General features: G+C 55.8%; 4 protein-coding genes across 8 annotated transcripts in view; 1 reads left to right on the top strand and 3 right to left on the bottom strand.

Moving 5' to 3' along the window:
- Positions 1–259: 259 nt before the first annotated feature.
- Positions 260–53,903, bottom strand: Crtc1 (CREB regulated transcription coactivator 1). Of its 2 annotated transcripts, XM_051169623.1 has the most exons (15): positions 53,763–53,903; positions 25,084–25,200; positions 22,270–22,407; positions 21,422–21,483; positions 18,439–18,533; positions 16,609–16,694; positions 13,729–13,769; positions 13,280–13,488; positions 7,206–7,339; positions 6,398–6,541; positions 6,239–6,289; positions 5,632–5,733; positions 3,231–3,317; positions 2,683–2,863; positions 260–1,554 (listed from the first exon to the last, which is right to left on the bottom strand). In XM_051169623.1, the coding sequence occupies exons 1-15, from the start codon at positions 53,886–53,888 to the stop codon at positions 1,343–1,345; spliced, it is 1,785 nt and encodes a 594-aa protein (XP_051025580.1). In that variant the 5' UTR covers positions 53,889–53,903; the 3' UTR covers positions 260–1,342. The 2 variants fall into 2 exon arrangements, with proteins under 2 accessions (XP_051025580.1, XP_051025579.1); XM_051169622.1 differs by having other exon boundaries at positions 6,239–6,541.
- Positions 53,904–65,416: 11,513 nt separating this feature from the next.
- On the bottom strand, positions 65,417–87,628 carry Klhl26 (kelch like family member 26). 3 transcript variants are annotated; one of them, XM_051169677.1, is made up of 3 exons: positions 87,543–87,628; positions 69,450–69,632; positions 65,417–67,342 (listed from the first exon to the last, which is right to left on the bottom strand). In XM_051169677.1, the coding sequence occupies exons 1-3, from the start codon at positions 87,599–87,601 to the stop codon at positions 65,761–65,763; spliced, it is 1,824 nt and encodes a 607-aa protein (XP_051025634.1). In that variant the 5' UTR covers positions 87,602–87,628; the 3' UTR covers positions 65,417–65,760. The 3 variants fall into 3 exon arrangements, with proteins under 3 accessions (XP_051025634.1, XP_051025636.1, XP_051025635.1); XM_051169679.1 differs by lacking the exon at positions 87,543–87,628 and adding an exon at positions 87,372–87,501; XM_051169678.1 differs by lacking the exon at positions 69,450–69,632 and having other exon boundaries at positions 87,543–87,607.
- Positions 87,629–95,345: 7,717 nt separating this feature from the next.
- Positions 95,346–98,614, bottom strand: Tmem59l (transmembrane protein 59 like). The gene is made up of 8 exons (XM_051169682.1): positions 98,408–98,614; positions 97,437–97,581; positions 97,254–97,351; positions 96,883–97,035; positions 96,335–96,437; positions 95,986–96,100; positions 95,788–95,905; positions 95,346–95,659 (listed from the first exon to the last, which is right to left on the bottom strand). Exons 1-8 carry the CDS (start codon positions 98,561–98,563, stop codon positions 95,531–95,533), a joined length of 1,017 nt encoding a protein of 338 aa, XP_051025639.1. The 5' UTR covers positions 98,564–98,614; the 3' UTR covers positions 95,346–95,530.
- A 5,680-nt stretch (positions 98,615–104,294) lies between these two features.
- The window catches only part of Crlf1 (cytokine receptor like factor 1), an 11,827-nt gene continuing 2,519 nt past the window's right edge, over positions 104,295–113,602 (top strand). Inside the window, exons 1-6 of one of the 2 annotated variants that reach the window (XM_051169841.1) lie at positions 104,295–104,554; positions 110,332–110,613; positions 110,808–110,937; positions 111,074–111,243; positions 113,032–113,189; positions 113,258–113,426. In XM_051169841.1, coding sequence (XP_051025798.1) covers positions 104,431–104,554; positions 110,332–110,613; positions 110,808–110,937; positions 111,074–111,243; positions 113,032–113,189; positions 113,258–113,426 — 1,033 coding nt within the window. In that variant the 5' untranslated portion in view covers positions 104,295–104,430. The remainder of the gene's footprint in view (positions 104,555–110,331; positions 110,614–110,807; positions 110,938–111,073; positions 111,244–113,031; positions 113,190–113,257; positions 113,427–113,602) is intronic. The other variant, XM_051169840.1, reaches the window with a different exon arrangement.

Below are 113,602 nucleotides of genomic sequence, written 5' to 3' on the forward strand. Positions count from 1 at the left end.
ATGCTTCCCACGCCCCCAGCACGGGCAGTGGACAACACTACAGAGACAGCCAAGCAGAAGGCATAGGACACGTCGAGCTGTAACTTGGGGTGGTGGGGATCAGAGCTTCCAGGACCCCACCCACTCCAGGGAATCTCAGCACAGGCAGCAGCCACTGCCATCCACCTGCTGAGGCCTGGCCGGCACCCTGGGGGACACTCAGAGGCAGTGGGTTCTCAGGAGGCCCCACGGAAAGCCAAGGCCTGTTCCAGGAAGTCTGTTCTGTGGTTCTTACGGACATGTCCAGCCAGCCGGACCTGGCATCCAGTCCCCTCCTCGCCCGCCCAGCTCTTTGGAGTTGAGACTACGTGCAGGTGAGCCCGGGTCTGGGTGAGCACCCCAGGTGCCCCAGCTTGCAAGTGCTCCAGGCTGCTGTTCCAGTCAGCTTTAAGAGGTCAGGGAGGGACTGGGGGTCAATGCATGCTGCCAGCTGCGAGTCAGGAGGGCTGGCCATCACGCTAATACAAATGGAAAGAAAAACAAAACTTCCCAGGGCTGCCACCTCCCAAGCCCCACATCCTAAAGAGCAGGAGGGACTGGTCATGGGACTGAGAAGGGAGGATGAAAACGGGCAGGCGGCCTGGGACGCTCTGTCCACCCTGTACCACCATGCTGAGCATCGCCTGGTAGTGGGCAAAGGGTGGTCAAGAGAGGGTTGAGGAGGGGGCACTGGCTGCTTCAGTGGGCTCTGTCCACACCACATGCGGCCATAGGTCGATTGTCTCGCTCTAAGAGCGCTCAGGAATATAAAAGGCGGCGTCCGAATAGTGTTTATTCTTCTCCGGGTCTACCCTGCACTGTTCTGTCTTGGCCCTGGGCATGAGGGCATGCGTGACCTGACCAGGGCTGGGGTGGAGGAGGGACAGGGATGAAGGAAGGCAGTGACAGCTGAGAACAGTCGGATGGATGGGGCACCTCAGCCTCGGGGGCGCTCCCACGCCCACGCCCCGGCCCACCTCGTGCAGCACATCTGGGTGTCTTGGAAGTGGAGCACTGATAAAGGCGCTCGCATCCCCAGTGAGGGGCGAGGGAATGAGTGTGGGGCAAGTCAGTGGGGACCGGGCACTCCCAGCCTCTGCAGTCAGCCTGGACGGACAGATAGCCAGCCTGGTACACAACGGCCTCACGCCAGGCATCATGGGAGGTGAACAACCGGGGTGGCGGCTGGCAGGGGGCGCTGGGCAGCATTGCAAGCTCAGAACCACAAGCTTGGCCGTTGGCAAAGGAGGACGGAGCATTGCCGTCCCCGGTTTGGGGCAGCGCCGCTGGAGACTGACCAGTGGCGGGTGGCGGGCACAGCCGCTCACAGGCGGTCCATTCGGAAGGTGTCCTCGGTGGCCGGGTCGGCTAAGACCATGTCAGGGTCATTCAACATATGAAGTCCGTCCAGGGTCAGAGGGTCGATCTTCAGCTCGTCCAGTGGAAACTGGTGGTCCGAGTCAAAGCTGACATCGCTGACCCCTGCCAGCGTGCTGCTCAGTTCCTTAGAGAGGCTGGGTGGGGACTCTCCTGTCACTGTCAGGCGGGGACAAATGATAAGGCTCAGCGTCAGCGCTGGCTCTCGGGAGCCAGACACCAGGCCATTACACCTCCCACCAGTGTAAGCAGTGGGGGTGGAGTGGGAGACAGCTCACCCCAGGAACTGTCCTGCAGGGGATCTGGGGTGCTCTGAGCATGGTGGCAGAGCATGGACTGGCCCCGGCCCTGAGGACAAACACACCAGATGCTGGGAAAGCCACATGCTTGGTGGCACGTGGCAGTGTGACCTGCCCCCTGACTCAGGGTCTGAGGGGCACGGTGGGCCACGGCTGCACAGATGCTCCGTGGGGACCTAGCGCCTTCTTCTACAGTCAGGGAGGAGTCTGGCAGGTTCCCAGAGCTGGAAGTCAGACTCACAACCATTCATGTGGGCTGGTCTAGAAGAGGCAGAGCCCACCCTCTGAGCCACAGGAGTCCTGAGGATATAACCTGGGCCTGCATGTGTCAGTGTCCACAGGAGGGTGGGCTGGACTACACAGGAAGCATTCCCTTTTCAGGGCTTGTAAGAAAAGGGCTTCGGGGTGGGGCAGATGTTGGGGAAGCTGGGTTCTGGGCTAGCAGAGTGAGGCTCTGCGGGATAAAAAGCCTGTCCCCTGGGTATGTGGGTGCTGGTTCTGCCAGCAAATGACCACTGGGCTGCAGCATGACCAGCCTAGTCCTAAGCAGAAGGCTCCAGATACCCACTCCAGTGTATGGCGAGTCTTCCCAGCTGAAGATAAGGGCACGAGTTCATAAAAGAGGACTGAAACCTAGGGCGCAGTGAGGAGAGCTGGGGAGGGGGGTGCAGGGAGCTGGGGAGAGGGGGTGCAGGGAGCTGGGGAGAGGGGGTACAGGGTGCGGTGTGAGGCGGAGGCAGAGCACACTGTAATGACACAGCTGGGGTGGCAGAGTAGGCTGTAGGCAACAGTGCAGTGTGTGATGAGACCGCTGAGGGGAACTGTGAGGGGATGGCTGGAGGTGGGGACAGTCAGTAAGGAGACACTGAGAACTGGAACCCGTGCCACCCAGGCCCGTGGAGGCCAGTCTTGGTTTGTCACCCTGTGCGGCAGCGGGGTTTGGGAGGTACTCCTCATGTGCCCCAGGCCTCCAGGCAGTTGGCCTCACCCGTGAGGATGATGTTGGGTATTCCGCCGTGGCCCGCATAGCCAAGCTGCTGCGGGTCCTGGAGGCCTCCGTGGCTCCCACTCAGGCCCATCATGGCAGCCTGGGAGTAGTTGAGCGTGGCGCCGGGGCTGTACAGGCTGCTGGAGCTGATGGCACTCTCCATCATGTTGAACTGCTCCAGCTGCAGAGGGGACCAAGCGAGGCCGTGAGGGGGGCGCTGGCTGTCCCACCCGAGGCTGCTCCCCACGCCCATGGCCATGCTGGCAAGATGACAGACGCATGACGATGGCAAGTGAAACTCCAGGCTGCCACCAAAGCTTCCCCAGGTTCTCCACGCAGCAGCCCCCACGGTGCAGCTGCGTGGTGCTGAGGCCTGCCCTTCCTCCCGTGACCGTAAGCCCCACTCTGTGGGCTGCACAGAGGTCCAGTGGGTGTGACCATCACCCTTGCCAGGGCCTTTGCTTCCACACACTGACAGCAGGGCCTGGGCAGAGCTGTGGGGCCTAGGGTGGGGCACAGGTCCCTGTGAAGCCCGGGCACCCGCTCACCTGGCGGGACAGAGCATTGGCCTGCCTGGCTGTCATCTGCTGCTCATAGTACGCGTCCCCAAACACGCTGCCCAGGGTGGACGTGTGCTGTGGACAGAAGAGAAGCCTGCTGTGGTCGCAGCCTGAGGCCCAGGAGCGGGTGGTCTGTGCTTCAGCTCATGAAGTCTGGGGCTCCCACAGCCCAGACAGATGGGATAAAGACCCCTGGGGCCTCCCAGACAGGGGAGATCACTGGCAATTATCTTGCAGTTATCTGGGGGAGTGCCCTGATCCTGGGGTGATTGCTTCTTCCCATACCCACCGCCCAGGGGCCCCATCTCCCCCTCTCCCAGAGCCTTGGTACAGGAACCATCACTTCCTTCACTGGGGAGCAGAGGCTGCTGGGGTGCGGATAACCCTGAAGCCGAGGGCTTGAGCGACAGGCAGTGTGTGCACATCGTGTTTGTGGTGTAGTGTGGCCTTGAGACACATGGAGATAGGGCACAGGACACATTCTCTAGACAGCACAGTGCACAGGACACAGCTGGGGACGAGCCACTGCCTGGGGCTGCCTGCCTGTGAGACCCCAGGCTCTGTGAGGGGCACAACTCTACCACACTTGCTCATTACCCACAGCTAGCTGGGCTCCTTAGGGAAAGCCAGGGAGCTCCTGTAGGAGCAACTGGGACAAAGACAAAGGAACCAGATAGCCATAGTGTGTCTAAGTCATACCCAAGGCATCTAGCAGTCCCAGCCAGGCTTGTGGCTACCCCGGGCCAGATCCTAGGCGCTCCTGTAGGCAGTGTGCAGTACAGATGCCCAGCGGGATTCTAGGAGACAGTGTCCATGCGGCCAGCTCCCTATGAGCTTTACCTAGGCTGAGCTTAGGGTCTGGTCTGAGAGAAGACAGACCCCACAGCCTCAGCAGCAGCTGAAGGTTTCCTCAGAGGGTAGGGACAAGCTATTCTTGGGGTCCTGGGGGTGCTTCTGAGATGGTGGCTGATTCTGTCTCAGAGTCCTGAAATAAGCAACTTAGGGGTGAGGCCTAAACTCCAGTTGATGGACAGGCCTGGCAGGACAGACACGACACCATGCAGAGAGGGGATGTAGTAGGCATGAGAGGCACATGACCCGATGGACAGGTTTAAGGAAACTGATAAGATGTGGTGTGGCCCAGCCAGGCTCCTCTGGGCTCTGGGAGGAACCTGTGCCTCTGTGGTCCTCACTGCATGATACGCTGGCTTTCCACGTCAGAGACACACAGAGACAGGCTGAGTGAGACAGGACGTGCTGCCTGCCCAGGTTAGGGCAGCCTACCTCTGCTTGGGACAAAGACATGCCATGATTATTAAGGTAAGTGTGTCCTGGGCTGTGGGTTCTACTCTGCCCCACCTGCATCTCTCTGTCCCTGGAGCCCAGGGCTCAGTGCGAATGGACAGAGGTGTGCTGACACCAGGTGGGTGCCAGGCGATGAAGCAGGTGGGTGGCCACCATGGAGGACCTCATAGCCTCATCTTTGTCCCCAGAAGTGAGGCAGCCTGGTGCTCCTGCCTGCTCTAGCCTGAAGGGAACCTTAGACCAGACTTCAGGCCCTGGGGGCGCTGCAGTGCAAGTCAGTCTCTCTGCCTGGTGACACTTTAGGGTGTGGTGGCCCAGGATGGTAAGCCATTGGCAGGAGTTCTGCACGAGTGTGTGTGGATCTGGTGAGACAGAGCTAAGTATGGAACGTGGAGGGTGGAGAGCCAGGCTCCAAGAAGTGAGAGATGCTTCCTTAAGTTGAGCTGGACCATGACAGGGATCGGAGACCTAGAGAGGGCACCTGGGCTCTGGTATCAGCTGCAGCAGGTCTGGGCTCCTGTGCCAACACATGGCTGTCACCCTAGCCTGGGGGAGGCTGAGTCAGGACAATTCAGAGTTTGAGGCCACTTGGACCATACAGTGAATCAGAGGATAGCCTGGGCTCCATAAAACCCTCTAAAAAACACAACCCAAATAAAACAAAGGCCACAGTTAGCCAAATGAAGTTACATACTGTCTGCCAAGTCACCAACAACTGGGCCCAGGGACTGGGGTGGATGCAGAGTAGCCATCATAGGCTGGCTGATCACCTCAGCTGTGCCCCAGGTAGGCTCCCGCCTTGACCTTCACAGGCCTTGGAGCTTCAGGCATGGTGGGGTAGGAAGGCTCCGAGCCTCACCCTGGGCTGCTCTGGCATCCAGAGAACCTTTGAGCCATGTGACATCACTGATGTGACTAGCTTGTGTGTCCTGTGGCCTGGCCCCTTGCTTCAGGTGGCCTGCCTGGTGGGTGCACAACCCTGGGCTGATGGAGAGGACAGATGGCATGGAGTGGGTGACAGCACAGAAGAGTACTGGCACATGGGACAAGTGGAGTGGCACAGGGCCAGGAGAGGGGTCCTTACCTGTGGGGAGCTTCCTGGGGAGAACCCCTGATTCGAGACTGGAGAGGTGGGAGACTGGTTGGCGGGTGAGCCTGCGCCTGTGCGGTACTGCAGAGCCGGTGCCTGCGGTGACAGATGGTCCAGGCTTTACTGACCCCTGCACTGGTCAGGAGGCCTGGGCCTGATGCCTGCACCTTAACAGTGGGTGCCTCACAGGGAGTCAGCAGCTTCTGAGAATCCAAGTGTCTACCTTGAGCTCTGAGGTGGAGAACACGGCCACAGAGCGGCTCCCCGGGGGTGGGCACGCGTGTGCGCGCACACGCAGAGGCTGTAGCCCACAGCAGGGACTCCTGTCAATGCTAGCTCTGACCCTGATCAGAGCTGATAGCACTGGACACAGCGTGCCCACCACCTTTCTCCCTCAATCTCCCTGGGAGCCTCCCTCCTGCCTGCGCCTCAGTCCAACCAGGTCCCCTTGACTTCAGCAAGAGAACAGCTGGGAATGGGGGTAACCTTGGGTACAATTAGCAATCGCTGACCCTCAGCTTTCCCATCTGCGCACATTTAACTGCCTCAGCATAAACAGTGCAACCTGTAAACCCCACTGGGTACCCCCTCTCAGGCTTACCGAGGCAGCGTCAATCCCCATTGGTGGCTGGCCTGGGTTCTCTGCAGGGGACTGGGGAAGAGTGGACGGTACAGTGACTGAGAGTGGTGGCAGCTGGGGCCCCCGTGTCAGGCTGGCACTGGGCAGTAGTGGGCCACCCTGGGGGAGGCCCACAGACACCTGTGGGGGCGGTGGTTGTTGCTGGGACACAGGTGGAGGTGGTGGTGGTGGCTGAGGCTGTGGAGGAGGCTGCTGGGAGCCAGCCTGGGTGAAGAAGGCGTAGGGCAGCTGTTGCTCCAGCGACAGGGCATCCATAGCCACGGCCTGCAGAGGACAAGGATGAAGAGGAGGCGCTGGCCCCTGGGTGCCAACGGTAGCAAGGGAGGAACTCTGTGGGTCTGATCCCCACAGCCTGTTCTCCCCAGAGCAAGCAGGCCAAATTCTCTAACAGGGAGTAACAGATAAACAAAGAGACCCTGGGCAGGTGGTGCACACCTGCTGCCCAGCACTAAGTACGAGGCAGCTGAAGCTGCTGGCTGAGTTTCTGCCTAGTCACCCTGACGCCTGCTGATGGCCCTGAGGCACTCCAAGACTACTAAGTTACCCAGGAGTGCTGGGACACAGGAGGCTACAATGATGGATTCAAGGCTGTCCTCACCTCCTCAGTGCTACGTAAGCCTGGCCTCAAAAACAAACAAAAACCCTAAATTATACATCATTAAAACACGGATTTGTGAACCTTTGGTCTGAAATTTTGTTGGTAAATGGTACAAACAGGGCTGGAGTGTTGGCTCAGGAGTTAAGGGCACTGGCTGCTCTTGCAGAGGACTTGGGTTCAGTTTCCACACCCACATGGTGGCTCACAGCCACCTCTAACTCCAGTTCCAAGGGACCTGACACCCTCTGGTCTCCAAGGGAACCTGCACACACATGGTGCATACACATTCAAATGAATAAATACATTTCCCCACCCACCTCGCTCTCCTACCTGAGTGATGGGTGACAGTGGGGACAGGGTGGGTGACACCTGCTGGGCCTGCTGCCGCCTGGCCTCTGTGCTCAGGGACAGGGGGCTGACGACGGCTGGCCGGTGCTGTGGAGAAGAGCTGGGGGTGTTCATGCCTACAAAGGAGAAAGGGGGCTAGTGACAGGTGGCCACACCAGAGGGGCACAGCCCAGCTGCCTGGAGAGGACCCAGTGGGTGCTGCCCGTGGCCAAACCTGGTTTGAGGCTCTGAGGAGGGTCCCAACTGACATCTATAGCCCAAGAGGGACCTGTCCCATGGCCCCAGCCAATAAGCACTGCTCCCACGTAACCAATCAGAGCCCATCTTGGGTTCTGGGATGTTATCCCAGGAGTGTTGCCAACCACAGGGGCCTGGGAGCCCTGTTGCCCTCTGGTGACAGGGACGGCGGGTGTGTGTCCTTACCCAGCCATCATGGCTTTAGAAGATGATGTGCCTCCCTGTCGGGACATATATGTGTATGTAGACATATGTATGTATATATACACCTATGCATAAATCCTACATACACACAGATGTCCCAATAGGGAGGCACATCATCTTCTAAACCCAGGAAGTCTCACACACACACACACACACACACACACACACACACACACACACTGTTATATATATTATTATCTACGTGAGTGTTTTGCCTAAATGCATGTTTGTGCACTGTGTGTGTGCGTAGTGACTGTGGAGGACAAAAAAGGACATTGGAGCCCATGGAGCCGGAGGTCAGGATGGTTGCAAGCCACCATGTGGGTGCTGGAAACTGAACCTGGGTCCTCTGCAAGAGCAACATCTATATCCATTGCTGAGCCAACTATCCAGCCCCCATTTATTTATTTGTTTGAGACAGAATTTCGGTTTCTGTGTAGCCCTGGCTGTGCTGCACTCACTTTGTAGACCAGGCTGGCCTCGAGCTCACAGAGATCTGCCTGCCTCTGCCTCACCAGTGCTGGGATTGCAGGTGTGCGCCACCAAGCCTTGCGTTGGCTTTATGTCTATATTTATTTTTTTTAATATTTTATTTAATTTTAACTTATGTGCGTTAGTGTGAGGGTGTCAAATCTTGGAGTTACAGACAGTTGTGAGCTGCCATGTGGGTGCTGGGAATCGAACCCCAGTCCTTTGAAAGCTCAGGCAGTGCTCTTAACCACTGAGCCATTTCTCTAGCACCACATTTATTCTTTTGAGATAGGATTTTGTGTAGCTCAGGTTGGTTTCAAGCTGGCTACTGAAGATGGCCTTGAACTCCTGAGCCTCCTGCCTCTGCCTCCTGAGTCCTAAGGTGACAGGTGTGTGCCACCACACCCCGTTCTTGCTGTCACTCAGGATCAAACCCAGGGACCTGATGCGGGGCAGGAGACACTCTGCTAACTGAGCTAAAGTGCTGTTCCAGATGAGCTTCAGGCCGTTACTATTGTCCAATACAGGGCTATCCTGAACTTACTAGGTAGCCCAGGCTGACTCTGACATCAGAGCAATCCTCCTGCCTCAGCACAGACCTCAGTCTGTGTTACTATGGCTCATTTCCTTTTTGTCTTGGCTCAGACAGCTCCATCCTGTGGCAGGCTGGGTTCCCTCCCCAGCCCTACCCAAACTTGTTCTTTCCTGTGAAGGCATCTCTAATTGACCTAGTGACCTTCATCCACATCCTTCTTTGGCACCCACAGGATGTTGGAACCCCCCTCCCCACACCCGGCTCCCAAGCTGCCTGAACTAAAGCCAGACTCTGTCCCAGTCCGCCTAGCCCTGCCCCGGAGCGACAGGCCCACACCTGCCAGGGCCTCTGTGGGCCTGGCTGTCCCTTCCGTCACCCCTGCCTGCCCCCAGGGCTCTGATCCCTGCCTGCTGACGTGATGAGGGACCTGAGTGAGATCAGGGGCACCAGGCAGAGTGGGGGCCTGCTGCCTCATCCTGGGCACCAAGCCGAGCAGGCACCAAGGCCCTCTGATGACAGGGGAGCCCTAAGGGCTCTGTACTTGACACCCCACCCCCAGGTTCCTAGAACACTGCTTCCTCATCAGGGGCCAGCAGATCTTAACAGTGGCCCTCAGGGGGTCAAGGTAAAGCCCCAGTGAGGTCACGGGCAGAGGGAGGGCTTGGCACCATGAAAGCCGGGTGAGGCCTCCTGACTCACCAGCAGATCTGGGGCCTGCCTGCCCTGGGCACCCAATTGATCCACCTTGTTCCTGAAGTTGGGTAGGTGGGAACACACCCAGCACTCCCAGGCAAGAGGCCTTTGTGCCTGGGGCAGGCACTGGTGGGACAGCCTGCACTTCCACTCTGCTATGGAGGGCCTGTCAGGGAGGAATCAGGGAGACAGTGCCAAGTGTGCACAAATCCAGCGCCCTGGCTGCCGCCTTGGTTCTGAGTGACAAGGCCTGCTCAGCTCTGGAGCAGATGCTGGGCCAGTGAGGTCACACAGCACAGAAAAAAGCACTGTAAGAAGTGGATGGGGCTGGAGAGGCGGCTCAGAGGTTAAGGGCACTGGCTGTTCTTCCAGAGGATCTGGGTTCAATTCCCAGCACCCACCGCAGGCTCACAACTCCATCTGTCACCCCAGTCCCAGGGGACTCTACAGCTTCTTCTGACCACCGAGGTCACTAGGCACACATGTGGTGCACAGTCATACATACATGTGAACACACATAAGATAAATCTAAAAGTGATAGTAAAAATAAGTAACTCGGGAGGCTGGGACGTGACTGATAAGAATGCTTGTAGCACAGTAAGAATGCAGAAGGTTCTAGTCTAGTCCCTAATGCCAAATACGCCACACACAGTGGTGTATGCCTATCAGCCTACACTTGGCAGATGGAGGCAGGACTAGGAGTTTGAAGTCATGCCTGACTACACTGCAAGTTCTAGCCCAGCCTGGGCTATATGATACCGTCGCCAACAAAACAAAACACATAAAAATGGCAGTGAGGTGGGGCTGCGGGGACAGCCCATGGATCAGAACATGTGCTGTTCCTGCAAAGGACCCAGGTTATTCTTCTAGTTCCAGTGGCACCAGGCATGCTTGTGGTGCACATGCACACACATGCACACACATGCACACGCATGCATGCACACCCTATGCGCACATAGACACACACCTGCACACACAAAGGTGGAAGTGGGGCAAATGGCCAGGCAGGACCTAAGGACCCTGTCTGAGATAGTCTCACTCTACAGCTTAAGATGACCTGAAACTCAGTGTGACTCTCCTGCCTCAGCTTCCTGAGTGCTGGGATGATGGGTGTGAGACACTATGCTTTGCTTGATTTTTTAAAAAATTGGTAAGGCAGAGTGGTACACACTTTTAATCCCAGCACTTGGGAGTCGGAGGCAGGTGGGTATCTGTGGGTGAGTTCGAGGTCAGTGTGGTCTACAGAGCGAGTTCCAGGCCAGCCAGGGCTACACAGTGAAGCCCTTTAAAACTGTGTTTGTGTGTGGGGATGTGTCCCTGCATGCAGGTAGCTGTGGAATCCTGAGGAGTGGCCTGGAGTTACAGGGAGCTGCCCGGTGTGGCTGTGGGGACTGAACTCAAGTGCTCAGCAAGTGCAGCCCGGCTTTCCACTGCTGACCACCACTGCAGCCGGAGCTTCAGGTTTTCAACACTGTTTTTCTTTTTGGATGTATTCATTCCCCTGTGGGGGTGGGAGGGCTGGCACAGGCATACTCGGACGTGCGTAGAGGCCCGAGGAGATGCTCGAGTTGCTTCTCTCCTCCACCATGTGTATTTTGGGGACTGAACACGGGTTCTCTGGCTTGGTTCACATGCCTTTACCCACTGTATCATCTCACCAGCCCCAAGGCTCGCTCACTCTATCTACCTACCTATTGGCAGGGTCTCAACGTGTAGTCCTTGCTGACCTTAAACTAGATATGTAGACTAGGCTAGCCTTGAACTCACAGAGACCCACCTGCCTCAGACTCCTGAACACTGGGATTAAAGGCGTATTTCATCATACCTGACCCAGGCTTGATTTTTGAACATGAATTCAAAGTAATTAATAATCATGAGCTCACACATACACAAAGACAGATAGACATACACACACAGCACACACACACACACACACACACACACACATCTGTGGGCCACAGGAATCACAATTCCAGCTGGTGTTTAGGCCTGGTCTGCTGATCAGGAACACGAGGGCAGTTTTAATCCTTGCTTAAGCACCGCCACACCCAGAGAGGCCAGATGGGCACCCGCTGGCAGGCTACTGGGCACCGGCTAGAGCACCTTTGGAGCAAAGCCAGATGGAGGGGAAGTCTGGGCAGGGCGGGGCGGGTGGGCTGGCCAGGCTGCAGTGGCCTGCCCTAGCACAAAAGCCCTGGTGATGGGGCTCTGAAGGCCTGTGGAGTATAGCCAGTGGTGGACACCCAGGTCACCATCCTGTGTCCTCAGACAAGGTGGGCATAGGCCATGGCCTCCCAGCTCCTCTTACTTACCAGTGGGGTGGGGAGGTGGAGACTGTCTGTGTGTGCCAGGGCCTGGCTTGAACTAAAAGGTGCCCAGAAAATGAAGGCTGTATAAAGGGGAGTGGCTGGCCCTTACACAGCCATACATGGCACATATACCGGTCAGGGTTAGCCATCCCGGTGAGCCAGCAGCAATGGCACATAAGCTATTTCCCTGAGCATGTTTACACTGGAATTGCAGAGGCTGGCTGAAGCCCTGGACCAGGAGACACAGGAGAAGGAGAACAGGCTTTGGACATGGCAGACTGTGCACAGGGCTGAGGCCTCCTACTTCTGAACACATGGGCCCTCCCTGGTATCTTAGGCTCATAGCTGAGCACTGACAGGCATATGTCGGGCTGTGAAGCCCAGTGGCCTGCCTGTCCTCAGACCAGGTTCTCCCTCTCTTGAGTTGTGGCCCATCTGCTCACGTGGAAGTCTAGGGGGAAAGAGCTGAGGAGGTGGTTGTGTGTGGCTCAGTGGTAAAGCGCTGGCCGGGCACCGTGGGAGGGCTGAGTTCCGTCGTTAGCATCTTCTGCCCAGACACAGGCCCTGGGTTTCAGCCCCAGCAACAAGTGACCTTGTGTCCATCTCAGGAAAGAAAACCATCCCGGGAGCACGGCTACCTTCCCGTGTGCCACGCCCCTTATGAGCTGGCGCCAGTGACAAGCATGGAGAGCCCTAGTCTCACCTCCCTACCATCAGTCAATCCTGCCTCAGGGGCTGCAGTGCAGCCCGGGGCTTGCTGTGTCACATTGGGGACAGGGGAGGATACAAGCCCGTGCCCAGGGAGGCCGCAGAACAGTGGACGGTGCTAGCTGGGGCTGGGTGAGTGGGTGAGCAGCACAGGGGAGGGCTGCACCCAGGCGGCTTGTGCAAAGGCCCTGAGGCAAACAGGCACAGCTGTGAGTGAGGGCTGCAGTGGGGTCAGAGTGGAGGACTCAGCTTACATGGGTGGGGCGGGGCAGGGGCAGGGGCTGAGGAGGGTCAGTCTCTCGGTAGGTGGGGTGCCACAGTAACCAGAAGAAGCAGCGCTGGGTCAAACCGGGGACCAGTAGAACGGGCAAGGAGAAGATGGGGCATCCCCAAGGAACAGGTAGAGGGGAGAAACGAGCTTTTGAAAAGGTGAGGGTGGCCTGGAGAGCCGGCCCAATAGTCAAGCGCACTGGCTGCTCTTCTAGAGGATCCAGGCTCAGTTCCCAGCATGCACATGGCTCCTCACCACTGTCTGTTAACTCCATATCCAAGGATCCAGCACCCTCTTCTGGCCTCAGCAAGTACTGTGCACACATGGCACCCAGACAGACATGAAACATTTTTTTAATTAAAAAAAAAAAAGTGTGACCTTGGAAGGGCCAAGTCGAACTGTCACAAGCAAACAAGGTCAAAGCCTTTAGGACTCAGACTCTGTCCTGACTTGCAGCCCTTCCCTGAAGCTGTGAGCTGCATGGCACAGCTCTATACCCACTGCCTGGTCTCTGGCAATACTCACCTTCTACCCCAGTGCCTGTACACAGGCGTTTCACCCCAGACACAGACCCATGAAGGCCTCGCTCAGTGCACGCTGCAGGGTGGGGACGGACGGGGGGCCTTACCCTGGCCTGCACCGCCAATGCCCAGATGTGCAAGGCTGCCGGTGCTGCTGGAGCTGGTGAGAGCAGGGAAGGAGGGCTCCTCAGGGTCCAGCGGCGTCGGGAGTGGGGAGGGGAAGTGGATGTTGGTGAGGTCAGGGAGGGAGCCGCCTGTGTTGTGGGTAGCGGGGATCAAGGCTGTCGTGGTCTCCTGGTCTGCAGATGGGAAGATGCTGGGGAAGGCCACATGGGGGACAGGACATGAGGTCTGGGGACAGTGACTAGTGGGCCAGCCATGCCACCCAGGACAACTGCAGTGGGACAGGAGGGACCTGGGGGACCCTTCAGTGAGCCGCAAGCATGACAGGGGCCAGGGTCTCCTGGGTGCCCTCTGGGGGCATGCACATGGTCTCCCTGCCAACAGGTGCAGGCCCTGGGGAGCTGGGGTGGGGGTGGGGAGGCAGCTGACTTACTTGATTCCCGGGACCTCACAGGACTTCGGCCTGGAACCCGTCTGAAAGAGAGCAGATGGCAGGTGGCAGGCAAAGCGATCTGTGCGCTGGGTCCAGGGCTGTCCTTCTGCTCCCGTCCGGTACAGTGGGCAGCCATGTAGTGCAGAGGCTGCTTCAGGGAGCCAGGGCTCAGCCAGGAGCTATAAGGAGGGTCTTTCCACACCTTCCTGGGTCCTGCAGCTGCCCTGGCATGCGCCCAGCTCCAAGCTGCCACACTGGGAGCCCAGCTGCCTGTGGGTGTCTGACCACTGTGGGTGGAGATGTAGGACAGGCAGCCTGGTGATGCTGGCTGGCAGGAGCTGTGGGCTCCGAGGCCCTGGTCCTCTGGGCCCAGTGCTGCAGGCTGGAGCAGACCAGAGGGACGCAGGGACAGGCGGGCAGCAGGTGGGGGCTTCCCTGAGGGTGGCTTGTGATCAGATCCCCGCAGTAAACACTCATGGGTCTCTTGCTGGCCTAAGGAAGACCTGGAAAGGCTTCCTGGGGCCAGCATCAGCTCCACCAATAAAAGGGCCTGTCACATTGGCTGGTGGTCGGAGTTCCAGTCGCAGGATCCACACGGCAGAAGGAAGGACACCAACTCCTACATTGTTGTCCTCTTCCCTCTACACACTTGGCAGGACACACACACACAAGCACACGCTCGCACATACACACTCTGTACACAATGTATTTTATTTTATTTATTTATTTATTTTCATTTTTTGAGACAGGGTCTGGACTCGCTTTTTAGACCAGGCTGGCCTCGAACTCACAGCGATCCACCTGCCTCTGTCTCCCAAGTGCTGGGATTAAAAGCATGTGCCACCAATGCCCAGCCCACAATGTATTTTAAAAAATGTAATTAAAAAAAAAAAAAAAGACAAGTGTTCTAGAGATTCAGAGACCAGCTTTCTTGCTAAGTAAAAGTCCCTAGGCTCTCTGAATATGGACACTCATTTTTTTTTTTTTTTATTCTTATTTTGGCAAACCCTTATGTAGCCCAGGCTGGCTGCAAATCCCTGCTCCCTCTGCCTCAGCACCACCCCTGACAGGCCACACTCACCCTGCTTCCGAGACTGCACCAACATGAGTTTAGAGCTGTGTTTGGATGGTTAGAAATTCTGTTCTTTTTTTTTTTTTTTTTAAGATTTATTTACTTATTTATTATGTATACAGTATTCTAACTACATGTATACCTGCACACCAGAAGAGGGCATCAGATCTCATTGTAGATGGCTGTGAGCCACCATGTGGTTGCTGGGAATTGAACTCAGGACCTTTGGAAGAGCAGCCAGTGCACTTAACCTCTGAGCCATCTCTCCAGCCCAATTCTGTTCTTTTTGGTTTTTTTGTTTGTTTTTTTGAGACAGGTTTCTCTGTGTATCCCTGGCTGTCCTGGGCTTGTTTTGTAGACCAGGGTGGCCTCGAACTCACAGCGATCCACCTGCCTCTGCCTCCCGAGTGCTGGGATTAAAGGCGTGCGCCACCATGCCCCGCTCTTTTTGATTTTTATTTCTGGTTTGATGCAGGTTTCTCTGTGTAGCTCTGGCTGTTCTGTAACTCTCTATGTAGACTAGGTTGGCCCTGAATTTACAAGAGATTCACCTGTCTCTACCTCCCAAATGCTGGGAATAAAAGCACGCACCATCATGTCCGGCCAAATTATTTTTTCAGTGTTGGGAATCCAAGCATGCTAGGCCCGTGCCACAGCCCTAGCCTCCATTTTACTCTAAAAGAAAACTATTATTATTATTATTATTGTTGTTGTTGTTGTTGTTGTTGTTGTTGTTATTATTATTATTATTATTATTATTATTATTATTATTATTATATTTTATTTTGGTTTTCTGAACAAGGTTACTCTGTGTAAGCCTGGCTGTTCTGGAACTCCCTCTGTAGAACAGGCTGGCCTTGAACTCACAGAGATCCACCTAAGGTCCACCTGCCTCTGCCTCCCAAGTGCTGCGATTAAAGACTTGCACCATCTCTGCTCTGCCTATTTTTTAAAAAATATTGTTTAATGTATATTTTGCCTGCATGTAAAACTGTATACCACCTATGTACCTGGGGCCTACAAAGTCAGAAGGGAGCATTAGATTCCTTGGATCTAAAGCCACAGATCTTCTGGGACATCTTCTGGGGGCTAGGAACCAAGCCTGGGCCCTCTGCAAGAGCAGCCAGTGCTCTTAACAGCTGAGCCCCCTTCCAGCCCCTGCCTTTTCTTTGGGCAGCGATGTGAAGGTGAGAGAATGAGGGAGTCGGCTCTCTCCTCCCAGAGGCTCCTGGGGAGGGAACTGAGGTCGCAGGTTTGGTGGCAAGTACCTTTACCCGCTGAGCCCCTCACTACGTCCGCTTTGACTGTGCACTCTGAAGCAAGGCCTTGCTCTATGGCCCTGAACCTCAGATGCTCGTGCCTGGGCCGGGATGTGGCTGCTGCGGCCCCGGCTGGGATGAGGGTCTGTCGTCTGCACTGCCCTGCCCAGCCACAGTTAGTACTCTTCTTAGGTGTCTCTGGGCCATTTGACAGGCCTGCTCTTGACGTCAAAGCTGGGCTGCCAGTCAAGTGGAGCAAGGCTCCCACTTCAACATGACACCTGGTCGGTTTTTTCAGGTTGGCTTTGAAAAGAACAGGAAGAGCTGGGTGTGGTGGCACACACCTGTAATCCCAGCACTCAGGAGGCAGAGGCAGGCGGATCTCTGTGAGTTCAAGGCCAGCCTGGCCTGGACTATAAAATAAGTCCAAGACAGCTAGGGCTACACAGAGAATCCTTGTCTTGGTGGTGGGGGGGGGGGGAAGAAAAGAAAAAGAAAGAACGAACGAACGAACAGAACAGGAAGGTTGGCCCACCCAGCAGCTCTTACCTTCTTTGAGTCCCATGACTGCTTGGAAAGGGTCTTGTCGGTCTCGGACCCGGTCTCCTCCATCCCTGGGACGGTGAGCAGTAAGACTGGGTGCAGGGGAGAGAAGCGTCAGGACGACTTGACCACATAGCCCAGCGACCTCAGGACTGCGCTGACCACGTGGTCCTAGCAGCAAGCTTGTGGGTTCTGCTGAAGCTGTGAAAGGGGCTCGGGGGTGGTTGTTGTTGTTGTTTTACTTCTCTTGTAATTCTGGCTGCCTTGGACTCACTTTGTAGACGAGGCTGGCCGAACTCACAGAGATCCACCTGCCTCTGCCTCCTGAGTGCTGGGATTAAAGGCCTGTGCCCTGTCAGCATCCGCCATCACTCAGCAGTGTGGCCATCCAGCAGCTGCACCAGGCTTGGGTCCCCCACACTGAGGACAGGTCCTGACATTAGTGCTAATGCTACCTGAGATTTAGCTGATCTGCCCAGTGTGGGTGTGCTTGAGAGTGAGCAGAGGTCAGAAGGGACCTCAGGCTAGGCCAGTGGGTGGGCCTGGAGAGGCTGGGCCTGGCAAAAGGCCTGAGGATAAGATACTGGCATGGCCTGGGAACCAGCCATGGCCAAAGCCCAGTTTTAGTCATGGTGAGTGTCTGTTGCCCTTCCTCTCTCTCTTCGTTTTCTTTTGTTTTGTTTTGCAGTGCCCCACACATGCTCAGTGAATGCTCCCTTGCTAAGCCCTCTGCCTTCTCCCTTTTGCTGGCTTTGTTTCTTCCCTTGTGACTTACAGGGCCAGGAGAAACAATGGCGGGTGGGAAAGAGCTTCATGGAAAGCACCCGCCAGGAAGCAGCCAGCATAACCTTCACCTTGTACCACCTTGGCCAGGGGGCAGCCAGGAGAACTATCACCCCATAGTGCCTCGGCACTCTGGGGGTGCAGGGACAGGTGACATGCGTCCTCCCACAACAAGGCTGGTTGGATTTGTGCACAGAACCCCACTCAAGGCTCCTGACTGGCATGCGGCCTGTGTGGGCATCCTAGGAGCCCTTTGGAAGGAGGAGGCACAGGCCTCAGCCTGCACACGAGTCTCTCTGACCCTCCTGCTCTGCACACAAGGTCTTCAGCCTACAAGCCTTGGTCGGCTGCCAGGCAACTCCTGTCCCCCAGCCTGAGTCCTTTAATCAGAAGAGACTCCCTGGGACCCAGTGAGCTGCCACACAGAGGCAGGGGGCCTCAGGTGCATAAGTGGTGATTTGCTGTCTAAAGCTGCGTCAGGCCAGAAGTGGGTTTGCTGCACTTAGCCTCACAGAACCCATACTCCTACCTCTTCATGACAACTGGTGGAAGAGCTATGTTGACGTCTACCTGCCACGTGGGAGTCTAAGACTGGGGACACAGCCTCAGCTCCAGGGCTGTGGGCAGAGCTCAGCTGGTGAGGAAGCTTGCCCCAAACCTGGGATGGAGAGGGCCCCTTTCTCACAGGGTTACTTGGCTGGGCCCAGGGGAGAGATGGAGATGGCTCTGAGCAGTGGAGCTGGAAGCCTGGGTCAAGCGATACCCGAAGCTATTGTGTGAGTGAATAAACTCTCTCTGCAGTGCTGGCCAACTTCCCACAGCTCAGCCAGTCACAGGCACAGCTGCCGGTGCCTCGGCCAAGCCCCGGCCCAGACTGCAGCCAGCCTTCGTCATCCAGGGCTGCTTCTGCCTACAAAACATATGCACGCTTCCACACCCAACTCCAGCAGCCCGGGTGGGAGCACTGCCTGGGAGTACTACCTGTCCTGGTTCTTCTTCTAAATATCACTTCACCTGCCTGAGCCCAGCAGACACCCTGAGGCCATGACATACCTCTCTTGTGGTGTGCGTCCTGGGGCCCGCCAGCGAAGGCCTCTGCCTGGGTAGGGGTCATTGTGCTCTGGTGCAGGGCAGAGTCAGAGTTGGTCCTGGAAGGCAGGGAGAAGGCTCTGTCCTCATCTACCCATGTTAGACAGTCTTGATCCCCACCAGGGTCCAGGACGCGCCCATGGGTTGGGGCAGCCTGTGTGGGTCATCCCACCAGCTGGGTGGTCCTGGGCCAGTGGTCTGACCTCTCTGTGTTCCACATTTATGGGTGCTGGGATCACATGCACATGATGTGACAAGCACGCGGAGATCAAGAGACGGCCTTGGCTGTCAGCTCTCCCCTCCCTCCCTCTTTGACACAGGCTCTTTACTTGCTGGTGGTGCTGTGTACACTGGTCTGCCCAGCCTGGCCTCCTGCCTCCACATCTTATCTGGAGTGCTCCTGGGAGTAGAGACGCGTGCTGCTGTGTCTGATTCATGTGGGCTACAGGATTTGAACTCCAGTCCTTGTGTTTTGGCACAATTTACCAAAGAAGCTGCCTACTGCCAGCTCTCAGTGTACAGTTTTGCTCTTTTTAAAGAACTGTGGGGGCTGGGGATGTGGCTCAGTGGTGAAGCACTTGTCTAGCAAGCGCAGGGCCCTGGGTTCAGTCCTTAGGTCTGAAAATAAATAAATAAATAAAAAGAACTGTGGTTGTTTTTTTTTTTCCTTCTTTTTTGAGATGTAGTTTCTGTGTAGCTTTGGCTGTCCTAGAATTCACTCTGTAGCCCAGACTGGCCTTGAACTCACAGAGATCCATCTGCCTCTGTCTCCTAAGTGCTGAGAGTAAAGGCTTGAGCCACCACTGCCCAGAGAATTGTGGTATTTTGAAACATTTATTTAGCTTTATTTTGTGTGTATGGGAATTGTGCTTTCTGTGCCTGGTGTCCACGGGAGGGGAGACGACGTCAAATCCCCTGGAACTGGAACAAAAGGCAGTCATGAGCCGCCATGTGATGCTGGAAATCAACGTGGGTCCTCTGGGAGAGCAGCCTGTGCTCCTAACCACTGCGCCACCTCTCCAGCACAGTTTTATGTGGAGCTGGGGATGGAATCCCTACTTGGTGCAGGCTCGGGTGAGGACTCTGCCTGCAGCCGCATCCCAGCTTGGCCTGTGGTAACTGAGAGTGTCAGCTAGGGGTGGGGCTCTGTATGTGTGGTCCAGGCTATGCCAGCGTGGCCTGTGGTAACTCAGAGTGTCAGCTAGGGGTGGGGCTCTGTATGTGTGGTCCAGGCTATGCCAGCATGGCCTGTGGTAACTGAGAGTGTCAGCTAGGGGTGGGGCTCTGTATGTGTGGTCCAGGCTATGCCAGCGTGGCCTGTGGTAACTGAGAGTGTCAGCTAGGGGTGGGGCTCTGTATGTGTGGTCCAGGCTATGCCAGCGTGGCCTGTGGTAACTCAGAGTGTCAGCTAGGGGTGGCGCTCTGTATGTGTGGTCCAGGCTATGCCAGCATGGCCTGTGGTAACTCAGAGTGTCAGCTAGGGGTGGCGCTCTGTATGTGTGGTCCCGGCTGTCATGGAGACAGGGACGGCCTGAGCCTGGGAGTCTGAGGTAGGAGGGGCAACAAGCTGACCTCTACCTGTGGCACACATGCTCCCCACCCGTACCCCAAAAAGCCAGGTGTGGAGCTCACAACTTTAATCCCAGTACTTGGGAAGCTGACACAGGCAGATCTCTGTGAGTTCAAGGCCAGCCACAGCTACAGAAGGAAAACTTGCTTCAAAACAAAACAAAGCAGGGCCGGGTTATGACTCCAGTGGCCAAGCAGCCTTGCGTTTCATCCCTAACACCACATAAATGAGGTGTGGTGACAGTCTTGCCACCCCAAAGCTAGTGCTGGAGGGCAGGGTTAAAGGTCATTCCCGGAGAGGAGCAGAGTGTTAGCTGTCATGTTATCTGTGGCGTGTGGCCTTGGGAATCCTTGGGGCCCAGTAGCTCACAGCCGACATATCTGTGACGCATCGCGCTCTGACATTCTCCTGAAGCTGCCAGCTGCCTCAGGTGACAGAGGACACCAGCTACGACACTCACACTGTGTGCAGCTACTATATCGTTTTTTCAAGATTTACTTTATTTTTATTTAAGTGTATATGTGTGTCTGTGCATGTAATGTGCATGCAGTTCCTCTGGAGGCCAGAAGAGGGTGTCAGATCCCCTGGATCTGGAGTTAGGGGTGCTTGTGAGCCGCCGTGTGGTCCTGGCACTCAGTCAGTGAGCTTGGCTGCTGAGCCACCTCTGAAGCCCCTTCATTTGGAGGCGGGGTCCTACTGTGCAGCCCTGACTGGGCCGGAACTCACAGAGATCTGCCTGCCTCTGCCTCCAACATGCTGGGCTGACAGGTAGGGACCACCACAGCCTGCAAATACTGACAAGCAGAACTCCCACAGCTTCCATCTGGGGGTACTGGGCTCAGAAGCAGGTCCTCCTGCGTGGCAGGTGGTACTCGCCACAGATCTGCACGGAAGCTGCCAAAGACCACTTAGAAATGTGTCTGAAATGCAGCTTTCATGGAGGCAAACTGCCAGGCCTCGTGGTGCACCTCGCCTCTCAGCAGTTTGAGAAAGGAGCGCCACTGCAGCCTGGGAACTTGCAGCCAGTCTGGGCTACAGAGTGAAAGCCTCGTTCATTAAGAGAACAAAATAAAAGTGAAGTAGGCAAGATACAACATTGACTATTCTGAAAAGAAATAAGAAATATGAGAGAGAGGGAGAGAGAAGAAAAAGAAGAGGAGGAGGAGCAGGAGGAAGAGGAGGAACGGGGAGAGACAAGACTCTGGCGCCATGTTCCTCACATTTCAGAGCTAACTTCTGAGATCTTTTGGAAGTGTCCTGCTTATTTGGTTACATTTCCAGTGACAATACCCTGCACGCACACACACACCCCTACACACAACTGTGATAAGCGGCTGCACTGTTCCCTTCCCGAGCCCAGGTGGCCCCAGCACTGACCTCCTCCAGCTGGTGTCGGCAGGAGGCGAGAGGTACACGGTGCTGTAGGGGCAGCTGTCGGCGTGCATGAGTTAAGGGAACCTCAAATTGCTCTGACTCCTCCTGTGCCCACGTGGCCATAGCACAGGAAATCTGGTGCATAGCCTGTGGGGCCAGGCTGTGGGGAGTGTGCCTGGGCCCGCAGACAGCTGGCCAGGAGGGCAAGGGGCGTCTCCTGCCCTGATGGAAGCAGCTGCAGGTGCAGGGCTCCCCAGGAGGCCAGACCCATTCACCTACAACTCAGCACCCTCCTCCCAGACCATCGCAAGAGGAGGCCTGGGCCTCAAGCTGGGGCCCAGATGCCTCAGGGAGGCCAAGTTCAGCTGACCTCTCCCAGCACCAAAGGCTCAGAAGCTAGAAGCAGGGAGCAGGCAGACAGCCCCATCCTGCGGAGCTGAGGGTGGGGGTGAGCGTGACCCAAAAGCCACTCCGGTGACGGGGAGCTGGCTGAGGGAGCCAAGTTAGAAGGAAGGCCCTGGCAGGTGTCCATCCTCCAAACAAAAGAGGCCAGTTTTATGTGCGGAGTCACCGTTGTGTCCATCTGCGCCTGGTTCTGTCCATGCTGCCTCGACTGGGCAACATCCCACTTCTTGCAGCCCCTGAAGGCTGTGCATCTGAGCACCCGTTGTGGCCCAGTCCTGTGGCCCGAGTCACTCTCCTTAACTCTTCCCTTTGTCCCACTGACCGTGCATCTCTCTCCCACACCCTGGCTCTCTGCAGGCTTCCCTGATCTGGTGTCCACAGGTGCCAGCGTGTGCCTGTCTCTCTGTCCCTCCCAACCCCACACACATCCTCTGAAAAAAGGATATCTGTCGTCCATGCTTATCTACTGATAGGGGCCGGCGGTGTGGGGAGCCAAGTCGGCCACGCTCACGATATACTCTGTCCACAAGCCCATGATGTCGTGTAGTCCGACTCGTGTCCAGGCCTGAGGACTGAAATGGTGTCTGGGGAAAAAGAATGGGTCAAGAATAGGGGTTCAGAAAGGAGGGGGCACTCAAACACAACCCACTGGCTTGAGGTTCCCCTAGCTCTACCTTCAAGAATCTCTGCTTTGGGGAGACACTCAAACTCCAGTCCGCAGGCTTCTCTGGTGGCCCCAGCTCCTGCTAAGCCATGGGGCTGGGGTGCAAAAGTCAGCAGGGTTCTCCCGGAAGGTCAGTACAGCCTGCATGCTCGGACCAGACCGGGCGGTATTAGCTCTGCCTGAATGCCAGGGGTAGGAATGACTGAGCAGCTCTCCCCAGCTGGCCAGGTGCAGACAGGCCTCCACCCTCTCCCCCCAGGCCTGGCTGGCCTCCTGTCCCCACCTACGTCATCTCTGGAGGGGCCTGCCAAGAGAGGCCCCCAGGGCTTCAAGCCCAGAGCTGCTGCGGGGCCCACCTGGCCCAGCGCTTGCTCCCCAGAGGATCGAGGCAGAGCCCAGAACTGCTCTGCATTGAGCTGTGGACCCCTCTCCTGCCTCCCTCTCCCGCTCCCACCCCCAGCGTCCCAGCCAGGCACCACCAAGAGCCAAGTACAGACGCCTTCCGGGGCTGTGGCGTGCCTGGATGGGGCTTCTTACCAGCACCTGGGCTGGCACAAGGCTCCAGGGTCCCCAAGACTGCCAGGAGCCTGTCACCATGTTAGTGTGAGCTCAACTGTCTTGACCCCATGCCTTCCTGGTTGTCCAGGCCCTAGGCCCTTCTGTCCCCCATGAAGAAAGCAAAAGCCATTCTGAGAGCTAAGCAGGCTCCCCTTCCAGGAAGTCTGGTGGTGGCTGAGAGGGATCAGCCACTTTTCTCTGTATCTGCCTTCAGGTCTGGCTAAGTGGCCACTGCCAAATCTCTCTGTGACCCAGAAGAAGACTGTGATGATTCTGTACTTTTTTCTATTTTTGGTTTTTCGAGACAGGGTTTCTCTGTGTAGCTTTAGCTGTCCGGGACTCACTTTATAGACCAGGCTGGCTTCGAACTCAGATGTTTCTACATTTTACCCAGAAAAAGACAGTGAACCCCAAACATGGTCACCACCAGGTCATGGGCAGTGTAGGGGCCAGTCACCTCAGACATCTACAAGTCTGGAGGGGAAACTGAGGCAGCTGCTGCCTATCAGGCTCCTCCCAGTACTCTGCCCCCGTATCCTGCACACAGGCTGCTAGCCCGCTAGTCCCCTCCCAGCCTTTCAATGCCCACTGATCTGTACAGTCCCTTCCCCCAGCTCTTCAGCCCTACTTGGGGTCCAGCACGTGGGCATGAGCATGCCTTGGGAGCTTGGGCCATGCAACTTGGGGTACATGCCTAGATTCTGCTGCAAGCCAGCCCGGGTCAGGACACGTGCACATTGCATCTGTCTGAGAAGGATCCCAAGAGTCCTGGGGACTTCGAGTAGTACCCTATGCACCTCCCAACATGGGGTACTGAGGCAGAGTCACTTCAAGTAGGTAGGTGGAGGGGGCACCTCCTCAAGAGCCACAGGGACAGTTGTGGGGCATCCAGTGCCAATATATGGGTCAAGGGCTTACAGGCTGGTGCCAGGCAAGAACACCTCAGGCTGGGCTCAGTCACCAGAGACACTGAGCTGTGGCCAGGGCTACCCCCCAAAAGCCCAGTGCATAAAAAAATGCAAAGGACCAGCACTGTTTGGTGGGCATGTGTGCGTTGCGCACATGTGGTCCAGTAGGGTCCCTTGTGCCCTTGGACTGAGGAGTTTACTGTGAGGGGGTGCTAGGCTGCTCTGCTGGAAGGAAGAGGAGCTGGGAGACCCCCTGCCTCAGAGAGCCAGGGACCTCAGTATGCTCCAGCCCTGGGACTCCATAGGGTGCGGTCTCTCAGGGCCAAGCTAGCAGCCCCAAGCCCACCCAGGCCAGCTGCCTGCCTGTCCCACCAGCTGCTGTATCGTGAAGTAGGGGAGACGTCCAGGGTGGCTCTGGAGCCTGTCAGCTCTTGGGGACCCGGTTATTCCCAGACCCTTGGTAGCACTGTGTGTGATGGCTGAGGGCCCTGTCTGCGCCCTTCTCCTCCCACTTCCCCTGAAGCCTAGGGTCTGGGGAGAAGACACCAGCCTTATCTACATTATCTTGACAGCAGCCTGTGGCCCGAGGGAGCCATGCAGGGTGTGCGGCTCTGCCAAGAACTGTCTGCAGACAAGTGGGGTCAGGCGGCAGGGCCTTCCTTCTGAGAACTGCCGGGCTTGCAGATCAGTGAGGCGGCTGCAGCCAAGCCCCCAAGGCCCTGAGCTCTTCCCAGGGCCTCACAGCCTGCTGGCAGGTGCAGCTGCTGCTGAGTGCTGTGAGTGGCCGGGGGCGGGAGAGGTGGGGGGGGGGGGGTTGGGAGGGCGGCAGTAGTGATGTGTGTGCTGACTCCGGGAGTCTGTGGAGCTCAGGGAACCTGGCTAGGCCACTCTACCTCTCCCAGACCCCAGGATCCTAGAGAAGTCTTTAGCAGTGGGGAGCTGGCCTCTGTGAAGGGCAGGGGATAATGGCAGATGTTTAATTTGGGGAACATGGTCCATCTCCTGTGGGCCACCCAGCTGACCCCCTGAGTCTGTGGCTGAAGTAGGGCCCAGAGTGGGACAAAGTTGAGACACTTACCCTTGGAGTGTCACCTAGGAACGGCACAGAGCCAGGAGAACAGGGGGCTCACCTGGAAGGAGAGGTCCATGCTGCTGCTTCCGATCTGGTTCACATTGGGCAGGGACCCGCCATAGTACTGGCCGCGGCTGGGGCCCAGCTGCAGGTACTGAGATTTCTGCAGTTGAAGCTGGAAAAGCAAAGCCACCAGCTGTCACCACGCAGGAGGGGACCCATCCTCGAGCACCCCCAGAGAGTACCCAGACACCCAGAGGATTCAAGTGATGGAGTCCAGCGACTATGAAGACCTGATGGCTGAAAGAGGCAGAACCCACCCCACCTCGGGGGGCCCTCCTGGAGCCAGCACAGCCTGAGGCAGCTCCTCGCTGCCAACTTGGGGAGCCGGCTGCCTGGCCCACCCTGCAGAGACCCGGGGAAGCCTGGCAGGAATCACGGGTGCACTGGGCATTGGGAAGCCTCTTTCAGTGGTGGGAAACTGGTTACTGGTGTAATATGGGCCCACGTCCCACAGGGCCTGCTGGGCTGTCTGATGGCCTAGCCCCAGTAGGAGAACTTGGGGTCCTGGGCAAGCAGGTGCAACCACACATCTGAGTGGTACCCCTGCTGGTCTCCAGCCCTGTTTAGGACTCAGGAGCTGGTTGCTGTGAATTGTAGGGGACAATGGCAGATGTTTAACATGGGAGACACAGTCCATGTCCCTCAGTGAACAGGGTCCTCAGTGCCCACCTCAGTGTGAATGCAATGGTCAGCACACGGGAAGCATTCTCTGCTCGGGCTGCCTGTGCTTGCTAGGGTCTGGCGCTGTGCACACAACAGGGGCTGGTTCTCAGTTCTCACGAACATTTCCTGGCAGCCCAGCCTGCCCATCCCTCTTCCACGCCAGCCCCTTGCTTCCTGGGAAGGCCTTGGACACTGGAGGGGGGAAGCAAAGCTCCAACTGGCTGCATGCCCAGCCAAGCACCTCGCCCAGGTAAACAGCTGTTTCCTGCGAGCCACAGAGGCGGCCAGAGGAAGATGAACAGGCCTGGTTCTTAGGTACCTCTACGGGGGTCTGTATTGGGAGGTCCCTGTATTCTCAGGGGATGCCAGCTGGCCCCACCCACAGCTCCCCACTGAGCCCTCCCAGCAGCTAATGCAATGCGGGAAGGGGCTGGCGGTGGCTCAGCAGGAAAAGGTGTCTACTACCGAGCTCAATGGCCTGGGATGGATCCTTGAGTTCCAGAGAGAACAGACTCCTGCAAGCTGCCCACTGACTGCCGCACACACTGTGCGTGGGATTCAATAGGTAAAACAGTCCTGTACAGTAAAAGATCTTCTGCAGGAAATCTCCATCCTTGATCTTAAGCTGTACTATAGAGCAACAGTAATAAAAACAGCATGGTTCTGGCACAGTAATAGGCTGGTTGATCAATGGAATAGAATTGAAGATCCAGCAATAAATCCGCACATCTATGGACATTTGATTTTTGACAAAGAAGTCAAAACCATACAATGGAAAAAAGATAGCATCTTCAACAAATGGTGCTGGTTTAACTTGATATCTACGTGTAGAAAAATGCAAATAGACCCTTATTTATCACGCTGCACAAAACTCAAGTCCAAGTGGATTAAAGACCTCAACATAAAACCAGACACACTAAATCTATTAGAAGAGAAAGTGGGGAGGAGCCTTGAACTCACTGGCACAGGAGACAACTTCCTGAACAGAATACCAACAGCTCAGGCCCTAAGATCAACAATTAATCAAGGGGACCTCATGAAACTGAGAAGCTTCTATAAAGGAAAAGACACTGTCAACCGAACAAAGCGGCAGCCTACAGACTGGGAGAAGATCTTCACCAACCCTACATCCGACAAAGGACTAATATCCAAAATATATAAAGCACTCAAGAAATTAAACACCACTAAACCAAATAACTCAATTAAGAAATGGGGCTCAGAATTAAACAGAGAATTCTCAACAGAGGAATATCGAATGGCAGAGAAACACTCAATGCTCAGCGTCGTTAGTCATCAGAGAAATGCAAATCAAAACAACTCTGAGATTCCATCTTACACCTATCCAAATGGCTAAGATCAAAACCTCAAGTGACAGCACAAGCTGGCGAGGATGTGGAGAAAGGGGAACACTTTTCCATTGCTGGTGGGAGTGCAAACTTGTACAACCACTCTGGAAATCAATCTGGCGCTTTCTCAGAAACTTGGGAATAGCTTTACCTCAAGACTCAGCCATACCACTCCTGGGCACATACCCAAAAGATGCTCCACCATACAACAAGGACATTTGCTCAACTATGTTCGTAGCAGCTTTATTCATAACAGCCAGAATCTGGAAACAACCTAGATGTTCCTCAGTCAAAGAATGGATAAAGAAACTGTGGTACATTTACACTATGGAATAGTACTCAGCTATTAAAAACAAGGAAATCATGACATTTGTAGGCAAATGGATGGAACTAGAAATGATCATCCTGAGTGAGGTAATCCAGACCCCGAAAGACACATATGGTGTATACTCACTTATAAGTGGATATTAGCCCAACATAGAAGTTCTCTGAGAGTCTCCACTTAGCGAGGGATCAGGATGGCTACTGGGACTCTGGGCAGAGCGCTGAGAGTGGTATGGAAGAGTGGGGGGATGGAAGGACTGGGACAGGTCAGGAGCCCTACAGGGAGGCCATCAAGGCTGGTGGATGTGGACACAGGTGGCTGCACAGACTGATGCACCAACCAAGGACAGTGCACGCAGAGAACCCAGACGCCATATTCAGATGTAGCCGATGGACAGCTCATTCTCCACAGGAGCGGGTGGGGGGTATGGGGGAGGGCTGCCGCTGAATCTCTGGCACACAGAGGAAGGGGATGCAGGCTGTCTGATGAGACCTGATAGGCTATGGCCAGACATTGGGGGAGGAGGGCCCCCCGTTAGAGGTCTAGGGGAGGGGAAAAGGGCAGAAGAGGGAGGGTGGGAGGAATGGGAAGAGTGGGGGGATAACAATAGGGATGTAATGTGAATAAATTATAATAAGTAAAGTATTTTTAAAATGTAAAGCAAGGGCTGGAGAGATGGCTCAGAGGTTAAGGGCATTGACTGCCCCTCCAGAGGTCCTTAGTTCAATTCCCAGCAAACACACAGTGGCTCACAACCATTTGTAATGAGATCTGGTGCCCTCTTCTGGTGGACAGGCATACTTGCAGATTTTTAAATATATCTTTTTAAAAAAATGTTAAAACGAGCCAGAATAGTGAGGCCACATAGTGCCTGCTGCCCATCCTTGCCCAGTACTTTGTGAGTCCTGCAGGTGGGTCTGTGTTCCACCAGTTCTGTGGTGACAGAGACATGCACAGCACGTGTGTCTCCACAGATGCTTCTCCGTGGATGGACAGAGTCACAGGTTCTTGCAGACTGGTCATCAGGGCAGTATACACCAGGACCACTGTGCTCACTGCTATGTCTGGGAGCAAAGGAAGTCTGGTGTTTGGGGGTGAGCCTCAGAACGAGGTGGGGCTGGTAAGCCACTGGGGCTCCCAGACCCACCCTGCAAAGCCCTGTTCTCCTGTGATGCCCCTGAGCCCCCCACTCCCGCCACCTTGCTCAGCACCCAGGGCCTCGCAGCTGCTCTGTATCTAGGCTGGTGACTAGGTGCCCCACCACCTCTGGGGTGGCCCAGATTGTCTTTGGTTGTATGCAGAGCTGCGTAAGAAGCAGAGGTCTAGCTTGTGCCCCTCATCCCCAGGTGACCTAAAGACCTTCAGGACACCCTCCCTGACAGAGCACCACTGTGGCAGGTCACAACGCAAACCTGTCATTACAGCAGGAGGCCAGTGTCCTAGGGTTTCTATTGCTGTGATGACACACCACGACCAAAAAGCAAACTGGGTAGAAAAGGGTTTATTCAGCTCACACTTCCACAGCGCTGCTCACACTGAAGGGAGTCGGGACAGGAACGCAGGCAGGACAGGAACCTGGAGGCAGAGCTGGTGCAGAGCCATGGAAGGCGCTGCTCACTGACTTGCTCTGTGTGGCTTGTGCGGCCTGCTTTCTTATAGAACCCAGGATCGCCAGCCCAAAGATGGCACCACCACAGTGAGCTGAGCCCTCCCCATTGATCACTAAATAAGAAAATGGTTGGGCTGGAGATATGGCTCAGAGGTTAAGAGCACTGGCTGTTCTTCCAAAGGTCCTGAGTTCAATTCCCAGCAACCACATGGTAGCTCACAACCATCCATAATGAGATTTGGTGCCCTCTTCTGGCCTGCAGGCACAAATAATAAATAAATCTTTAAAAGAAAAGAAAATGTTCTACAGGCTTGCCTACATCACAATCTCATGGAGGCATTTTCTCAACTGGTTTCCTCCTCTCTGATGACTGTAGCTTGTGTCAAGTTGACATAAAGCAGCCAGCAGTCTTGGGCTCATGAGACCCTAATAACTGTATGAAGCAGGAAAATTGAAGGTGACTCGAGAGAGCAGTGGAGGGTTCCTGTTAGTTTAGCCTCTGTGGGGAGAGCCCATGGTGTGAACATGAACTGAACACAGGTGAAGGCCAGGCCTGCCTGGTGAGGGGAAGCCCCGGAGCTCCCTCTAGAGCAACAGTGATGGCACCAGGAAGAAACTTGTCAACCCAACACCAATGTGCCAAGCCACCTTAGAACCTCAAAGAAGGACCACAAATGGGCTGGCCATGAAACAAAAAAACAGTCAGGTTACGACATGAGAGACTGCAGAAGGTGTGGTGCCTCCAATCCTGTCAGCTCTTCCTCTAATTCCACCATGAGCACCTGACACTTGTCATTAACTCTTGGTCTCTGAGACAAGGATGCATAGAATGAGCCCCACAGCTAACCAGACTGTCTCTGAGTTCCCAGAATGCACTTCTGTTGGAAGGAATTTACTCCAAGTTTTTATGTAGAAGACAAGTATTCAAATATGGTCAGGAGCCCAGATCGATTCCATTAGCCATTGGCTAAGGAGACCTGTTTAAGAAAGCAAAGGAGGGGAGCTGGGGCCACAATGCCAGCAAGATGGCTCAGCAGACACGGGTGGCTCAGCACCAAGTCTGACGACCTGAGTGTGATCCCCCACAATCTCACAATCCACATGGTGAAGAAGAGAGCTGACTCCCACAAGTTGTCCTCTGACCTCCATATGTGTGCCATAGCGGCATGCACTGTCACACATGATAGACAGACAGACAGACAGACAGACAGACAGGTAAATAAACAAATAAGTAGTTTTCTGAGGAGTGTCACTGGGTACCCGGGTCTTCAAGTCAACCTGGCATCACCCTGACCGGAGGAAGCTGGACACTGGACACGGAAGCCAGTCATGTGGCGGCCACTCAGTCCAAAAGCCTGACCCCCATGATGCCCTGGCAGTATGGCTGTGCTGGCACACACTAGTACGGGAGATGCCATGGGGACAGGACGATTGAACGGCCTGCCCATGTTTCCTGGGCCACCTTGTACTGAAATAAGCTATACTATGAGTCAATAGCTTCCAGAGAGTTCTGAGTCTTTGCAGTGCACTGTCAGGGAAGAGTGACCCTGGGGTGATAAGACCCCAGACTGTACCCCCAAAGCCTCTCCTCAGCTGATGTGGTAGCCCCTCCCTGCTGCCAAACTGCATACTTTGTTCCCAATACGCTGTGCTCCCAGAGGACACAGAAACTCCATTTACAGAAGCATGCCAACTGGGTATCTGCTGATGAGCCACAAACACAAGGGCAAGCCACATGTGGATGAATGAATGAATGACATCTGCTGATGAGCCACAAAGACAAGGGTGAGCCACACGTGGATGAATGAATGAATGACATCATCTGCTGATGAGCCACAAACACAAGGGTGAGCCACACGTGGATGAATGAATGAATGACATCATCTGCTGATGAGCCACAAACACAAGGGTGAGCAGCATGTGGGTGAATGATCGAGAGTGAGGAGTGATGCCTGGACGAGCTGCACACACAATTCGCCCAGCAGCCCTGCTGAAAGCACACTGCATCTACAGCAACGGTTCTCAGCCTGTGGTCACCTCAGGGGTCACACATCAGACACCCTGTGAAGTAGGGATTTACATCACGATTCATAACAGCGGCTAAATTGTGGTTATGAGGCAGCAAGGACACAATCTGATGGTGGGGGCAGCACAGCATGAGGAATTGTATTAAAGGGCCTCAGCGTTAGGAAGGTTGAGAACCACTGACTTGGTCCTGAGGCCAGGCTGGTCATTTTGACGTAAGCAAATGCATGTAGGCAGTGGCCCTTGGGGGACCTCCTGGGAGATGCAGCCGAGCTCAGGCCTGCCACAGGCCTCCCCTTTCTTACCCTCATGTCTGCTAACAGGAGTCCCACCACAGCATTCCTGCTCGGGGCCTGCATGTCAAGCCTAGGGCCCAATTTGGGGCCCTCAGTTCTACAAACAGCCCAGTCCATGAGCCCGAGGTCCCGCAAGGCAGAGGGTGTGCAGGCACTCACCAGTGCCCTCAGCTTGCTACCTTCTTCTTTCCCCACCGCTGGCAATCCTCTTTCCTCAGGCCTCGAGGCCTGAGATTACAGGTGTGTGCCGCCTCACAGAAAGAGAAGACACAGCTTGGGGGCGGAGGGCTCCCAGGGCCACTCTCCTGCACAGCTGGGTGTCATCCGAACTGCACAAAGGGCCTCAGCACTGGCCTGGCCATGTGCTCGGCTCATCCTCCTGGAGGGTGAGTCTGCAGCAGTGAGTCCCTGAGATGTGGTCTGCCAGTGGCTGTTGTACTCAGAACCAGGACAAGTGAGTGGACTGAGAGTGCAGCCTCACTTCCTGCTGGCTGGTTCCAGTCTTGGGTATTTCCAGGATGCCAGCCCCTGTCCATGCTGACCCTTCAAGGCAGTGCCTGACCACTGGGGTCAGGGTGGTAGGTGTCCCTGTTACACTCTACAGGGTGGCCCCACACATGTGACGGGTAGAGGAGCACACCATCTCACGCTACGGCCACAGTTCACAGACAAGGCACCTGGAGGGTTAGCATCCTACAGCTGTCAAACAGCAACAAGCTGGGTGGCCTAAAGGCATGGGCACTCCTCGCCTCTGTCCCCGAGGCTCCTCCCACCTTGTCCTTCTTGTACAAACTCTAGGCAGCCTGGGAGTTGGGGGTCATGGCTCCAGTATCGATACCCCCATTCTGGGCCCTTGTTCAGTATCTGTGGGCCTCACGTTCAACAGGCCTCAGACAGAAAGATCACTGCACCTGGACAAGAACCCACAGAACCCCCCAATTCCCTAAATGGCAGTGTGACAATTCCCACAGTTCAGTGGAGTCAGGTGTTACAAATCCCACAGAGAAGTTTCCAGAACAATTAGCAGAGACTCCTAACAGTCCCTTATACCACAGCAACCTGGGTACTCCTGGAGTTCCATGTCCACGGACCTCCTGTCATCTTACCACACTGATACCTAGGCACTGAACCGGCCACTGGATCTGACTCTCACCTTAGTCCAGGGTTCACCTCAAGACTCTTCTCAAAAACATGTATTTTAGCCGGCTGTGGTGGCGCACGCCTGTAATCCCAGTACTCAAGAGGCAGAGGCAGGCGGATCTCTGAGTTCGAAGTCAGCCTGGTCTACACAGTGAGTTACAGGACAGCCAGGGCTATACAGAGAGACCCTGTCTCAAAACAAAAACAAAACCATCTTATTTTATTTTTAATTACGCGCGCGCATGTGTGTGCATCTGTGTGTGGGTATGTGCACGGATGCCAGAGGGAGTGCTGGATGCCAGGGAGCCTGAAGGAACCCACTCCTAAGCCCTGCACCATCTCTCCAGCACTCCAGTTAAGGACATTATTTCCACATGATGCCACAGACCCTGGCCCTGGAGCATGAAGACACAACCTCAGGACAGTACAGTCAGTCTATGCCCTGGTGGACAAGTCAAGCCTGGGAGACACAGGGCCTGCCTAGCTAAGAAGGTGGCTAAGCATGGCAGGGTTGTTCTGTAGGCTGATGTCCAGGCCCCTCCTGGAACCAGGGATATCCCTCCCATTGCAGATGAAGCACCCCCAAGTGGACAGCTAAATGGAGGCCCCCTGCTGGCCAACCACCTTGGGATGGGCTGGCTAGGGCATCATAAAAAAGCCACCTCTGACCTTGTATGGAGGAGCCACTATGGGTACCCCCTGGGGAAGGGAAGAGACTTGGAAGTCCCTAGTTTCCCTAGACCTGCACACCACACCCCCAACTAGCCCCTCCCAGCCTCACTGTTCAGATGGAGTGGCCTTGGGCAGGCCAGGACTGCCTGGAGTCACCATGGCAACAGGCTGGCCTTCTAAAGAGATTAAGGGGAACAGGCCAGCTGACGCTGGGGCTCTCGGTCCTGTGCAGAGAGCGGGGAGAGGGATGTATGTTCCCAGTATGCCTCACTTTTCTCCCTCACTGGTCTGACACTGATCGCCCCCAACCCTGAAGCCCCTCTACCAGATAAGCCAGTTGCAGCCACCTCAGGGCCTTGCGTAGACTCCAGGAAGGGGTGGGGCCGCTGCCTAGAACTCGATGGGATTCTCCCTTCCTCAGTTTACCATCTGAGCCTCCTCGACCAAGGGCTGTCTCTTGGCATACTGTCACTTCATGGTGGCCAGGAACGGAGCCTGGAAGAGAAGTAGGCTTGGACACCCAGGCAAGCAGCTAGAACAATGCTTACAAGACTGGAAAAGTAGTTCTGGGGCCTCAGGGGAGTTCAGAGCTTCTCCCGTGCCTGAACAGGGCAGCTGGCCCTCCACTGGTGGCTGAATGGGGGAAGAGGATCAAAGACTAACAATGGCCTCCCCAGTGCTGAGGCAGCATACACCGCAGCGAGGCTGACAGCGAGCACACAAAGTCCCGGGGTCCACACACTTGGATCCTGCAGCCTCCTAGCAGTCACAGAAGAAGGGGGACCCAGGTAAGGGCCACCTTCCCAGTGTTCTCCCAAAGAGGGAGAGCCAGCCTCCCAAGATTCTGCAAACACCTCAGGAGCCAGCAGGCTCAGGGGAGGCTGAAGGAGCTGCTGAAGTGCAGGAGGGCAGGCACAGAGGCCCCGGGCTGAGAGCAAGCCAGGGCGGGGGCCTACGATAGCACCAGCCCCCATGAAGGGAACAGAAGCCACATGGCACTGACAGAGACTGGAGCTCCTCCCCTCTCACACAGGACACCTTGCCACCTCCCCTGCCCAGGCTGCCCCAGCCCTGTCAACCACCCACTCTCCAAACTCTCGCTGTGAGGAACCATCTGCTCTCTATAGCTAAGACCTCAGATTCTAAAAGCCGGGCTGGTGCGCCATCATGGCCCCACGCAGGGATGCCAGTTCATGCACCACCCCCACGCCGCCCTCGGTGGAGCAGAAGCCATGCACACGGCCTTGTTACAGTCTCCAGCATCAGGCAGGACAAGGGCCGTCACCTTTCCCCCAGGCTTCTTCTCAGAAGGTGGGGAGAAAGCTTGTGCTTCCGAATTTAGGGCAACAAGAATTTGGAGCACCTGACCTCTCGCTTCCTCCCCTCCACATGGGGATGGGGAGCCCAGTGCGGGCTGCTGGGGACTCAAGACAGAGTCCTCTCACACTCAGTAGGGGCTGGGTACATTTCCCTAGGCCCACAAGTGCTCTACCTCTGAGCTGCACCCCAGACACCCACAAGCTCCTTCTCTGCTCCCTTGAGGGTCTAAAGGAAAGTGTCCCAGACCCAAAGTGCCAGTAAGTACTTTTCTTACATGCCCCACATTCCTAGACAGACTCCCACGTAGCACAGCCCAGTGACCTAGACCACTAGAGGTTTAACTGTGGCAAAGACAGAAACGTGGCAGGGGGCAAGAAGGCCACACCAGCCAGGACAGCCTGGTGAAGCCGGGGACGTTGTGAGCAGCTCTGGGATGGCCAATCCTGGGTAGGGGCTCTGTGCTTCAGCCCACCTGCACTAAGGCCAGTCCCTCCCGCCCTGGTGGCCCCAATGCTGTGCCTCATCTCTATAGATGTTCTGGACATTTCTCAGCCCCACAGCTATGCAAGATGTGGCCTTTCATGTCTGGCTTCTGTCATGTCCTGTCTGAGGTCCATCTGGCCCACTGCATGCCCCTGCCTGGGCACACCACGTTACTGTTTATTTATTCCCTGCATGATTGACACTTGGCATATTTTCCATCTCTTGGCAGTTGGGAATAATCTGTGAACATAAGTGTGGAAGTGTGAGCTGGAGTGCCTGCCTTCAAATCCCTAGTGTACACGTGGGGGCGGGGGAAGAATTTGGTGCTGCACACCTGCGGGAAAGCCACAGTGCTGCATTCCGGGTTGGGGGGGCATAGGGCTGCTGTACACCAGGTTGGGGGGCCACAGTGCCGCTGCACACCTAGGGGGAGCCATGGTGCTGCACACTGGGTGGGGGACCATGGTGCTGCACAACTTGGGGGAGCCATGGTGCTGCACACTGGGTGGGGGACCATGGTGCTGCACACCTTGGGGAGCCATGGTGCTACAGAGAGGGTGGGGGGCCATAGTGCTACAGAGAGGGTGGGGGGCCATGGTGCTACACACAGGGCGGGGGCCACGGTGGTGCTGTACACCTGGGTGGGGGACCTGAGGTGCCTCCTGGCAGTTCTGGGCCTCGCTGGCTGTGGTGTCTTCCCCGGCAGCTGCATGTGTCAAACCCCCACAAGCTCAAAGCTTCCAGCCTCACCTCCTCCCCAACACTTGTTCCTTTTTGAGTCTCTTTGTTTTTGCAGTGCTGGGGGTGGAACCCAAGACTAGAAGCACACTGGGCCAAGTGCTCTGCCCTGACAGGATCACAACTCAGAGCAATCCTCCTGCCTCAGGGTTCTAAACACTGGGGTTACAAGTGTGCACCAACTGCTGTCCTTTTATTTTTATGATTTTTTTTAGCATGCGTAAGTGTGTGCGCCCTTGGGCATATCTAGGAGTCCACAGCGGCAAAGGTGTTGGGTCCCTCAGATGCCTGAAGGGGGCGCTGGGAACCAAACTGAGGTCTACGCAGGAGCTGCCCGCACTCCTGTTGCCTGATCTCTCCAGCCCCTCCCCCACCTTTCCTTGAGCCAGGTCTCCGTACAGCCCAGGCCGGCTGAGTCCCTGGGCCGCCTAAGCACTGGGTGATAGCGTGCACCACTGCCCAGCTGGTCTGCCTGCTTTTGATTCTGAAAGAGCCAAAGGTTCCAACTCTCACATTTGGGTTCTTTTTTAATTTTTAAAAAATTATTTTATTTTTGAGACAGGGTTTCTCTGTGTAACAGGCCTGGCTGTCCTGGAACTCACTCTGTAGACCAAGGTGGCCTCGAACTCAGAGATCTGTCTGCCTCTGCCTCAGAGTGGTAGGAATAAAGGTGTGCGCCACTACTGGCCGGCTCCTTTGGGTTCTCGTCTGCCCTGCGCTGTGGTGTTGCTGGGTCACCAGGCTGACCTGGCACACTGAGGGCACTGCGCCCACACGAGGGGATGAATGGAGGAGGACGCAGGCTGTCGACTCCAGGCTGAGTCACTGCAGCCCCCGGGTGGGCCTCCAGCCTCCCCATCTCTCCAGCCCACTATAAACACAGACTCGAGTACACAAGCACGGAGCCTCGGAATGCCTTTAATCAGGCTCTGCAGCCGCTGCCAAATTTCCAGCCCCGGGAATGAGCGGGTCTGCGGCAGGCGGCGCCGGCTGTTTCTCCAGACAGTGGTGGAGGTTGGACACAGGCATTTGGGCCCAGAGCTGTGACGGGTCCCTCGGGATCTGTGCAGCACAGCTGGTTTTGTGGGGCCCTCCTTCCTCCATAGGGTACCCCAGCCCTTCCCATTGGCCCAATGCCAATTCCTGAGTGGGGTCTCACAAAGAGAAGAGACAGTTCTGAGTCTCCAGTTTCCAGTGGGGAAACCAAGGCACCAAGGAGCCACAGGATTAAGTGAGGTCAGAAAGGGGCATCAGTTACAAGCCAGCTGTTTCATGAGTCAATGGGGGATGAGTGTCTTTTGTCACCATTTTGGTCACACGAAGACAGTTGTACTGGGGCCAGGTGTGGTAGCACACACCTGTAATTCCAGCACTCGGGAGGCAGAGGCAGGCAGATCTCTGTGAGTTCGAGGCCAGTCTGGTCTATAGAGTGAGTTCCAGGACAGCTAGGGCTACACACACACACACACACACACACACACACACACACACACACACACACACACACACCAAACAAACAAACAACCCTGTTTGTCTTGAAAAACCAAAACCAAACCAAACCCCCAAAACCCCAGTTGTATTGCTGGAGATAGAGCTCAGATGGTAGAGTGCTAGCAGCTCCATCAACAGGGTGCTTGCCAGGCCTTCACAAGGCCCCGGGTTCAATTCCTAGCAGCACATAACCCAGGTGTGGTGGCACAGGAGATGGAAGCAGAAGGCTCAGGAGTTTGAGGTCGGCCTGGGCTATGTGAGACCCTGTCTCAAACAGCAATGACAAACTGGGAAGGCTGGACTATGCACCCCTCACGTCCTCAGGGTGCAGCACCCTCCTCCCACCTGCCAAGACTGGGAGGAGCCCAGAGGAGCCAGGCCCTCCTGTGGGAGCCCACAGCCCAGTATGGTTTGCAGAGGTGTCCTGGCCTGGGCTCTGCTGTGCCCTGGGTGTGGGACTGAGCAGCTGCTGCCTGCTCCTGGTTGGGCTGGGATAAGCCAGGCTGGTGACTACCAGAAGCTTTCTGGGCTTAGGCATTGTGCTGGCGTCACGCTCCTCCCCACCCTGAAGCCAGTAGGAGGCCTGTGGGGTAGGTGACCACACAGGGTGTTAAGTCTAGGTGGCCTAGGGTAAATGGGCTTGGGGACTGGGGCCTGCACTACTCAAGATTTTGCATGACCAAGAAACTCACGCCCACCCAAACTCCCAAGAGTAGCTGCATTAAAAACTGGGGTCTCAGGCTGGAGAGGTGGCTCAGAGGTTAAGGGCACTGTCTGCTCTTCCAGAGGTCCTGAGTTCAATTCCCAGCAACCACATGGTGGCTCATAACCACCTATAATGTGATCTGATTCCCTCTTCTGGCCTGCAGGTAGAGAACTGTATACATATTGATAAATAAATCTTTAAAAATACACACCTGTCACCCAGCACTCAGGAGATGGAGGCAGGAGGGTTTGGAGTTCAAGGTCATCTTGGGCTACACGAGACACTGCTTCAAGAATTACAGAGGACATCATTTCCCAGTGGAGCCATGCTGGCTCTAGCGGGACACGAGCGGCTGGTAGAGCTGACTCCTCCATCCCAGGTCACCTGCAGCCCTTCTGTGACAACTGTCCCCAAGTAACTAGATTCATACCACAGCCACACCGTCTGCCACCCAAAGGCCCCTGGTGGCAGACACAATCTTCAGGCCTCAGGATCCTTACTGTCCCCTCTGGTTCAGCACAAGGGACATGGCTAAGACTTCTCCAGAAGCTATCCTGGGAACAGGCCCACTGGAGGCTCACACAGGGGCATGCATCACTCCAGGAACAGCTGGAACTGCAGACCTCAGGAGGGTGTGGGCAATGCGGCTGAGAGGAGGCTGGGCGGACACTCGGGAGGTGCAGAATTCCCTAAAGGTCTCTGTAGACAGAGCACACAGGGGGCAGGCGTGCAGAGGTCTCACCTGTATTTCCTGAGCCGCTGGCCTCCAGGGATGGGGGCTGCGCTGTGGGCTAGGAATGGAGCGTGCCAGGGACAGGGCAGGCCGAGCAAAAGGAGGCAGTTGGGACAAACTGACTTGTTTGTATCCAGGAAAAATTATGGCCAAGTCTTCACAGTTATGCCTCTTCCCTGATGATCCACCTCTCAGACCCGCTGTGGAGGGGACCAATGACAGCGCTGCTGGTGACCCAAGCAAGCCTTTCTGTGGACTTGTGTGGACTCAGGTTGGCATGCGTGGACGGGTCAGCCTTGTTTGTAGTTCCCCAGGCACTGCTTGCCAGGTGAGTTTGGAGTGTGAGGTCCCCTCACACATCCTTGTACATTATTGTCACATGTGTCACAGAACACGTGGAGGTCAGAAGACAGCATGGAGGAGTCAGTTCTCTCCTCCACCACGTGGGTCCTGGGAACACAGCTCAGGTTTCCAGGCTCAATGACAAGAGCCTTTTCTGCCTGAGCCGTCTTGCCAGCTCCGCTATCCTAATTTTTAAGACAGTCTCTCGCTGGCCTAAAGATCCTTGACTAGACAAAGAGGACTGGCCAGCAAGCTCCAGGAGTCCTGCTGTCCCCACCTCCCACTGCTGGGGCCACACATGTGAGCCATCTTGCTTGGCTCTGACCTGGTGCCATGGACTAGAGCCAGGTCCTCACACCTGCACACTGAGCACTTTGCCTGCTAAAAACAAAGACACCTCCCAGCTCCCCTCGTTTTCTTCTTGAAACAGGGTCTCATTATAAACTTAGACTGGCCTCAAGCCTCTGCCTCAGCCCCGAGTGCTGGGATGGCAGCATGCACCACCACATGCCTAGCGCTAGCCAGCTCAGGCCTCTGACGATCTGTGGCACATACTGTGAGCTTCCAGGCCCCAAACAAATGGCTCCCCGAGCAGGGAATGCCTCACAGGCTCCTTTCTCTCCTTACAGAGCTCCAGCCAGGGCACGGAGCTACCCACAGAACCTTGAGACGGGCTATGCTGCATGCTCCAAGGTCTGGTGCCTTGGCGTTCTGGCCCCCGGGACCCTGTGTGTGTGTGTGTGTGTGAATGTGCCTGTGGGTGTAACTGGGATGGGCTAGGGGTGTGTGTGCATGTGGGGGATGTGTGTGTGCAGGCAGTGGTGTGGCCTTGGCAGCAGTCTGCGGGTCACTGTGTTCTAGAAATCGTATGTTCAACACTGGGAATGATGGTGCATCTGTCGTCCCAGTACTTGGAAAGCGGAGGAAGGAGGCTCAGGAGTTTAAGGTCACATTCTTGGCTACAGAGTGAGTTCAAGGCCAGCCTGGGCTATATGACACTCTCCAAAACAAACAAACAAAAGGGGGAAAGACTCAAAATACAAATAAGAGTTGAAACTGTGGTATGGTGGGCATGGTGGTGCACCCCAGAGGCAGAGGCAGGTGGATCACTGTGAGTTCAAGGCCAGTCTGGTCTACAAAGCGAGTCCAGGACAGCCAAGGCTACACAGAGAAACCCTGTCTTGAAAAACCAAACCAAACAAAACCCTGTGGCATGGTCAGGAGCAGTGCTGCAGGCCTTTTATCCCAGCACACAGAGGCGGAGGTGGGGATCTCTATGACTGCTGGGCCAGCCTGGTCTACACAGTGAAACCCTGTCTAACAACAAAAACCAAATCAAACCCTAGCATCCTCCACCACATGAGCAGAACACTGCAGGGACACACGGTCTTCAGTCACATAGCAATAGGTAAGGAGAAGAGACAGCAGGCTGTGTCAGAGACGGGACAGCAAGCTGTGTCAGAAACGGGACAGCAGGCTGTGTCAGAGACGGGACAGAGATAGGATAGCAGGCCGTGTCAGAGACGGGACAGAGACAGGACAGCAGGCTATGTCAGAGACAGGACAGAGACAGGACAGCAGGCTGTGTCAGAGACAGGACAGCAGGCTATGTCAGAGACAGACAGGACAGAGACAGGACAGCAAGCTATGTCAGAGACAGAGACGGGACAGCAGGCTATGTCACAGTACAGACAGAGAAGAACGCAGTCCTGCCAGCCGGATCAGGAAGGAGCCGCCTGGCCTCTAGAGCAAGCAAGGTAGCTGACTGTGCTGAAAGACTTGCCTCCTAAGCCAGAACACACAGCTGCTGGACATAGTCCCCATGTTTGTCTCAGCAGCCCCAAGGCTGCAGCCTGGGCCCTGGCACACAGTGAGAGGGGATGTATGTGTGTCGGGGGGGCATGTGATTATCTGAATGCATGCAAGTGTGTATGTGCACATCTCAAGTGTGAAAACATGTGTTTGCATGTGCCAGCATAAACACGTGGACGTGTGTATGAGCCTGTATATATGTGCATGAGTGTGCGTTTGTATGTTACATTGAGTGAATGCCAACTGCACTGCTCTGCACTCAGCTCCCTGTGCCCTTGAGTGGGACTGTCCCTGTACCTCAGACGGCCAAACCCTGCAGCAGCTCAACTCCAAAGCCTACCTGGAAAGAAAAGCATGATCCCCAATGGGGGAGGGGACTGCCTGAAGCCAGACCACGCTGGCCTCAAACTCAGCAATCCACCTGCTTCTGCCTCCAATGATGAGGGCTGTGCACCACCATGCCCAGCCCCAGGCCCAGTTTGAGAGCGGCCAGCTGCAAGTGGAGGAAGTGGTGACTTCCACATTGGCAACAAAGACTTCTTTGGAAAGTGGTCCCAACACTGCTATGCCACCTCACTAGGGTCATCGCTGAAACTGGCCTGCTACTCCCCAGGGCTTCCCTGAGGGGCAATGGAGCCACAGGGAGACAACAAAGTTGAGATGGCCTCATTACCATGGCCCAAAATAGCTAAAATGCTCCGTATTTCAGGAGCGCTCAGCCGGGTTATGTAAGAACTCGGGGTTAGGGGCGGGGCTGTGACCCCATGGGAACCTCATGGTCAGACTTCCACAGGCCATGGATAGCTGTGTGCTCCAGGTCTCAGGACCTGTCTGGGTGGGATCCCGCCAGCCCGCCGTCCCGCCTTTGCTCAGAGCACACCCAGGCCAGCATCCTGGTGATGCTCATGACGGAGGAGGGTGGGACCAGCATCCATCCACATTCACACAGAAGGCAGTTTGAGCCACACAGACCAGGACAGAGACAATAAGAGGTGCCACTCACACCCCAAGCCCCCCTACACCTCAAGCCCCCCTATACCCCAAGCCCCCCTATACCCCAAGCCCTCCCACACCCCAAGCCCTCCCACACCCCCTGAGCACTCCTTGAGCTCCAAAATGACGTCCCAGCCTACGCCATCTTGGCACCCAGCTGTCCACACAACTTCACTGTAGGCCTGCCCTGCCAGACCATCCTGCATTGTCACTTCTATAGGGCCACTCCATCACTGCTATGTCCAACACAGCTCAAATGCCCTCACTCTCTTCTTTTTTTTTTTTTAACCACACCAGTAGGTTTCTGTTCTATTTAAAATGAAGCCAACTTGCTTAGAACTTCAGCAAGTAAAACATAAAATTACAGTATGACCCAGCATTCCATCCCCAGGGACAGGCCCAGTGAAAGGGAGAAGACATGCAAACACACGCTCATGGTGCTCTGTCAAACAAGGGCAAGAAAGGCAAAAGCCAGCAAGCACACGCTCAAAGCCAGCTTCCGTCAGCACCATGTGACACAGTGTGGGTGTAGGAATATTGCTCAGCCCTGAAAAGGGATGAGGCGCTGGCATACCACAATGAAGATGGACCTTGAAAAACTGCCAGTGAGTGTCAGAAGCCAGAGAATAGGGCCACACTGTGTGCCATCCCAAGGATGCAAAACACTCACCTACAGAGCAAGGAAGCTGATCAGGTGTTGCCACAGGCTGGGAGAGGAGAGCTGAAAAGACTGCTCTCCTATTAGAGGTATGGAGTGTTCTAGAACTAGGCGCCAATTAACAGTTGTACTGAAGGATAAATGTACTCAATGTCACAAAAATAGGTTGGAGAAGCTTCATCAAAATTAGTAAATAGGCCAGGCATGGTGGCACACACGCCTTTAATCCCAGCACTTGGGAGGCAGAGGCAGGCAGATTGCTGTGAGTTTGAGGCTAGCAGAGTCTAGGATAGCCAGGGCTACACAGAGAAACCCTGTCTCAAAAAACAAAAACAAAAACAAAAAAACCAACAACAAAACAAAACAAAATTAGTAAATAGGAAAATGAGATTCAAATTCAGCCCTGCCCTGGGGCTGATGGTACTGAGCTGTGAGCGTGGCTCAGGGGTGGAGCCCTGCCTAGAATCCCTCAGTGAGGGGCTGGGGGCGTGGCTCAGGGATGGAGCCCCTGCCTAGGATCCCCCAGTGAGGGGCTGGGGGCGTGGATCAGGGGTGAAGCCCCTGCCTAGGATCCCCCAGTGAGGGGCTGGGGGCGTGGCTCAGGGGTGGAACCTCTGCCTAGGATCCTCCAGTGAGGGGCTGGGGGTGTGACTCAGGGGTGGACAAATGGGATGCAGCCCCTGGATGCCCCACCATCTCAGTTCCTCTCACCCATACCAATTCCCTGTCCTCCAGCAGCAATACCACAGCTCTCCTCACCCAGGACCTAACCTTGGCCTCAGGGCTACATCCTGGGGCTCTCCTAGCTCTGCCCCCGGCCTGTTCTCTGTGACAGGGCACTGGACCTGCTGTGGACTGGCCATCCACACAGGATGATGAATGCATGCCAGCATGGCTGATGCCACATCTCTTTATGTTTAAATACTGTAGACAACTGAGTCTCACCGCCTTTTAACTTTCACATGTATGGATACCCCCAGCAAATAAACATTAAAAACAAAACAAAACAAGCTGGGCTGTGGTGGCGCACGCCTTTAATTCCAGCACTCAGAGGAGGCAGAGGCAGGCGGATATCTGAGTTCAAGGCCAGCCTGGTCTACAAAGTGAGTTCCAGGACATCCAAGGCTACACAGAGGAACCCTGTCTTGGAAAACAAAACAAAACAAAACAAAACAAAAAGACCCAAACAAACAGCTTGTGTAGACCTGACAGGATAGAATGCTCTAGAAACCAGCCTTCATGGAAGCAGTCATGAGACTACTAACACTAGTACCAAGACACTGAGTGGGAAAGAGCAGACTTTGTGCAAAGGGCTCTGGGAAAATGGCATTTTCATCCACAGAGAAAGGAATATGGACAGCACTCAGAATCCACACTGGAAGACCAGAAGTAGAACCCAAGCTCAGCTCTCTCGGAAACCACAGACCTCTAATTCAGCCAGCACCCCAGGAATGTGGGAGCCATGCAGGCTTGGCAGCCAGTCTTGGATACCACACCAAACTCAAGCAATAAAAGAAAACAAACAAACAAAACCCACCAGGAACTGGACTTTGTCAAAATTATAAACATTCGTACATCAAAGGGTTCCATGGCCAGGGTGAGAGAAGGCACAGCCCCATGAAGGGGAGAGCCGCACTGGCAACTGCTTCTCATCTTCCAACCCACAGAGCCACAGGCTGCACAGCTGCAGATCCGAGTGGAGTCCTGGGCAAGCACTGGGGAGCAAGGGAAAAATGGGATCCTCTCAAACTCTTGGTATGAAGGTGACGCAGCACATGACTGAAGCACAGGCTGGTGATGGCCATCAGGAAGATGATGCAGGGGGATTGCCACAAGTCCCAGGCCAGCCTAGGCTGCAGGGCTGAGACCCTGTCTGCTGGAGCTGAGTGTGGTGGTGATGAGCATCTCTGACCCCAGCACATGGGAGCATCCGGATGTGCAGCCCCGAAACAAACCAGAAGAAACAAAAGCAAGCAACTCAAGCATGGAGTCCCGCTCAGTCAGGAGGCCACAGGGCCCTTGCCTCTCTCTGCAAGGAGCGCAGCTCTCCTGCTCACTTCCTGCCTTCACAGAGGGGAAACTGAGGCCAAGATGGGGTGATCCCTTGCTCCTCTATTGGGCTTGGAGCAAGCCCGGGGTGGCGTGGCAGCAGGACTGAGTTCGGAGTTTGCAGGCAGGCACTCTCCCATAGCATGCATTTATATGATCTGCTCATAACGTTACCGCTTTGCCGAAAAGTCACCCAAGTCCCCAGGGCGGGCATTCAACGCTACCTACCGCTAGTCACCACACCTTCTTGAAGTCACCCTGAGGACAGCCAGGGAGCAGGGTGACCCTTAGCTGTGACTTCCCTCCTGTCATTAGAAAAGACATGTCCCCAACAGGAAACACTCTTTCTGGGTTATCAGAGGCTCCAGGTAGCCTCCTGTGGAGGCCAAGGACATGGTGGCTACACACCGCACCCCTGCTGAGTGTCTGCTGAATACACTGCACACCTGTTGAGTGACTGCTGAATACACCGCACACCTGTTGAGTGACTGCTGAATACACTGCACATTTGCTGAGTGTCTGCTGAGTACACTGCACACCTGCTGCATGTCCACTGAATACACTGTACACCTGCTGAGTGTCCACTGAATACACTGCACACCTGCTGAGTGACTGCTGAATACATTGCATACTTGCTGAGCGTCTGCTGAGTACACTGCACACCCGCTGAGTACCTACAAAATATACTGCACTCCTGCTGAATGACTGCTGAATACACTGCACACCTGTTGAGTGACTGCTGAATACACTGCATCCCTGTGAGTGACTGCTGAGTACAGCCTGCACCTATTAAAGTACATTCCATGCCTGCTGAGTCAGCCTGTGCCTGCTGGGTATATTTTGTCTGGATGCCAAGTGTCCCCCAGCAGCACAGAGCAGCACAGCCAGCTGCTGCAGGTGCACTGGCCACTAATTCCTCTTTTCACAATAGTTGACAGAGGCCATGCAACGGTGCCTCAGTCTAAAGAGGGTACAGAGCTGAGCAGGGCAGGGCAGCCTAGCAAGCCTGCAACCAGTGCTGTGCTCGCCCTACACTCTCTTCCCAGGAGGACAAGGCTGCTGTACCTCACTTCCTCTAAATGCTAAAAGTTGACTGAATCCCTGGCCCCCAAGGCATGCAGGGTGTCTCATTTGTCCAGCCAGTGACACATGGCCACGGCTGGCTGGGACAGGCAACCACCTGAACAGGCCACACTACCAAGCACTACGAGAGAAGTGGCAGGCGGCTGTCTTCAGCTGCAGCTGCCCATAACTCCTGGGCAGGCTTTCCAGGCACTCCACTGACATCACTGCCACAGCCTCCGTGCCCACTCCTTCCTCCTCATCTCGCACCCCTCAAACTTTTGCATTCTTTCCTGCTGCTAGGGAAGGCAGAGGAAGAGACTTCCTGACAAGTGACCTTCACACCCAGCACATACGTATGGGGAGCAAATGTAACGATGTGTAGGTTCCAGAAACCAGGGGAATGAACATGCCTTATAGCGGAAGAGTGCATGACGGGGTCATTGGCCCATGTTGGAAGGCCAGAAACACTAGTGTGAGACACAGGTTACATCCGAGCCACATGACACCTCACATGAGCAACACAGATATGTGACGGGCCCCTCTCTGGAGCTACCATCAATACCGAGGCATCTCCAGCTCCATCCTCTCACACGGCTTTTTTCTGTAGCCTCCATGGCTCCTGTTACCACCTGTCTCCTTCCCTCCCAGCACCCTCACCACGAAATCTCTACTCTGAGAGCTGTTTCCTCTGCTCATGGGTTCTGGCAGACTAGCATACCCTGCTGCAGCCCAGCAGGCTGGCACACTCCCAAACTGCATGATATGAAAGAAATCACTCCGGCTACTGGGTCAGTCTGGCGTGCCCAACCGACTCTGTGACGTGTGCTCTCTGGGCCTCGCAGTCCTGTCATGGGGGCTATCAGCAGCACAGCACTGGCTGGGACAAGCTGCTGGGTCTCCAGCAGCCATGGCTTCACCACCTTCTCTGTACACACATGCCCCAGACACTCAGGGCCTGAGTCCTGCTCCAGTTGTGACTGACGAAAACTTCCAAGGCAGGCTCGGCATTGGGTGGGCTCTCCAAGGAAGAGCTAGTGGGAGTCCACCATACTGCCAAGGCTGGCCTGGAACCCACAATCCTCCTGCCTCAGCCTCCTACGCAATGGCATGGAAGGGGATGCTGATGGTTGTTTGCTTAGAGTCTCAATATGTAACTAAAGCCAATCTCCAAGTTGCAGCAATCCCTCTGCCTCTATGTCTTGCATGCTTACATTACAGCCATGAAACACTACACCTGGTGCTGGTTTTGGGATTTGTTCTGTGGCTGCACACACATATACCCATGGGTACACGGCAGCCACAAGTTGACACAAAGTGTTTCCTCACTGGGCAGCAGCAGCAGGAATCCCCCGTCTCTGCCACCCAGTGCTGGGGTTACAGATGTGTGGCACAAACTCTGTGATCAAACTCTTCACCGAGAAAGCTGTCTCCACAGCTCTTGGTCCCATGTAGCCCAGGCCGAACTCAGGCTAGCTACGTAGGCGGCTTGGATGCTGAATGCCTGATCTCCCTGTCCGCCCTTCCCCCGTGCAGGGAGGGCAGGTGTGCCCACCGAGTGGCCTTCCTCAGAAGGCACTAGGTCCCGCTATCTCCCTGGCTACACTCCACCTCGATGTCCACATGAGACCAAGCTGAAACCAGAAAGCTACCAACACAGACAGTAACTCATCCAGCACAAGCCAGTTAAGTCCGCCTAGTCTCAAACAATGGAGGAGAGGCCCAAGGGACCCACCAGGGACCATAAGGAAACAAGGCAGGAGTCACAAGTTATGCACGTACTGTTCATTGGCCCTGGGGATAACAACTCACATACACACGCATGCACGCACGCACACAGCTCACAGAGAGAACTCTTGCCTGGTACCACTGTCCCAGGGCCAGCAACCAGCTGGTCCCCAGCAGAAGGGTCATTCCCTCTTCCACTTGGGGGAGGCAGGCTTAGGCCTCTGGGCAGCGCCCACACCACTGTGACCTGCCCCCAAACACTGAGACCCAGGGGGTTGCTCTTACTTCTGAGTCCCAGTCAGTTAGAGGCCCACAAAGTCCAGAGAAGGACAGGTGAGGGACTGCTTCATTTGGAGTCACAGAAGTCACAAAAGCTGAACTGCAGGGGTGGTGGTGTGGCTTAGTGGAAAAGTCTGCCTGGCTCCCCCAGAGCGCTCTGCCAGCATGTGGGTGTGTGCCGTGGGTGTTTGTTCTGTCACCAACACTGCATGCAGGAGCACCTGGTGTTACCTGCTGACTACATGCAGAGGCACCTGGACCAGGGCCAGCCCTCGGAGAGCCTCTTGCCCTGGGCCACCTGCTGGACTAACCCAGGCACACGTTCTGTGCAACCAGCAGTGGACATGGTCTGTGGAAATAAAAGCTGCAAGCCAAAGCTCCATGTCATGATGCCATGGCCACCACCACTAGAACTATGACAAAGAACAAATGGCTGCAAATAAAAGTTCTGCCTCCAGGAACCGGAGGAACACAGGACTGGATTGGGAAACTGAGTCAACAGAAGAAAGCATCCTACTGAACCATCTCCAGCTCTTCACTGGGGGATCCTAGGCATGAACCCCATCCCTGAGCCACGCCCCAGCCCCTCACTGGGGGATTCTAGGCAGGGGCTCCATCCCTGGGCAATGCTGCCATTCTTCCTTGTTTGCTTTGATACAAGCCCATAATTGGCTTTACTTTTTTTTTTCCTTTTTATTTGTTTTGTATATTTGGGAAGGGGTGTATGCATGCCAGTGTGTGTGTGTGAGGGGGGATGGGACACAAATTGCAGGAGTCATTTCCTGTTTCTTTCCTTCTACCATGTGCTGGCTACATTTATGTCAAGTGACATAAACTAGAATCATTTCGGAACAGGAACCACAATTGAGAAAATGCTCCCCCATATAGAGCTGTGTACATTTTCTTGACTGATAAGTGATGCGGGGGGAGGCCCAGCCCATTGGGTGTGCTGCCATCCCTGAGCAAGTTGTCCCTGGTTCTATAAGAAAGCAGGCTGAGCAAGCCAGTGAGCGGCACCCTCCCTGGCTCTGCATCAGCTCCTGTCTCCAGGTTCCTGCCCTGCCTGAGTTCCTGCCTTGGCTTCCCTCAGTGATGGAGGAGGCCTGAGAGCTTTAAGCTGGGATAATTCCCTGCATCCCCCAAGTAGTTTTTGGTTAAGGTGTTTTATCACAGTAGTAAGGCACACCATGTGGGTCCGAGGATCACACTCAATGGACTCTGCAGCATTTTTCCCTAGTCAACATCTCACCTCATGTTGTCATGAAATCCTGGGGTCTCGGGCTGGAGAGATGGCACAGTGGGTAAGAGCACTTGCTGTTTTTACAGAGGACCCCGGGTTGGTTCCCAGCTCCCTCACAGAGGCTCACAACTATCTGAAATTCCAGTTCCAGGGGATCCGATGCTGTCTCCTGACTTCCCCAGGAACCAAGCATTCACATGTCGTATGTACAAAAATGTAGGCCACACACACACACACTAAAATAAATGAAAAATAAGTTTTTTTTTCAAGTGACCAAGGGGCCAAGTGTGGTGGCCCTGGGGAGACAAGAGGCAGATGGATCTCTAAGTCTGAGGCCAGACTAGTCTGCAAGTTCTATGTCAGCTAGGGCTACACAGAGAGACCATGTCTTTAAAAAAAGCACAGTGGCTTGGAAGACGGGTCAGTGGTAACAGCACTTCCTGAGTGAGCAACAAGTACCAGCCTGGCATCCACATAAAAATCTGGCCATGGCCATACATTCTTGTAACCCCAGAACTTCAAGAAGGGTAGACACTAGAGGACGGCTGGGGCTTGCTGCCCAGCAGCCCAGTTCAGGACCAACAAGGGACTTGGAGTAAAGAGAAGAAGCCAGAGAAGGATGGAGCAGTACAGGTGACATCCTGCTCTATCCAAGCCCACATGTACACACGTGCACCCCAAACACACACACACACACACACACACACACACACACACACACACACAAAACAAGCAAGTACGGAAGGAAGCCTGGAGTGCACCTCACACTTGCTACCTATCACAAGATTCCAAAGCCAGCCTGGCTAGAGTGAGGCTGTCTCAAACACCGCAACAGCTTTTTTGTTTGTTTGTTTTGGCATAGCTGTGAAACCACAGGAAGAGCTGTCCTCCAAGTCCCGGGGACAGAAGTCTGCCACCATGGTGCCACAGAAGCCTGTGCCTGTCAGGCACCCAGCCGGGCATTCGTCTGCCTATTCTTTGTATGTGGTGTCAGAGACCTCTGTCCCCGTTCCCATGTGGCTGAGGCTGGCCTTGAACTGCTGCGCCTTCCACCTTAGCCTCCTGAATGCTACGTGAGAAGTGTGCACAACCATGGCCGGTCACCTCCCATGCTGAGACGTTGCTGTGACCTCACCAGATCCCATCTACAGGGTCTTTTTGCCACCAAGGTCTCGCTGCTTGGTCCTGGGGCTGAGCACAGACAGATGGTTTTCACATGTTTCCAGCTGCTCTGGGGGTGCCGCCCACATCCTGGAGCAGCTTCTAGAGAGGGGACAGTAATGAGGGTGGCACCCCCTTTCCTCTTGACAGCAGCTTGGGATGTTTGCTCTGCAGAGATCACAGATGGCAGCAGGCAGCCCTGGTAGCACAAGACAAAGTGCCAAAGGGCCAGCTACATGGCTCGGGGCGCATGAAGGTGATTGCCGCCAAGCTCCGATGACCTGAGTTCAATCTCCAGGACACACATGAGAGAAGGCAAGAGACAATTCCAACAAGCTGTCCTTTGGTTTCCACACATGCGCTATGGCACACACATGTGCGTGCACACAGACACACATGGACATACAGACATACACACACAGAGTCACACACACAGATTGAATAACAGGTGTTCCAGGCTCTGTTTTCAGCAAAGCCACTCCTGTCACAGGTACCAGCCAGAATACCACCACTCAGCCTGGGCAGGGCTAGCCTGCACTACTGACTCTGTGAAGAAAGGGCCTCGCTGTGTAGTCAGCCTCCCGAGCATCTGGGAGAGCACACGGGCGCCACCACACCTAGCTGACTAAGGGCATCGCTGCTGTGGGCTAAGATACTTAGTTTCAGTCACAGCAGGAACCCAGTGTCCCAAGGCTATGGCCAGCAGGTGATGCCCAACCCCATCCCCTTCTGCACGAAGAAGCTCCAGATGGCCCCTCGCTCAGGCTGCCAGCGCTCTCATCTGCACACCCCACAGGGCCACTTGCCCCAGGACAGTCTCCAATGGCCTTACCATCTTCCCAGGACACAGGGATCAGAACGTGTGGCATAGACACCTCTTCCCAAGGGGCCAAGAGGTGAGGATCCCCACGTGTACAGCATGACAGACAGAATGACCCAGCCCCACTGGCTCTTCAGTGACACATCACAGTCCTTGGAGCAGCAGAGGGGCAAGCACAGCTGGTGGGCCCCAGAGGCCTGATAACTATCAATGGGGGAGCTGGCAAGGGGCAAGGCCACTATATTTTTTGGGATTTTTTTGGAGGGTTCCTCGAGATGGAGTTTCTCTGTGTAGCCTTGGCTTACCTAGAACTCTCTCTGTAGACCAGGTTGGCCTTAAACTCAAGAGATCCACCTGCATCTGCCTCCCCAGTGCTAGAATTAAAGGTGGGCATCACCACCATGCCTGGCCAATTTTAATTTTTAAATTATGGGTAGTGTATGTAGCTGCAATATGAGTGCAGATGCCCAGAGAGGCCAAAATCCCCTTGGAGCTGGAGATGCAGACAGTTGTGAGCTGTCAGACATGATGGTGAGGACTGAACCCAGGGCCTCTGGAAAGGCAGCCAGTGCCCTTACACTGAGCCCAGAGCTGCTGTTGCCGGGCTGGCCGTGGGGAGCACGCGAGACGCTCTTGACTGCGTCCTCAGTGTGGGCACATCGCATGTGAGTGCTGGGGATCAGAATCCAGTCCGCACGCTTTGTGAAGAGCACTTCACCTTACTACACAAGTCTTCAGCGCTTCCTTTTCCCATTTTTTTCTTTTTCTTAGATTTGTCTTGCTTTATAGCCTAAGCTGTCTTTAAAAGCCTCAGACTCACAGAGATCCTCCTGCCTCAGCCTTCAGCTGCTGAGAGACAGGCTACCCACACCCACCCGTTATATATATTTTAAACTCCATCTATTCGTGGGGCATCACACATGTGAAGGTCAGAGGACAAGTTGCAGGGGTCAGTTTGCTCCTTCTACAAAATGGGTCGCAGGGACTGAACTCAGGTCCTCAGGCTTGGCAGACAGAGCCTTTAGCCACTGGGCTATCTCACCAACCTGCCATCTTTAAAAAGCTGGAATGACGTGTGGACAAGTGCTACAGGGACGACTTTGAAAATTCAGTGCTGAGCATGGAGGCCCAAATCAGAAAGCCGCGGGCTTGCCTGTGATTCCGGAACAGGTGTAGGAACAGGAAGGGAAGTGGCCAGGGATGCTGAGGCGGACAGGGGCCTTTGGGCAATGAAACTGCTCTGGACGACAGCGGTGCGGCCACACGACTCGACAGTCGTCACTCACTTCCCACCCACACTGATCAAGCCGTTCAGCCCTTTCAGGACAGGCACGGTGGCGCTCGCCTGTCCTCCCAGTGCTCAGGAATGGGGAGGCAGGAACGTCAAGACTTGCAAGTCATCCTCAAGCTACTCAGTGAGTTCAAGCTAGCCTGTGCTACATGGGACCTTGCTTCAGTCATCTTTCCCGCAATCATTCATTTCCAGTCTTGTGAAGAAACCAGACTTCCATCAAAACGCTAGCCTTGGAAGTCTTGTTCTGGTTACATTGCAAACACTTGGTATCAACTGTATGCAGACACCTACAATGTGCTGGAAATGAGAGGCAGCCTCAGCCATGCTGCCCAGTGAGGGATAGAGGGATGACACACTTTTTTGTTGTTGTTGCTATTGTTTTGGTCGAGACAGGGTTTCGCTGTGTAGCCCTGGCTGTCCTGGACTTGCTTTGTAGACCAGGCTGGCCTCGAACTCACAGAGATCCGCCTGCCTCTGCCTCCTGAGTGCTGGGACTAAAGGCGTGTGTGCCACCACCCGTCAGATGACACACTTTCATTTGCTCATCCATTTGCTGGCCACCCCTTTCTCCATGTGCTCAGGGGTAACCTGAATCCCCTCGGGAGCAGGACCTGACACGCGCACGTTCCGAGCACACATCTTCATCTGTGATGCCACATTTCAGAGAAACAAGCAACTACCTGTAAAAATCACCCGACCCAAAGGCTCTGGCTGACGAATCAGCGCCTCATGTAAGTGCCCCTGGCAGGTCACACGGGAAGCAGGAAGTAGGCCTCAGAACCCAGGGACACACAGCTGACATGGAAGGGTCAGGGCTCAAGTCCACTCCACTGTGGCCAGGAAGCCATGAAGACCAGCTAGGCGTGCCAAATGGCCCAGCCACCATACCCAAGTCCAGTAGGTGGCTGCTCCCTGTCATGAATGAAGGCCCATCACCTGGTCCCCAGCACAGAGGCAGCACGGGAACCTAGCTGCTACCTCCATTCTGGGGACCCCATGCAGGGCCACTCAGCGATCCCAGAGGGAAAACATCTGCTCTGTGGCAGAAGCAGGAAAACCCAGGGAGGGCACAGGTGACAATGACAAGGTATTGCCTCCTCGTGACAACTGTGCCCTCAGATAACAATGAGGGGAACCCTCTCTTTCAGCTAGCAATCAGGAGTGACAACTGTCCATTCAAGTAGCACAATGGATGACAACAATGGGGCCACTTGTCCCCACAGGTAGCAAGAAGGCAACAACTATCCCCGCAGGTGGCAATGAAGGGTGACATCTGCCCCACCGAGTAGCAATGAAGGGTGACACCTGCCCTCTCAGGTGGCAACGAAGGGTGACATCTGCTCTGTCAAGTATCAATGAAGGGTGACACCTGCCCCATCAGGTAGCAATGTAGGTCCCCCAAGGAAGCAATGATGGGGTCTCAGCCCCATCAGGTAGCAATCAGGGGGTGACACGTGTCCATTCTGACAGCTATGATGAGGGCCCACGTTCCCTCAGGTAAAGATGAGAGATGACACCTGTCCCCTCAGGTAGCTGCAATAGGACCACCTGTCCAGTCCAAAGAGCAATCTCGCGAGCAGCCGCTCCGCACCGCCTGGCGGCGTGGGGACACCTGCGGCGGCCGCAGCCCCGCCCCCGCGTCTCTCCCTCCTCCCCTCCCTCCTCCCCTCCCCTCCCCCGCGCTCTCACCCGCGCGGCTCGCGTCAGGCTCAGGTCCTTCATGACCTCCTCGAAGGCCGCCGTCTCCTCCGCCTGCTTCTGGTTGTGCAGTGCGATCTTCTCGCTAAATTTCCGCGGATTGTTCGAAGTCGCCATCTTCTCGCCGCCGCCTCCTCCTCCTCCTCCTCCTCCTCCACCTCCTCGCCCCCCCCCACTCGCGGACGCCACAGCGCAGGCGCCGGCCTGGCCCACGGCCGGAGAGCAACACGCAGGCGCAAGCGCAGCCCAGAGCACGGCGCAGGCGCACAGGAGAGGCGGGCGGCGCGGGGGGGGGGGGGGGGGGGAGACGCATGCGCGCGGCTAGGCAGCGCGTTTGGAGACCCCCGGGAGGGGCGTGGCCACGCAGGCGCACTAAGACGCGCGCGGCGCGCTTGACAGCGGCCGCCTGGTAGCGTCCTGCACCTTCCGCGAGTGACTTGAGTAGCAGAGAACACGGCAGTACTGATGCCTGAATTCATTAGACTCCAGCATTCACTGAGGACTTAAGGAGGGTCTGCTGTAGACCAGGGCACAGGCATGAACAAGCAGACAAGTGGTACCCCGGGAGCAGGAGGCCAGAGGTGCAGCTCCTGGCCAGAAGCTGGGCTTCTTTTTTTGTTTGTTTGTTTTGTTTTGTTTTGTTTTTCGAGACAGGGTTTCTCTGTGTAGCCTTGACTGTCCTGAACTCACTTTGTAGACCAGGCTGGCCTCGAACTCACAGCGGTCCGCCTGCCTCTGCCTCCCGAGTGCTGGGCTTCTGTATCCAGCAACACACACACATACACACACGCACACACGGCATGTGCACACACACAGATGGATAAGTAAAACTTTTACACTTAAAAATATTAGAAGAGCTAGAGAGTTGGCTCCATAGGTAAGACTATTCGCTGTGTCCACGGTGAGGACCAGAGTTCGAATCTCCAGCACACGTACAAAAGTTGGGTGTGGCCATGCATGCCTGTGACCTCCAAGTTAGGGAAGTGGAGACAGGAGCTGGCCGGTCATTGTAGCTGAAAGATGAGCTCCAAGTTCAGCAAGAGGCCCTGCCTCAAAGAAACAGGTAGAGAGAAAGATACCTGGCACCTGTCTGGCACACACTCGAGCACACACACAGACACACCTATACACAGACACATATGTATGCACTCACCTGCACACACACAAACCGGCACAGTCATACACACACAAAGAGACATACTCACACACGCACTGATCCATACAGACACTCATGCACACACACACACACACACCCTTGCAGTGCTGAAGGTGACTGTATGAGTTACAGACCCACAGAGGAAAAGGAGCCTTGAGGTCCTGGGTCCAGCTGTACCTGAAGGAGGGCACCGGAGGCTGTTGTACCCTCCCCATCTGTCCCACCTAGCACTGTCCAGCAGAGGGGACACACTCCTGTGACCCAGCTAGTTCTTGCTGTTGTCCTGTGAGGTCAGAGGGCACAGACAGCCCACAACTGCCAGGAACAGATTAAACAGGGGGGCCACCGCTAGAACTGGGCTCCAGCCAAGACTGTGGCTGCCATCCCTCATGGCTTCAGAAGGCTTTAGTGATATTAACACGCAGTGATTAAACACCAGATGTCCCTGTTGCTTACTCAGGTCTGGAGGCATCCCATCCCAGCCACAGGCAAGTGGGGGACACAGGCTGAGAGGGAGCAGAGGTCGGGAGGTCACGCCAGGGGCCGTGTTTTGCTCACCCCATTCACTCCACAGCCCTGCCTGTGATGAGGTCGTCCAGCTCCCAGGTGCTGAGCAGCCAGACCCAGGCCTTCCTCCTGATGCCCTGATGCCCTGATGCCCCACCCCAGGCCTTTCTCCTGATGCCCGATGCCCCACCCCAGGCCTTTCTCCTGATGCCCCGATGCCCCACCCCAGGCCTGAGGAGGCAGACACGGAGAGACTCATGTCCATTATCTCTGTCACACCTGCCATTCCAGGACTGGGGAAACTGAGGTAGAAGGGTGGAAAACTCAAGGCAGGGCCTGGAGAGTCGACTCAGCAGGCAGTGTGGTGGTTTGAATAAGAATGGCTAAGCCAGGCATGATGGCGCACGCCTTTAATCCCAGCACTTGAGAGGCAGAGGCAGGCAGATCGCTATGAGTTCAAGGCCAGCCTGGTCTACAAAGTGAGTCCAGGACAGTCAATGCTACACAGAGAAACCCTATCTCGAAAAAAAAAAAAAAAAAAAAACCAAATAATAAATAAATAAATAAATAAAAATAAATAAAATAAAGAATGGCTAAGCCAGGCATGATGGTACACGCCTTTAATCCCAGCAAAGGCAGAGGCAGGTAGATCGCTGTGAGTTTGAGGCTATCCTGGTCTACAAAGCAAGTCCAAGACAGCCAAGGCTACACAGTGAAACCCTGTCTCAATAAACCAAAAAACAAAACAAAACAAAAGAATGGTCCCCATAGGGCTGAGAGATGGCTCAGAGGTTAAGAGCACTGACTGAGGCCGGGTGTGGTGGCACACGCCTTTAATCCCAGCACTCGGGAGGCAGAAGCAGGCAGATCGACCTGAGTTCAAGGCCAGCCTGGTCTACAAAGGGAGTCCAGGACAGCCAAGGCTACACAGAAAAACTCTGTCTCAAAAAAAGAAAGAAAGAAAGAAAGAAAGAAAGAAAGAAAGAAAGAAAAGCACTGACTGCTCTTCCAAAGGTCCTGAGTTCAATTCCTAGCAACCACATGGTGGCTCACGACCATGTATAATGTGATCTAATGCCCTCTTCTGTCCTGCAGGTGCACATGGGGGCAGAGCACTGTATGCATAATAATAAATCTTTGGAAAAAAAAAAAACAGAATGGCCACCATGGGCTCAGATATATCCATGCCAGGGAGTGGCACTATTTAAGGACAGTTGGTGTAGCTTTGCTGGAGCAAGTGTGTCACTGAGGGTAGACTCTGCAGTTTCAAAAGCTCAAGCCAGCACCAGTGGCTTTCCCTCTGTGCCTGCTGCCATGCATGACGCAGAACTCTCGGCTCTTCCAGCACCACGTCTGCCTGCCCGCCGCCATGCACCACGTCTGCCTGCACGCCGCCATGCTTCCCCCCATGATGAAAATGGACTAAACCTCTGAAACTGTAAACCAGCCCCAATGAAATGTTTTCCTCTGTAAGAGTTGCCATGGTGATGCTGTGTCTCCACAGCAATAGAACAGTCACTGAGACAATGAGGAAAACACAGGGACTAGGTTCCATTCCTGCCATCCACAGAGCCGCTCACAGCCATATGTAGCTCCAGTTCTGGGGAATCGGATGCCTCTTCTGGCCTCTGTGTGCACTGCACTCACAAGTGCACCTACACTCACAATGGCAGACAGAAATGCTATAACTAACTATATTTTAAATAAAATAAAAAAGAGCTGGGAAACTGGCTCCATGGGTGTGCATGCCGGCTGCACAAGCATTAGGACCGAGTTTGGACCCCCACATGCATGTAGAAAATGGGCATGCTGTAACCCCAGCACTGGGGAACGGACAGGTGGATCCTGGGGGTTCACTGGCCAGTCAGCCTGACAAAATGGTAAATAACTGTATCAAGTGAACAAGGGTGAGAGGGATGGTGGAATATTCCAGATGTCCTGCCCTGGCCTCTGCCTGCTTGTAAATAGACAAAAACTCTTGTGTGAATGCAACACACATAAACTCATACACACATACGCTCATACACACACACTCACACACACACTCACACACACACACTCACACAACACTCACACACACTCACACACTCACACACACTCACACAACACTCACACACACTCACACACACTCACACACTCATACACACATACATTCATACACACTCACACACAGACACTAACACAGAGACACCCACACACACTCAGACACAGACACTCACACACACACTCACACACAGACACTAACACAGAGACACACATTCACTCTCACACATCTTCATCATCGTTGTCGTATTAATGGCAGCACAGTAAGTGGGCCTGCCCTGTGAAACCAGGGCATATAGATGCTGCCATTAAAGCCTGAGTCGCCGGGTGTGGTGGCGCACACCTTTAATCCCAGCACTCGGGAGGCAGAGGCAAGCAGATCGCTGTGAGCTCAAGGGCAGCCTGGTCTACAAAGCAAGTCCAGGACAGCCAGGGCTACACAGAGAAACCCTGTCTCAAAAAAGCCTGTGTCACCTCAGCCACGTAGTCCCAAGAGCCGGCATAGGAGGGAACTTCTCTGTGACCCTCCCCTGGATCTTTCTAGGCCTCTCCTTCAGTGCCTCAGATCATACATGTCACATGTCACATGGCAAGAACACAGGGGAACTCCTATTGACCCCTCAAAACATGTCACACGGTCTCCCTCCCTCTGGCAGAAGTCCCTTTTTGATCCTCAAGCAGCAGTGAGCCAGCTCTGCACACTTGCCTGTCCGTGGGTCACTCTCTGGGAGGGGACGACAGATGCTAAGGGACATTACAGTGCACACCTTAGAAAGCAGTCATCCAGGCCTCTTGGACCATGCGTGCGCATGTTTGTATGCACACATGCAGGTCATAAATAGGCCATTGGATGCCTTCTTCAGTACTCTCCAGTTTACTTTTAAGTGTGTGCACGAGCATAAGCGTACATGCTTATATGGCGCGTCAGAGGACCACTTGTGAGAGTCAGTTCTCTTGCTCCATCATGGGGAGCCTGGGGATTGAACTCAGGCTGTCAGGGCTGCAAGTGCCTTTATCTGCTGAGCCATCTCGCCAGCCCCCAGATGTTTTCTGTCCTTCAAGTCACAGTTCTACCTGGCCCCAAGTGTTCCCTGCCAGCTTCCCCAATGCCACCTCCCCATTCCCTTCTCATGCCCTCCCCTCCAGCAGGCTGCATCCTGCCTCAGGACCTTTGCACTTGTAGCACTCTGCTCGCCTCCCCAGGCCCCAGACCCCAGCAGGCCTCCCAGGAGAAGTTAAGTCAAAATCTAAACTCTCACAGTGGCGGTGGTGGGCAGGCTTGCTCTCGGGCCTTCTCTGTGCTTTCGCTGGGTTAGCACGGGGGACAAAACTCCATCTAGCATGCTATGGGAAGATGAAGAAGACTCACTTAGCTCATCCTGCAAGCTGTAGCCACCTGGGGAAACTCAGCAAGATGGGGCTTCTCTCGCTGCTCTGTGTTTTTTGGGATGATGGCTGTTCAGGGGTGAATCCAGGCTGCTGAGTCTGGGAGGCAGAGGTGGGCTAGCTCGGGCTGCAGTCAGACATAGGAACCAGGAAGTGCGAGGGTGGTGGCAGGCAGCCGATGTCCGGCAGCAGCATCAGGGCTGCAGTGCAGCGACGCGTCCTCAGGTTCCCTCCAGTGCTGCAAGCTGCCAAAGCCGACCCGAAGTCCACCTGCATGGCAGTCAGCTGAGCCCCAGGAAATGTCACCCACGTAAGGCTTGAGCCGGTGCATCAGTAAAATGGACGACAGCACATGAAGGTTTGCAGCCTAGCAGAGCTCCCCTGAGTTCAATCCCCAAGCCCTACATGGTGCAAAGAGAGAACCGACGCCTACAAGCTGCCTCTGACTTCCATGTGTGTGGCACATATGTAAACACACGCACTCACACACATCTGCACTCACACCCGTGTCCTCATACATACTTGCACACATGCACTCAAACACACGTGCACTCATACACATGTGTACTCACACATGCACTCACACACATGCACTCACACATGTGCACTCACACACACATGCACTCACACACACATGTGCACTCATACACACACTCACTCGCAGAAGAAAAAACTGTAAAAAGGCTAGGGCTAAAGAAATGGCTCAGTGGTTAGAGCACCGTTTGCTTTTGCAGAGGTCCTGGGTTCGATTTCTGGTACCTACATGGCAGCTGAGTGTGTGCAGCCACGCCAGACCTGGCTTTTCCTGACTGCCTAGCATTCAGGTTTTTGGTTCCTTTGGGGAGTTGGCCCACATGAATAAAAGTCCCCAAATCAATGTGAAGGGTCAAACTATTGGCTCCCATTCCCCATCCGTAACTGTGCCCACAGCCTCGGCCACAAGTCCCCATGGCTTGGTGATTCATCCTTTTCAGGGAGAAATGTCCACTGGACATGGTGGCCACAGCCATGTGGCTTTGTGTTGTGCACTTGGTAGATGGCGGCTGCAGCAGCATAGGAGCCGAGCAGCTGGAGCTCAGCAGTGGGCTTCGGTTCCACGTGGCCTTGGGCACCTGGGCTAGCGGAATGGGGTCCTGGTTCACTGCTGGTCTCAAAGGTGCATGAGACTAGGGCAGAGGCCCGCCTGTGAAAAGCCTCACGCCCAGAAGCCAACTGAGCCTGGGTCACTCACACACTCAGCGCCTGCTTGCCCACAGGAGAGAACGTGTTAACAGTTCATGAGGGGCCATTTCTTGGGTGTTTGTTTTTGAGACAGGCTCTCACTCAGCAGCTATGGCTGCCCTGGAATCTGCTCTCACTCCGCGCCGCCCCCCCCCCCCCCCCCCCCCCCCGCCCCTCTCGCTTCTGAGACAGAGTTTCTCTGTATAGCCCTGGCTGTCCTAGACTCACTGTGTAGACCAGGCTGGCCTTGAACTCACAGCGATCTGCCTGCCTCTGCCTCCCGAGTGCTGTGTGCCACCACGCCTGGCTATGGAATACTCTCTTAAGTCCAAGCTAGCCTTGGGCTCACAGAGATCCACCTGCTTCTGTGGATCAAAGGGGCGTGCCACCACACCCGGCTATGGGGCTATTTCTTATGCAGCAGTAGCTGACCAATTCGATTTATAGATGTGCTCTCCCTCCTGTTAGTGGCTGAAATATGGGCAGAGGATACAGATACTGGGTGTAGACAGTTTGAATCAGAGTGACCATCACAGGCTCATATGTTTGAAAGCCTGGTCCCTAGTTGGTGGAATTTGGAAGGTGTGGCCTTGTTGGAGAAGGTGTGTCACTGGGGTGGGTCTTGAGCTTTCAAAAGTCAGGCCTGTTGGAAAACATCTTTAATCCCAGCATTCAGGGAGGCAGAAGCAGGTGGATCTCTGTGAGCTCAAGGCCAGCCTGGTCTACAAAGTGAGTCTAAGATAGCCAGGGATACACAGAGAACCCTTGTCTCAATGCTGGCCCCAGAAAAGCCACAGTATTCCATGTGCGCTCTGCCTGGTGGTTGCTGGTTTTTTTGTTTGTTTGTTTTGTTTTTTGTTTTTCGAGACAGGGTTTCTCTGTTTAGCCTTGGCCATCCTGGACTCACTTTGTAGACCAGGCTGGCCTCAAACTCACAGCGATCCGCCTGCCTCTGCCTCCCGAGTGCTGGGATTAAAGGCATGCGCCACCACACCCAGCGGTGGTTGCTGTTTTAACGTGTACTCTCAGCTACTGCTCCAGGGCCGCATCTGCCTGCCGCTGTGCTCCTTGCTGTGATGCTCCTGGCCTCAGCTCTGAAACTACAAGCCTAGTCAACTCTTCTATAGGTTGCCTTGGCCATGGTGTCACTAATGGGACAGGCAAGATGGGTCCATGGACAATAGGAGCTTGCCACCAAGCGTGACGACCTGAGTTCAGTCCCTGGATCTGATACAGTGGAAGGAGAGGACCGACTGCTGCCTCTGCATGCTCACTGTAGTGTGCAGTGACAACAGAAGCGCCCTCAGCATCCAGGATTGTGATGCCCCTCCAGCTCAGGGTTTGGCTGCCTCATCCATTTATTCCTCTAAACTCAGCCTCTTGGCCTCTGGGAGCTACCAGCCTCCCTATGTAGCCAAGGATTGCCTAGAACTTGCAATCCCCCTGCCTCAGCTTCTAGGGTCCTGGGATGGATGGCAGGTGTGTGCCACAATGCCTGGCTGTGTGCGCAAGTGTGTCACCTCACACGTGCAGGTACAAGCCCGGTCTGTTCCATGCACATTATAATGTGCTTGTGCACAAGTGGGGGCAAAAGGACGTCAAGTGTCCTGCTCTACCCCCTCAGTCCCTAGCTCCCCACTTTCCACAGTACTGGCATGAAGACACTTGTGATCATACCGCTTTTTGTGGGGGTGCTGAGATCTGAACACGCAGCACCCCAAGCTGCTCTGCCACTCCCTGTCCCATTTGGTGTGTATGTGCATGGCACGTGTGTATACCATGGGACACAAATGGAGGTCGAAGAGTAATTTGCAGGTGTCAGTTCTGTCCCTCCACCACGTGGGTCCAAGGACCAAATTCAAGTTGCCACTGAGCCATCTCGCTGGCCCCTAATTCTGATTTATTTGGTTTTGTCTACCACAAAACCTGGCTGCTATGTCTTAAGTAGCATTTCAGACAGCAAGGAGTCTGAGGCCCAACAAGCCAGGATAAAATGATGGCTCCCATGACTGTAAGGCTTTGGAGGCAGGGATGGGTATCTCTATGACTCAACATACCTTGCTCCTCACTGCCACAAGATGGCTACAGAAGCTCCTGGCATCCTGTCCACAGAGGAAGCAGCAAGGGAGGGAGGGGGCAGCAAAGTCTCTCTCTTGTCTCAAGAAACTGCCGACCCCTTGGAGCTTGCTGCCCAGAGCTGGGAGCTGTGCCCAGATTGAAAAACAACCCCAGCCAAAGGCACTGCCAAGAACGGGTCGGACCGAATGTTAAATCAACCCCTGGGGCTGGGCACACGGCTGCTGGCAGCGAACCAGAGTTCTGGTGCTGAGGAGGGAGCTGTGGCTGTTAGGTCAGCCCCTGGGACCATGAGAGAGCTAAGCAGGGGGCCTGCGCTGGGTGGGGACACAGCTTGGCACCAAGCGATGGTGCCACAGACTGGCACCCACCTCTCTTGGGTATAGCATCCTCTGGCCGGGTCCCTCTGGGCTAGGTCCCAGGCTGCAGCCAGGCAGCCAGGTGCGGCCAGCACTAAGGAGCGCACAGAGGATCTCAGCCGTGAGAATATTCAAGCTGGAGACACTTCTGGAAAGTGAGCCAGGGGCCGGCTTCCAAGCTGGTCCGGGCCAGGCGCATTCCCACCTCACAAGGCTCCCTGGAGGCCCCCGTAGCCTGACTCACTGCGAGGCCCTGGAAGTCACACTTGGCCTGTCTCTCGGGCCTGCAAACCCCTGTCCCCTGAGAGGGCAGTTTCCCACAGCCAGAGCCCAGGTGTGGAGGGAGGTGCCTGAGGACCTTGGCCAGGGCTTCTAAGAAGAAGCCCGAAACAGCCCAGTGTCCCTAGGCTCAAGGCAGTTCGGTTCGGGGTCCTAAGACTGTAAGATAAAAGGCAGAGAGGCCAGGGCAGGGCTGCTACCAACCTCTGAGAGGGCATCTGCGGGAAGCTGGAGCTGGCTTCTCTGTGTGATGGGGATAGAAACCAGGGCTCACACACACTACATCTGCCATTTGCCACAGAGACCTGCCCCAGTCCCTCGCAGGGGTGGGGTCGGGTGTGGATTCTAGGCAGGACTCTACAGCTGAGCCACTCCTTCAGCAACTCACTGAGGGGTTCTAGGTAGGGGCTCCAGCCCTGAGCCACACTCCTTGCTTGGTGAGCTCACCCTTAACCATATGTGAGAGCATGTGTGTGTTTGAGATGGTGCACAGGCAGAAGCCCACGTGTTTGGCATGTCCAGCTTGAGTTGCTGTGTGTCCTCACACTCAGGTGTGCCCCTGTGTGTGGTGTGCGCATGTGTAGTGCACAGGCATTTTTCCCTTTCTCTGAAGGACACAGACATTCACTGACTGAACATGCAAGTCAGCTTCTGCTAATTAAAACCAGCTTTTTCATGTTTAAAGTTTACAATACAAAAAATAATTTTCCTTTCTTCAGGGGGGTGGGGTGGGCGCCAAGGAAGGAGCAGGGGCCCCCAAGAACATTCCATAAACTGGCTCAGATGGCTCTGTACAGTCGCCCTAGTTAGATACAGCAGTGCCCCCACACCAGGCAGGCGCCCCAGCCAGCTCACTGGGGACAAGATGTTGTGAGGTGCTATGTGATCTGGGGGACTTGTGGCTGGCAGACACTTCACCCTACCCCTCTGCAGAAGGCTGGAGGCCTTCTCCCCGGGGAAGCTCAGGTTCTGGGGAGCTAGAATGTCTTGGTGGGTTCCGTCTGGATGCCCTGGCAGCCTCAGTTCCTCCCTTCCACACATCGGCTCTTACTTCAGCAGGCCTTGCCTGAGCCTTGCTGTGGATGGTGGCTGGGGTGGCAGGGCAGGCAGCTTGGGGTGAAATGGAGGATGACAGCAGCAGCTTTCTTAGGATATCAGGCACTTGTTCCCTGGGCTGGGCTGGGGGAAGGCTCCTGGAGGTCCTTGTCCTTGGAGGAGCACCTGGGAGGGTGGAAACAGGTCCTACTGGCTCTGCCCCATCAGAGCCTTATCTGCAGCGGGGTATGCATCTGAGCAGAGTGAAGCTTCTGGGGGTTGCCTGGAGAGGTCCCTCACTAGATCCTGTACACTCCCTTCCAGGCTGCCCAACAAGGCCCAAGCTGGCCCCCCAGCCAAGCCCTGCAGCTCCCTGTTCAGTGCGGAGGGTAAAGAAATAGGGATGGAGAGGGAGCCCTCAAAGCCGGAGGGATGGAGAGGGAGCCCCCGCAGGCGGAGGTCAGGCAGGCTGCAGGCAGCCGGCACAGGTCTGCTCCATCCTTCACCATAAAGTCTTTATTAAATAAAAGGACTGCTCAGCAGAGGTCGCGGCAAAGGAGTGGGGTTAATTACTCATGCAATGAGTGGCCGCACAATGTCGACATCCATTTGTCTGTGGGCAGCAAGGGACACTTTAAATCACCAGAGAACAACCTCATTTGGAAGATAGTGGGGCTGGCTTCCTTAAACAAGGGGAAAAAAAAGAAAAGAAAGAAAGCACAAAGATGAGACTTCAGCTTTCAAACAGCAGAACAAAGCATAGCTGACATCTCGGTCAGGCTATTAGAGTGCATGGCAGCAGCACCCCCCACTGCCCCCAGGGTGGGGGACCCATGGAAAGGCCAGACCTGGGAGTGTGGCTGCCTGCAGCCAGCGTGGGAGATGGGCACCCAGACCTGGGAGTGTGGCCCTGCAGCCAGCGTGGGAGATGGGCACAAAGCTCGGTCTCCTCCCTCTTGTCTGACAGAGGCCGCCCAGCCTGAGTTGGCTTTTGTGTTTCCTGTGTTTGGTTTTTGTGGGTTTTGTCATTGTTCTGTGGCCCTGGCTGGCCTGGAACTTGCAATGATCCTCCTTCCTCGGCCTCCAAGTATTGGAACAACAGGCCACCATGCCTCATATGGCTCTGTCTTCTTATTTTTTTTTTTTTCTTTTTTTTTTTTTGGTTTTTCGAGACAGGGTCTCTCTGTGTAGCCTTGGCCATCCTGGACTCACTTTGTAGACCAGGGCTGGCCTTGAACTCACAGCGATCCGCCTGCCTCTGCCTCCCGAGTGCTGGGATTAAAGGCGTGCACCACCATGCCCGGCTCGGCTCTGTCTTCTTATAAAAGCGGACTGGTGCACACCAGTGCTAGGTCCCTGATTGAACAGGGAGCCTGTTGGGGATGCTCCGGGAACCCATGTGTCCAGGTGGGCCAGGGTGCTTGGTGGTGAAGACGTGACTGCAGCTGCCCTGTTAGGGTGCCTCTGGGGCAGGCATGTGCCTGCATCCTGAATGCTGCCCGGGCACCATGGAGCTGATTTACAATCTTAAGTTACACTCGTTTGATTGCGTGCACACAATTCTGAGGAGTCTCTCCGAGTCTCTCTCTGCCTCGAGGTTCTCAATACAGAACTCTGGTTGCCAGGCTTGGTGGCAAGCGCCTTTACCCACGGCGCAGCGGGGACTTCAGACCAGCCAGGAGACAGGGAAAGCAGTTCCCACGGAGACTCGGTGTTTTACATCCACAAGCTTATATCTGAATGTCTGGCTAAGGGTGGGGAAATCTAGGCCCAGCCACACAGGACAGCTTGGAGATACCCACTGGGCAGTGGCTGCCATGGCACCCAAACCTCTGGGACCAGATCTCTCTGCTGGCTCAGGAGGTGGGGAACCCCAAGGGCTGGGGCCCTAACACTTGTGGGAACACAGTTAGTTTGGGTTCCCAAGCTACCTCCCATGGCCTGAACGGGGCAGAAGGACAGCAGCACAGGCGATGCCCGCAAAGGACTCTGGGAAGTGCAGGTCTCTCTCCCACTCGTCAGTCTCTGTGTTGTACACCTGCACAATGCCAGTGACATTGTTCAGCCTCCAGTTGTAGCCACCCACAATGTAGATCTTCCTCTCCAGCAGGCAGCAGCCGGCCTCTGACTGGCCAGCCCGCATGGGGGCCACACTGGTCCACTGGTCTGCATCGGGCACATAGTATTCCACGGCCAGCACATCGAAACAGCGGTCCACATGGTCCATGCGGCCACCTAGGGCGTAGATGCGGCCGGCGGCGCCCAACATAGCGTGCAGCACACGGGGCTCATGCATGGGCGCCCTGGGCTCCCAACGGTCAGCTGCAGGGTCATAGCACTGCAGCGCCTTCTTGTCCTCAGCCGAGACTCCATAGCCACCTGAGATGTAGAGGCGACCAGCAGCTGCGGCACCCGCGTGGCCCCAGGTGCGACGCTTTAGTGGGCAGGCAAAGTCCCAGCTGTCTCGGCGCGGGCAGTAGCGTTCCACGGATGCTAGGCTGCCAGCGCGATTGCGGCCACCAGTGGCATACAGCAGCCCACCTAGCGCCGTGAGCTGGAACTGCACGCGGCTCTCACGTAGCGCCTGCAGCCGCAACCAGCGATTGCGCTGCGGATCGTAGCGGTAGCAGGCATCCACGGCGCCCTCGCCACTGCGGTGCTGCAGGTGCTGGCCACCTGCCACATAGACGAAGTTATCCAGCACAGCCACGCCTGCGTGGCTGCAGCCCAGCTCCATGTCCGTGAGCTCACGGAAGTGGCGGGCTCCGGGCTCAGGCAGCTGGAACACCTTGCTGCTGACGGCTCTGTCACTGTCGGTATAGGGCGTGCCTCCGAAGGCCACAAGGGATGCCACATCAGAGCGCACAGCAGTGCGCGGCGACTGCATGTCATGCTGGCGGCAGGGCAGCACATGATAGCTGAAGGCCTCCAGCAGGTATTGGCGACACAGGGCGTCATCCAGCATGACATCGAGCGTCTGCACACTGTCCACCAGCTCAGCGGGCTGCATGAGCGGGAAGCGCACATGGCGCAGCACGAGGCTGGCTCGGGCGCGGCGCGCAGGGTCATGCTGCAGCCAGCGCACAGCAGCATGGAACAGGTCAATCTCAGCGCAGCTTTGCAACCGGTTGCTCTGCAGAAAGAAGACAAGGCGCTCCAGTGGCAGGCGCAGGAAGTCCTCCTCCTCTGCGATCTGCAGGAAGTGGCGGAACGTGAAGGCATCTACGGATTCACGCAGTGACGCCAAGCTGAAGGTGGTAGCCATCTGACCAATGTGCAGGCACGTCTCCACACTCATGGCAGCTTTCAGGAAGTCCTCGCACAGCTCCACCACCGGCAGCATCTGCAGGAACACGGCAGCGCCCAGCACATCCTGCACGCAGTCCAAGTCCAGCGTCACTTCAGCACTGTAGGCAAAGTCAATGATGTGGCGCAGACCGCGTGCAGACACACCCTGCAGCTGGATGACCGCCTGGCTGGACTCACGCATGCCGCCAGTGAACATGGCCCTGGAGGTTGGAACACACCGGTGAGCAGGGCTGGTAGTGCACCCAAGCTGTGGACTGCCCCTAGCCCCAGCCTGAGCCTGTGCAGCTGCAGGAGAGCAGCCATTACTGCTGGCACCTTTGCCTGGGCCCCAGCCCCGAAGGCTGGCTGGTGGGTCTCTTGGGCAAGTACCAGTTGCAGATGCGCAGCTACCTGACCGCTTGAGCCCTGGACAGGGCCAGCTGCTGTGCCCTCCACCCCACCCCACCCCCTACCTCCCCCACCAGAATCCAGGACCAGCTTCCCGACCCTGGAACCTGTGAAATGGGTTAAAGCCTGCCTTGTTCCCCCTAGGCTGCCGTGAAGATACCAAGAGGTCACTGTCTACAAGGCTGCAGGGAGACACTACAGAGCTGGGGCTTGTGCCCAGGCATGGCCCAGCACCAGCTGAGTCCTCGACCTGTATGACAGCAGCCTGTAGCCAGTGAGGAGATGCAGACCCTGCTGGGGGCTTTGGGAAGGCTTGGGGTCAAGCCTTGGCTTCCAGCAGGAAGAAGAAGCAGGCTGGCTTGTGCTCACAGGGTCCGTAGGGTCCCTGGGTGGTATTCTGTAACATTTCCCAGCAGCCCTCCCAAGTATGAGCAGGCCTTCCTGCCAGAGAAGGAAGGACACCCTTCCCTGTCATCAAAGGTGATGCCCACCCTACACGGCTATGCTTGATGAGACCTAGGCTCAGGTCACAGCAGGAGTGAGGCCATGGCTGCCATGGAGGGGCTGCCACCTAATGCCATCATTCCGTGGGTCAGTATCCAGGACCTCCTGGGACCACGAGGAACAGCTCCCAGACCCAGCCACTGTGTGTCCCCCAGAGTCCCCACCAGCCCTTAGGCACTTCAGTGAGAAAAGAGGCCAGGCCAAATGACAGAAGGGAGTTTTGCCTTTTAAGGCCTCATGGGCTACATTGCCAGAGCGGGGTGCCTTTAAAGGCATTGCTGGCTGGGCCGCCCACCCGCCCCCAAATCCAGAGTAAAAATAGCATTGATGCCCCAGTTGGCTGCAGCAGCTCCCCATAACAGCCTCACTGGGCCCCAGGGAGGGCCGCTGGGCCTAGAGGGACGTGTGGGTCAATATCTGCACCTGGGAGGTAGTGGACCTGGGATACCTAGCCCTCTTAGAACGGTGGCCATAGCTTGGGAGGAAGGAGGCACAGATCTCCAAGGCAACCACTCCAGCTCCCACCCTTGCTGACAGGGGCGCCCCCTGACAACCAAGGCCACTGAGCCCTGAGTTCTGGCTCAGTCCCAGGACAGGGAAGAGTAGACAGACCCATGTGTCTGTGCGTGCTTGAGGCATATACAGGGGAGGGGAGAGGAGGTCTACTGAGGCACATGGCTCCCGTGTCCCTCCAGGCCCTCGGCTGTTAGCTCCAGTGACTTGCAGGGGACAGCATGGCAGCAAAGGGACCATTACTCTCTGTCCTTACTAGGCATGCACAGCTTGCATCCACACCTGGCATGTGCAGGCGCTGACTAAAGGCTTAGGAGGGCAGAGGCTGAGGTACTGCTGCAGGCCTGTCAGCCTAGCACTGGGGAGGTAGAAGAAGAGGATCAGAAGGAGTTCGTGGGCATTCTAGGCTACACTGTGAGTATGAGAGGCTAGCCTGGGCTATATGAGATTGGTCTCAATAGAGAAAAATGAGTGGGGGCCAGGAAAGCCTGCAGGATAGCTCAGTGGGCTAAGGCACTTGCTGCTATACCTGACAACCTGAGTCCAGTCCCTGGGGCCCACATGGTGGGAGGAGAAAGCTGATGCCTGCAAGATGTCCTCTGACTCCACAAGCACCACAGTACACACGTGCCTTCCCCCCACTCACCACCACACACGTGCACGCACACTAAAATGAAGCAAATCAAACAGACAGAGAGGGACCCAATGCAGAGTGCTTACCCAGTGTGCAACAGGACTGAAAAATAGGACACTTAGAAAGAAAGCCTAGGTCAGGTGTGCTGGCACACAGGATGGAGCACGAGGATTTTGATTTGTGGCTAGTCCAAGCTACACACACACAGAAAACCATTGTCTTTAAAAGAAGGAGGTGGCTACCACACAGGCTCCCAGGGCCAGGCTTACCTAAAGTAGTCACTGCAGGCTGCCAGGACCACCTTGTGTGCATGGAAGGCTTCACTGTTGACAGTGAGGACTACATCGAGCAGCTGGCCCTGGGCACGGAGGGCGGCCAGGCCCTGCAGGAGGCCAGTGCTGTGGCCAGCTGCAGAGAAGGTGCACTTGAGGGCCCCATTCCTGTCGGCCAGGCTGCAAAGACAGCAGAGAAGAGGTATGTATCAAAGACTTCTGGGACACACACACACACACACACACATACACACACACACACTGACATGGAAGACACTTAGAACTGTAATACTGACAGAAACAGCCAGGACAGACAAGGGAGGGTACAGGGTAGCAGGTGGAAGAAGACAAGACCATTAAACACACAAGGGTTGGCCAGGTGGTGGTGGCGCACGCCTTTAATCCCAGCACTCTGGAGGCAGAGGCAGGCAGATCTCTGTGAGTTCGAGGCCAGCCTGGTCTACAAAGTGAGTCTAGGACAGTCAAGGCTACACAGAGAAACCCTGTCTCGAAAACCAAAACCAACCAACCAATCAATCAAACAAAGAAACAAACAAAAAGCACACACACACACACACACACACACACACACACACACACACACACACACGGTCTTCAGGAGGAATGGAGAAGCCCTGAAACCAGGCAGAGGCCAAGCCTGTACCACGCACTGCAAGTCTGTCTGTGGGTAAATAGGCTGCGCCTGGGGTGTGCCTCAGGGATGGAGCCCTGCCTAGAATCCCTCAGTGAGGGGCTGTTGTGTGGCTCAGGGATGGAGCGAGGGCCTATACACCTTTCACTCCAGCTCTCTGGAAGTGGGCACAGGAGGAGGAGTTCAGGCTATCCTTGGCTACAGAGAGAGTTTAATGGCAGCCTGGGCTGTGTGAGAGCTTATTTCATAAAACACAGTCAGGGAGTGTGGTGGCACAGCACTCAGGAGGCAGAAAGCAGTGACCTTTTGACTTCAAGGCCAACCTAGTGTACAGAGTCCAGGGCAGCCAGGACTACATAGTGAGACTGTCTAAGACAAGCACACGGCAAGCCAAAAGTCGAACACACCCTCACAGCCACCTGTGATCTGCCCCCTATCATTCTCTGTCAAGTCCCCAGCAGCCCTCTGCTCCCTTCAAACCCCCTCTGCTGAAGCTCGGCACAGAACACCCCTACCCTCAGAGCACAAAGGGAGCAGTGCTGCTGAGAACCCTCATCAAGCTGCCCCACACCCCAACAGGCAGGACCAGGAATACCTCCTCTGCTGAGCGCTCTGTCTGTTACCTCTCCATCTCAGGACCATCAGGCCTTTAGGACCCACCCTCCCATTTTGGGGCCAGGAATGCAGGGTGCTGGGCTTTCCGAGAAATGAGAGGGAAGGCTCTGTGGCCCCTACCCACCAGTGCTCAGACAAGGAGCTGTCGGAGGCTGCAGCTGCTCCAACAGCACAAAGCACCCTGACGGCCGCCATACCTGGCCAGCTGTCCAATTCCATGCATGACCGTCTAGAGACCCTCAGGTGGAGATCAGAAGCAATGCAGAGCTGGGTACTGCTATGGCTGATGAGGTTGAGGTGGAGGGTGCAGGAACCCAGCACAAGGCTCTGTGGGGCGGGGAGGTACAGGCTGCCTTGGGTAGGAAGTTGTGAGTCCTTAGGGTGGCAGGAAAGCCAAAGTCTCTGGGTACCTGGCTGCTGGGTTCATGAAAGGAAGGATCCAGGCAGATCAATGGCCCTGGCTTGTCCTGAGGTCTCTCCTGAGCTTGGTGGGAGGTGCAGATCTCAGCACTCACCTCTGTCCTCTGAGCATGATAGCATTCTGGCCAGGCTACTGTGGCTGGCAGACCTGGGGCCGAGACGCTGGAAGATGTGCTACACCACAGACCACTGGCCAGGGCCACCCTCACGCCCCATGGACAGGGCCCACGGCTTCCTGTGACCTGCTCTCCAGAGTTCTGGTCCACTAAGACTCCTGATAACATCCCTCAGGAGCCTGCAGGGGCTGGTGGATATATATTGTCTGCACAAGAGGGTCAAAGGTCATCACTGCACCAGGCCTGATCCCGTAACCCTAACCCTAGCAAGTTCAACAGATAAGGGACAGGAGCCGGCCAGAACTGTGTGGCGGCTGGAATGGCAAGCCCCTGCTGCTGCCCCCCTGAGGGACAGTGAGACTTACAGGGCTGGTGTCTGTGACCATGAACAGGGCCATATGTGTGCTTGACCCAGTGCAGAAACTGCAGAGTGACAACCACGCTCAGATGTCACCATGGGGAGGGGCTAGCTAAAATGCACTGCTGTCTCCCCAGCCCACAGAGCAACATCAACCTTTTCTTAAAAGATCAGTAGACAGATAGATGAAGGGTGTGGCAGGAGCCCTCTCTGCCACAGCGTTTCTCAGCTGTCAAAGGCCACCATACAGCTCCACAGCACACAGCTCCCCCTCCGTTCCACTCCCCTCCCCCCCCCCAGAAGAACAGAAAGCCGCAGGCAAAGACTTCCACAGTCACCTAGGGACTTTTTCTCAGTTCAAGGGGATTTGGAACAGAGGGCTTTGCACTGGTACAACAGCACCACGGGGCATTCGTCATTTGGACACTGAGCTACTGCAATTCTGCCTGCATCCTGATGAAAGTGCTTGGTGCTGGAGAGAAACCCAAGATCAGCTCTCAGCACCCATCATAAGCGGCGCACAGCCGTCAGTAACTGGAGCTCAAGAGGATCCCATGCTTTCTTTTGGCCTCAGTGGGTACTTATATACACATATGGCAAACACTCACATGGACACACATACATACACATAAAAATACAAATAAAGCTTCTGCCCAGCAGTAGTGGTCGAGCACACCTTTAATCCCAGCACTTGGGAGGCAGAGGCAGGAGGATCTCTGTGAGTTCAAGGCCAGCATGGTCTACAAAGCGAATCCATAACATCCAGGGCTACACAGAGAAACCCTGTCTCAAGACAAAACTAACAACAACAACAAAAACAAAACAAAACCAACAAGAACAACCAGCAGGCGAATTTTGGTGAGTTCGAGCTCGTCCTGGACTACAAAATGAGTCTAGGACAGCCAGGGCTACACAGAGAGACCCTATGTCAAAAACAGAAAGAAGAAAACAATAGGACAATGCAGAGGCTGGAGGAAAGGCTCCGTGGTTAAAAGCACTAGGTCTTCTTGCAGAGGAGCCACGTTCAGGTCTCAGCAACCACAGGGCAGCTCACAAGCATCTGTCATCCAGACCCAGGTCACCTGATGCCCTCTTCTGGACTGCATGGGCACTGCACACAGTGGTGCAGAAACATTCGGGCAGGCAGAACACACATGCATTAATAAACCAACCAACAAGTTAATAAATAATAAAGGATGGTGCAGAGGCTGGGAGCTGAGGCCTTAAGGAAGAGCAGAGAGGAAGCTCACTGCAGCAGGGGCTCACACCTTCATGTGGGCTGACTGAGCCTTCTTGCCTGCAGACAGCCATTGCTTGGACTCTGTGAGGGACAGAACCTGCAACCTCACGGACAACAAAACCCACAGTTACACATGTCCCTACATCATGATGCCTCTGTGTGGACCCTGTCACACCTTTCCCTACTTTCCACCATCTCCAGATGACACTCTACCTACTATGAGCTACATGTAGCTTGTGCAGCTGTCATTGAACACTGGGTGAGGAGTAACGAGAAAGGAGAGGCCATTGCGGCCTAGCTTTCCGTGCCGAAGGTGCCATGTGGAACAAGGACACCAATGGCCTTTTTACCCAAGGCTGGATCTTGCACTACACTGAGCTGCCATCGAGATGGCTGGAGAGATGGCTCAGAGGCTAAGAGCACTGACTGCTCTTCCAGAGGTCCTGAGTTCAACTCCCAGCAACCGCATGTAGGCTAACAACCATCTATAATATGATCTGATGCCCTCTTCTGGCCTGCAGGTATATGTGCAGGCAGAGCACTGTATATGTAATAATAAATAAATCTTAAAAAAAAAAAAACAAAAATGTGGGTCACTGGTGCAGTAGTGGCATGCTGGTACTGGAGGACGCTGCTACAGTTGTCTTGCTAAGCAGACGACATGCTGTCAAACTGCTTTCACAGTGCTGCTCAGTGGTCACAACAGCTGGCCGGCAGTTAACGCAGACACTGAGTGCTCAGCCCTGCACAGGGTATCTGCACCCTGCACCTCCAGGCTTAGGGAACACTGAGCTGGAGGATGGGGAGGAGGGCAGCGAAGGGCTGTCCTTACACTAGGACTGCAGCTGTGGCTCCCTGTACAAGAGCAAGAGCGAGCCAGTGGGCTGGGGCAGCAGTCCAGTGGCGGCATGAACTAGTGCATGTGAGCGCACACTCACAAAGGAGGGAACACAAACATGAATGGGTGAGGGGGGGTGGAGAAGCTGGGGTGCAGAGGATCACAGCATGAATGAAGGGTCTTGGTCAAAGGTGGCAAAGCCACATCCTCAGGCAGCAGAAGCCCAGCAGGTGGAAGCCGGCCCACATTGTCACTGGTGAGGACAGCCTAGGAGGACAGAGGGGCCAGACAGGGCAGTGTCCCAGGGAAGAAGGAGGATCCAAGTGCCCCAAGCCCTCTGCCATTACATTTTTTGAAAGAAAAAAAAGGTGAGCGGGCCCAGATTGATACGGCTTCCCAAGTAAAACCACAAACACAACAACGCCTAGGACCGCGGGCTGTTGTCTAACATCTATAAGCTTACCGTGCCACATGTGTGCACGTGCACACACAGGGGCAGGGTAAGTAAATAAATGCAATTAATTTACCCAGAGAGGTGACCAGTGTCTGGGTCCCCCAAGGAAATGAGTGGCCTGGGCCCAGAAAGAAGAAGCAGCAGACAAGGCCAGGGCACCGCTAGTCTTTGGATCTATCTCGGAGCTAGTGGCCTGGGCTACTGTCCCCTATGCATTAGTAAGTCCCTGGCGTGGTCTTCCTCACTGAGGAGGCACCTCTGTCATGAACCCACACAACTAGACTGAGCTCCCAAAGTGCAGCTCAGCCAGAGCAGAGATGGACAAAGGAGGGCTGTCCTGCCTGGGCTATGACTAAGGTCGCTTCTGCCGGCACCAGGACCAGCACCGGGAGGAGGGAGGATCCATTACTCAGAACAGTTCTAGACAGTGGGCGGCCACATGGTGGGGCCCCGTGAGCTAGTCCGAATCTCCAGACAGCCACTCGAGTCATGGTGGCCGGCCTATGAGTCATCAGAGCCAGTGCGTCAGCAACCCCGGACCGGACAGTCTCCAGAGGCCACTCACCACCCACCCTGGCCATACCCTCAGCATGGATTTGGCCTGAAGAGTAGCCTCATATTCTGTCTCAGGCCTGGCGTAGGCCCAGCCATCCTGCCATCTCCCTGCCTCCATGTTTCCCCCAATACAGCCCAAGGCACCCAGGCAGGGTCCAAACCTGTGTACACACCCAGGCCAAAGTGTCAGGGCCTGATGAGAATCCGCCGAGGTCCAGCTGTGGGTGCTGGTGCTTGAGTTCCCAGCCCCCACCCTACAGGGGTCCTCGCTTCCAACCCTGTACTGATCAAGCCACTAGAGAAAGAGCCCACAAGCCTGGCTGAACCAGCTGTGGCAAGCCGGCTAGTGACCAGAGCCTCGTGGGTCACTGGAGCTGGAAGCTGGCAGGGGACATGGGCCCCGGCCCCGGCCCCCACCCAGCCCTGGCCTTGTCCTCGAGGCCGGCTTTCCAAACCCCAGAACCACTCTCCTCGGAACGTGCAAAAAACAGGCAAGAACAAGAAGGAATTTCATGGAAACATTTCTTTGGGGTTTAGTAAAATCCGTTCCCACCCCCACGCAGAGTGCAGCTCGCCGCTGTCTCGCACACCCTGTTCTGACGCCGGTCCCGCTCCCGCAGCCCGGCCACTTCTACTTTCAAAGCCAATTTCTCTTTTATTGTCCATGTGGCTCGCTGGAGCACGGCACAGCTGGCTGGCTCACACCCCGACTGCACTGCTGCCCCACCCTTGTCCCCCAAACACGCAGGTGGGAGACAGAGCTTCAGGGAACAGTGCAACATCAGGCTGGCCACCTCAGACCAGCAATATAGCCCTGGAATAGCTCCAAGACCATTCCCAGAGGGCCTAGATGGTGGGGGCAGGGCAAAGACCTGGGTGGCAGGAGACGGTGGAGTGTCAACAGATGTGGGCTGCAGAGACTGTGAATGAGAGGAGCCAGTGTTGGAACGTGATGGCCCAGTGACTCATCTCACAGGGTCCCCAGCCACCATAGGGCTACCTCCCTGACCTTTTCAACCATCTCAGTTCCTGACCAAGAGCAGGTGCCAGGCTTCCCCAGGACCCCATGGCTCCCCCATGAGCTAGCAAATGTCCTTCCTTTAAAATAGTAAAACTGAGGCAAGGGACCTCCCCTTGCTTTGAGTCCCTCATCTTCCTGTCCAGACAACATTCTGTTCCCACCAACATCCAAGTGGCTCTGGCCCCAACTACCAAGGCAGAGGGTGTAGAGCTCTGGGGTCCAGCACACCCACCCCTGCCTGTTGCCATAGTTACCCAATGTTTCCCAGCTCTGGGCACAGCACTCCAGCTACAGGATCAACTCACTGTGCTCTGGCACTTCACGCCAGCCGGAGACAGGAAGGACAGCGGCCCCACGCTCACTCACGTCAGCAAACCCTCCCCTGGGACACTCGTGGCTCCTGGCCTGCAGCCTGTTCTCTCCTCCTGCAGTGGCAGCCCTCTCTTTTGGGGTTCACCTCTAACTGGGGGAAAAACAACAAGGTACCTGCTGTAGGCTTGCTCCAGGCTGGCCTGTGGGAAAAGAAACTCAGAACTTGGGAGTGGCAAACAGAAGCCCAGAGACACTGACAGCAAGGGAGAAGCTGTGAGAACGTTGCTTGGTGTGGGCCAGGTGCCTGAGGCGAGTGCTAGCCAGGATGAACCAGGCCTCAGGGTCCTAGCCGCTTAAAAGATCAGGCATCTTCTCTCCAGAGATATCTTCCCTGGGCTGCACCTGAAGACAGCCTGAGGGGCCGCTGGGTAGCTGGGCGGGTGTGAGAAGGGGGCTGCCTATGTCACACGGGACTGAGAGGCGTTTCCTTGAAGGAACCAGCACCAGATTCTGCAAGGACTCCTGGAAAATGGATGTTATCCCAAAGGGGAGACCAGCAGCCCTGCCCATCAGCGGTACACTGACCACCTGGCCAGGGGGAGCCAGAGCCCATTGCCTCCCTGGAAAATGGGGTGGGGTAGGGAACAGGTGGGGAGCACTGATCTGTAAGATGGGCTTCCGTGAGTGGAGAGCTAGAAAGCAGGCTACTCTGCATGACCACTTCTGGAAGGTCCTGAACCCACCAGCCTCCACAGCCAATGCCAAGCCCCATACTTGCCCAACTGCCGCCACCGCTGAGATCAGCAAGGGGCAGGTCATGTCCTAGAAAAAGGCCACAGGCGGGCATGGGATATTAACATGCCACCTTCCTGAGCAGTGTCAAGTCCTTTGTCTACAGCTTTTGTCACCTGGACTCCCAGCTAACGCACAGCCCTGGGCATCACCATGAGAATGCCCGCACAGGGCCACGCCAGCAGGCTGTATGTGGGTGTGTCCACCTGACTGGCTCACCAGCTGCCCAGGAACCGTGAGCAGGAAATACTCTGAGGCACAGAGAGGCTCATACTTGCTGAAGAGCACACAGCAAATAAGAGGGCTCCTTAGCAAGCCAAGCGCTTGCTCTCACAGCCCAGACAGCAGGTGCAGGACACCACTGAGATGCAGCTGGGAGGGCCCAGGCTCCATGGCTGGGCTACTCCCCAAAGCCCAGCTGAGCTGTGGCATGGAGCCCAGGAGCTGGAGGGGGCAAATGACTCAAGCTTCACCCCACTAGCCACCCCATTGCCTCATGAGGAATGGAGGTCCCCTTAGGTGAGGGAAGAGCCCACCAGTCACCCTGGGAGATGCCAGGGCCCCAGCTTCGGGGTCCCTGCCTGCCTGCTTTTCCTGTTCCCTGGCTGAAATGGGAGCTCTGGGAGGCCAGCCAGAACCCCAGCCAGAACCCCACCACGGTGAAGGAGTTCAGCCACGTTAATCACCTACACAGCAAGAGGCAAGGTAGATGGGTGGGTGAAGGCCCAGCCAGAGGGCAGGTGAGGCCCACTTCTCAGGGCACAGCTGGGGCACACAGGTCCATACCGGGATCCCCAAGCCATCCCAGCCTGCAGAATCCCAGAGCCTCAGAACAAAACCAGCCTCCACCTCAAGGCAGGACCCGACTACACCAACCCTGCACACCCCTCCATTTATGGACGTCTCATCTCAGCCTCCACTCTTACACGTCTTCCTGGGATGGGGACCCCAGCTCTTCTTTCTGCACACGCAGTGGGGATCAATAAAGTAGACCCACTTTTTGCCTGGCCAACCAGAGCCTCCGGGAGCCCTAGGCACATGACTGGTGAGACGCTGAGGGAGTGGCCCACCTGAGTCAATCAGAACCTTCTCTGGGACACTCCCACTACACACACACACACACACACACACACACACACAGAATTTCTCTGTGTAGTCCTGGCTGTCCCAGAACTAGATCTGTAGACCAAGCTGACCTTGAACTCAGAGATCTGCCTGCATCTGCCTCCAGAATGCACCGCCACTGCCAGTTGGGCAGCTCCAGGCGGCAGTTCTTTCCGCCGTGAAGTTACCAGCTTGGGGGTGTACAAGCCGAGGCCAGGAGGTGGACAGCAGCTAGGGAGAGGGACCAGATTCTCTCAGAGTGCTCTAGTGTGTGCCTGTGTGCATACATGTGCCATGGCATGCATGTGTGCTCTCCTTTCAGCAGCTGGACCCGGGCAAGACATGATGGCAAAGGCTGCTACCACTAGCCCTTCTCTCCAGCCTGACTGTCGTGACACAGGCTCCTGCCATGTAGTCAGCCCTGGCCTGGAGCTCCAACATCAGGAGCCCTGCTCCGTCGCTCTCTGCTGGACTCCTTTGAAGTGGGGTCTCTCACTGACCCTGTCTGCAGTCAGCCAGCTCCAACCAGGTCTATCCCCTGCAGCACTGAGGTTGAAGGCAGCCCACAGCACCGTGTCTGGGACAGGAACTCAAGTCCTCAGGCCTACACAGCAGGTGCTCCCACAGACCATGCCATCTCTCCTGCCACCCTGTGCTTGAAGATCCTGCAGTAAGCAGCTGCCCGTGGCCTTGCTCAGCTTCCTATATCAAAAACAGAACGCCCTTCCTCAACCATTTGTTTAGAGCGTTCTCGCACATCCCTGGCCACGCTTGCGTCAGACGAGCATGTGAAGCCTCCCTAGTCACAGGGAGGGAGTGTGAGGCGCGGTGAACACATAGGATTTGACAATTGCTAAAACTGCTACAGCATTAACCCCAAGGCAGCTTTGCAAACACCAATGTACCCTTAGCTAACAAACGTCAACATCCTACCAAACCTTTGTATAAAGTGTTCTCATGCACTACTTCCTAAGTGGCCAGGGTGACAGCAAATGGGCAGCAGCCGTGACAGGAACAGCTGGCATCACTCTGGCCACTGAGAAGCCCCAGGAAGGTCAGCAAGCTGCCAGCGACCTACGCAGTGACTTCTGCGTATGTGTGCATGTAGTCCCAGGTCACTCTGCCGCACACAACGGGGGGGGGGGGGTGTCCATTGGTGCCTGAAAAGGAATATACATGCAGGGCATGTGACCAGCAGCTGTCCCCCCCCCCCATGCAACACACAGCAGCAGCTGGGAGGAGGGGCTGCCTGGGGGCCTCAGTAGCTCTCTAGACGCCTGTCACCTGGCAGCTACTCCACCCAGCCCAGCTCCAACCATCCGGTAGCGGAAGATTCTGGGAGATCCCACATCTCCGCTCTTCTCTCTGCTTTCAAGCCGGGCTCAAATTCTCCCGTCCCGTGGAGAGCAGCCTCCGGATATCCAACCCAGACGCCCCGCCCGGTTCCTGGCTTTGACCCCTGTGGAATTTCATGGCTGTGGTGTCAGAAAACATCTTCAGCCTCAATCCTTGAGTGCCCGCCCCAGGACCTTTAAAAGCTGGAAGGTCGAGGCCCTGCAGGCTGAGAGAGCTCAACCCCAGAAGCAGTCACCCTGCAGGAAACAGCTGAGGCTCCCGCAGCTCCTGGGCAGGGTGGCCATCAGGGTGGACAGGGCTGAGTGTCCACCATTCACTGCGAGAAGCAGCACAGGATGCGGGAAGCGCTGCTGGGAAGGGCGGAGCAGGAAGGGCCAGGCCAGGGTTAACAAGTGTTAAGAGAGCCAGTCGGCACAGCTGCACAGCAGCTACCAGAGCAGGGGGGTCTGGCGCTTGGGGACCCCATAGCCCCCACTTCCACTGCAGGCAGCTGGACAGCTCGGCTGTGTTCACTTTCAGCTAAGGGAAGACATGTCGGATGGCTTTCTACTGATTCCCTAGACCCTGTCTCCAAATAAAGGACAGTGGCCTTTGACCCACTGGCACGGAGGCCTTTGCACTTGCCAGGTGGCGCTCAGCCTCCATGCTGGCTGCCCAGGCCCTGCCCTCAGGTGTACATGCCTGCCCTAGGGGACATAAGAAGAGACTGGGCAGTTTGGGGATGCAGAGGCCTGTCATCAGCAAAGAAAAGGTTCTATTGCGAGAAGCTGGGAGGCCTGGCAGGCGTCAGACAGGTATGCAATCTTAAGAAGGTCCTTCTGGGCCAAGCTGGAAACAATAATCAGGTCCAGGGCTCGGGTGGGGTGACTGGTGAGTGGAGATGTGTTGGCTGTGCTCTGCTTTGTGTGGCTACAGACCGCTTTTGAACAGAATGTCAGTCTTGGGGCTGGAAGACAGATGTCCCCACCCCCACCCCCTCATCCCCATTCACTGAGCAGAGAAAGCCCCAGGGGCCTTTCTAGAAGATACAAGATTGTGACCTCAGGCCCCATGCCACCTCTGTCCATGAGACACTTGCAGACAGTGCAGCTGCCTCAGACCACAAGGAGTCTTGCCCTTTCACACACCCTAAGGGCTCCATCTCCCCACACTCAGCTGGGTGAAAACCCAAGAGCCTACACCGCCCCCCCCTCAGAGCATCAGTGCACAAGTGCCACGCAGGTCAGTGAGCCCCCCACCTCACTCTGTACCGGTCCAGAGGCCTTCAAACAGCAGGATCTGAATGGACCCCACCCTGACCACCTCTGTCTCCTCTGCCCACATCTGGTCTGCAGGCACACAGGAGGCCAGACACCCAATGCAAAGGTGTCAGCTGAACTGAGAAGCCAGGGATGCTCAGGCTGGAGTCTCCTGGTGTTACTTGTCCCTACCTCTGGGCCCCAAGGCCCCTGAGCTGTCTCTCCATGGCTGCCCTCCATCCTTCTAGTTGGGTACGGGGGGGGGGGGGGATTAACCAGGGTGAGGAAGGGGGCAGGTAAATGCCAGGGCTTCCATGCCAACAGGGCACTGGCCCCACTAACAAAACATTTTTCAAACCAGGCATCAGGCATGGTGGCGCACGCCTTTAATCCCAGCACTCAGGAGGCAGAGACAGGTGGATCTCTGTGAGTTCAAGGCCAGCCTGGTCTACCTAGCAAGATCCAGGCCAGGAGCTGGGCGTGGTGGCGCACGCCTTTAATCCCAGCACTCGGGAGGCAGAGGCAGGCGGATCGCTGTGAGTTCGAGGCCAGCCTGGTCTACAATGTAAGTCCAGGATGGCCAAGGCTACACAGAGAAACCCTGTCTCAAAAAAAAAAAAACAAAAAACAAAAAACAAAAAAAAAAAAGATCCAGGCCAGGCAAGGCTACACAGTGAGACCCTCTTTCAAACAGAAAAACAACCTAAAACCTTTCTTCTCAGAAACTACGGCAATGACAAGGAGCCTGTCCTGGAGCTCGCAGCTACCAGGTCGCCACAGTCCAGCCACAGCCAGTCACCGCTGCAGTCCAGCTGCAAGCCAGTCACTGCCACAGTCCAGCCACAGCCAGTCACCGCCGCAGTCCAGCCACAGCCAGTCACTGCCACAGTCCAGCCACAGCCAGTCACCGCCGCAGTCCAGCCGCAGCCAGTTACCGCCACAGTCCAGCCACAGTCCAGTCACTGCCACAGTCCAGCCACAGCCAGTCACTGCCACAGTCCAGTCGCAGCCAGTCACCGCCGCAGTCCAGCCACAGCCAGTCACCGCCACAGTTCAGCCACAGCCAGTCACTGCCACAGCTCAGCCACAAGTCAGTCACAGCATGTGTGCTGCAAGTCAGTCACAGTACGTGTGCCACAAGCCAGTCACCACAGGTGTGCCACAAGCCAGTCACCACAGGTGTGCCACAAGCCAGTCACCACAGGTGTGCCACAAGCCAGTCACCACAGGTGTGCCACAAGCCAGTCACCACAGGTGTGCCGCAAGCCAGTCACCACAGGTGTGCCGCAAGCCAGTCACCGCATGTGTGCTGCAAGCCAGTCGTCACCGCCACAGTCCAGCCGCAAGACAGTCACCGCATGTGTGCTGCAAGCCAGTCGTCACCGCCACAGTCCAGCCGCAAGCCAGTCACTGCATGTGTGCTGCAAGGCTGCAGCACAGGCTCCTACCCTGGCTCTGGGAACCCGTGTGTTGACCTCAGAGGCCAGCCAGGGTCTGGCACCCACCGCTCCCCCAGAACTACATCTCCCAAATGGCGCTGCACTCTCCCACTCCAGCCACCATGCCAAAATGCTGTTACTCATGCACCAGGTGCTCTTGGTGCCTGCTACCACAATGTGGAGAGCGACACCATGCACCCAGTGAGCCCCGTGAGGAAGCAGCAGGCAGGACACAACACCTAGCCTCTCCCATGCCTGCATGACCCCAGGGGACAATCAGCTGACTCCAGACTCTTTCCAGCGATGGGAAGCACTGGCCTCGGTGGGGACGGTCGAGGGAACACTTGGACAAGGCCAGCTCACTGAGCCAGGCCGCACCACGACAGCCTTGCAGCCACCGTTTCCCATGTCCCTGTCCTCCAAATGAGGCCGGAGACCAGTGGGGGTGGCAGGCCTCTCAGCCACATGACATCGCTATCTTCACAAGCCTGGTGGCTAAGAGGAGGCGCTGGCCGAGGCTCGGCCTGGGAGGAGCTCTCTCGCCAGGCTCTGGCCTCCTCCTCTCTGCCTGCCATCAGCTTGGTGACCATGCTGCCCTTCCATTGAGCTTCAGCTGAGACAATGACGGCTCCGATGAGAAAAGGGAAGCCAGGCTTTCCTCCCCTGCAGTCAGGAGAGAAGGCAGAACAAACAAGTTACATAATGGAGGGACAGTGTGGTCCTGAGCTGTCAACATGACATGGTGGGGAACACAGGTGTCACCCCAGCATGGCCAGACGAAGTAAAATCCTGACAGGCTCCAGAGATGATGATGCAGTCAAGGCCAGTGTCCCCGCTCTGGGGAGCCCAGTGTCTCCCCCAGAAAGACTTGACCACAGGCGGCAAGCTGTAGCAATGAGGTACTCTGTGTGCCAGGCTCCTGGGACAGTAGCCCAGGGCAGACACTGCCACACACAAGGCCCTTTGAGAGGACAACCACCACATCACATCAGGCGGTGACTAAGACAGTCACTAGGGACCATGTGAACGCCGCGCCACCACTCAGCACAGAGCCCACTATTGTGCACACAGCTCCAGGCTCTCATTCAGCCAAGGGCAGGGTGTGGACTGTTCCCACTGATACCAGAGACTCTTCCAATGGAGCTTCCGCGGCAGGCGGTAGAACGCGCATCAGGCAGAGCAGACACTGTCTGCCAGCTCTTGCAGAACAGGGCCACGGCAAACCTCTGCGTATAAATGACTAGACTCGTGGTTTCAGCTCACTTCACTTGGTTTCTGGTTTTGTTTTTCACATGGAGCCTAGAGCTTCCTGAGGCCTAAGCGAGCACTCTGCCTCTCAGCAGCCCCCTCCTGTCTATTCCCTTCCCCTCTGTGTCTCACTCTGTAGCTCGGGCAAGCCTGGGACTCACTATGTAGCACACGCTGACCTCAAACTCAAACAACCAATCTTCCTAAATCCTGAGACTACAGGTGTCAGGACTCTCAGATGAGATATCGTTAGAAACAACGACAATCAACACAAAACCAAGCAAAAACCAGGCGCTGGCAATATAAATAAAACGGTGATTGGTCAGGTAGTAGAATATTATTTAATCATGAAAAGGAATTAACACTGATCTGTGCCATGGTAGAGATACTGAGAAGAGCCAGACGGAGGAAGTAATGTTTTAAGATGGGGAAGGTGTGCCAAGCGTGGTGCCCACACATCTTCAATCCAGGCTACAGTGTGAGTTCCAGTACAGCCAGGATATAGAGAAATCCTATCTCAAGCAAAACAAAACAAGCCCAGCAATCCTGGCTCACACCTTCAATCTCAGCACTCAGCAACTCTGTGAGTTGAAGGCCAGCCTGGTTCCAGGACAGCCAGAGCCAAACAGAGGGACCCTATCTTTAAAAAAGTAAAAAGAAAGAAAGAAAAAGAAAAGAAAAGAAAGAAAAAGGCTACACAGAGAAACCCTGTGTCAAAAAACCAAAAAATAAATAAATAAATAAATAACAGTTGGGCGTGGTGGCACACACCTTTAATCCCAGAACTGGGGAGGCTGAGGCTGGCGGATCTCTGTGAGTTTGAGGCCAGCCTGGTCTACAAAGTGAATCTAGGACAGTCAAGGCTACACAGAGAAACAAACTCTGTCTCAAAAAACCAAAATAATGGTTGCCGGGCGGTGGTGGCGCACGCCTTTAATCCCAGCACTCGGGAGGCAGAGGCAGGCAGATCGCTGTGAGTTCGAGGCCAGCCTGGTCTACAAAGTGAGTCCAGGATGGCCAAGGTTACACAGAGAAACCCTGTCTCGAAAAACCAAAAAAAAAAAAAAAAAAAAAAAACCCAAAATAATGAAAAAAATAATAATAACAAACAGAAAACCAAAGCAAACAAGCAAACAAAAAGAAAACAAAACACAAAACCAAAGGGCTGTGATATGACTTAATCAGAAAAGTGTCTATCACACAAGTTTGGATAGCATCCTTATTTATATATTTATTTATTTATTTATTTATTTATTTATTTGAGACAAGATTTCTCTCTGTAGCCTGTCCTGGACTCACTTTGTAGACCAGGATGGCTTCAAACTCATAAAGATTTGCCTGCCTCTGCCTCCCTCAGTTCTGGGATTACAGGCATGTGCACCACTGTCCCCAGCTTCAGTGTCCATATTTAAAAAAAAAAAAAAAAAAAAAAGCCAGGCATGGTGGTGTCTTTAATCCAGCACTGTGAGTTCAAGGCCAGCCTGGTCTACAAAGAACATTCCAAGACAGCCAGGGTTTGATACACAGAGAAACCCTGCCTCAAAAACCAAAAATGTAGATAAAGAAAATCAGCCAGACACAGAGGTACATGCCTCTAACTACAGCACCAGGGGAAGAAGACAGATGGATCCCATTACCAAAATGGCAGGCCCAGGCTAGTGACAAATCCTAGCCAAACAAAACGAAGCACCCTCAGGCAAGTGCCAGAGGGGAAAACAGACGGAGGGGAATAGGAAGATACGTGACAGTGACCTCTGATCTCCCGAGTACACACAAACCAACCAATGCCACGGACACGGCTCAGTAGGTGAAGGCACTTGCTATCGAGCCTGAAGACCTGGGAGAATCACCATGGGCAGAAGCAGGCCATGGCCACTGGGGCAATAGTGGTGGGCAATAGTGGTGTGACAGCTACGGGCATAACCCACCACTTCCTGACAGCAGTCACTGCAGACACATAACTTGTCAAAGCACTGAGAATAAGAAATGCTGAATGCTCAGCCCTAAATGGGACATCTACGTCACCCTGCCAAGGCTTGGAGACTATCCTGGACAAGGTGGAGCAAATCTAAGAGTCTGAGCTGGAGAGAGAGCTCAGTGATTAAGAACCCTAACATATTTCCCTTGAGGACCTGGGTTGGGTCCCTAGCACCCACATGGCACATCACAACTCCAATTCCTGAGGTTCTGCCACCCTCTTCTGACCTCTGAGGGCACTGCACACATGTGGTGCCCAGACATGCATGCAGGCAAAGCACCCATACACAGTAAATTTAAAAAAGGGGGGGGGGGCTGCAGAGATGGCTCAGAGGTTAAGAGCACCATCTGCTCTTCCGAAGGTCCTTAGTTCAATTCCCAGCAACCACATGGTAGCTCACAACCATCTATAATGAGATCTGGTGTCTTCTTGTGGTGGGCAGGCACACGTATGGGCAGAATACTGTATAAATAATAAATAAATCTTAAAAAAAAAAATCTTGCCAGGTGTGGTGGCGCACACCTGTAATCCCAAGCACTCAGGAGGCGGAGGCAAGTAGATCTCTGTGAGTTCGAGGCCAGCCTGGTCTACAGAGGGATTCCAGGGCAGCCCTGCCCACCCACTCCCCAGCGTCTCCACGCTCCCCTACTGCCGGCCCTCAGTCCTGGCCTACCACTCTCTCACACCCCAGTGGGCTATCACTGCTCTGTATGCAGATGTCCGCAGCCCTGCCCAGAGTCCCTGGCTTTGCTCTGACCACACACTGGAGCGTCCAGGTGCTGATCAGGAAGGGCCCCTGGGGCCAGGCAGGGTCAACGCCTGCTCTAAGTGATGTCAGCACTCTGTCTCCAGCCCCAGAGGCCAACCTGTGTCCACAGGCTACCAGACCTTGCTGGAGCCCCAGTACCAGGACCAACTGTATCCACTGTCATGTGCACTCACAAACCATCTAGAGCCTACATTCCTTGTTGGCCTTGCAAGGGTGGTAGCTGTCCCAGGGCAGGGGTTCCTGCCTCTGGGTCAGTGTGAAAATGAAGGGGGGAGAGTCCTCCCTAAGTCAGCTGCTCCTTCCCCTCTGAGACTCCAGAGCAATTCACAAAAGTGTCTATCTGCAGTGTATTACAGCAGACACTTCGGGTTAAGGCAGGGTGGTCAGCAGAGTTTGACGTTACATAGCAACATTAAGACCACTCTGGGTGACATGAAAAATAAAAATAAATATTTAAAAACATCTGCCATCTTTATGCAAGTTCCCAGGTTCATTAAAAACAAAAAACAAAAAAACCCACCTCAGGAGCCAGGCACAGTAGCGCACGCCTGTAGCCCCAGCACTCGGGAGGCAGAGGCAGGCAGATCATTCTGAGTTTGAGACCAGCCTGGTCTATAAAGTGAGTCCAGAATAGCCAAGGCTACACAGAGAAACCCTGTCTCAGAAAAAGAAGGGGAAAAAATACCCCCAAACCCCATCATGAAAACAGGGTGACTTAGTATCTGAGGCTAAGACCTCCAGTTCCATCGTTTATGCTGAGGGAAGGGGGATTTGAACCCCATGAAGGGTGCAAGAAAAGGGTCTCAAAGAAAGACCATATGGCCAGGCTGTGGTGGCGCATGCCTTTAATCCCAGCACTCGGGAGGCAGAGGCAGGCGGATAGCTGTGAGTTCAAGGCCAGCCTGGTCTACAAAGTGACTCCAGGACAGCCAAGGCTACACAGAGAAACCCTGTCTCGAAAAACCAAAAAAAAAAAAAAAAAAGAAGACCCTATGTTTTGGGAGATCCGTTGGCCTTCTCACAGTGCTCAAACTCCCCCAAAGACACCCACACCTCTCACAACCCCTGGGACTCTCTGGCCATCAGCACCTGATGATGCCCCAGGGTGGCCGCAGTGACCCCTCCAAACACGACCAAGTCCCTTGTCCACCTAACAGGTCCCTAGACAGTTTCCTGTAAATCAGGACCTGTTGAGGCCACGACCAATGGCCTCAGTGTCTCCCGGGCATGCCCAGGCCCCAGGCCATTGCCTCAGTGTCCCCCTCCAGACATGCCCAGGCCTCCTGATCCCTGCCAGGCCCCTGTCCATGGTTCCCTGTCCATCAGGGCCTGTGGAGGGCCGCAGGTGATCTTAGTGTCCCCTCTCGAGCCCCGGGATCCCCGTGCAGCCGCCCACGTCACCTTCCCAGGCCACCTTCAGCCCCGGGCTCCTCAGCTCCAGGAAACCGGGCCTCAGCCTCCCTCCGGCCAGCGCGCTCCCTCAGGACAGTGGCAGCCGGCGTCCCCGAACGCTCAAGGCCCCGGCGCTCCCGGCTCGGCTCGGCCCTGGCCGAGAGGTGCGCGCCAACGGTGGCGCGGGACTCACCTGCTCGGGTGCTCGGGGCTCTGGCCAGAGCCACCGCCGCCGCCGCCGGACTCCGCCATCTTCAGCCGCGCTCCCGAGCGGCGAGGCCGCGCGCCGACCCGGAGACCGAGGCCCGGGCAGAGGGCGGGGCCTGTGGGGGCGGGGCGGGACTATGATAGTGGGCGGGGTTTGAGGGTACAGGGGCGGAGCCTGAGGGGCGAGGGGAGGAGTCAGAGGAGAGAAATGAGCAAGGTATAAGGTTAGAGGGGTGGGGCCGACCTGAGGAGGCGGGACCTAAATGGAGTGAAGTGGGAGGAGCCTAAGATGGTGGGCGGGGCACAAGGGAGCGGAGCCTTGTGGAGAGGCGGAGCCTATGTCCTGGAAGGAGGGCAATGAGAATCACAACTAAGGTCTGAGAGTGGACCTGAGGAGGAAGGGGTTTGAGGAAGGTGGTGCCTGAAGGGGTGGGTGAGGGCTGAAGAAGGCGTGGCCTGAGGGTTTCTGAATGGCGGGGTCTGCGGGAGGTAGTTCAGGCGTTGCGGGGGAGGGGAAGGGGGGAAAGGGACGCGGGGAGGGGGTTGGGGAGTTGACCTGAAGGTGGAAGACAGGTCCTAAGGGAGAAAAGGTTGGTTCTGAGGGGTGGTGTCTTGGGGTCGGGGCCTGATTGTGGGGGAGGGGGGCGGCGACGAGAACGGGTTTGGGCTGTGTAAGGCGTGGATGGATGGCCTAGTCAGAAAATTGAGCCATGGCCGGGCGGTGGTAGCTCACGCCTGCAATCCCAACACTCGGGAGGCAGAGGCAGGAGGATCTCTGAGTTCGAAGAGTGAGTGAGTGGTCTACGGAGTGAGTCCAGGACAGCCAAGGCTACCCAGAGAGACCCAGTCTCGGGGGCGGGAGTGGGGGCAAAGAGAGAGGAAAGGAGGCCTGCGGTGCGTTCCTACGGGGGCGTGGGGGGGGGTAGGAGAGGGAGGTGGGGTGTGGGGAGAGGTAACGGGTGTAGACCTATCCTAGAACAGCTGCTGGAAAAGAGGAGAGTCCCAAAATCATGAAGGGGAGTGTCTGGTCTGAGAGGGGGTGGTCGGAGGAGGAGTTGGGCTTAGGTCATTTCCCAGGGTAAAGAAAAGATGAAGGAGCCGGGCGTGCTGGTGCATGCCTTTAATCCCAGCACTCGGGAGGCAGAGGCAGGTAGATTGCTGTGAGTTCGAGGCCAGCCTGGTCTACAAAGCGAGAGTCCAGGACAGGCAAGGATACACAGAGAGACCCTGTCTCGAAAAACAAGAAGAAGAAGAGGAAGAAGAAGAAGAAAAAGAAAAGATGAGAAGGTCTTTTAATTGGAACAGAGCTGACACTGCCGAGAGGGTGTGTCTGGTATGAGAGGAAGGCGTGGCCAGCGTGGGGGTGCGGCCTGGGCGGGGCCAGGGATGGAAGAGGAATCCGGACTTGGTCGGTAGCACAGAGCTAATCAAAATAAAGGGGAGGGTCTGGACTGCTATGAGCGGAGCGGTTGGGAAGGGGCCTTGGTATGAGAGGCGGAACCTGGCCTACGAGGTGTGAGTCCAGCCATGAAGGGCGGGGCATACAAAGCGTGGCGAGGAGGAGCACCGATATGGGCGTGGCTGAGCCCTAACTGTGTCCTGCCTGCCCTGCTGAGTGAGGGACCCAAGTCTCTGAGTGCACAGAGCCTCTTCAGGAGGACCTTGTCCTGAGCCATATTCCTTTCCCAGCCTGAACCCAACCCTCCGACTTCCGGATCTACACACTGCTTTCCTTCTCTGTTCCTTCTGTTAAGACCATTTGATGGTTGAGGTGGTGAGGTGTATCGTGTTTTTTACTACCAGCGCTCCGGAGACAGAGGCAGGCAGATCTCTGGAAGTTCGAGGCCAGCCTGGTCTACAAAGAGAGTTCCAGCACAGTCAGGACAGAGAAACCCTGTAACAACAACAAAGAGCAGTCTCCTAGGCTGACCTGCAGCTGAGCTTTCCTGCTTCAGGCTCCTGAGCTCTGGGCTGGTGGGCATGCACCACCACATCTGGCTGGTGTGTGTGCGTGCTTGTGTTATTGGTTAGTCTTCCTTTGTTTCTTCCTCTCCCTTCTGTCATCCCTCCCTGTTTAGGGTTCTATGGAGCACAGAGCCAACTGAAAAAGAGATTTTAAGGCACTTCAACCCACTATGAGCCTAGATTCTGCCCTGGAAAGATGTAGACTCTGAGACCCTGAAGCCTCGAACTCGTTTGTTGTTTGTGGTGGTGTTGATATTTTGGTTTTTCCAGGCAGGGTTTCTTTGTGTAGCTTTGGCTGTCCCAGACTTGCTCTGTAGACCAGGCCTGTCTCTAACGCCCATAGATCTGCCTGTCTCTGCCTCCCAGAGTGCTGGGATCACAGGCAACGCCACCACAGCCCAGCTTGGTTTATTCTTTAGTCTCCCAAGCTGGTGCCCTGTTATGAAACCCCAAGCCTGAGACAGGTGTAGAGGCGCAGGCCTTTAATCACAGCGCCAAGGAGGCAGAGAAACAGGCCCTCTGTGATTTTGAGGTGAGTCCCAGGCCAGGAAGGGCCAGCCAGTCACCCAGAATACAACTCCTTCGGGTAAAAGCAAATACCAACTGCCAACCGTGGCATCCCAAAACTTGCCACCCTCTTGCTCAAAGGCTAAGGCAGGAAGATCAGGAATCCAAGGTCAAGGCCAGCCTGGGCTGAGGCCCAAAAAAACAAAAACAAAAACAAAAAAAGTTTGATCAAACCCAAGGGAGCACAATAGATATTCAGGCATTGTGGACAATCCCCAGGAGAAGACACTGTGCAAACGGAAAGACAGCAGCCATTGCTCTGTAGACACTGAATGTGTTTGTGTATGAGTTCCTGCAGTGCCCCATGCTCTGGGGACACATCCCCGTCCACCCAAGGTCAGCTGTGAGAGCTTTGGTTCCAGCTGTGCGGTGTGCAGAGAGGCCCAGAGCTTGCATGCCCTCCACACATGCTGCCACAATCACTGGTGCCCATATGTGTGCACACTTCACACTCGTCCACATTCAAACCACATGTCAGACACACAACTATAGCCAGCAGGAAAGCATGCCTGGTGACCCTGCCTGTGTGTCACCCCAGTCTCAGGTCAGCAGCCCGCATGCCTCTGGGCCTTCAGGACCCCATAGCAGAGGACTAGCCAGCGGGACAGTTATGGGTGGATGCCAGAAACTGAACCTGGGTCCTCTGCAAATGCAAGTAGCACTCTTTTTGTTTGTTTTGTTTTTCGAGACAGGGTTTCGCTGTGTAGCCCTGGCTGTCCAAGACTCTCTTTGTAGACCAGGCTGGCCTTGAACTCACAACAATCTGCCTGCCTCTGCCTCCTGAGTGCTGGGATCAAAGGTGTGTGCCACCATGCCCTGCTCCCAAGTAGCACTCCTAATAACTGGGTGCTGAGCCATGGAAGTCTCTAGCCCTTCATTTTCTTCTTTCTTCATCTCTTTTTAAAAGATGCTCTAGGCTGCTTATGGCGGTACACCCCTGCCACCCCAGCACTCCGGAGGCTGAAGCAGGAGAGGTGCAACTTCATGGCCAGCCTAGGCTACCCGGCTTCTCCTCAAGAAAAACAAAAGGAGTGGGACAGGTAGATGCCTCCACAGGTGAAGGCGCCTCCTACAAAGCCCAACAAACTGAGAGTTGATGCCTCCAAATGGTCTTTAGCCCTCCACACACACACTGGGGCATGTGGCCCCCTCCTCAGCATAGATAGATAAATAGATAGATAGATAGATAGATGATCGATAAATGATACATAGATGATAAATGATACACAGATAATCGATAGATGCAAAAAGAATGAAGTCCATTTTGGTGTGGAGGGCCCACTTTGACATTATCTGAATCTGGTCATAATTACGCTGACAAAAACTCATTCCTAAATGAAGCCACATTCTGAACGAGCAACAGAAAGAAAATTTGGAGGAAGGGTGCCATTCCATTCCATCTAAGTCATTGGCTTGGTGGTGGTTAAGAGTCTTCTTTACTTGTGTGCCTGCATGCAGGTGTCGAGGTGTGCCACAGCGAACAGGTTGGAGTCAGTGAGCAACTCTGAGAGTCATTTCTTTTTCTACCATGTGACCCCTAGGGGTCAGTCAGATTCTCAGGCTGGGTGGCAAATGCCTTCACCCACTGAGACATCTTCCCAGGCTGTTAGGCTGTTTAACAAAAGATATAAATACAAACAAACTAAAATCCTCTCAACGATGCATCCAAAGGTGGACTGGGAAACAGAGGCACACAAAAAGTGTCCGGCATGTGGACATTCCAGAATGCTGTGGAAAAGTCTAGAATGTTACAGGTGGACTAGGAGCATAGTTCAGCATCAGGAAGAGCTCGAGGGAGGGACAGCAGTGCAGCACCAGGGAAGAAGGAATCACGGCCATTCTTCATGTACTCCAGACCTCCATAGAGGGAAATGGCCTGACATCAAGGGCATTTGAGGACAGGCTCAGTCTGTTGCTGTGGCCCTGAGAAACAGCCCTGGCTGATCCGTGGAGACAAGCAGGGGAAGGGGCTGCCTGGGGGTTGACTGCAAAGATCTGGAATCTTTTGATACTGATTGTCAAGGTGACATAGTATGAATGACAACTGAGTCTGGGCGCTGGCTGTGACTATAGGATGAGTCCCATCTTTAGGAGCTGATTCCTTCACTGGGGTGATTTGTGTGCCGGCCCGACAGGCCAAAGCCAACTCCTCAGCACCGCAAGCAAGAGGGGAAAGCAAGCTCATCCATTTCATATTGTTTTCTTTCTTGTGTGTGTTTATATGGAGTATTCATGTGTGTGCACATGTGTGTGAGGACAGAGTTCAGCCTTGGGTGTCATTTCTCAGGAGACGTTCACCTTGTTTTAACACAGGATTTCACTGTGTATCCCTGACTGTCCTGGACTCACTCTGTAGACCAGGCTGGCCTTGAACTCACAGTGATCCGCCTGCCTCTGCCTCCCGAGTGCTGGGATTACAGGCGTGCGCCACCATGTCCGGCCATCCCTGTTTTAGTAAGTGCAGACGTACTCTAGAATGTTCCAGAATATTTGAACATTTTTGGAACACTGTAGAAAAGTCCAGAATGTTCCAATACATTCCAGGTGGACATGATATGGAAGGCCCTAATCAAGTGCCAGAAAGAGCCCCAGGGAAAGTGATGGGGCCACAGTGGCTCAGTGGGAAGCGGGGCAAGGCGGAGCAAAGAGTGTGTCGACAAATATGTATTAAGAATGGCTTCCTCAGTGTGTGGGACACAGCTGCGACTGAGACGCCCCGCGTGTCGCATCTGGCAGAGGGGCCATTTATTAAACCAATCATCACACAAGTGAACAAGCAACTGCTTAATTGTCAACATGATAAAAACTGTAGTTGAGACATTGTGACATAAGTTTCGGGCCAGAGTCGAAAGGCTGGAAAGATTCCTTCAGGCCAAAGAGCTGGTCCGGAGTGCACAGGGAACGGCCTGCAAGGCACAAGGAACAGCCCTTGTGGGGATCAAGAGGCAGCTTTAAGTGTGGGAATCTGGCCTCTGGCCTCCATTCTCTCTAGGGGAGGTCAGGAGCCCCCATTCTTCCCTCGATGTGTCTGGTACATAATGGAGTCTGGATACTTCCATGCCTAGCCCTGGTGGCAGAGCTACCTCCACACTCACTGCCGTCACCAGGGAACTAGGATGTGGATCCCATGGCAACCCTCTGCTACCCGGGCATATGGTTGTGCCTGCAGGTTGCCATGAACCCAGCAAGATACCTACCATCGCTGATCTGCATGGCACACCAGATAATGACAAACAGAACCTCAGGGACAAGTAGGGAAACTAAGGCTCCAAGGTTAGGGGCCAGCTATGTGGTCAAAGAAGCTTCTCTCTCCTGACATCCTGGAAGAAACCAGCGGCTAGTAACTGGTGAAGCTGCCCTGAGTTCCTTCCCAAGCCATCCCAGGTGTCCCTGAGGCATGGCAAGTCCCGTGATCTGAGTGAGCCATGCTGAGAAGGTAGGGCAATCATAGTCAAAGAGCTGAAACGGTTTCAGAAGGCTCCAAGTAACACAGAGCTGGCCTCTATTGACAGAGGACCTGTCTAGCATGTGCTGGACCCAGCACCACATAAACCAGGTGGTGACCCACACAGGCTGTTCCAGGTGGAGGCAGGAGGATCGGGTGTTCAAGGCCAACCTCAGCTACACAGAATTAGAAGCTAGCCGGTGTCGCTTGGTGTGGATGGATGAGAAGGAACCTGTCATATCAGCACTGAGGAGAGGAGGGAGGGGAGGGGAGGAAAGGAGAGAGTGAGTAGAGGAGAGAAAAGAAGAGGGGAGGGGAGGGAAGGAGAGTGAGGAAAGGAGAGTGAGAGAAGAAGAAAAGAGTGAGGAAGGGTCGGTGTCTCCATAGGGCTGACTGGAGATAACAGCAGAATAGATCATGGGGACATTGCTGGTACAGTTCCATTTTGGGGTACTGTGTGACAACAGGAGACATCCATGTTTGTGATCATATGTGTTCTTTACCAGATAGGACTGGAGGGAAGCTATAGAGGACTAGAATGTAAGGGCAGGGGGATCTGGGGCTGTCCGCTGAAGCCAGGTAAGCTCAGGCAGTGAGGGGACATGCATAAGCAGGACAGAATAAGGCAGAGTCCCCAGAGAACGGAAAGGCTACTTGGAGGTCCCTGTGGGCGAGGGCTAGAACTGGGCTAGTTGGTTACAGTAGCCAGTTAGATGGGGGAGTTGGGGGTCGTTGTTTCCCAGTGCTGAGGGTGTGGGGTGTGGGGTTGGTATGACAAGGTGTTTTGGTTGCCAGAAGAGGGCTTCCAATTCATGCTACTAAGGATACACTCAAAAAAGTCTTTGAGAAAGGGCCTAATGGCACACCCCAGTTACCCCAGCAGCCAGATTAAGGAAGGAGTATTGACAGTTCTAAGCCAGTTTGGACTACATAACCAAAAACAACAAAAAAAAGTCAGCACAATAAAGGCAGGAGGTGTGAGTCAACTGCTGAAGGACTCCTAGAATCCCCCAGTGAGGGGCTGGGGGTGTGGCTCAGGGGTGGGGCCCCTGCCTAGAATCCCCCAGTGAGGGGCTGGGGGCGTGGCTCAGGGGTGGGGCCCCTGCCTAGAATCCCCCAGTGAGGGGCTGGGGGCGTGGCTCAGAGGTGGAGACCCTGCCTAGAATTCCCCAGCGAGGGGCTGGGGGCGTGCCTCAGGGATATACCCCTGGCCAGCATCTGGGTCCTCCACCAGTGGGCCCAAGCTCTGTCCCTAAGAGAAGGAAAGCTAGCCCGATAAACACAAGTTTATCAGCGGACTTCTTCAAGGGATTCTAGGTCCAGGAAGGGGCACTACCTCACTCAGGCTAGGGGTGAGACAGGCGTTTTCAGGGACGTTCACTCATTGGGTTTGTCACCTGTTCGTGTCCCTCCCGTTCTTAACAACTTCTGGGGCTTCTCCCGGGTTGAAAGGACCGACCGTCTCAGGCAGCCTCACTCAGCCCACCCCAGGCAAGCACAGACGGACGCAGGCTTAGCCACGCTGTCCTTTATTCGCTTTATTAACGTTTACTGCTCCTCATCCCTTCCCAGCAAGGCGCCCACACCCTTCCCTCCTGGGGCAGCTGGGTCGCCAGAGATAAAGAAGGGCAAGAACCTTAGGAGAGGGGAACCCCTGAGACCTCAGGCCCCCCAGTGAGGAGAGAGGGGAACCCCCGAGACCTCAGCCCCCACAGTGAGGACACAAATGAGGAAAAAGAAAGGCATCACAGACAAGGTTCGTAGATCACTTGCGAAGAGCCGAAAAACGGTGGGGAGGGGGGCCAGGCCCTCCCTTTCCAGCCCGCCACTTAGGTTCCATTGTCTCAAGAGGACTGAGAGATGTGATGGCCAAGAGGGAGGGAGGATTAGGGGGGTAGATGAGCCCAAGGCTGGTTTCCCCACCCTGACCTTGGACCTCGGGGTGCAGAGTAAAAGCATGTGGCGGGGGGCCCCTGTACTTGGCAATAGGCCAGAGATTACAGCGTGGTCAAATCTAGCTTCAACTTGTAAGGCGGGGGGCTGTCTTCATAGGCAGGCGACGCGGGAGGGTACAAGGGCCAGTCGGACCCCACCAGGAGGCCTTTGTGCTGTTCCACAGTTAGAGGCTGTAGGGATTGGGGGGTTGGGGGGGAAGACCCTTGTCTGGCTTCCTGGGCCAAGCACAGATGCCCAGCACGCAACCTTAGGCCTTCCGCCCCCATCCTGAGCCCTAGCCACTCTGGGTGTTACTCACCTGGAACTTGAGGTGCTGGCCCGGTGTGGTGACCAGGGTACAGCAACTGAGCCACAACATCACCAGGATGGAGAGGAAGAGGCAGCAGAACAGGGCCCATCGAGGCAGCCCGGAGCGCCTGTCCCAATGGCAGGCAGCTTTCAGTCATCTGAACCTCACACAGGAGCACCCAGCCCAGCCCGGCCCACAAGCACCCACCGAGACATGCAGCTGAGAAAGTCACTCTCTTGTTGGTCCTCAGAGTCCGCCTTGGCCTTGCTAGTCTTCACTCGGGTCTTAGGCCTCCTCACTTTGTCCAAGGAGTCTAGGGGGTCTGAAAGGTAAGGGGGCCAGTGTGCTCCCAGCCTCAGCTAAGAGGTCAGCCTGGTGTGGAGTTGGGCCAGGGAGGCCCGGACTTGGCCAGGAGGATGTGAAGGGCTGGAGCGGAGGTGCAGGGATGCTGGGATAGGAGCCATAGAATGTGGCCATGAATCCTGGGACACGGCCCAGCGGACCCTGGGAGCCCATGGGTCCCGGGAGACTGGCCGTCGATCTGCGGTGATCTTACCCACGTGCACCTCCAGGGTCTTGGGATGCGCGCCTCTCCAGGCCACCTCCACTCGCTGCAGGCGGCTCCCTTGGAATGCAACGCTTTCTAACACGGGCTGGGTCTGGGCAGGAAACCGGATATCAGAGACACACCCTCTGACCCTAGTCGGCTCATCTCAGACCCAAGTGGGCTATTGTTCCGTGTCCAGGTGGCCCCCAGTTCTCCTGGGGGTCAGGCAGAAGGACACCGTCCCACGGGCTGTATCCGTTAGCCTTAACCCCAGAACCGGAAAATGCCCAGGCCAAGGACACAGGCTTGTGATTGGCTAAGGTGGTCATGTGACCCAACCTCTGCCAATCAGAGTAAACCCCTATTCCGGTAGCAGGCAAGATGGCTCAGTGAATAAAGGTTCTGGCTGCCAAGCCAGATAAACTCAGGAACCTACATGGACGGCAAGAACAGAGTTCCTGGATCCGACACGGCCTGACACTCTCGCACCAGGAGTTCATATGCCATGAGGTGACCACTGGATGCCACTCTGGTTCACCGGGTCGTGGCTCTCTCACCTGGAACACCACCACCTTCCGGTTGTCCGTCTGAAGGGAGTATGTCCAAGTAGAGGACACGAAGCCCTGGGCGGAACTCATGAGGTCACTGCAGAGCGTGGAAAAGAAGTCCAGGAGTGAGAGTGTCCCGATGGGTGGTTCCGAAGCCATTTTCTGGGAAGGGGAAAGCCAACAGAGAAAGGTCAGCAAACTGGGCCTTGTTGACTAGTGTGGCATAACCAGGGGTTCAAGACCCAATCGGGCCCCCTGCCTGGGTCAGGTGAGCTGGCGGTTTTCTGGGCTCTTTAAGAAACCACACAAGCTCTCTTGTGTGTATTTGGTTTGGGGATTTTATTTTGAGGTTTTTTTTTTTTTTAGGTTAGGGGATTTACCTGCTGCTGCAGCTGGGTCTCAGGTTCAGGGGTCTGGCCCCAACACCCCTCGCTGCAGGCTCGTTGCTCCGCCGCCTTCACGTAGGCCTCAGTGCAGGCTGTGGGCCATATGATGTTGTCACTGGGGGCCGGGAGGAACAGCTCTGCCACAGGCCCAAGATACACCCAGCCCGGGGGACTCACCTGCTTCACATTCTGTCTCTGTGGCGTTGGGCCTAGAGCTCTTGGCCACGAAGTGACAGATGGAAAAAAGCCGACAGCCCCGCTCACAAGCACCGGTCAGCACTGCCTCACTATTCGGGGACACCGAAGGACCCTCTGGCTCTGGCTGGGGAGGGAGATAGGGTAAGATGGCTGGGGTCCCCCCTAAGCCTCCGAAAGAATGAACTGAGGTTGAGGGGAAGGCTAGGATCATCATAGGGGCGGGGGCTCTGAGAAACAGAAAGTGGCTTTCTAAGCAGACTGGGGAGTGAAGGTCCTGGCTTGGAGGAGTGGATCCGGAAGTGTCCAGGGTCCATGCTGGCAGAGGGCTCCTCAGAGAGAAGCAGAGAGCTTGTTCTTAGGGGACACAAGGGAGCGAGCAGAGCTGGCTCAAAGTGGCAGCGAGAAGATGGAAAGAAGACCACGGGGTGGGGGGGTGGGGGAACAGGGGCGGGCACGCGATCGTCCTTGCAGTGTGTGTGGGTGATCTCCAGGACCTCTGAGGATTATGTCTCACACTCCTTTTGCCATGTCCCCCCACTACACACACACACACACACACACACACACACAGTGTCCACCCCGGGGTCAATTCATCCCTCCCTGGAAGGAGGTGCTGAGACGCAGACGCCCTCCCCACATCAAGCCACCCTCATTGCAAGCACATCAGCTTCTCCTCCCCTGAACATCCTCCGTCCTGACGCCCCACTACTTCAGGAGACTCTCCTATCCGAGGGTCCCGCATCCCTCCTCTACCTAGGGGACCCCCATTCTAGGTCTCGCCTCATTGCAAGGACCCCCTCCCACACCCGAGGACCTCCCTTTTCCTTCCAGGGACCCCAGGCTCCAGCACTGCTGTACCAGGGACTCGCATCCCCTCCCCCAGCGGAGGGTCCTCCACTCAGGCCCCTCCCCGTTTCCAGGGATTGGGTTCCTGGGCGCCCCTCTGTTACCTGCCCCGGAGGCGGGCCAGGGTGGAGCTGTCGACACCGCTGCTGGCAACTCTGAGTGTCCCCAAGCTGCAGGGCGAAGGGGTCGCGCGCTGGCACCGGAGTGGCCGGCGACGCCAACAACAGCAGCAACAGCAGCGGCAACGCTACCGCAGCCATGGCCGAGCGTGCGCAGCGCGGGCCCCCGATGCGGGCGTCGGGATGCGGGACCCGGTGTTGACGTCACTGAGCGAGGCAGCCTGGGAAGGGGGGAGGGGTAGGGCTGCGGCGAGCCGGACGGGCAGGTGAATCGCCACCTCAGCTCGAGACATCGTCTTGATGTTCATGGTCCGGGGTCTCTGTCCGGACTTGGATCTGCGGACATGGGATGTCAAAGGAGGCCTGGCTAGACAGGGTGACAGGCCTACCTTAGGCCTCTCAAGGATGGAGACCGAGAGCAACCAGGACAGGGAACATCCAGGATCCTCAGTCAAGGAATTAGGGGGGAAAAAAAGTTAGAGAAGGGAGGAGGAGAAGTATGGAGAGGGAGGATGGAAAGGAGGGACAGGGCCAGAAGAGGAGGTGATGGGAGGGTGAGGAGAAAGGGACCAGGAGGATGGAGGGGGAAAGGGGAGGGAGAGGGGGAGGGGTGGGTAGGTAGGACGGAAAGGTGGGGGAGGGGAGAAGCGAAGATGGAAAGAAGGCAGGCAGTGAGGGAGGAGAGGGGAACACGAGGTGCTTGAGGACCAAGGGGGGGGGGAGGACAAAGACTTGGGAGTGGCGAGGGAGGAAGCAGGAGGCAGTAGGAGGGACAGGAGCACCCTAGGGCTGGAGCCAGGTTGAACTTGAAGTATTTGATGGCTCGGCTCAGAGCCTTCCGACCACCGGCCACAGCCTGCCCGCTTCCGGGACACGAAGACTCTGGGGAAGGTACTTTAGGGGCAGCTGCCTCCTCCAGGAAGTCCTCGAAAACCTCAAGGTGGCCGCCCTTCATTCCAGCGCAGAAGCATCCCCGAGGGAGCCCCGGGTCTCCCCGGTACACAAAGGCCCCCCCCCAGCACCCTAGCAAGGCCTCCAGCCCGCTCACTCTTCCAATCTGGTGGGGAAACTTGAGACGAATAGGGACATTGTGGCTTTTCGTCTAGGGTTCGGAGGTCTCCCCAGCTTCCTTTCTCCCGCGCGCCGGGGCGGGGGCTCTGAGCCCCACTGGCTTGCTTGGCACAGGTGCCTGTGGCCCGCGTGCCCTGTCGCTCCGCCCCAGCAGACGAGGAGGCCGCTCACGGGGTCATCGGGTCACAGGGAGCCGCAGGTTCCGGCCGGGAGGAGGGGCTGGCGCGCCCCGGTCCCCGCCGGCCGCTCGCTTTCATCTCGGCGGCCCCGGCCGGCCCCCACGTGGCTTAATCAGGCGCGGCTGTGCCTGGCGGACCTGAACATCTGGATCCCGGCGCGGCCCCTCCCCCGCCCCTCCCGGCCTAGGCCTCCCTCCCACCAGCGCACCCAGGGCACGGTCCCTGCACGCTGGGACCCCCAACTGTCTCCCCTAGCCAGACGGCTTGGTCTATGCCCATCATCCCAGCACACAGAAAGGCTGAGGCAGGAGGATCGCCGCGAGATCAAGGCCAATCTGGCTTACGAAGTGAGTTCCAAGTCAGCTTAGCCACAGAGTGAGACCCTGTCTCAATAAACCAAACACAAAGCCTGTTTCCCCAATTTACAGGTGGGAAACCTGGCATCCGGACGCCTGGGCAGAGCCGGAATTCAAGTTCACACTTGTCATTTGCAGAGTCCCGGGCACTTAACCCTTCCGCAATTACGGTCCTTCATTCATTTCAAACAAACACTCCTTTCAACAAAGATTTTCTTGTCACGATTATTTTTTTTTTCCTTGCAAAAACCCTATAGGGTAGGGCTGTCCCCCTTCCAAATTAGGTCATTGGAACCCGGAATGACACAAGGGGTTGGCCTAGGTGACAGGATACGGGAGGAGAGGGCTGGTAGAGCCGGTCACGGTGAGGATGGGGGATTTAGGAGTAGGTTGGCCTGACAGTATCAACAGGGCAGGCTGAGACAGGAGGATGGCCGAAAATTTGAGGCCAGCTTGGGCTAAGTGAGACCTTTTGTGTGTATTGGGGGGGGGGGTTGTTTATTGTGCGAAGGGACGTCCCGCCCTTGTTTGTAGATGGAGAAACTATGGCTTGGGTCGGGGCGCCCCAGGGCTGAATGTAGAGTTTGATGGCTTCCAACCCCCCCTTTTCCGCTCCTTGAGGCCGCTGGGGGGAAGCGGAAGAGGACTTGACCCCGGCCCCCCAGGTGAGCCCCGGCGCCCCTCCTGGCGTTCCCGGGGGAGCTGGTCCAGGTGAGGGGCGGGCGGCCGGCGGGCGGCCGGGGTCGGATTTCAGGAAATCCGCCGACATTCCTTCGGGGCTTAAGAGGGAAAGTTGACTCGCCGCCGCCCCGCGTTCCCCCCACTTCCTACCCCCCGGGGCGGCGCGGCCGGGGGCGGGGGGCGCTGTCCGCGTGAATCAGCGGACTCCCGGCGTCCGGGAACCAGCCACCCGGGTCAGGGCGGGCCGCAGACAAGCGCCCTTTGTCCCTGGCCGCCCTCGGCACGACCCTGCTGACCCCCACCCCCAAGCGGAGTCCAGCCGAGCAAGGCTGGGTGGCGCCGCTGCTTGCAGACATAAGGAAAGCAATGAGAGGAGGGGTGCGTTGCTCCCCCAAACGTCTGGCCATCCTGAGACGCAGCACCAGTCTCCCGGGGGTGCAGAGGAACAAGGACCCCAGGGTTGGTGGCCTCAGAGTACACAGCCCAGGCTGGAACCTCCCCACATCCCATCTCTAGTACTAAAACCACAGCATACTATACAACGGAGGTGTGGCATCCCCACTGCCTAGGTTTTCCAGGGTGGGGAGAAAGGCTGGGGCACCCACGGGCCCTAAATCAGATTCTCACTACCCTATTGTCCAGAGCACAGCCAGGTCCAGGCAGGATTAGGGAGACGCTTCGTGGGGAACGGTCAGGTCCCAGTGGCGGGTCTCAGCTCTGCCCTTCTCAGTCAGACAAGCTTTGGTTTCAGCTGGTCCTGCCGCTCTACCTCAAAGCCCTGGGTGGTTCTTAACTAGGAGTCTGCGGCGCTGGAAAGCTCCCTGATTTATGCCTGCCTTCCTTCTCTGCAGGAGACCCCTGGGTAAAGAGCCCAGGACTAGTCGAGAACCCTTACTACATTCCCAGCCACTTTCAATGACTTAGGTCAATATTTGTCAGAAAGTACACCCTGATTACCGTCCTTTCCTAGCAAAGGGAGGCCTGGGATGGGGGAGGAAAGAGTTAATTCCATGGGCGCATGAGGACCAGGAATGGGTGGGTGCACCTTAAGGTCAACTTCTTTGCCCCAAAGGGTAAAAGTCATCCAGAGGGCAAAGGTCAAAGATCAGAGAGGGATGTCTGCCAGCTTGGGTCACACAGCAAAGTGAGGTGTGTTTGTAGCCTGGGTCCCATCACTTGCTAGGGGTGTTTTCTGGCTACTTGGAGGGACCGGATTCTTTTACAACTTTTCCTTTTTGTGAATATGCAGTGGACTCTTCTGGCTCTCACTGGGCCCAGCTTGGGGTCTGAGGGCCTTTACTTAGGTTTTCAGGACTTAAAAAGTTAAGTGGCCGGCTGTTGAGCGGGTGTTTTGCTGGGCTATACTACAAAGACAATAAAATAACCTGAACTTGAAGGTTGACTCCAAAAAGGCACTCAGGACGGAAGACTCCCCAAAGCCACAGCCGCAGAACTGAGGCCCCTGAAAGCACCGAACCAGGCGGTTGCCCAAACAACCAGTGGGCTGAAGAGGGGAGCAAATGTTGCAGCATGGGTGCCAGGGCAGGGCTGGTCTCACTTCTTTCAAAGAGCCCTCTGCCTGTGGTTAAAACAAAGACAGGGGAAGGAGGAAGAAATCCCAGTGGAGGGCCTTGCAACATCCCGGGGAGAGGACCAGGGGCCTGAACCAGGATGGGGGCCGGGGGAGTGCTGTCAGAAACTCGGAATGGGGATGAGTTTTGGAACTGGGACCAACCGGTTGCTGATGGATTGTACGTGAGGGAAGAGGGGAAAAGCACTCTGTCACGCAGCTCCCAGGTGGTTGCCTACAGCACCTGGGTGCATGGAGGAAGCTAGCTAGCCCTTTCCACCCGGGACTAGGGGAGGAGGAACATTCAGGAAAAAAAATAAAATAAAGATTTTACTCCAAATGCCTCCCAGGAGCCGAAGTTCCTAACTCCCTACCTATGCAGGGAATCGAAGGGAAGCAGGCGCTGTGGGGGAGGGGCAGCGATGATTCTGGAACTGTGGCCAAGACCCACCACCTCCACAGAACCATTTCTCAGAGGGAACCTACAATGGGCCACCTCTGCACCCTACTGCACTCATCATATTTAAGGTTTGGGGGGACACTTTCCGTACTTGATTCTTCCTAAGTATACTTTAGTCTTCCCTCAAAGTATCCACTGTACAAAAGAAACTGAGGCACAAGAGGCCTGATTTGCCCTTAGCAAAATGGCAGTGACTTTTTTTTTTTTTATATAATTTCTCCTTTTTTAATTTCCCTCCTTTGTCATTTGAAGCTACTTGGGGGACCTTTAAGGAAGAGGCTGAGCCTCCAGGGGAATGGCTGTATTGGAAGAGTCGAACTCTCGGGAGCTGTGGCTGGGGCCGTTACCCTACCCGTGGGGTGAGACCACCCGAGAACTCCCGTCTCAAGCACCAAACAACAGGCGCCCCGCCCCCCCCCCCCCGCCGCCAAGACCTTGCAGTCTAGGGGCGTCCCTTCCCTTCGTGGGCATCCGGATAGGGTGAAGACGAAGCAGCAATCAGGGAAATGAGATGTCAGGACTGGGCTGGCCCGGGAGGGGTCCCCAAAACCCCAAATAGTGGCCAACAAAAATAACCCAGGGAAAAGAATTGCGCTCAGTCGGAGATAACTATGCGTTGCTCCGGGCTGCCCGCTTTACCTGAAGTTGGCGGGCGGCGGCCGCCGCAGCGATTACTCACCGCGTGGCGCACCCCACCCGCGGGCCGCTGAGTGGATTTTTCCGTGGGGGGGGGAATGTGAGAAGTCTAGGGAGAACTCTTTTGCACCGATGCCCTTCTGGGAATTAGGAATGTGGGGTTCAGTCCCTGTGCCCGAAAGGGCACACTTCTCTCAGTGCGCCCACCCATAGGGGCTCCCTGCGCACGCTACTGGCATCCCCAAAACCAACACCGGCAGAGAGAATAGGCGAGGCGGGACGGGAGGCCGCGGACTCAGTGCCTTCTGGGTTTTATTTTTTCCAGCGCGGGCCAAGGCTGCGCACCGAGGATGGAAGAGAGGAGGAAGGAAGACTTTGGGTGGGGAACGGTGGGACCCGAGCGCCTAGGACGTGGGACTCGGGGCGGGGGGGCAACTTACAAACCCTTGAGGGAAGGAGGAGGGACTGTAAGAGAGGATGAACGGGTTCAGGTACTGTGTGTGTGTGTGTGTGTGTACACCACGAGAGGGTATGGGGGCCCCCATAAGAGGGGCGGTGCAGACGGGTAGGAAGAACCAGGGTAGATTGGGGAACCCTAGAAAGGCACCAGGGCTGTGAGCTAGGGACCGATGGGGCATTAAGGGCACAGGGTCCCAGATGAGGGGATGGGAAGCCTGGAACGGGCGGGGCTGGAGAGGGAGGTTCCAGAGCCTTGGGGTAGGAGTTGGGGGCTTCGCGCGGGAGGAGTGGGCGCTCAGGGGTGGTGACTGGGCGGAGGCCGTCCGGGCGGGGCGCGCGGTGCCCGCGGGCGGTAGGAAGGCCAGTGCGGGGCCCGCGATCAGCCCCCCCCCAGGGGCCGGGCTGGGCCGGGGGCGGGGCCGGGCGGGGCGAGCGGCGCATTAGCGCCTTGTCAATTTCGGCTGCTCAGACTTGCTCCGGCCTTCGCTGTCCGCGCCCAGCGACGTGCGGGCGGCCCCGAGCCCCAATCTGCACCCCGCCGAGTCGCCCCCGCCCCATACCGGCGTTGCAGTCACCGACCGCTGCGCGCCACCCCCATGCCCGCCGATCGCCCGGGCCCCGCCGCCCAATCCGCGCGGCGGCCGCCGTGGCCGCTGTCCTCGCTGTGGTCGCCTCTGTTGCTCTGTGTCCTCGGGGTGCCTCGGGGCGGATCGGGAGCTCGTGAGTACCGTGCGCCCCGCTCCCCACCTCCCCAGGGAAGCCAGCATCGGGCGCCCCGGGGGGCAGCCGCGGAGGAGGGAAGAGGGGGCGCGAGCGCCACCTGGACGGCCCGGGAACAAAGGAAGGCGGCCCTCGGGGCGCCCTCACCTGCGGGGCGCACGGTGCCACCACCCAACAGCCCCAAAATATCCAGTTATGTGTCAGAGGCCTCTTACCTGGGTGCTTTTTGCGAGGCTCCCCGGCCAGGCTCTTTTTTTGAGGGACAGAGTGGTGTCCGGGGACCCACTTCAGGGTGCTGGGACGCCTGGGGCGCACGTCTTGGTCTTGAATCTCAGAGCGGAAGAGACGCCTCCTGGGCCGAGGGCGCACGTTTAGGTGCATTGGGTTGGGTGCTGGCACGGAGTGGGTCCCTTCCCCCAATGAAGTGATGAGCCCCGCGGGGAGGGTGGGGCGGTAGGGGGGGCCTCCTGCTCAGACCGCCTGGCATGCGGCCCGGGGGTCCCCCGGGACTTGCATCTCCGCGGGGCCGGCGCCGCCCCCTCCCCCCTGCAGCGGACCCCAAGCTTTGGGATCCTCGAAGTCTCCTCCGCTGGTGAGGCTCACAACCGGTCTCATTCAGGCTGCGCTGAGTTGAGACTCTCCAGCAACTGAAATCTTGGTGGAAAGGAGAGACAAGCGTGTCCGGGCACCGCGGGCCCAGACTTCATTGTGTAAGGGGCACCCAGTGGGGATCAGCTGCCGAGAGAACCCCACTATCCCTGAGGAACTCCTGGCCTTGGGCCCCATCACCCAACGCACACACACACCCGCCAGGATGCGGTCTCCACATCCAGACCCTCTCTGGGACACACCCAAAGACACACAAAAGAGCCCCACTGGCTTGTGTCCCGTCACCCTGCCCTCCGACGCGCGCTGCAGCCCAGATGCGTATTCGCACACCATCGCGGCGCTCGCATTCCATCCTCGACACACACACACACACACACACACACACACACACGCACGCACTCGTGGTCCCACATTCATTACACAGGGGAGGCAACACCGGGGCACGCATATGGCCGAGTGCGCTGCAGGACTTTCCCAACTATTCTCCGTACTCCATCCGGAGACACAGGCCACACATCTCAGGAACATCGTGCTGCGCTGCTGTTCCGGGGGTAGTAAGTAGCCTATGCAGTTTGTCCGCAGACTCCCCCTCCTCCCCCAGGGCACACGGACCCACACTCCACCTTGCCCAAGGCGTCTGGGCAGGTGATGGGACCTTTCTGAGGTGTTGGTTCCTCTGCCAGGCCTGGGTAGTCTTTAAATGCCACCAATATCCCTAAGCTTTGTTTCCGGAAGGGCCCCAGAGCAACAGCCGAAGGTGGCGGGGTGGGGGTGGCGCGTGTGTTTTTTTGCTTTAAGCGGGGGAGAGAAATTAAATAAGAGGTTCTCACACCTCTGCAATCTGTTTGTACTTACGGTGTGTCTTAGCACCTGATCAGCCAGCCGCTGGGTCGTAAAAGTATGCAGGTACCAGCGGGACAGGAGATGGGGACCCCTGGGGGACTGCTGGGATGGAGGCCACCTTCCCGCTGGCCTTTCAGGGAATCTCACACTTTTCCCTTTTAAAACACATGGTGTTCTTTTTAATAACGGCAGCGGCTCCGCATTGGGAAAGGGGGAAACGAAGCTTGTATAGGCCCCAGCTTTGTGGGGGGGGGGGGGAGGAAGGGGAAGAAAGAAGAAAAAGGAGGGGTGTCTCCCTCTCCAGGCTTAGGGGGCTGTTGTCAGCTGCTGCTCCGTCTAGCTTGGCATGTGTGCGTTCCAGTCCCCAGTGGCCTCTGCCCACTGTTTGTTAAAGCCCAGAGAGAGGCTGGACTCCTTCATCCCTGGGTGTTCCAGGGTGCTAGGCCCCTGCTTCAGCCCTGAGAACGCCTTCCCTGTTTCACGGAGGGATCCAGGAAAGGGGGGGGCATGTGCCAGGTGTCCCAAATTCTGCTGGGGGTAGGGGGTTAGGGAAGGCTGTACCAGTAGTCTTGAGGAGAAAGCTTGGGATGTCCTGTCCAGGCTGGTTTGGCCTTGCCCCCCGCGCCGCGCCCCCCCTCCCCCCCTCAAGCCCCGAAGGGCAGCTGCAGCTGCCGGTGAATCCGGGCCAGGCGGGTGTGGTAAAGGGCAGTACCCCCCCCAGCCAGGACCCCCCAGAAAGTCCCCTCCCTGGCCAGACAAAAGCCAGGGAGGGACAGAGGGGTGTGAGCATCGCCCAGGAGTGCAGACCGTGGGGTCTTGGGTCGGGGCAGTGCCTCCCACCCTTCTAAGAGGGGCGCCCAGGCAGGAAGCGGTGGGTGGGCCGGGGTAGAGACGCTGGCACGCCCCAGTTCATGCCGAAGGAATTCTGAATTAGCGGGCGGCTGGCTGCCTGAGACCTCCGGGGCGGCCCCCTGGCCCCCGCCTCCTCCGCTCTGGCCTGCTCCTCCGGCTCCTTCGCACGGACGCCGAGACCTCCGCCGCCGAGCCCTGGGCCAAGCCCCAAATGCAACTGCCACCGCAGGCTTCAACAAGACCCGCCTCCTCCCAAGGCCGAGTTTGCCCGGGAGAAATCTTTCAGGGCCGGGCCCAGACCCTTGTTGGTGCCCCCTCTCCATCTGGGGCATGCAGGACAGCCCAGGCCTGCAGCTTAGTTTAGGAGCCTGGGGGTGGGTGCAGCTTCTGTTCTTCCTGCCCCTCAGGGAATCTTTTTCACAATGCAAAGCTCATCTCTTCTGCGCCCCCCCCCCCAACCCAGGAGTCAGTTTTTCTCCCTAAGGGTTGGGAATCCGGCAACCTTTTCCTTCTCTTCTGCCCCAGGACCTTTGCACATGCATGCCTTGTCCAACTGTGGCTAATGACTCATCCATCGTCTTTGGCTCTTGCTAATTCAGTTCCCAGGGCCTCAAGCACACAAGGCTACAGCTTTAGCTCACTACTTCTTCTTCTTCTTCTTCTTCTTCTTCTTCTTCTTCTTCTCTTCCTTCTTCGCCTATCCTTTTCCTCCTCTTTCCTGTTACTTCCTCCCTCCTCCTTTTCTGTTTCTGTGACTTTATTATCTATTTTTTTAGTTTTTCAAGTCAGGCGTGTAGCCCTGGCTGTCCTGGAACTCACTCTGTAGACCAGATAGACTAGCCTCGAACTCAGAGATCTGTCTGCCTCTGCCTCTCAAGTGCCGAGGCTGAAGGTGTGAGCCACCACACCTAGGAAGGGCTAATGTGTTTGCTGTGTCTGTATTGCTATGGTGACCTCAGTTCCTGGCATAGTATGGACTCTGGATAAGTGAATGAGGCTTGAATTTTCCTGCCCTGGGTGAAAAAGAAGCCCTAGAGAGGTGAATGGAGTTAGGTCCCCAGACAGACGGGGGACATTTGAAGGCCAGGGCAGCCTGGCTTCCTGCTTTCTTGAGTGTTCCTTGTGAAACTTCCACATAGCTCCAGCTATCCTGCATTACTGGCACCAGGATGGCCGGGACCTGGGCGGGGTCTGGAGGGGAAATGGGGCTGGGTCCTCCAGGCTGTCAGCTTTCAAGGTTCACCCAGCAGGGTGCCTCTCTCCTCCTGGGAGACAGGGTGTCACCGTGTCACAGGCAGCACAGGCTGGCCTCACGTTTGTGACTCCCCCTACCTTGGTCTCCTGGAGTGATGTACACTCTAGATATGGCCCCCTCTAGACATGGCCCCTTCCCCCAAAACACAAACATGAGGGCCAGGGTATAAGAGAAAGGACCCCACCAGGACCCACCAAGAACTGGGGAGGAAGAGTTGGTAAAGCCAGGCCATGGTTGGTGGTTCAGGTATGACCTCAGAACTCCAGAGGCTGAGGCAGGAGGATGGCAAGTTTCAAGACAGTCTGGTCTGCATAGTGAGACTCTGCCTAGAAAAAAGAAAAAGAAAAAAAGACACCGGGGCTCAGCAGCACTTGGGAAGCAGAGGCAGGAAAATAAATATTTAAAAATAAAGAAAGGAAAAAGAAGAGAAAAATAATGCTTTTTGATCTTTCGAGACAGAGTTTTATGTAGCCTTGGCTGTCCTGGACTCACTCTGCAGACCAGGCTGGGCTCGAACTCACAGAGATCCGCCTGCCTCTGTCTCCTGCCTGCTGGGACTAAAGGGGTGCACCACCAGGGTCTGGCTAGGAGCAAAAACTTTTTTGTTTTGTTTTTCGAGACAGGGTTTCTCTGTGTAGCCTTGGCCATCCTGGACTCACTTTGTAGACCAGGCTGGCCTCGAACTCACAGCGATCCGCCCGCCTCTGCCTCCCGAGTGCTGGGATTAAAGGCGTGCGCCACCACGCCCGGCGGCGCAAAAACTTTTATGGGCTGGTGGGACCCCTCAGTGACTGAGGACACTTGCCTTCAATCCTAACCTCCATTCCTGGGACGCTGTAGTAGGATGGGAGAGCTGCTCCCAGCCAGCTGACCTCCACATGTGGTGTGCACACACACACAGGGAGCCAGAACGCAGTAACAGATCTGAGCAGGCATTTATGACTGACGTTTTAAATTTTTAAATTTAGTTTTGATGGGGGATGGATGTACACTTCTTTTTTGTTTTTGTTTTTTCGAGGCAGGGTTTTCTTTGTCCTACACTTGCTCTGTAGACCAGGCAGGCCTTGAACTCAGGGGTCTGCCTCCATCTGTCTCCCCAGTGCTGGGATTACAGGTGTGATTCGTCACCACCCAGCAGAAGTGCATACTTCTAGCCGTGGCAGAGGCACACAGATGTCTGTGGATCCCAGGACAGCCAAAGGTACACAGTGAGACTCTGTTCTCCCTCCAGAATGACAGGATGTGTTTTGTGCTAGTGTTTGTACGTGTGTGTGTCACAGCACATAAACGTCCAACAACACCTTGTGCAACTTGGTTCTCTCCATCCACAGTCATTGTAACGTCGAGACTCACTTTTATGTACCCTGATTGATTGATGGACTGGTTTTGTTTGTTTTGTTTTGTTTTTTAGTTGTTTGAGACAGGGTTTCTTCTCAGTGTAGCCTTGGCTGTCCTGAACTCACTTTGTAGACCAGGCTGGCCTCCCAACTCACAGAGATCTGCCTGCCTCTGCCTCCTGAGGTGGGCCACTATGCCCAGCTTTGATGGATTTTTTTGTTTGTTTGTTTTTGCTTTTTCGAGACAAGGTTTCTCAGTGTAGCCTTGGCTGTCCTAGACTCGCTCTGCAGACCAGGCTGGGCTCGAACTCACAGAGATCCGCCTGCTTCTGTCTCCTGTCTGCTGGGATTAAAGGCGTGCACCACCACTGCCTGGCCTGATGGACTGAATTATTTATTTATTTTTATGGGGGGGCTGGAGAGATGGCTCAGTGGTTAAGAGTGCCACCTGCTCTTCCAGAGGTCCTGAGTTCAATTCCCAGCAACCACATAGTGGCTCACAACCGTCTATAATGTAATCTGATGCCCTCTTCTGCAGATAAAGCACTCATATGCAATTTATTTATTTTTTATGGACTGATTTTTAAGATAGGGTCTCTTGTGGCTGTAGCTTGGCACAAGCCCACTATGTACCCTAGGGTTATCATGAACTTCGGATTCTCCTGTCTCAACCTCTAAGTGCTGAGGTGATGGTCGTGTGTGGCACCTCTCCTGGCTGTGGCCTTGATTTTGTAGCCTCAGCTGCAGCTGCCTCGTGGCTTCTGTCTCTTTATCTGTAAGATGGGTGAAATTCAGTACTTTAGACTTCCTGGCCCCTGGGACAGGGTGAGGGACTCAAGGTGGGCCCATCCCCCTGACAAGTGTCCCCTCTTTGACTCTAGACACTGCTGTCATCAGCCCCCAGGACCCCACTCTTCTTGTCGGCTCCTCCCTGCAAGCCACGTGCTCTATACACGGGGACACACCTGGGGCCACCGCTGAGGGTCTCTACTGGACCCTCAATGGTCGCCGCCTGCCCTCGGAGCTGTCCCACCTACTTAACACCTCCACGCTGGCCCTGGCCCTAGCCAACCTCAACGGATCCCGGCAGCAGTCGGGGGACAATCTGGTGTGTCACGCCCGGGACGGCAGCATTCTGGCTGGCTCCTGCCTCTACGTTGGCTGTAAGTGGGGGCCCAGGACACCTAGAGATAGATCAGTGGGGAGCAGTGTCGTGGGGCAGAGCCATAGGCAGGCTGGGATGGAGCCAAGCTTGCATGCAGGTGTGGTCATGCCCAGGACTGCTGCTCTGGGACAGCTGTCACTGCACTCTCCCACGGGTACGCAGCTGCTTCAGAAAACCGCTGTCACCTTGTAGTGCCCCCCGAGAAACCCTTCAACATCAGCTGCTGGTCCCGGAACATGAAGGACCTCACTTGCCGCTGGACACCGGGTGCACATGGGGAGACCTTCCTGCACACCAACTACTCCCTCAAGTATAAGCTGAGGTCAGTGCCTGGTCCTGGCCTCGCTGTGTGACTTCAGGCAGATGCTTGTCTTCTCTGATCGGATATGTTCCTGTTGAACCCCGGGACTGCAATAACCAGGTGTAAGGACTCAGAAGGGACTCTCCTGTCCCCACAGGTGGTATGGCCAGGACAACACGTGTGAAGAATACCACACTGTGGGTCCCCACTCCTGCCATATCCCCAAAGACCTGGCCCTCTTCACTCCCTATGAGATCTGGGTGGAAGCCACCAACCGCCTGGGCTCAGCAAGATCTGATGTGCTCACCCTGGATGTCCTGGACGTGGGTGAGTCCCCAGTGTCTACCTGGTTCTCTGCCCTGGGTCCAATAGGGGCCTCCCCTGAGCTTTACTGGTGTATCTAGGGGCCTGACCCCCAGCCATGGTGACTGCAGGGTTGTGGTGTCCACAGCTGGATGCAAAGACAAGATCCCCTGCCCTCTTGGCAGAAAACACCTGGCCTGATCCCCTCCCTCAGCCAGCAGCCCAGGTGTTCAGGAGGGAGTCCTGGGGGATAGAGGAGAGGGCGCCCAGGTCAGGAGGCGCCCCAGGAAGCCGAGGCCTGGAGCTGGGGGGGGGGGCAATGGTTGGGAGGCAGGAAGTGGATGATCCCTGAGCAGAATTGGGCCTAATCTAATTAGGGTGTTCCCAGCCCAGAGCAGCCTGGGCCATTTAACCCTTTTAATGCCTCACTGAGGACTCCAGGGAGAGCTCGGCTTGTACTCTTTCTGTGGTCGCCCAAAAGGGTTCCTGGGTGCCCCTGGCTTGTTCCCACACCCCAAAGCACTCATGTCTTCCTGGCATCCTAAAGTGCCCTCTAACCCTGGGCTGTGCCCTGTGGCTGGTACAGCTGCTCCATGTAGACTTTTCGTAAAGGGCAACAGAGGTGGGTATGGGAGGGGGAGACATAGGATTGGAGCCAAATAGTACCCCAGGGTGGGGTGAAATATAGTAAAACTTGTCATCCTGGCACTCAGGAGGCCTAGGCAGGAAGATCTCAATTATTGAAGCCAGCCGGAGCTTCATAGTGAGACCCTGGCTCAAATCACAGACAGTAGCCTTAGCAGTCATCTTGTGACTTGATACCAGAACTCAGGGCCTCATAGGTGCTGGGTCATTGTCACAGGTGCAGGGTAAGTCTTACAAGTGCTAGGTGCTAGTCACAGTGCAGGGTGATGCTCTCAGGTGCACGATAAGTCTCACAGGTGCTAGGTGACGCCCACAGGTACAGGGTGATGCTCACAGGTGCAGGGTAAGTCTCACAGGTGCTAGGTGATGCTCACAGGTACAGGGTGATGCTCACAGGTGCAGGGTAAGTCTCACAGGTGCTAGGTGATGCTCACAGGTACAGGGTGATGCTCACAGGTGCAGGGTAAGTCTCACAGGTGCTAGTTGATGCTCACAGGTACAGGGTGATGCTCACAGGTGCTAGGTGATGCTCACAGGCGCAGGGTAAGTCTCATAGGTGCTAGTCACAGGTGCTAGTCACAGGTGCAGAGTGATGCTCACAGGTGCAGAGTAAGTCTCACAGGTGCTAGGTGATGCCCACAGGTGCAGGGTAAGTCTCATGGGTGCTAGTCGCAGCTGCAGGGTGATGCTCACAGGTGCTGGGTGATACAGGTGCTGGGTGATACTCACAGGTGCTGGGTGAGCCTCATTCCTGTTTACTGAGACCTCTACAGCTAAGCTCCAGCCCAACTGGACAGGCTTGCTGCTCTATCCCACTGAGAATAGGATCGTGTGCCTTTCATCAGAGATAGTAATGGTGACATCAGTTCACAGTAACTATTGCTGGCTGTCTCTGAAATATCAGGCCTGGGTGAGCAGACGGTAGGGGTGTGTGTGGCTGTCCCAGAAGCCACTGCAGCCTAGACCGCACCACTGGGAGATCTGTGCCTAGACAGTCCTCAGTTTAAGGGCTGAGCACTCTGTTGCACGCCTTTAATCTGAGCATCAGGGGAGGAGGCAGAGACGGAAGGATCTCTGAGGTCCAAGCCAGCCAGGGCTGCAGACAGACCTTGTCTCAAAAACAACAAAAAAACCCATCTCCAGTGACCTGGCTTGCTCCACCCCCAGTGACCACGGACCCCCCACCTGACGTGCACGTGAGCCGCGTTGGGGGCCTGGAGGACCAGCTGAGTGTGCGCTGGGTCTCGCCACCCGCTCTCAAGGATTTCCTCTTCCAAGCCAAGTACCAGATCCGCTACCGCGTGGAGGACAGCGTGGACTGGAAGGTGCCCGTCCCGCCCCGGACCCGCCCCTGGCCCCGCCCCCCGCATCTGACTCCTCCCTCACTGTGCAGGTGGTGGATGACGTCAGCAACCAGACCTCCTGCCGCCTTGCGGGCCTGAAGCCCGGCACCGTATACTTCGTCCAAGTGCGTTGTAACCCATTCGGGATCTATGGGTCGAAAAAAGCGGGAATCTGGAGCGAGTGGAGCCACCCCACCGCTGCCTCCACCCCTCGAAGTGGTGAGCACCTCTCCAGGGCTGGCCGGCTCCGTGGGAGCTATAATCCTGTCTCCTTTTTTCCCCATTTTTGAGACCGGGGTCTTCAGGTAGCGCAGGCTGGCCTTGAACTCACTGTGTAGTCAAGGCTGACCTCGAACTCCTGATCCTCCTATCTCCACTTCCAAACGGTGATGGGA

Source organism: Acomys russatus, chromosome 27 (genome assembly GCF_903995435.1).
Source record: "Acomys russatus chromosome 27, mAcoRus1.1, whole genome shotgun sequence".
In the NCBI taxonomy this organism is placed as follows: domain Eukaryota; kingdom Metazoa; phylum Chordata; class Mammalia; order Rodentia; family Muridae; genus Acomys; species Acomys russatus.

Coding starts and splice junctions, on each gene's coding strand:
- Crtc1 (XM_051169622.1), bottom strand. CDS start 53,888: ATGGCGACTTCGAACAATCCGCGGAAATTTAGCGAGAAGATCGCACTG. Junction 22,408..25,083: donor GCATGGACCTCTCCTTCCAG/GTGAGCCCCCTG, acceptor CTTTTTCCCCAG/ACACCATTTCAGTCCTCAGG. Junction 13,489..13,728: donor TGTGAGGTCCCGGGAATCAA/GTAAGTCAGCTG, acceptor GGCCTTCCCCAG/CATCTTCCCATCTGCAGACC.
- Klhl26 (XM_051169677.1), bottom strand. CDS start 87,601: ATGGCGGAGTCCGGCGGCGGCGGCGGTGGCTCTGGCCAGAGCCCCGAG. Junction 69,633..87,542: donor AGCCCCGAGCACCCGAGCAG/GTGAGTCCCGCG, acceptor CTGTCTTTGCAG/CCTGGCCGACAGGAATGGGG. Junction 67,343..69,449: donor GCCTGCAGTGACTACTTTAG/GTAAGCCTGGCC, acceptor TCCAACCTCCAG/GGCCATGTTCACTGGCGGCA.
- Tmem59l (XM_051169682.1), bottom strand. CDS start 98,563: ATGGCTGCGGTAGCGTTGCCGCTGCTGTTGCTGCTGTTGTTGGCGTCG. Junction 97,582..98,407: donor CTGGCCCGCCTCCGGGGCAG/GTAACAGAGGGG, acceptor CTCCCTCCCCAG/CCAGAGCCAGAGGGTCCTTC. Junction 97,036..97,253: donor AGACCCAGCTGCAGCAGCAG/GTAAATCCCCTA, acceptor TCCCCTTCCCAG/AAAATGGCTTCGGAACCACC.